At 37.4% G+C, this 144,179-nt stretch overlaps 6 protein-coding genes, 1 long non-coding RNA gene, 1 other non-coding gene and 6 pseudogenes across 8 annotated transcripts; 8 read left to right on the plus strand and 6 right to left on the minus strand.

Moving 5' to 3' along the window:
- The first annotated feature begins 1,848 nt into the window (after positions 1-1,848).
- Positions 1,849-6,266, plus strand: LOC137747995 (transcriptional activator DEMETER-like; annotated as a pseudogene).
- Positions 6,267-26,178: 19,912 nt separating this feature from the next.
- LOC137748624 (rust resistance kinase Lr10-like) lies at positions 26,179-28,697 on the minus strand (annotated as a pseudogene).
- Positions 28,698-28,846: 149 nt separating this feature from the next.
- LOC137748950 (LEAF RUST 10 DISEASE-RESISTANCE LOCUS RECEPTOR-LIKE PROTEIN KINASE-like 2.1) lies at positions 28,847-33,787 on the plus strand. The gene is given in 3 exon segments (XM_068489138.1): positions 28,847-29,724; positions 30,569-30,588; positions 32,424-33,787. Coding segments are annotated over 3 exon segments (2,097 nt in total). The 5' UTR covers positions 28,847-28,877; the 3' UTR covers positions 33,654-33,787.
- A 2,221-nt stretch (positions 33,788-36,008) lies between these two features.
- Positions 36,009-45,607, plus strand: LOC137747996 (transcriptional activator DEMETER-like; annotated as a pseudogene).
- Positions 45,608-65,511: 19,904 nt separating this feature from the next.
- Positions 65,512-67,935, minus strand: LOC137748754 (rust resistance kinase Lr10-like). The gene is made up of 3 exons (XM_068488933.1): positions 67,133-67,935; positions 66,868-66,894; positions 65,512-66,778 (listed from the first exon to the last, which is right to left on the minus strand). The coding sequence occupies exons 1-3, from the start codon at positions 67,812-67,814 to the stop codon at positions 65,667-65,669; spliced, it is 1,821 nt and encodes a 606-aa protein (XP_068345034.1). The 5' UTR covers positions 67,815-67,935; the 3' UTR covers positions 65,512-65,666.
- Positions 67,936-68,076: 141 nt separating this feature from the next.
- Positions 68,077-72,660, plus strand: LOC137749066 (LEAF RUST 10 DISEASE-RESISTANCE LOCUS RECEPTOR-LIKE PROTEIN KINASE-like 2.1). Its single transcript, XM_068489248.1, is given in 3 exon segments — positions 68,077-68,954; positions 69,799-69,818; positions 71,416-72,660. Coding segments are annotated over 3 exon segments (2,097 nt in total). The 5' UTR covers positions 68,077-68,107; the 3' UTR covers positions 72,646-72,660.
- Positions 72,661-74,740: 2,080 nt separating this feature from the next.
- Positions 74,741-79,002, plus strand: LOC137747997 (transcriptional activator DEMETER-like). The gene is made up of 15 exons (XM_068488112.1): positions 74,741-75,319; positions 75,449-75,528; positions 75,647-75,731; positions 75,828-75,856; positions 75,912-75,980; positions 76,110-76,146; positions 76,233-76,315; positions 76,584-77,021; positions 77,312-77,348; positions 77,428-77,485; positions 77,692-77,831; positions 77,916-77,981; positions 78,138-78,252; positions 78,339-78,377; positions 78,771-79,002. The coding sequence occupies exons 1-15, from the start codon at positions 74,741-74,743 to the stop codon at positions 78,890-78,892; spliced, it is 1,977 nt and encodes a 658-aa protein (XP_068344213.1). The 3' UTR covers positions 78,893-79,002.
- A 544-nt stretch (positions 79,003-79,546) lies between these two features.
- Positions 79,547-79,666, minus strand: LOC137749074 (5S ribosomal RNA; annotated as a pseudogene).
- Positions 79,667-87,983: 8,317 nt separating this feature from the next.
- On the minus strand, positions 87,984-88,514 carry LOC137747999 (uncharacterized mitochondrial protein AtMg00810-like). Its single transcript, XM_068488113.1, has one exon. The coding sequence runs from the start codon at positions 88,512-88,514 to the stop codon at positions 87,984-87,986; it is 531 nt and encodes a 176-aa protein (XP_068344214.1).
- A 25,418-nt stretch (positions 88,515-113,932) lies between these two features.
- LOC137748489 (rust resistance kinase Lr10-like) lies at positions 113,933-116,359 on the minus strand (annotated as a pseudogene).
- Positions 116,360-116,385: 26 nt separating this feature from the next.
- On the plus strand, positions 116,386-121,393 carry LOC137748000 (rust resistance kinase Lr10-like). Its single transcript, XM_068488114.1, has 2 exons — positions 116,386-117,357; positions 120,173-121,393. The coding sequence occupies exons 1-2, from the start codon at positions 116,502-116,504 to the stop codon at positions 121,291-121,293; spliced, it is 1,977 nt and encodes a 658-aa protein (XP_068344215.1). The 5' UTR covers positions 116,386-116,501; the 3' UTR covers positions 121,294-121,393.
- LOC137748490 (uncharacterized) lies at positions 118,508-119,396 on the plus strand. The gene is made up of 3 exons (XR_011070068.1): positions 118,508-118,912; positions 119,002-119,096; positions 119,196-119,396. It is a non-coding gene; the product is annotated as an uncharacterized lncRNA (long non-coding RNA).
- Positions 121,394-123,658: 2,265 nt separating the features above from the next.
- Positions 123,659-127,648, plus strand: LOC137748001 (transcriptional activator DEMETER-like; annotated as a pseudogene).
- A 655-nt stretch (positions 127,649-128,303) lies between these two features.
- LOC137749075 (5S ribosomal RNA) lies at positions 128,304-128,423 on the minus strand. The gene has a single exon (XR_011070152.1). It is a non-coding gene; the product is annotated as a 5S ribosomal RNA (ribosomal RNA).
- Between the last annotated feature and the right edge of the window lie 15,756 nt (positions 128,424-144,179).

A 144,179-nucleotide genomic window follows, 5' to 3' on the forward strand; every position in this document is an offset into this window, starting at 1 on the left:
AAACATAAAAAGTGAGTTTTTAGAGTTTTTAAATTTAAACTCACTTATTTCTTTTCTCTTCCTCCTTCCCTCTCACTCCAAATCTCTCTTTTCTTCTTTCACTCTTTTTTTTTTTTTTTTGACCTTTTTCGTCTCTTCTTCAATCTGCTCTTTTTTTTTTTAGGTTCTTTCTCTCACTCATTTTCCTCTCTATCTTGTCCGATCCTCTCTTCTTTCTCTTTCCTTCAATCATCTTTTACTTTATTTCCTCATCTCTCCTCTTTCTCCCTATCTTACGATCCCCTCTTTTTAAATCTATTTGTCTAGTTTAATAAGATTTAAAATTTTTAAATCGCAAATCAATCAAGTTTTTTAATCTTAAAAAAAATTACTTTTAAGAAATGTTAAAAGAAATGTTTTGATAAATGATAAAAACATTTCAAATAAGATACCCAACATGCCCTAACATATTTCATGAAGGACACCGTTGTATGATTCATGAAGACGATATTTTCTAATTTTTGTTCCAAGAAATTATTGGTTGTGATGATTGTTCGCTCGTGCTGGTAATTCTGGTTCTCGGGCTCATGCCGGCTGCACTTACATAGCTCCGGTTGTTATTTGTTAGTGGAGGGAGGGACCTCCTTGGTCAATCTTCGAAACCCTTTTCTTTTTTATTTTTGTTTCTGTGAGTACAGCGATATATTTACACTAAGTGAGGGAGGTTAGTTTAGGCTACATAATGGACAATCTAATTTGGTATCGAATTTTCCATCTACGAGATTCGGACCTAAGATCTTTTACTTACAAGTAAAGAGGAATATTATTAGACTATAGTACGGAGTGGCAATATTCGAAACCTTTAAGTTTGCCAAGTCATTTCTTGGTCAAAAGATTTTGCAGAAAGTTAAGGTTTTATCACAAAACTAATTGGCAATATGAGAGTAGCCTAATTACTTAAGCACATGTAAGGTCCCTTTTTCCCCCGACGTGGAATGCAGTCTCAAAAAATTTTCTGTCTGAGAATCCTTCCTTTACTATTTGAAATGCTGCCTGCTTTGTACTGCGCAACCAGTTTATAGCTTTGGTGGAGGTCTCAGCCTCCTCGTTATAATTTCCTAAGAATCTTGAACGTAATGTCTATCACTAGCTGGAGCATCATTGTAATTGTAAGCCAAAGGGAAGATTTGTTGATCACGTCCTTGGTGAAGATATTCAATTCCTTTGGCAAATAGCTAGATCTTGCAGCTTATCCCAACCAAGAAATTTGTTGTTATTGTCTGCTGATGAAATGAAATCATGTAGTGATCTAATGAACAAAAGCTCGTCTAAATCCATCAACGCAGAAGCCAACCAAGGGAATAGCATGGTTGATGTGACCCATTGTTCCCACTTTATTTATGAACTCTTACGGATCTCCCCTTCCAATTGTATAACATCATATGGTTTACCACATCGTTTTCCGAACACACTAAAATATCTCTCTTTCCTTAGAACTATTGAGGACCAGCAAAAGATAGCTTTCTGTTAAGGTAAGAGATCCTCTCCGGATCTTTTCCACCAAATTCACCCTATCAATCAATCCGAGCCCTTGAAATTTTGATCAAACGGCTAAAATTATTATACCTTTTAAAGATGCCCTCTGCTTTTAACCGTTAGATCAAATTTTAAGGATCCGGATTGATTGATAGGGTAGAGTTGGTGAAAGGGATCCGAAGATGATCTATTTCCTCTCTTTAAAAACAGTTCCTAGGCCTAACTTGTCTATGAACTGATTTGTAATCCTCTTAATAACTTGTCTATGAACAACTGTTAGGAAGTGTTGTTAATTCCTCTATGCAACAGAGTAGTCTGTGGAGTTCTCAAGAAATGCCATCAGTGGACCTGTATGCATTGTTCAGACAGCACTCAACAGACCTGAATAATAGTTCTGTAAAAAGGCCAAGCAATGGACATCATTGTTCCAACTATAGTAATCAGCGTGAGGGGAACCTAACCTTCCCATTAGAAAACACGTCAGTCAGAGAGCCTGGAAAACATACTGAACCACTTATGGGAAATAAGAGTGGTAGCATAAAGCATGTCAATAATGTCAGTGAGCTCAGCAAAAAATCTATCAACGACGCTGATGGTAAGCATATACTCATGGAAAATCAATCAGTTGATTCAAATTTACAGGAGCAACTGTTTTCTCATGGTCAGTCACATAATGAGACAAGTACACATACTTCAAAAAGAAGAAAAGGAAAGGCGGACAGCGAGAAAAAGACTGCAGTTGACTGGGACATCTTGAGAAAGCAGGTGAAAGCCAATGGTAGAAAAAAGGAAAGAAATAAAGACACAATGGACTCACTGGAATATGAAGCACTCAAAAATGCTAATGTCAAAGAAATTTCTGAGGCAATCAAGGAACGAGGGATGAACATCATGCTACCAGAACGGATCCAGGTCCTCTACTATTAGTATTCAGTCCAAGACTTCATGCTTGTTCATTAAATCGTTAATTTTCTCCAGATAACATCACTTGATAGGTTAAGACTATCCCTTGCGATAACACTGGTTGCACAATGTTTGTAGGAATTCCAAAACCGACTGGTTAAAGAACATGGAAGCATCGATCTGGAATGGTTAAGAGATGTTCCCCCTGATAAAGCGAAGTAAGTCATTCCACAATTCATTATCTTGTAGAACGTTGCAGCTACCCCCTTTATGCCATTAACAAGGCCATTATTCATCAGGTTTTGTATACAGTTATCACTAATGATTTTCCTGCAGGGATTATCTATTAAGCATACGAGGCTTGGGCTTGAAAAGTGTGGAGTGTGTCCGGCTTTTAACACTTCACCACCTTGCTTTCCCGGTAACAATTATGCGACTACTAAATACTAATTATGCTACAAGAGCCTGGGGACATCTTAAAATCAGTGAAATTATATATGTTCTTTACTCCATATAGGTTGACACTAATGTTGGAAGGATAGTTTGGTAAATGAATGCTTACTTTTCCAGTACTGGAAAATGCTAACCGTAGTCCCTCTAGGTACCCAATGCTGGAATCAATTCAAAAGTATCTATGGCCAAGATTATGCAAAATTGATCAACGAACCCTGTAAGCTCATAGCTTCATAAACTTTTCATATAAATTTGAGAGCGCTACTTTCAAGTGCAAAAGTTCATGTAATTTTATTTATATTTGTCGACTTATGCTTTTACTGATTAATTGACTATTGAACCATAGTTATGAGCTGCATTACCAGATGATTACATTTGGAAAGGTATGTATGCTGTTTCACCAGTTAGAAATATTATCTTTGATTAAACAAAAATAAATTAAGTACCTCATATTTTGATCGTTATGCAGGTTTTCTGCACAAAGAGTAAACCAAATTGCAATGCATGTCCAATGAGAGGAGAATGCAGACATTTTGCAAGTGCCTTTGCAAGGTTTGAACTATAATCTTTGATAATTTACATATATATTGCTGCCACTGTGCAGGAAAAAAATACATCGTAGCAAGTTATCAGAATCTCCAGATATCTCGAGACACGGGATTCAGGGTCAATTACGATCGATCATAGAAGAAAAATTCTGATTCATTTCATTCCGATTAAGCTTCCTTCCTATTAATCTGGAAGTTCTTCTCAGATACAAGGAAATGGTTCAGTTCCAGAGCCAAAGATCGTAGTTCTCGAACGAGCAATCGAAATGTAGGTTATGACACTAAATATAGTTTACTAATTATAAAACGTTTAATTAGTCGAATGTATCAACAGAATCATTTGATAATTTCCGCTACTGATTCTAACCAAAAAAAATTTTTTGGGTACAACAAAAATAATAATCAGATATTTATAAGGAACTAAGAATTGTAGATAGTTTCATGGAGAATCTATAGTTGTATAACTCTACGTTTCACTAATCACGTGGAACAATTAAGAGATTGTACTGAGAAAATTGATACCAACCATGTTTGGTGCAGTGCAAGGCTTGCCCTGCCAGGTCCAGAAGAAAAGAGCATTGTGAATTCAAGTGTTCCAATTACAGCCGGGATAAACCCTACAATAGCTGTCACTCCCATGTCACTGCCTCCACCTGAAATCAACTCACTCCAGATAGCAGGTGTTGAGATTAACAAGTGTGAACCAATCATTGAGGAACCACCATCCCCAGAACAAGAGTTCACTGAGCTATAACAAAGTGACATCGAGGACTTGTTCTACGAGGATCCAGATGAGATTCCTACCATCAAACTCAACATGGAACAGTTTACATCGACATTACAAAACTATATGCAAGAGAAGATGGAGCTTCAAGAAGGTGTCATGTCCAAGGCTTTAGTTTCCTTGACTTCGGAAGTTGCTTCCATCCCTACACCCAAGCTAAAGAATGTCAGTCGACTACGAACAGAGCACCAAGTGTAAGTACATTTCATCCCATAGTCACAAACCCACATATTCCTTGCAAAACACTGAACACAAACTGAAATATAGTAGGGCCAAAGTCCACAGCATGTTCAATCTAGGAAAACAAACTTAGCGTCGAAATTTTGAATTCGCCACCGTCAGAATTCTTGCAGGAATTTCAACAACTCTCTGCCTGGAGCCATACGTTCTGAGTTTTGGCACCCATACCTATACAAGCATGTGTATACAGGCATAACTGTAAATCCTCTGACACCCTTATACATTCTTTGCTGGTATAATGCAGGTATGAACTACCAGATTCACATCCACTCTTAAAAGGGGTAGGTTAAAATTATATATATTATATCTACAATACATGAAGCGTTCTAATTCTCAATTAATCACCATTCAACTTTACAGATGGACAGACGGGAACCAGATGATCCAAGCCCTTACCTTCTTGCTATATGGACACCAGGTAAGCTCCAGACATAAAAGAACTGAGATACATTGTTGAGGATCTTGAGATCTATTCAAATTTAATGCATTTGATTCGGTAAGCCAAGTTAGAACTTGGGATACAGATGCATGGATGGCCTAGCGCTAGCTAAATTTGACATCAGATGAATGAAGTCGAAATATTGTACATCTTACTAAGTGATACATTTATTTTATTTATATCAGGTGAGACTGCAAATTCAATTCAACCACCAGAAAGGAGGTGTGGCTCCCAAGACCAACACAAATTGTGCAATAAGAAGACATGTTTTTCATGTAATAGTATAAGAGAAGAAAATTCACAAACAGTCAGAGAGACGATTTTGGTGAGAAAAATTGATTGTTGTAATAAGTCAAAGACAATAAACTACATACATCTGTTTACCGAAATTTAATTCAACTTGTTGCAGATACCTTGTAGAACAGCAATGAGAGGGAGCTTTCCACTCAACGGCACATATTTTCAAGTTAATGAGGTAAGTCTTATTGAAACTAATCTCCTTGAAGTTTATCTACAGAGCACAGTCTGGACAAAATTAAAAGTGGTCCAGAATCCTGTACTCCACTTCTGTAAGCCAGAATGTTAAAGCCATTACTTCCAGATTTATAAACAAAGTTCTATCATGATGCAGATGTTCGCGGATCATGAGTCTAGTCACAACCCAACAGATGTTCCAAGGGGGTGGATATGGAATTTGCCAAGACGGACCGTATACTTTGGAACTTCTGTATCGACAGTATTCAGAGGTAAGTGATATTAAGATACCAGCGTTGCGATTTTCACATCCCATTTAGAGATGTATACTTACAACGAAAATAATTATGTCCACCAGGTCTATCAACAGAGGGAATTCAATACTGCTTTTGGAGAGGTATGTGATACTAACTTCAGTTCTTCATAATACTTTGCGATAGCCATCATGAGTTATCTTCTCAGGACTAGTTATATAACAAAGGTATACTTACCATGGTTTAAGAAAAAGAAAATGTAAATGATAAACTTTGAACTAATTTGTAATTTTTTATGCAAAAGACAAATCATTGATAGTGCAATTATATGTAATTAGCCAGAGGGTAATTAAGATATTTGACTGATGATTTCTCGAGTCCTGAGTGTCTTCAAAAGAAGGGGAAATAAGAGGGAAAGAAATCTGACGAAGCTTTGGTGTGACTGTTGAAAACATTGTATTAAAAACCGGTGTATGTAATTTAGCAGTACAAAGTGACAAACAAGTTTACTTATTGACTGATTGATTTATATGCAGGATATGTGTGTGAGAGGATTTGAAAGAAAAACAAGAGCACCACGACCCTTAATGCCCAGATTGCATTTTCCTGCAAGTAAGTTGACCAGGACAAAAAATGAAGGGAAGAAACAGCATTGATCATGGTGCAAAGAAGATTTTCATCACATGACTGACTGTGAGAAGAACAATGACTAACAAATTCTATTGCATTCAATTATTTTTCCTCTAGATGAGCGTTGAGTATATGACAGGCAGGCAGCTGATAGCAAAGTATCATGCACAATATGTGAGATCTCATGATCAGTTGATTGTAGCCTGTATGTACATTAGTATTTTTCAATAAATGCCCAAAAAAGAGCAATCCTTCCGAAAAATGTCGCATTGTCACTATCCAAAAGAAGAAGATTTCTTCGGCAGTCAATACATGTATGGATGCGTGAATACAGAATATACATTAGATGAAGGGATACACAGCGGAAAAGGCAAAAGACTGAGGTAAACGAATCATCACAAGTACAGCCGGCCTATACTTAAACAAGAATGCCGTGTCGTCCAGCGGAGCCTAGAAGAAGGTGACATGGGCAGACAGCTGACTCCTTTTCAATGGAAAGGAATAGCCAAACCAACCTAGCTGGTAGGTCAATCTCAAAAATCTTAACGGCCAGCAAACCGGAGACACAATGCAGAATTCAGAAACATATTTTAATCCCTAATGCCTGTCATTTCCACATTCTTCTTCTTCTTATAAGCCTTTTTCCACTGTGTGGGGTCGGTTGTAGGGGGATGCAACATGAGGACTTCCCAGGAGGTCACCCATTCTAGTACTACTCTCACCCAAAACTCGCTTAACTTCGGAGTTCAGATAGGATCCGGTGTAACATCCCACATCGCCTAGGGGAGTGATCCTTATATGTATGTTTTCATCCCTACCTAGCACGAGGCTTTTTGGGAGCTCACTGGTTTCGGGTTCCGTTGGAACTCCGAAGTTAAGCGAGTAGCGCGAGAGAGCACTTCCATGATGGGTGACGCACTAGGAAGTTCTTGTATGAGTTCCCATGAGAAGTTCTTGTGGAGCGGGCCCGGGATGTGGTGGACCCCGGGCCGCAATGTGACAATTTGGTATCAGAGCCTAGCCCTGGCCGTTCCCTACCTAGCACGAGGCCTTTTTGGAGCTCGCTAACTTTGTGTTCCATCGGAACTCAGAAGTTAAGCGTGTAGCGCGCGAGAACACTTCCATGATGGGTGATCCACTGGGAAGTTTGACACGCCCCGACCCCGATATTCCTCAAATACCAGGATAGGCACGTGCTGACCGACACCCGGAGGTGACGAAAGCCATTTATTGAGTGCAAATGCTGAAAACAAGGGATAAATAAGGCTTATAAATATAAAAGAATAATTAATATGCAAATAAGGACCGTGTTCAGAGTACATCTCTAATCTAGAACACTAAAGAAAATAATATAAAATTGAATAAAACCAAGGAGTGGGTCCTACACCGAGAGGACTCGAAGATGCCGATGCGGAAGCGCCTGGACATCGGGATTGTATGCCTCGATTCTAAGTCCTGAAGGGTGCGCAAAACAAACATGAGTGGACCAGGTTGATATATATATAAAATAAAACAGTTATCAACATACTAACCCCCAGGTTTTATGAAAACACATATATATAATGATAAACATAGGTTTTCCGAAATCTAGCATGTCGTGCATTGTCTCAAATCATAATTCGCATAACATAGTAATCACTAGTGAATGTCCAATATAACACTTCAGGCCCCATGCCGGCTCCCCGTCTCTGAGCAGACAGTCAGAGGAAAATGCACTTCAGGCCCCTTGCCGGCTTCCCGTCTCTGAGCAGACAGTCAGAGGAAAACACACTCCAAGCCCTATGCCAACACCAAACCGTCGCCCGGGACGGACTGGATCTATCCCTACGTCCCGTAACGGAAAGGACCACTAGGTAAGTACAAAACCAGTGAACATACATATATTGAAAATCAACTTCATAGTATAAAGTCATCCATCATCTATACTATAAAGAAGTGTTCTAAACATGTTCTAAATATCATATCGTCATCCATCAGATATTCTATAAGAACATGGGTTATAGGAAAAATAGTAATAATTCAAACTAGCCTCAATAAGCATGTTATCTCGTAAAACGTTTCATAAGACATAATCATCAATTCATGCTTTTCATGTATGCATTTCTACTATCAAAACATGCATTTTTAGAAGGGGTCCACTCACAGTACTTCGCCGTCGAAAAGCCACGCCACTAGCGAAGAAGGAAATGCCACAAATAATCGCCCCTAAGCACATAAATGGTACATTTAGTCAACTCTACTCAAACGAATGAATTTGGGAAAACGGACATCGGAAACGGGTTCAGGACGTCGAAATTAGCCTAGGAGGGGTCCCGCACGAAAACCCAAAAAGTCAACAGTCAAAGTCAACGTTGACCGTTGACTGGTCAAAGTCAAGAGTGAACGCTGACCGTTGACCCGGTCAACGGTCAGACCGGGTCACGGGTCACGGGTTTGGGCTTTAGGGTTTTGGGTTAGGGTAATTGGGTTTAGGTTTTAGGTGGGTTGGGTTTGGGTTATAAGGAAAGTGGGTTTGGGTTTGAAACCTCACGGCCCAATGGCCCAATAAAAAGGGTAATGGGTTTGGGCTTTCAACCAGGGCCCTAAGGCCTTTGGGTTTGGTGGTCGCCGAATTCCAAGGAGGGGGAAGGCCGGATTTCGGCCGGAGAATTCCCAAGCTCCGTTGGAGCTCAAAACTCAACCAAAACATGTCATTCAATATACCAAATTGAAGCCTCGAAGGTAAGGAATCGAAATAAACCCTTGGTTCCCGTTATCGTGGTCGGAGTTGGCCGGAAAATAGCCTGGAAGCCACGGGTGTCCGCCAGAAACTGGGTAAGATTCAAATGAGCATAACTTCTTCAATACTCAATGAAATTAGGTGAAACAAAAAGGAAAGTTGTAGTACTCAGCGATACGAAGAGATTGATACCTTGTACGCCGGCCAACTCGCCGTGGTTTGGCCGGAAATCGCCTCGAAAGGAACGGTGCTCGCCGGAAAACTGGGAAATGTCTCCGAGGTGGTTTCTTCGTGATTTGACGTCCAAAACACAACCATGGGGTTAGAAAAGAGCTATAGGTGTGGGCATGGGTGTGTGTGTGTGTGTTTCACAGGGAAGAAGAAGAGAGAAATGGGGGAGTTTCGAACGAAAGGAGAAGGTGCAGACAAAACAAAACAAAAGAAAGGAAAAGAAGAAAAAAGAAAAAGAAGAAAGAAGAAAGGAGGGACACGGTAGGGGGGGGGGACAAAACAGGGGGTGGGCCCCTTGGGCTCACCGATTAAGGTTCAAAAACAATTTTAAAAAGGAAGGTATCCCCCAAACTTAGTGAAAATACAAACATACCCATTTTCTTCCGTAAATCCTGAGACGGGTTGTTACAAAGTTCTTGTCTGAGTTCCCAGAAACAAAACCGTGAGGATGTGGTCGGGGCCCAAAGCGGACAATATCGTGCTACGGTGGTGAAGCGGGCCAGGGATGTGGTGGACCCCGGGCGGGGATGTGACATCCGGTGCATGTGAGTTGGTATGATCGCATCTCAAGGATTCAACGTAAGATAGGAGTGCCGGTCGACTACCTGACACCCTCCTCATCCTCATCCTCCTTTATCCGAGCTTGGAACCGGCAATGTAAGATAAACTTACACAAACGGAGTTCTAGACATTTCCACATTGCAGAAGAAAAATTTTAGACAGCATTTCTCAAATTATGTCCGGGGGAAAAGTCTATCTAAGGATCATTAGTTTTTCATCCAAGGCAATAATACACGCAAGCGTACTCTCAATTGAAATATTCAAAATGCTAGCAATCTTTTGCTTGTATTTTAAAAACTAGATGTCTAAGGTCGTCAAGGGTGTGAACAAAATTACAGGTCATATTCAAATCATACAGAAACTCGACTGTTAAAAAGGTCTGAAAACATTTAGAACAATTTCTACACAAAAGAAATATGATAAAAGAATTTAATCAAATATTACACTTGTGACATCCCACATCGCCCAGAGAAGTGATCCTTATATGTATATTCCCATCCTTACCTAGCACGAGGCCTTTTGGGAGCTCATTGGCTTCGGGTTCCGTAGGAACTCCGAAGTTAAGCGAGAATGGGGCTAGAGCAATCCCATGATGGGTGACCCATTGGGAAGTTGCTCATGAGTTCCCAAAAACAAAACCGTGAGGGAATGGTAAGCTCAAAGCGGACAATATCGTGCTACGGTGGTGGAGCGGGCCCGGGAAGTGGTCCGCCCTGGGCCGGGATGTGACAGTTTGGTATCAGAGCCTAACCCTGGTCCCGTGTGTGCCGACGAGGACGTCGGGCCCCTAAGAGGGGTGGATTGTGACATCCCACATTGCGCAGAGAAGTGATCCTTAAATGTATATTCTCATCTCTACCTAGCACGAGGCCTTTTGGGAGCTCACTGGCTTCGGGTTCCGTAGGAACTTCGAAGTTAAGCGAGAAGGGGGCTAGAGCAATCCCATGATGGGTGACCCACTGGGAAGTTGCTCGTGAGTTCCCAAAAACAAAACCGTGAGGGAATGGTAAACCCAAAGCGGAAAATATCGTGCTACGGTGGTGGAGCGGGCCGGGGAAGTGATCCGCCCCGGACCGGGATGTGACAACACTGCTCAAGAAGGCTTCGATTCATTTAACAACCAACGTTTTAAATGAAGTTAGCTGCAACTACACTAATATTTCGAAGATAGGCAGCTACAACGTTGTAAATGACATTTACCTGCAATTGTATAATGATGATGATGAAGAAATCCTCTCAAGCTTCTATTACTACATTCTTTTAAAGCTAATATACCTCAAATAAAAACTTGCCTCTAAGACATTAATTCAAGGGAATTATTATTGACATTTCAAAAATTTTATTCTACGCTCTAAACTTTTTACACTCCTCATAAGTGTATTTTTCTTTCCAAATATAAAGAACTTGAAATGTACAACGAGATTTTTGAAATGCCAATAACACTTCTCTAATTTAAAATAAATTCAGTTTATACTAAAACCGAAAACACGCTAAAACACTGTTCATAAGCACATTGTTGTTCCGGTTTTACCGCCACTTGGTCTCTTCTATTTCATTTATGCCACTGATCCCTTTTGACATCTGTGGCTCTCTTCGTTTCTGCTCTGCTGCAATTAAATTTACTCTCATCCCTAGAATCCAAAACTCCCTCATACGTCGCTCCTCTCCATGCCCGCCCCTTGCTTTTCATCCTGGCCTCTACTGCAATCACGCCGCTTTCCCTGCTTCCGACATCGTCCTGTTTATTGGGTAAGCTCTGAAACCTTTGTAGAACTCATGCATGTTGTGTTGATTTCAAATTTTCACTATCAATCACTCTCAATATTCCAGAAAACAACATTTTCTGTTCACATATATGAGTAATTAATTTGATTAGGTTTCTGGTCAGAGTTGCATTTATATTCTGCATTTTCTTGAAGAATTTAGTGTCTAAGTTGAAAAATTCAGGAAGAATATTTGATTTTGTGCAGAACCCATCTACTAAAATGTCTAGATTTCTTGATGGACTTAAGGAAAAAGATGGTAATTTGGTTTATCCATCCCTCCAAATTTTGATATTATGTATTGTATTGAGATTTTTAGTGTCCAATCTAAAAAACCCAGCAAAATTTGGTGGTTCGCTGGAAAAGAATCAAGGGTGCTAGAAAAAAAATTGGTGGTGAGGTCATAAGAATATACATATTGTCAAACGTGTAAAAAAAATTCATATTATGTTTGGGATTTGGAGCAATTGGTTGTGTTCAATAACTTCATGAAATTTAGGAATGTAATTCGGAATTTCAATTGGTCGGGATCTGATTGTAGAATTTGGGTCATGTTTGGTTGTGCTGAATCGGGTTTGATGGAGAATTTCTGATCATGATCAGAATCATGGGTTTTGTTTGAAAATGAAATTGGATTCAATTATATAATACTTTTAGAGAATGAAAACTTTATATAATGTTTTTAGAGAATGAAAACGAAAAAGTGGTGATGGACACAAAATAGTTGCCGATCAATTATGCTTCAACCTTGGAATGTGGGCTACAAACATTATGAAAGTGTCATAAGAGAAGCACAAAAAACCAAACTCAACTTCCCGTGACTTCAAAGACAAGAAAGGCTCGAGCTTTGGGGAGACATATTACGTTTCTCTGATAGTTGTTGAGATGGGTGTGAGACTTAAGCATCCCATTCTATGAATGCACCACAGTTCATGCCTTTTGGTGCAGCTTTTCTCCTTAAACACAATACCACCTGCAATGGCAGATTAGCCTTCAAGTCTCTAATTAGTGTGCAGTTATAGAGTTTTGTTTAAAAAGATGCATGTATTTTTCACCCATATTTTCCAGGACAAGGGAGAAAAGAATCAAAGAAATGGGTTTATGTGAGTGTTTGATTATCCCATTTAATGTAACATCACGTGGAGAGTGTGACACTGATTGTGGTTTGTGAACACTACTGTCAAAAGAAGAGATAAGGTTACAGATGTGTTTTTGCTCACCAAATTGCTGGTTTTTGTAGAGACAGCTTCTGTTATTATTCAGCAGATCTTTGCTTCTTCTCAAGTGATTTTTGCTTCTTCTTTTGATAATTAGTGAGTCGGCTATGTTAGAGGGATATAATCATCACTCATAGTATAGTGTTGTTTTTGGTAATTAATTCTGCAATAGTCTATAATGACATTCGTAGTTGAATTGCATGTATGAAAATTTGGCCTTTTGTATGGAATTTGAATTGTGTGATTGAAAATTTATTGTATTTTTTCCAATTTCCAGCATTGAATTCACAAAAAGAGGTAGTTGTCATCGTTCAAATTCAATTTCAAATAGTATTTCTGAGCCCATTGTTTCATCGTGATCAGGTAAGGCTCAAGAAAATAGTAATATCAGTTTTTAAATAAACCCTTTTGTTGAATTTGAATATCTGCATGTTCGATTTTGGTATTGTAGAAATAGGATTTTTAATTTTAGTCTTGAGTAGGACTTTGATTGATTGTGCATTATGGGAGGAAATGTAGATTGAAAGTGTCTGCTTACCGTATAAAAACCACATTAACTTTTTAACATTTGAAGTACAATACTTTAGGGAAACACCATATTCATGAGAATGGCAATAAATTAAAACATGCAAGTCTATCAATACCAGCAGACTTTATTGATCATATGGTTACGGAATACTTACTGGAACTACAACAAAGCTGGCAGCCTTACTTTCTTTATCAGTCACTAGAAGAATAGTGGAAGTGGATGAATTTACGAGGGCTGGCTTCCTAATCTGTATGACTACCATGTTCACCGTTACTATTCAGGTTCGTCCAAAACTTGCTCGAAGAGCTGACTATCAGTGATTTGAGCTGGTTGTAAATAGTATCATCTCTTTGTAAATAACACTTTAAAATCATCTTTCTTAGTGTAAACATGTTATATGTAAAATAATATCACCCTAAACGGTCTTAAAACCAATGGCATCACGCAAGGGCTCAATTGCTAGTGTAATCTAAATGTAGTCCACAACATCTTCTTCATACAATACTACTATGGACTGAAACTACATAAATCGACCCCACAAAATAGAATATCACATTTACACACAAATCAACAATATGTAACCCACATAAACAACGACGCCAGATTGAGAGTATTTGTATTATAGGTTCAATTTCCACATTGCGTGAATTTAAAGGATAATTGTCGATAAAGTCAATTAAAATCCCGTCAACAAACTTTCTATGATAAAGATCTGCTTTGAAAGGTTTCCTAAATTTGATCCATGAAAGGCATGTGTCTGTTGACAGGATCTTTACTGTTCTCAGGTGCGGTTGTCATTTCCTGTGGTTCATTACTCGCTCCGGGAGTGGAGGCATTAGGCAATGGATTATCTGCTCTTGGAATAACGGATGCTTCAGTAGGTGGTTTGTCTCCACTAACGGGGTTAATGTTAGCATTAACCGAGCTTCCTTCGGCATACATGCTTGTAGTAAGTGATCTAGTCGAGCAGAATAAGAGTTTACTCTCAATGAAAGAATCAATTGTTGGAATCAAATTGGCAATTATAGACTTCTTTGCTATAAAACATCGCTCATCTTCATCTTGGTCCAATCAGCATTAGACATACTTGCTGGCTTACTCTTAACACCTTCAGTAAAGCATGTCCTTGATTCTTTATTTCCATGTAACCCAATTAAAGCGGGTTGCACCCTCCGTTCTAAATGGATATCAGCCAAATCAATTTGATACTACTTGTGAACATCCCATTTAAGAATGGGAAAAAAAACTCTAGAAATTGAAAACAAAATAAATTAAGATAAATCACACCAATAATTAACGTGATTCACTTATACGTACCTATGTTCACGGGGCAGCAATAATAATTTTTCACCATATCAATAATGAGTGCAACAAATAATAATCTTTCACTATATCAATAAATACACTCTTTATCTCTTTTATTTTCTCTCTCACACATTTTGCCTTTTTCTCACTCTAACTCCTAGAGTGGTATACAACTTATTGTTTTGATCCAATTCAAAACTAGTACAATAGCCCCTTTATATAGACATAATAAAGGTCTTCTTCAATAAATCCTAATTGGAATCCGGTTATGAATCATTCTTCAATTGAGAAATTAACTCCAATTGGGTAAACAAACTCCAATTGGGTAAACAAACTTCAATTGGGTAAACAATTTCAATTGGAAAAGCAACTCCAATTGGGTAACCGACTCTAATTGAGAAAACCACTCCAATTGAGAAATAACTTCAATGGAAAAAAACAACTTAATCTTCTAAGATTCTATTCCTAATAGCCTTAGGACAACTTATCATGGGCTGGAAAAAACCCAACATACTTGAGTGAAAAGGAGCTAAAGGAACACTTGACGTAATATAACGTTCTAGGATTTATATAACTCAGCTCACTTATTGAAATAAAGCTTTCTTATTGTATATACTTGAACGATGAATTTTGTACTATAGCTTTACATGAATATGATTAATTGATCCACCAACCATATTTATTTTGAATACAAAAATCAAGAAATTGTTGGAACTTGTGAGGGACAATTGTCCCACATCGGCCATACATCTTCACAACATCATCTTTATAAGTGAGTCCACTCAGTTCTCATTTTAAGAGCAGCTCCAGCGTGTGCTGAAGCCCGAGGGACAGGTGAGTGAACAGGGCCAGAGAGCCCGAGCAATCAAGTCCAGCGTGTGCTGGCAAGGGAGCCTGAGCAGGCTTGAGCGAGAGGCCGGTGGAGAGTTGCCAGCCCGAGAGCCTGGAGTGGGTTTGATGCAAGGCTGACGTCGCCTTGACATCAGCCACGTTTTTTCTTTTGTTTTGCCTCGGCATCCGTTGGATCTCAAAACACAAACTTGTCGAAGTTTGCTTCGAGGACGTGACCAAAACCTGGACAAGGTTTCAGAGAAATTGCAGGGGTTAAACCTTTGGTTTCGAACTGGAAAAACACCACAAATCTGTCCCAAGCAGCATTAAGACATAATGAAACAAGATTTGCATAGAGAACCTCACCTGGGTTCGAGTTTCAGATCTTGAAGCTCTCGGCTTCAATGGTGGTTTACACCGTGATGATCTGATGATGCATGCAATGGTATAGCAAGGATCCTTTAGTCCCAGAGATTAAGGTTTCATGGTTTTGGAGTTTGATTTGTTTAATTTTCGAAGAGGAAATTAGGTGAGAGTTCTCGGAGCTCTAGAGAGAGAGAGAGAGAGAGGAACTTCAGAGAAAAATGGAGAGAAGTGAGAAAGATGAGTGGAAAGAGAGAGAGTGACGTGAGGGAGTGGAGAGGTGCACGGGAAATTCCAAACAATTGCAAAAAATATTATTATTTTATTTACCTATTGCCAAGGCTATTCAAGTGTAGGGGTGGAAATGCAAAAGGTAATGACTGTTCATTAAGGGCAATTACTGTTCACTAGGTGGATTAAATAGTGGATAGCCCGATGAGGCTTTTCCCACTGTGGAACTGCTCTAAAAGAATTGGAACCAAGTCGTAGACTTTGGGCCTAGGAATTGGGTTGGATTTGGGTGTATGGGCTCAGATGGACAAATCACTCAAGTATGTATGGCTTTTAAGTTTATATTAATTTCAGGTTTTTCTGAAAAGGATAAGACTGTTTACTGGAAACAGTTACAACCCTTTTGAAGGAAAGCCATTATAAATATGGTTGTAGGATTAGAAACTAATAAATCAATTCCAACGTTCTTTTATTTTTCACAGAGAAACAAAAATCAATTTGCAAAGAATTCAAGTTCGACTGTAAGAATTTGGGTTAGATAGTTGTGTCCTGCAAGACCAGGTTTTCCGAAAGGAAAAGACTGTTTACTGGAAATAGCTACATCCCTTTTGAAGGGAAGCCATTAGAATATGGTTGTAGGATTAGAAACTAATAATTCAATTCCAACTTTCTTTTATTTTTCACAGAGAAACACAAATTAATTCGAAAAGAATTCAAGTTCGAGTGTAAGAATTTGAGTTAGATAGTTGTATCCTATAAGATAGATGTCCAAAAACTACTGCACAGGTGTGAGGGGTTATTTCTGTCATAGGAGATTGTTTTTGCAAACGTCTGTCTCTCTAGAAAACATTTCAATGATATTTGTTGTGATTTTATTTACAACTACATTTATTGTTCATATTGTGATTTAAATATATAGTGATTTCTGTATACACTCTGTAATTATTTATATTTTATATAATCCATATCTGATTGGTTCTAACAGAAATGTGTGGGAGCAGTAAGGGTAGTGTAAGGGGCATATGTACATTCTTACAGGACCTGTAGAGGCAACGGATTGGTAGCCATGGTTAAGTTATCCTCCTTCCAAAGTTTTTATAGCAACTGATACGACAATTTTCATTCCTAACTGATATTGTATGAGTGTTAAGTATCCCAGATCCATGATAAATGCTAAGAGCAAAACTTGGGTGGGATGACATGCATGGTATCCAGCAAATAATTGATACGTGTATATGGTTTCTGGGTGAAAAATAGTGTGTTCAGAATTGAACCTCACAATTCATGTTATAGTTAAATAGATAAAACCACTAGACCTTTTCAACAATGGCAGTGCTCTAGTCGTTAGATCCTAGAATTTAAATGCTTAAACAAGGATTGGAAATGAGTTAGAATTAGGCTATGTCTAGCACTCCATTCCCTTCTAAGGTAATATAAAATAAATAATGATAAACAAGAATTGGAACCTAGAATTTAGATGCTTAAACAAGGACTGGAAACAAATCCCTTTAGTTTATGGTTCAATGATTACACGTTTGATGTTAATATTACATATATTTTACTCGAAGCCAAAAAGAACTAAAACTTCCGAGCTCCCTCGACCTAAACCCCCTCTCTCTTACTCCACAACCTCAATGTCGTTCTCCAAACTAACGTGACACATTAATTAACATACTCTTAAATAGTGAGTTGTGTTGAAAAGTCTAGTGGGTATTGAATGCCCACGTAGAAACTGCAGACATTGGGTGGATTTTCAAATGCCCGTGCAGTTAATCTTGACTTGGGAGATAAAGGAAGTTATATTGTCAAAGATGTATGCTTGGAGTTGCTCTATAAATAGAGCACTCCGTATGCTTTGAATTGAGAGCAGAAAAAGAAAGAGAGGAAGAGAAGAGGGGAGAATACATAAAGTTATCTTTGTACTCCTATTATTCCAAATTATAATAAAAGCATCACTGCTGCCCGAGGACGTACTCCAGTCACACTGACTGTAGAGGAACCTCGTAAATTTTGTGTCTTGTTTTATTTATTCCACTGTACACACATCGTCGATTTTACAACAAGTTGATTTTTTTCCACAATTGTTGAGATTTGATTAATTCAACTTTTACACCCCATCACAATCCTCATTCTCCGGGTGCTAAACAGGATTCCAAGGTGAAAATTTCATTATTCTAGTTGCAAACCATCAACTCTTGTTTCCCAAAAGACTTAAAATGATCATGTAGAATTGCATGAAATTATGAAACTGAACTTCCAGAAGAGCATAAATTTTAAAGCTGATCTTGCATAAGTAATTTTGAAATTGATTTTACAATAGTGTATGAATTGTGAAATTGATTTTGCGGAAGTGCATAAAACTTAAAACTAGCATTCCAGAAGCGCATGAATTATGAAACTGATCTTGTAAAAGTGTAAAAAGTTAGTTTTTTATAATTTGAAGTTTTTATAGATGGTGTCAGTTTGTATTTTGGCTATCGTGGGCACTGTTGGAATTTTAAACTTTTGGTTCGTTTGTTTTTGGACTGAGTTCGTTGGAGTTTAGACTTTTGTCTCTGCTTGAAATGATTCAAAACTAACGAAGTTATGTGAAATGTATTTTGTATTGAGCTGTTGCTGCCGCATTGCAGAGGTATTGCCCATAGATTTCATGTACGCAATAGTAGGTAAATGTAAATAGATAGTTTTTAATAAGTTCCGCTTCACGGAAGGTGCCTTTACAAAAAGGAACAACCAAAGACTAAATTATTTGCACATGAACTGCTCGGAAAGGAAGCTGAAGTGCAGCTTCATTGAAGGTGCTCTCTTACAAAAACTATGAAAAACATATATAATACCTACAAGGCTGAATTTTCCAATTGGTCTTAATTTTCTAGCTATAATTCTGGAGTTTCTAGGTAGCTATGAATCTGTAATAAAGTTGTCGACAAGGTTCTCTCTTATCTTTATGTCTTTCTCAATGGCAATACAACTGACAAACAATGACTTGGACTTGCCTAATTCCACCACCGAAAATAATTTTCTTTACAAGCAAACCGCGGGAAAAAACGTCATTCTTTCAGTTCTATAGTTATTTCTTCTTACCTGTCACTTGATATCTCTCACTAGTGTAAAAACTTTTCTCGTGTATTTTTTTTATGAGTCCCTTACATATAAATTTTTCGTAGTTACGTACGCATATCTACACATCCTTTTTTACTTCTTATATACTCTTCTAATTTTTGGCCGTCTATCAAATGAATTAAAGAATATCAAATGACAGAAAATAACAAAGGGTGTGTGAGAAGTAAAAAAGAATGTGTGGATCAGTGGATAACACACCTCCTCTTTTATTTTTCTTTTACTAATTTTTGTGCACGTGATTACAGGACCACAATAAGATTTTCAGACACGCTGAAGAAAAATGGGCCAAATTGCAATTGACTACGTACTAGAGCGGCTTCACGTACAATTCGGTCATCAATAATATTCATGTCATCTCGTCAAGAGAGAAATTTGCGTTCTCTAACAGTATCTCTAAATCTAATTTTCATATTATCCCTAAAACAATATTTTTCATTTTTCAAGTTTACCCTAAAATTTTGATTCAATTTCAAAAGTGCCCCAAGGAGTGTCCGCCAATCAAAGTCAACGACACACACGGTAAGAGTGGCTACGAAGTGTTGTATTTGTTTTTGTATCTGATACGTGATACGCTAATGTATTGAAGTGTTTGCGCGTGCAACTTAGCACATAACTAAAGCAGTAGTAATAGTGCTTTCTTTGAAGCTGCTTTGCGTATCTCTCATCTGTTGCTGTAGGAATCATTATCAATTAGGTTAGCAGTGTCTGAGGCTAGAGAATTAAATGTATAAATAGGGGAAGGGTTCCAAACCTTTTTTGGTCCAACAAAGAGGCGAAGTGGTGGTATCTTTCTGTCCATTACGAACGACACGCTTCGCCTGCTCCTTCACCGGTGGATTGGCAAGCTTATTGTGAATTTGTGTGTGTGGTTCCATTCGCTTGGAAATTTTTTAGTTAACCCCAAACACCACGGCAGTCATGGAAGCCTAATGTACCGGGACTGCAGGCGGACTTTTATTTGTTCATGCAAGACCTGTAGAGGCACAAGAATTGGGAGGCATGGTTAAGTTCTCTCCTTTCAACATCTGAACCACCACTTTAATGGATGGAGGATATAGATCCACTGGGTTCCATTGGATGCACCAAAGATGAGTGATGCCACTTAAGAAGAAAATAAAATTATAGAAAAGATAGTTGTAAGAGCATCTCCAAGAAAATTTGTAAAGTACCTTCAAATTGGCATGTTAGAACTTCAAATTCAAATTGAAATTGGCATGCCACCTACTTAGGCACTCAACGTGGTAAATTTTTATGCACTTGTCATATGTTGGTTTAAGTAGTGTTACGTGACTAATATTATAACACTCTTTTATGCCAGTAATCTAAAAGATATATTTTTTTTTTGTAAAACACTCATTTACGTGACTAATTTCATAGCTAAAAAAAAAAAACTAATGTTATAACACTCTTTTAAATGACTTACGTGTAAAAATATATGACTAGATGAAAAAATAAATTTGCTTGTGGAGTTCAATAAAGTCAAAGACAAAACACAATACAGCGTAGGTGAAACCGTGAAACGACAAATTTGCTCGTGAATCCAATGTAGAGCTCACATTAGTGAAAACTGAAAAGCTGACTGTCACTACTAGAAATTTCCACTTTGCCGACAAAATTAGTTTGTTGGCAAAAGTCAAAATTCGTCGGCAAAGAGCCTTTCCCAACAAAAAATTTTGTCGGCAATTTTGTCGCTAAAAGCATGTCGCGCAAGATCTTTCTCGACGAATCTTAATATTTCGTTGGCTCATTTTTAAGGCGACAAATCTCAGCCGTCAAACTGTGCCCGTCACCAAACCAACATTGGGACAAAATATTTTGTCAGCAAAGGTTGTTTTTTTACGAGGAAGTTACTTGTCAGCTTAGTGATGTTGTCGCGACAAAACATTTTGTCGGTTAAGTAATCTTGTCGCGACAAAATGGTTTTTCGGCTACGTAGTCCTATGCCAACAAACTGGTTTGTTGGCTCAAATTACTTGTGTAGACAAAATAATTAGTTGGTTGAATCTTTTGTGAACAAAAACATTTGTCGGCTAATTGTTTTTGTGCCGACAAAACATGTCAAGTCCAATATTTTCTAATTTTTATTCGCATTTGTTTTTAATAATATTTTTAACCATCACAAACAAGCAAGCTTAAGAGATCGAGAAGGGGCGTGAATGAAGAATTAATGTAGGAACAACACAAAATTCATGTAATTTAAAATAATGTAAGGTTCACAATTCGGTTTAGTTACAAAATACAAAAAAATCTATATTTTCATTTCAACATTACTATAATATAGATAAAATATCCTTAAGTATCACCATTCTCACTATAGTCCTCATCACGTTGATATTCAGCATCATGAAATTGGGAAACGATTAGGATCATCATGAAACATTCCAGTATCAAACAACTGTAGAAGAAAAACAAATTAAAAAAACTTGATTAGCAAACTTTAAGGGTGCTATATATCATTGACACTAAGGAAATGCAAGGCCACACTAGAGTGGTATTTCTAAACAAATAACTTATGAAACCATAAATGCGTAAACAACAAGATAAAGATATCTACTAATCAAGTTAACTTACCAACACCATGCAGCATCACAACCTAGAAAAATTACATGCTTAATAGATACCAAGTAATAATCAAGTTAGCATCAACTACTTATACGTAATTCATCACTGTAAACAACAAGATAAACATAACAGCAAGGCAACATGATTCTCACTCTGTAAACAAGGCAACATGACAAGTAGATGATATAAATCCTTGAAAGGTCTATATTGTATATAAACATAACACTACCAACCTAGCTAAGTAGGTTATAACTCCAGAACATAAGCATATGCACCTGGAAACATCAATAAACGATCTAGACCTTGAGTGGAAGACCTTGAGTCGTTCCACTAGTACAGACTTCGAAGCGAAACCTCGTCGAAAGTTAGAGAAGAACTACGATCTAGACTTTGAAGAAAATTCAATGGTCCCTTTTCTTTTTTTTTCCTTCTTTTAATTATAAGTGATATTCTATATTAATTTACATTAAAAAAATAAAAAAAATTTACACTCGAGGTGCAATGGATTAAAGAAGAAAACTTTAATTATCATAACAATCCAACACTTGCCAATAGTTTCCTTTCTCGTAGTTTGTTCATATCCTCATATTGATCAATGTGTAATCACCATTATCTTGTTTAATTTTGGTTGAGGTATGTATTAAACTTTGAGACGTATTTCAACAATCTGGAAGAGATGTGACTAGACCAATCTCTCTAGTTGGTAATGTAACTCATCTTAAAGTGATTATTGTTCAAGAAAAAGTGAATTCTCACTAATAATTCATCGTTACAATCTCACTATGTTGCGCAATTATCACTCTCAATATGCAAAAGTACTAGAAAAAAAAATTAATGTTACAAAACATATTGATTTGAATGGGAAATTGAGAACCTAGAAACTTTGAAGGATCATAAATAAGCAAGCATGGCAACAATATATCAGAATTTATAAATTGACACACACCAACTTCTTTGTTTGGATTCATAAAAATATAAATTTGGAATTCCACATGGAAAAAGAAGTTGGAATTTGAGACCTCAATTCCCTAAGTTTAAATTTCATGTAAATATGTGTTATTTCTAAATTTCTATGAGGGAGAGTTTAAAAATAAATAAAAAATATCCGTATTCAAATTCCCTTGTTCTTTTAGGTTAACCAAACAAAAAAAATTCACAAATTCTAAAAAATAAAATTTCATTTTAAAATTTCTTAATAATATTATATTTCCTCGTACAAACAAAATGTAACATTACCTGTACCTATAACTCCGTTTTTCATATTACCCCTAAAACAATTTTTTTCATAATTCAATTTTACCCTAAAATTTTAATTTCATTTCACAATTACCACCGACGTGTTTTATTTTTTACAATGTCCTAAGTGTGTCCCAAAAGTCAGTCAAAGTCAACGACACGCCATGTAGAGTGTTGGACAAGTATCCAAGAGTGTTTGAGAAGTTTCGTGTCTGTTTTTGTGTCTGATACGTCACACACGTTAGTGTATTGAAGTGTCGTGTGTAACTCAGCACATAACTAAAGCAGTATTGTGTTTTCTTTGAAGCTGCATTGCGCGTCTCCCATCGTTGTAGGAATCATTATCAATTAGGCTTTAGTTGTGTCACGCGTGGTTTTATGCCAGTAATCTAATAGATGTTTTTTTTGTTTTTACAACATTCATTTACGTGACTAATGTTATAACACTTTTAAATGACTTATGTGTAAAAATATATAACTAGATGAAAAAATAAAAGAAAAACTAACGAAAAGTCCTTAAAAACTTTAATTTTAATGAAAATGACAAAATAAAGATGTAAGTGAATAGTACCAGGAATGACTTTTTAAGATAAAAATATCATTAACATTAAAAGTGAATAGTACCGATAATGTTTCATTAAGATTCCCAAAAATAAATTTGCTTGTGGAGTTCAATAAAGTCATTAGAGAAAACAAGATATGACTTAGGTGAAACCGTGAAACAACAAATTTGCTTGTGGATTCAATCTAGAACTCGTATTAGTGAAAACTGAAAAGCTGATTGTGCCACATGCGCAAGTGGCTCTATTATTTGCCTAGTACTAATCAGCAAAGAAGGCACTGACTGATTTACTTTTCATTGGCATGCATACTTTATGGGGTCAATAATGAAGGTTGTGCCCCTTGCATGTCCATGGTAAGAGCCCACTTCACTTGGACATCTTTGTCTTAGGTGGAAGACCTTGAATCGTTCAACTAATACAGACTTTGGAGCGAAACCTCATGGAAAGTTGGAGAAGAACTACGATCTAGACTTTGAAGAAAATTCAAAGGTTCCCTTTTCTTTTTTTTTTCTTTCTTTTAATTATAAGTGATATTCTATATTAATTTACACTAAAAAAATGAAATTTTTTTACGCTCAAGGTGCAATGGGTTAAAGAAGAAAACTTTAATTATCAGAACAATTCAACACTTGCCAATAATTTCCTTTCTCATAGTTTGTTCATTTCCTCATATTGATCAATGTGTAATCACCATTATCTTGTTTAATTTTGGTTGAGGTATGCATTAAACTTTGAGACGTATATCAACAATCTGGAAGAGATGTGACTAGACCAATCTCTCTAGTTGGTAATGTAACTCATCTTAAAGTGATTATTGTTCAAGAAAAAGTGAATTCTCACTAATAATTCATCATTACAATCTCACTACGTTGTCCAATTATCACTCTCAATATGCAGAAGTATTGGAAAAAAAAAAGAAAAGAAAATTAATGTTACAAAACATATCGATTTGAATGGGAAATTGAGAACCTAGAAACTTTGAAGGATCATAAATAAGCAAGCATGGCAACAATATATCAGAATTTATAAATTGACAAGCACCAATTTCTTTGTTTAGATTCATAAGAATAGAAATTTAGAATTCAGCATGGAAAAAGAAGTTGGAATTTGAGATCTCTAATCCCCAAGTTTAAATTTCAAGTAAATAGTGTTATTTCTAAATATCTGTAAGTGAGAGTTTAAAATTTTTTTAAAAAAAAATCCGTATTCAAATTCTCTTGTTCTTTTAGGTTAACCAAACAAAAAAATTCACAAATTCTAAAAAATAAAATTTCATTTTAAAATTTCTTAATAATATCATATTTCCTTGTACAAACAAAATGAAACATTACCTTTACCTATAGCTCCGTTTTTCATATTACCCCTAAAACAATTTTTTTTTCATATATCAATTTTACCCTAAAATTTTAATTTAATTTCACAATTACCACCGGCATGTTTTTTTTACAATGTCCTACGTGTGTCCCTAAAGTGTATATCAGTAAAAGTCAACGACACGCCATGTGGAGCGTTGGACATGTCCAAGAGTGTCTGAGAAGTTTCATGTTTGTTTTTGTGTCTGATAAGTCACACATGCTAGTGTATTGAAGTGTCGTGTGCAACTCAACACAAAACTAAAACAGTATGATGCTTTCTTTGAAGCTGTTTTGCGTGTCTCTCATCTGTCATTGTAGGAATCATTATCAATTAGGCTTTAGTTGTGTCACGCGTGGTTCAATTTACTCGGAAATTCTTCAGTTAACCCTAAAGACCACGGCAGTCATGGAAGCCTAATATACCGACACTGCAGGCAGACTTGTATTCGTTCGTGCAAGGCCTGTAGAGGCACAAGAATTGGGAGGCATGGTTAAGTTCTCTCCTTCCAACATCTGAACCTCCACTTTAAGGGAGGGTTAACAAAACACTCCCAGTACTGTTCACTTTTAACGAAAAACCGCATTTATACATTTCCTGGTACTATTTACTATACCTTTAAAAAAGGCTTTTCATTAAAAGGGAAGTTTTTTTTGGACTTTTAGTTAGTTTTCCTCCACTTTAATGGATGGACGATCTAGATCCACCGGGTTCCATCGGATGCACCGGGGATGAGTGATGCCACTCAAGAAGAATATAAAATTATAAAAAAGATAGTTATAAGAGCATCTCCTATGTAATATGTAATATGTAAAATGCTACCCACTTAGGCATTCAAAGTGGTAATTTTTTATTCACTTGTCTTATGTTGGTTTAAGTAGTCTTTGCTTTGATTTTTTTTTTTTTATTTTTTTGACAAACAATAGTGTTAGTGAGTTATCTTGTTAAGTTGTTAGGAGGAGGAAATCGATGAAGATGAAATCCATTTTAGAGTGCATATCCATCATTACTTTCCTCCACTTATTTTAATAAGTAGAACACATTGGATCTTTATGCTAATTATAATTCAATGAAATCTTAATAGGTCAAATATAAAGATAGTATTTTGAATCTTAACCTGGTCACTTGATGTGATTATTGTTCAAGAAAAAGTGAATTCTCACTAATAATTCTAATCTCACAAAGTCGCGGAATTATCGCTCTCAGTATCTAAAAGTACTGATTAAAAAAAAAAAAAAAAAGTTACAAAACATATCGATTTGAATGGGAAACTGAGAACCTAGAAACTTTGAAGGATCATAACTAAGTAAGCATGGCAACAATGTCTATCGAAGCTAGTTAAGAACTGAGGTGTAAAAACTTGAGGAAAGATTTTTGCATAAAAGTTCTGTGGAAAAGTGATGCATATTGGCCAGCCATTGGTTTCAAGTGAAAAACCAAGCAATCCAACAAACCTCGAATGTACTTATTTAGCCAGACAAACACCTCGAGCTATCGAGCACATATGGTACTTAGGTACAATGGTTACACTTCTCATGAGTCCTGGTAACATACATAAGTGTGTGTGCACATATCTATCTATATATCTAAGTAGATATGTTACTCTAATTCAGCAATAGCTTCTAACTGAATGTTTAGATTTCTTGCAGGTGTAGTTGCATTTGTTCGTGCAGGACCTGTAGATGCAAAAGGATTGGGAGGCATGGTTAAGTTTTCTCCTCCTTCCAGCATTTGAACAACTTCTTTCATGGAAGGACGACCCGCTGGGTGCCACTGGATGCACCAGAGCCCTACAATTGCGAGTTTCTTTGGTGTTTTACCATCTCCTTCCTCCCCAAGATGGATCCATAGGTCATCTCCTTCTTCTAGAAGATTATAGATCCATTCTGGATAGTAAATTTCAGTTGGTGTTGCTGAGGTTGAATCAATATTCTTCCTTCCCCCTACCATCTCAAGCAGCAGCATTCCAAAACTATAGACGTCCGACTTATAGGACACATTTCCAAAGTTCCTGGAGAACACTTCAGGTGCAATGTAGCCCATAGTCCCTCTAGCTGTAGTCATGGACACTATGCTTTGATCCTTAGAACACAACTTGGCCAAACCAAAATCAGAAATTTTTGGAGTGAAATTGTCGTCTAATAAAACATTATGAGGCTTGATGTCGAAATGGAGGATTCGTTGATCACATTCCTGATGAAGATAATAAATTCCCTTGGCTATAGCAAGAGCAATATCTTGCAACTTGTCCCAACCAAGAAAACGATTGTTATTGTCTGCCGATGAAATGAAATCGTGCAGTGAACCATTGGCAAAGAACTCATAAGCGAGAGCTCTGTTAAATCCATCAGCACAGAAACCAACCAAACGAACCACGTTGACATGGTGGATACTTCCCATCATTCCAACTTCCTTTATGAAATCTTCCCCATTTCCGTTGGAACTATTCAGAACTTTTACAGCAACAAAGCATTCAGAAGACAGTTTTCCTTTGAAAACAGTTCCATAGGCTCCTTGGCCTAACTTGTCCTAGAATTGGTTTGTGATCCTCTTAATATCTGCATAGGAATACCTGCTTGGTTTGTGAGCATTGTAATCTTCTAAAAACTTTTCAATCTTCAATTGACTCTCCTTTTCTTTTCGTTTAGACCTATAGACACGATAGGCTGCAACGGCCAGTAGTAATACAACAAATGATCCCAGGGTTGTACCTGAATCAAACAAATCCTTGAGTAAATAATAATATTCCCGACGGTCTAGCTAGACATGAAATAAAATAAAAAAACTGTCAGACTACTCACCTACGGCTGCAAATTTCCTTGTTACACCTGAAAAAAGCATCGACAAATTTAGTAATAGTGATAATCTACTGCTCGGACAAATTTAGTAATAGAAGAAAACAAATTACTCTTTGCCTAGTCATTTGAAATTCATATCAAATGCGTTGCATCTAGTTATTTGAAATATGTTCAGTCGGATGCTTGGTAGATAAGTAAGCAGCAAGTGCAATAATATAGCAGAATATATGTAAAATAAAACCAAGATTGAAAATATAGGCAGACTTACTAGGTTTGCTCAAGCTAACACATTGAATTTCAGTGTTGGTGTGATTGTACTTGATTCTACACTTGTTGCCCTCTGCCTCACACTCTGTACAATTTGGTTTCTTCCATTTCAAATTAGTACCCTCAAGACCATAATAGTGGATCTGTGGAATCGACAAAACATCGTACATCTTTGTACACGACTCTAGTGGCGGATAGTCCACAGTGGTCTGGGAAGATTCAATGGCATAAACTCTGTAGCCAGGGCCACTAATGCAGGGGACTTCAGTGCTGTATAACTCTCTTTCAACAGGGCAGTGGAGTAAGGTAGCGTTGGAATACATGGATTCTTCTTGGAAGTAGAATTGAGAGGCCGGCAATGGCATGTTGATGTTGTCAACTTCTAAAGGCTTTAACAGCAGGCAATTACCCGGTTGATAGACTTGGACTTCCTGATGCTTGTAATCTATGCGTTTCACCAAGAATTTCACCACTACCACTCGGTGCTCCTGTCCGTAGTCACCCTCATTCGCATGGCAATCAGATGTCGGACTACAGTGATGTCCACGGCGAAACAGAATATGGATGGCCTCGCCATCATCCCCGCATTTGGATTTTTCACAAGCATAGGCATTCTGGGTTGCTCCGAGCAATGTTAACAAAGTCATTGAGAATATGCGAACCCAAGAGAGATTGAGCTGTAGCTGCTGCATTTCTGAGGTTTTTTTTTTCCAAGCAGAAGAACAAATAAATGTTAATAGTTTAACACAAAAGACTGTGTAGAGTACTTGACCATAAAAATGCAATTGATCTACGGGTTTACCCCAAAGACCACGTCACGGAAGCCTAGAAGGTATTTACTGTTTTGGTCAATACTTAATTCCACAGCGGAAAGAGAGTCATTCCCCTTTACCTTTACATGTGTAAAATCTTTTCTTGTGCTTATATATAAATTATCTGTATTGTTACGCACTTTCTGTGTCAAACCTCGCTGATATTTTTCTCCATGGGGTTGAGTGGAAGGTCCTCCTCCTCCTCCTCCTCCTTGTCTATGCGGTTTTTAATTGCAGCTTTTATTGTTTTTAGCTTATCCCCTCAAACCATTTGTAACGCCGCCCGGCAAAAGTGTGCGCCTTCTTCCTGCGGCCATATCCGCAATATAAGCTACCCTTTTCGACTAAAGGGCGATCCGCGCCACTGCGGCGACTCAGGATACACTCTGTCTTGTGAGAACAACAAAACCATACTAAACATATCTTCATCTGGCGATTACTACGTACAGGCAATCAACTACCATAACCAAACAATCCGAATTGTCGATCCAGGCCTTGACAAGAGCAATTGCTCCTCCCTTCCTCTTCATTCTCTGTCTCTTGACTCTCTTCCTTATTTGCGATATCGGTATCGTCCTTCTCGGTATTTCCAAATTCCGACGACACCTGGGAATTGTACAGCATCATCAACAGATTCATCAGCGATATGTACGGAAATTGGCACAACAAATTTAACATTTTTCAAGTGTCCGCGTCAAATGAATTCATCTCTTTACGTGGACGCTGCTCCATGTTTTCCTGTTCAATCTGCTTCTACTTCATCTTCGTCGATGTCGTCATCCCAACCAAAATCGTATGGCTATGTCAAGATTGGATATTTAGAGGTAGGGCAGATGAAGGACGGTTGCAGCATAGAGCGAACGACTTATGCCTACTTGTTCGACGGCTACAACGCTTCTTATAAATCCATACACAATTCTCTGGTTTATGGATTTGAGCTTCAATATGCCCCTCATGGTCCCTTTCTCTGCGAAAACCAATTTTGGGGGATTTACAAGTGTTATCCGCACAGCGTTCCAGGTGAGTAGGGAATAAATCTCAATTTTCTTTTTTACTTCATTATCTTCTGTTGTAGGAAATTCATTCCTATAAAATAAATAAAATTAAAATTAAAAGGGAGTTTTAACAAAAAGCCTATAATACTATTCACTTTAACGAAAAACCAAATTTTTACATCAAAAAGTCAATCCTGGTACTATTCACTTTACCCTTTATTTTGTCCTTATCATTAAAAATCAAAGTTTTCAAACCCTTTTTATTAGTTTTCTTAAATTAAAATTGCAGGGCATAGTCATCATTTGTCTCTTTTTTGGCCATCTTCAACTAAAAGAACTAAATAAATAGCTTTGTAAAAAGTTATATTTAAATAAAAATGTTAGGCTAATTTCATATACCATCTTCAATTGAAGAGACTAAACATAGCCATTTAATAATTTATTAGTTTTAAACTTATATTTTAAATTTATTGGTTAATTTAAGTAAACTATTTTTGGATGTTTTTAAAATTACTCATTGAATTTGAATCAATTATTGTAACTAAGGAGTTGAACACCAAAAAAGGTTAAGAAGAGGGCTACATTTGACTAGTATGTCATCTTTTAGCTTGTAGACCATTGGAGATGACGAAATATGTTAGACAAAGAAATAAAAAGTTTGAAAAAAAACAAGTGACCATTTACCACAGTGGTGGAAATGTATTATGCTCTTACATGATGACATGGGTTCGAATTCTGTCAGTGGCTAATCTAAAATTTAACTTACTAACGTAAAAAAATAAAAAAATAAATCAAAGTTTGAAATTTTAATTTAAAATCAACGGGTGTGGACCCAAGTATTTTACATTTTTCCCTCTTTGCCACTGCAGGTTTTTTCCGATTGCTATGGGCAATGATTCCAGGTAAGAGATTTATATATGGGAGATTATATGACATTTAATTTATCCTCTATTTCGAGAGTTCTTATATTGCTTTTGAATTGGTTTGACCCTTTGGCTTACACCCCTCCATCAAGAGGTGCTACTTCCTAAAGAACGTGTCTTTTCAATTTGAATTGATATCCAAATATTCAAACATGTTGTGAACTCTAAGAACATTTATAAAGAAGATGTTAAATCTAAAACTTCGAAGTATTTTAACAAAAAAAATATAGTATTTAAGTGTTTGATATGTTGTAGACTGTAGTCATGTAAATGTCTGAAAATAGTATAATATTATATTATAAAATAATAATATATTTTATTTATTATTTATAATCTCTCCTATTTTCACTCTCTCTCCTGTCCCTCATTTTCTCCGCCACTATTCCTCCCTCATCTCAATTCTCGACTTCACTGGATCTTCGAGAGCAACCCCGTCGTCAGTGGTCGCATGGCCACTGTCAACATCTCCACCCATACCTTCGAGGCCGGCGCCTCCATTCTCCACCCCAGGAACTTGCACGCTTTGAACTATACACCAAGCTCCTCAACCTCGCCGTCAAAAGACCTCCTCCTCTTCTGCGCTTCAAATCAAAGCCTCCCTTTGCTGATAAGATTGTTTTGCTTTCCAATTCACTCGTCATGCTCTTCAGATACGGCTTCTCCCTTTTCAGGATGGACAAGGTTGTTGAGGTATAAAAGTAAATACATAAAAGGTTTGTTTATTGGGTTTTAACTTAGCGTTTTGTTGTTGAATTTGGTAAATTTCTTTGTGTGGTGCAGATAAGATTGTTTGGCATCTTATTAATTTATTGGGTGTTAATTTGGTGAAGTCCTTGCCTATGAGAATCATCAATCCTGCTACTGAAGAAATCATGGTCCTTTTCTCACCCTAAGCATTTCTGTCAATTAAATTAATTTCTGGGTTGTTTTCTAAATTTAATTACTGTTTAATCATCGCATTTGATCGTGTGTAGGATCTAGAAGGAGGAGAGGGATAGTCGTTGGTGCAGTGGTGGTGGTGGTGGTGGTGTTGAGCGGGAGTGGGATGGACGGCGGCGGTCCTAGGGGTCTGATGCGGGGGGAGAACGAGGGAGTAGGAAAGAGATCCTTCCATTTTGTTGCAGGGACAAGGACTCATTTTGAAAAACTAACGAGGGTGTAGGAAAGTTTCATTAAACATGCACTGTTGCTCTGCATGTTTTGGAAAAGGGCTAGATTTTCAAAGCTATGTTTTGCTGCATGAGCTTTTAGTCTTTTTGTTCACCCTCAATTTAAAAAAGCTGGTTTTAGAGTGTTTACCAAACACTAAAAAGACCCCAACTTTTTTCTTACCTGCATTTTTTTTTTATAATTTCAGCTGTACCAAACTGGTACTAAGAGCCCCAGACTTTCTTTAATTACACTATATTTTTGTTACACCTTACAAGAGTGGTATTTAATCAATCACATAAACATGTACCTAACAAATAATATAGTGCATCCTCTATGGATATGAAAAACTGCAACAAATTTCAATGTTAATCCAGGTGTGCGTACGTAACTACCTCCAGGGTATATGTATGATGGCATATCTATGATGGCTTAACAGAAATTTTTATCTATAATAATGCTTTGCACTTCGAAAGCTAGCTAGTTATTTCTCTTTGATTTTGTTAATATATCTTCTTGTATTTCTTGGGTATTTAATGTTCTTCGCAATATTCACTTTGCAAAGTTCAAGCTCTAATCAAGTTTGTTTTACTCTTCGTTCTGTTCTAAACGCAGGTGTTACATTTTGTATACTCTATTATTTCGGTAAGAGCTTTGCTGATATATATGATATCCAATATTGAGCATATACTTTGATCCAAGGCAACAAGTCAATTTCGTTTCTCATGATGTTTTTTGTGATTTACTCCAATGTTCAGGACTATTTGCTGGGGCAAAATTTCTATTTGGGGCACCATTCGTGACTGTGTTTTTGATCTATACATGGAAAAGAAGACATTTGTCAATGTACAACTCCATAGAAGAATTTTTGCATGGTGAAAAGAATTTATTGCCAATAAGGTATTCGTACTCGAACATCAAGAAGATGTCTAACAAATTTAAAGAAAAACTTGGTGAAGGAGGGTATGGATCAGTATTCAAAGCAAGGTTACGGAGTGGACGTTTTGGGGCAATTAAGATGTTGGATAAGCCCAAAGGCAATGGACAAGATTTCATCAGCGAGGTAAATACCATTGGGAGGATTCACCATGTTAATGTGGTTCAGCTTGTTGGTTATTGTGTTGAGGGATCGAAGCATGCTTTGGTATATGATTTCATGCTCAACGGATCTCTTGATAAATACATTTATTGCAAGGAAGGAAGTATCCCATTAAGTTGCAAGACAACGTACGAAATTTCTCTTGGAGTGGCTCGAGGGATTAAATATCTACATGAAGGTTGTGACATGCAAATATTACATTTTGACATCAAGCCTCACAACATTCTTCTTGATGAGAATTTCATACCGAAGATTTCTGACTTTGGGCTTGCTAAATTATACCCGGTAGATAATAGCATTGTGTATCTAACAGCGGCAAGGGGTACAATGGGATACATGGCTCCTGAGCTATTCTACAAGAATATTGGCGGTGTTTCATTTAAAGCGGATGTTTATAGTTTTGGAATGTTGTTGATGGAAATGGCAAGCAGAAGGAAGAATTTGAATGCATTGGCAGAGCATTCAAGTCAACTTTACTTCCCTTCATGGGTTTACAATCAATATAATGAAGGAAAGGACTTCGAGGTGGGAGGAGTTGTAGAGGAGGAAAAACAATTAACAAAAAAAATGATTATAACCGCCTTGTGGTGTATACAATTGAAGCCAAGCGATCGACCTTCAATGAAGGAAGTCCTAGAGATGCTGGAAGGAGATGTTGAATTACTTCGAATGCCTCCGGAGCCTCTTCTATATCCACGAGAGATGCCCGTAGGCGCTCCTAATGGTAATCTGAATCCAACATATTCCAAGGCGGAGTTAACATCTTCTTTGACGGGCAGGTGAAGACACGCAACTAGCATAGGCTCTGTCAGTTTGAATCTCAATGCAATGTTTCTGGTTTTGTAGTAGTACCGTTTGCTTGTACATTGAACGTGATGTTAAATATGTTTAGTACGGTATATTTTCATGATTCCAGGTATAAATAATGGCCTGTTTGGTACTGTACTTGAATCCAACTTTTTTAATTCAAAAACAATTTTCAAGTTTTAGATTTTAAAAATTTATTTGGACTATTTTAAAAAAATGAACTCAAGACTGACTCAAAAATATAGTTTATTATCTAAAAACATAAAAAGTGAGTTTTTAGAGTTTTTAAATTTAAACTCATTTATTTCTTTTCTCTTCCTCCTTCCCTCTCACTCCAAATCTCTCTTTTCTTCTTTCACTCTTTTTTTTTTTTTTTTTTTACCTTTTTCGTTTCTTCTCCAATCTGCTCTCTTCTTTTTTTAGGTTCTTTCTCTCACTCATTTTCCTCTCTATCTTGTCTGATCCTCTCTTCTTTCTCTTTCCTTCAATCATCTTTTACTTTATTTCCTTATCTCTCCTCTTTCTCCCTATCTTACGATCCCCTCTTTTTAAATCTTTTTGTCTAGTTTAAGTTGTAAGATTTAAAATTTTTAAATCGCAAATCAATCAAGTTTTTTAATCTTAAAAAAAATTATTTTTAAGAAATGTTAAAAAAAATGTTTTGATAAATGATAAAAACATTTCAAATAAGATACCCAACATGCCCTAACATATTTCATGAAGGACACCGTTGTATGATTCATGAAGACGATATTTTCTAATTTTTGTTCCAAGAAATTATTGGTTGTGATGATTGTTCGCTCATGCTGGTAATTCTGGTTCTCGGGCTCATGCCGGCTGCACTTACATAGCTCCGGTTGTTATTTGTTAGTGGAGGGAGGGACCTCCTTGGTCAATCTTCGAAACCCTTTTCTTTTTTATTTTTGTTTCTGTGAGTACAGCGATATATTTACACTAAGTGAGGGAGGTTAGTTTAGGCTACGTAATGGACAATCTAATTTGGTATCGAATTTTCCATCTACGAGATTCGGACCTAAGATCTTTTACTTACAAGTAAAGAGGAATATTATTAGACTATAGTACGGAGTGACAATATTCGAAACCTTTTAGTTTGCCAAGTCATTTCTTGGTCAAAAGATTTTGCAGAAAGTTAAGGTTTTACCACAAAACTAATTGGCAATATGAGAGTAGCCTAATTACTTAAGCACATGTAAGGTCCCTTTTTCTCCCGACGTGGAATGCAGTCTCAAAAAATTTTCTGTCTGAGAATCCTTCCTTTACTATTTGAAATGCTTCCTGCTTTGTACTGCGCAACCAGTTTATAGCTTTGGTGGAGGACTCAGCCTCCTCGTTATAATTTCCTAAGAATCTTGAACGTAATGTCTATCACTAGCTGGATCATCATTGTAATTGTAAGCCAAAGGGAAGATTTGTTGATCACGTCCTTGGTGAAGATATTCAATTCCTTTGGCAAATAGCTAGATCTTGCAGCTTATCCCAACCAAGAAATTTGTTGTTATTGTCTGCTGATGAAATGAAATCATGTAGTGATCTAATGAACAAAAGCTCGTCTAAATCCATCAACGCAGAAGCCAACCAAGGGAATAGCATGGTTGATGTGACCCATTGTTCCCACTTTATTTATGAACTCTTACGGATCTCCCCTTCCAATTGTATAACATCATGTGGTTTACCACATCGTTTTCCGAACACACTAAAATATCTCTCTTTCCTTAGAACTATTGAGGACCAGCAAAAGATAGCTTTCCGTTAAGGTAAGAGATCCTCTCCGGATCTTTTCCACTAAATTCACCCTATCAATCAATCCGAGCCCTTGAAATTTTGATCAAACGGCTAAAATTATTATAACTTTTAAAGATGCCCTCTGCTTTTAACCGTTGGATCAAATTTCAAGATCCGGATTGATTGATAGGGTAGAGTTGGTGAAAGGGATCCGGAGATGATCTCTTTCCTCTCTTTAAAAACAGTTCCTAGGCCTAACTTGTCTATGAACTGATTTGTAATCCTCTTAATAACTTGTCTATGAACAACTGTTAGGAAGTGTTGTTAATTCCTCTATGGAACAGAGTAGTCTGTGGAGTTCTCAAGAAATGCCATCAGTGGACCTGTATGCATTGTTCAGACAGCACTCAACAGACCTGAATAATAGTTCTGTAAAAAGGCCAAGCAATGGACATCATTGTTCCATCTATAGTAATCAGCGTGAGGGGAACCTAACCTTCCCATTAGAAAACACGTCAGTCAGAGAGCCTGGAAAACATACTGAACCACTTATGGGAAATAAGAGTGGTAGCATAAAGCATGTCAATAATGTCAGTGAGCTCAGCAAAAAATCTATCAGACGCTGATGGTAAGCATATACTCATGGAAAATCAATCAGTTGATTCAAATTTACAGGAGCAACTGTTTTCTCATGGTCAGTCACATAATGAGACAAGTACACATACTTCAAAAAGAAGAAAAGGAAAGGCGGACAGCGAGAAAAAGACTGCAGTTGACTGGGACATCTTGAGAAAGCAGGTGCAAGCCAATGGTAGAAAAAAGGAAAGAAATAAAGACACAATGGACTCACTGGATTATGAAGCACTCAAAAATGCTAATGTCAAAGAAATTTCTGAGGCAATCAAGGAACGAGGGATGAACATCATGCTAGCAGAACGGATCCAGGTACTCTACTATTAGTACTCAGTCCAAGACTTCATGCTTGTTCATTGCATCGTTAATTTTCTCCAGATAACATCACTTGATAGGTTAAGACTATTCCTCGCGATAACACTGGTTGCACAATGTTTGTAGGAATTCCTAAACCGACTGGTTAAAGAACATGGAAGCGTCGATCTGGAATGGTTAAGAGATGTTCCCCCTGATAAAGCAAAGTAAGTCATTCCACAATTCATTATCTTGTAGAACGTTGCAGCTACCCCCTTTATGCCATTAACAAGGCCATTATTCATCAGGTTTTGTATACAGTTATCACTAATGATTTTCCTGCAGGGATTATCTATTAAGCATACGAGGCTTGGGCTTGAAAAGTGTGGAGTGTGTCCGGCTTTTAACACTTCACCACCTTGCTTTCCCGGTAACAATTATACGAGGCTTGGCCTAATAGCCTGGGGACATCTTAAAATCAATGAAATTACATATGTTCTTTGCTCCATATAGGTTGACACTAATGTTGGAAGGATAGCAGTAAGACTGGGATGGGTCCCCCTCCAACCATTACCTGAATCACTCCAGTTACACCTCCTAGAAATGTAAGAAATGATGAATGCTTACTTTTCCAGTACTGGAAAATGCTAACCGTATTCCCTCTAGGTACCCAATGCTGGAATCAATTCAAAAGTATCTATGGCCAAGATTATGCAAAATTGATCAACGAACCCTGTAAGCTCATAGCTTTATAAACTTTTCATATAAATTTGAGAGCACTACTTTCAAGTGCAAAAGTTCATGTAATTTTATTTATATTTGTCGACTTATGCTTTTACTGATTAATTGACTATTGAACCATAGTTATGAGCTGCACTACCAGATGATTACATTTGGAAAGGTATGCATGCTGTTTCACCAGTTAGAAATATTATCTTTGATTAAACAAAAATAAATTAAGTACCTCATATTTTGATCATTATGCAGGTTTTCTGCACAAAGAGTAAACCAAATTGCAATGCATGTCCAATGAGAGGAGAATGCAGACACTTTGCAAGTGCTTTTGCAAGGTTTGAACAATAATCTCTGATAATTTACATATATGTTGATGCCACTGTGCAGGAAAAAAAATACATTGTAGCAAGTCATCAGAATCTCCAGATATCTCGAGACACGGGATTCAGGGTCAATTACATAATAATCAGAAATTTATAAGGAACTAAGAATCGTAGATAGTTTCATGGAGAATCTATAGTTGTATAACTCTACGTTTCACTAACCACGTGGAACAATTAAGAGATTGTATTGAGCAAATTGATACCAACCATGTTTGGTGCAGTGCAAGGCTTGCCTTGCCAGGTCCAGAAGAAAAGAGCATTGTGAATTCAAGTGTTCCAATTGCAGCCGGGATAAACCCTACATTAGCTGTCACTCCCATGTCACTGCCTCCACCTGAAATCAACTCACTCCAGATAGCAGGTGTTGAGATTAACAAGTGTGAACCAATCATTGAAGAACCAGCATCCCCAGAACAAGAGTTCACTGAGCTATCACGAAGTGACATCGAGGACTTGTTCTACAAGGATCCAGATGAGATTCCTACCATCAAACTCAACATGGAACAGTTTACATCGACATTACAAAACTATATGCAAGAGAAGAGAGCTTCAAGAAGGTGACATGTCCAAGGCTTTAGTTTCCTTGACTTCGGAAGCTGCTTCCATCCCTACACCCAAGCTAAAGAATGTCAGTCGACTACGAACAGAGCATCAAGTGTAAGTACATTTCATCCCATAGTCACAAACCCACATATTCCTTGCAAAACACTGAACACAAACTGAAATATAGTAGGGCCTGATGCAGAATGCATCTCCTAATTCTACTTGGATCAGCTTTCCTTTTATTAGTTTTCCTATTTTAGTTAAGAATTCCCCGTTGTTAAAGGATTTCTTATTAGTTAAATTGCTTTCCTAATTTTTCAAAGTTTGTCTCTATAAATAGAGCAGATTGTAATCTTTTAATTTAATTTTTGATGAATGAAAAAATCTCCTTACTAGAACTCCCTGATTTCTTCCCCTTTCCTTTCGTCTCCTCGACCCCTAATTCGTCTCCTCGATCTTTTACTTCTTCTCGGTCCCGTCACACCCTTGTTCACCCTAATACTACCGCAGTTCTACATCAATTTGGTAATCAGAGCCTACAATCCCTTTCGTTGGCGTTTGATCCCTGCCATGGCACCCCAAACCGTGGCCAACCTTGCAGAACAATGTCATACGTTCCAAAACAAAGTCACGGACGATATCGCGGGCATAGAAACCCAACTCTCTAAACTCAGCACTGACCTCAAAGAAGAGTTGGTACAGGCTCACGCCCATCGTTCAACGACGGACCTTGCCATCACTAAACTTCAAAACTCCGTTCAGTTACTTATCAACCACTTTCGGGTTGAACACGCTGCAACTTCGTCTTTCTCCACAGTGATCCCAAGCTCGTCTACGCCACCACCAACAAGTGGCCTTTTGCCCACTCCACCGGTGGATCCTAAATTAAAGGCAGTGTCCTACGGAAGGCCGCTTAGCTCCACTGGGTTTTTGCCGCCACTCCATTATACTCAACACACAATAGGTCCTCCTCCAGTGACTCCTCAGGCTCTAAACCTCCCACCCGCTCCACATGATCAGTACCCTCCTCCCCCTCGCCAGTTTGACAACGAGATCATCCGCCACATCAAACCTATCGCTCCTACTTTTGATGGTCGTGGGGATCCTACGATGTTTCTTGATTGGATCCAAGCCCTAGAAGATTATTTTGCTTGGTATGATTTGACGGATGCTTATAAACTACGCATTGGTAAGATGACATTACAGGGAGCCGCTAGACAATATTGGAATTCCGTGGAGGAGCAACTATACCAACTGGGACAACAGCCTGTGACTCTTTGGGACGAGATGAAATTCAAGCTTCGCGGACAATATCTTCCTACATTTTATCGCCATCAATTGTATGATCAGTTATGGACCCTTTCACAAGGAAGTTTTACCGTTACAGAATTCCACGCTCGTTTTATTGAACACAAAATACGTGCGGGGCTTCGTGAAGAACCCGACATCACCATGTCTCGTTTTATGCATGGTCTTCGTGACGATATCAAGCGTGAAGTCCGTCGGTTCCGTCCGTATACTTTGGAAGATGCATATTGCCATGCATTGGAAGCTGAAACCTTTTTGCGGCCACAACGTAGGTACACCGGGACTCCCGGGTATCCTTCCACTTCTGCTCCACACCGCAGTAATCCAAGCTCCAAATATGGCATCACTGGTCCACCTGCTCCCACGGTACCTGCCACAGAGAAGGGACCAGCTCTATCCACGGCTACTCACCTCGAATGCTATCGTTGCCATGCTAAGGGCCACATCGCCTCCCGTTGCCCCCACAGAACTTTAAATATTAGCTCCAACACTGAGGACCCTCGTGTGGACGAGTATGTAGAGCCCCTTGACCCTATTTATGATCCCGACCTTGATAATTGTTGTGAGGAAGAAGCATTGCAACAACTGAGTGTTATGCGTTGTATTTATTCAGCATCTACACCTCCACCTCCTGATTCATGGAAACGCACAAGTATCTTCCAGACTTATGTCCCTTGCGGTACCACTCGATGCCAGCTAGTTATTGATGGGGGAAGTACGTTGAATGTTATTTCTAAAGCTGCCGTCGATCGTCTTCACCTTCAGGCCGAACCACATCCCCATCCTTTTCAAGTCGGCTGGGTAGATAAAACTAGGTTACCTGTTACTGAAAGATGTCTTGTTCCTCTTCAATTGGGTCCCTGTCACGAGAAACTTTATTGTGATATCCTACCTATGAGTGTTGCACATGTGCTACTAGGCCGGCCTTGGCTTTATGACCGTAACGTCAAAAGTTGCGGCCGAGAGAACACCTATACTTTCCAACATGAAGGGAAAAACATAACACTCAAGCCTTCCAACCCAGCCATCAAACCAATTAAGGAGGTTCAACCGACACTGCCCTTAAACGGGAAGGCTTCGGAGCATCGTTTAAGTATCTTATCACCTGTAGATTTTACACATGAACTACAAGACACGGGTGTGGTCTTTGCTCTCTTGCTTAAACCGGTCTCTAAATGTACCCCCACTCCATTTGCCGAACCCATACGGCAACTACTCACGGAATTCTCGGATGTTATACCTGAGGACTTACCAGATGAACTACCTCCAGCACGAGAGATTCAGCATGCCATTGACCTTGTTCCTGATTCACAACTTCCTAACCTTCCCCATTATCGTATGAACCCACCTGAGCGAGCGGAATTAAATCAACAAATCCAGGGGTTGCTGGCTAAGGGTTTTATTCGTCATAGTTTAAGTCCTTGTGCTGTTCCAGTTCTCCTTACACCAAAAAAAGATGGCTCCTGGCGAATGTGTGTGGATAGTCGCGCCATAAATAAAATTACAGTTAAGTATCGTTTCCCAATACCGCGACTTGAGGATATGTTGGATGATTTGGCTGGTTCCCAATGGTTTTCTAAGATAGATCTTCGCAGTGGTTACCATCAAATCCGAATTCGTGAAGGAAATGAGTGGAAAACCGCGTTTAAAACCCCTGATGGTTTATATGAGTGGCTTGTTATGCCCTTTGGCATGTCCAATGCACCTAGCACGTTTATGAGGGTGATGACTCATGTGTTACGGCCCTATATTGGCAAATTTCTGGTGGTTTATTTTGATGACATCCTTGTATACAGCCACTCTCGAGAAGAACATCTCAAACATCTTCGCTCGCTATTCTTTACATTACGAGCGGAAAAACTGTATGCTAACTTACCCAAATGTTCGTTTCTTCAACCGCAAGTTCTATTTTTGGGGTTCAATATTTCTGCAGCTGGGGTTAGCACCGATCCCACTAAAGTGGAGGCTATTACTCGTTGGCCAACACCTACGACATTAACAGAGGCACGCAGTTTTCATGGTCTCGCCTCTTTTTATCGCCGATTTATTCCCGGGTTCAGTACTATTATGGCACCAATAACTGATTGCATGAAACAAGGAGCGTTTCTTTGGACCCCTGCAGCTGCCACGGCCTTTACAATTTTGAAGCAAAAGATGAGTCAAGCACCTGTTCTTCGACATCCTGATTTGACTAAAGTCTTTGAAGTGGCATGCGACGCTTCCAGAGTCGGCATTGGTGGCGTGCTTAGCCAAGAAGGACATCCAGTAGCCTACTTTAGTGAGAAACTTAATGCAGCAAAGCAACGTTATTCTACTTATGACAAGGAGTTTTATGCTGTGGTACAGGCCCTTCGGTATTGGCAATATTACCTATTGCCAAACAAATTTGTGCTATATTCCGATCATCAAGCTTTGAAATATCTCCACTCTCAACGCACCATCAGCAGTCGACATGTCAAGTGGTCCGAATATCTACAGATCTTTACGTTTGTTTTACGACACCGTCCAGGCATTGACAATAAGGCAGCTGATGCCCTTAGTCGCGTGGCTACTATTTTGCACACAATGACAGTTGAGGTCACTGGGTTTGATCGTATTAAGGCCGAGTATTCGTTGTGTCCAGATTTTGGAATTATTTTCCATGAAGTTTTCAACGGTAACCGTCGTGAGTATGTGGACTTTATTACAAGGGATGGGTTCTTGTTTCGGAAAACCCAATTATGCATTCCTCGTACTTCTCTTCGTGAATTCCTTATTTGGGAACTACATGGTGGTGGTTTGGCTGGACATTTTGGTAAAGATAAAACCATTGCCTTGATGGAAGATCGTTTCTATTGGCCGTCATTAAAACGTGATGTTGCTCGGCTCCTCTCCCAATGCCGCACATGCCAGCTAGCTAAAGCTCGCAAACGTAACACAAGTCTGTATACCCCTCTACCAATCCCTCATGCTCCTTGGAAGGATATTAGTATGGATTTTGTGCTTGGTTTACCTAAGACTAGTCGCGGCCATGACTCTATCTTTGTCGTAGTTGATCGCTTTTCTAAAATGGCGCATTTTCTACCTTGTGCCAAAAATACCGATGCTTCTCATGTGGCCAAATTATTTTTTAAGGAAGTAGTTCGTTTGCATGGCCTCCCTGTCTCTATTGTTTCTGATCGTGATGTCAAATTTGTTAGTTATTTTTGGAGAACCTTGTGGAAGCTTTTCGGGACTACTTTGAAGTTTTCCTCCGTTTTCCATCCCCAAACGGATGGACAAACGGAGGTGGTTAATCGCAGTCTTGGAAATTTACTTCGCTGTTTAGTTGGGGATAAGCCTGGTAATTGGGATCTCTTGTTGCCTGTGGCTGAGTTTGCTTATAACAACTCAGTTAATCGAAGCACCGGTAAAAGTCCTTTTGAGGTTGTTCACGGGTTTTCTCCCCGATCACCTGTGGATCTAGTTGCTCTTCCTATGGCTGCCCGCGCCTCCGACTCTGCTACGTCGTTTGCTGAACATATTCGACAACTGCATGATGACGTCCGTCGGCAAATAGCCATGCACACCGACAGTTATCAATTGGCCGCCAATGCTCATCGTCGTCACCAGGAGTTTCAGCACGGGGATTTTGTTATGGTGCGGATCTGTCCTGAGCGTTTTCCTAAGCAATCTTTTAAAAAGCTTCATGATCGTTCGATGGGTCCTTATCGTGTCCTTAGGAAGCTTGGGTCCAATGCTTACTTGATTGAGTTACCTGCCACGATGCAGATTAGTCCCATTTTTAATGTCTCTGACTTATCTCCTTATCAGGGAACCTTTTCTCCACCTCTGTCGATGGATGTTGCTCAGAGTTCCATTCCTCCTATGGCACCATGACTTCCATCCACTATTTCTGCCCCTACAGAGCAGATTGCTGACGTTTTGGATCATGAAGTTGTGACTTCGTCTACTGGAGGATCGACCCGTTATCTAGTTCGTTGGGTGGGAAAGCCTGCTACTGAGGATACTTGGATTACAGAAGCTGAATTTCGCGAGTTGGATTCCAGTCTTTTGCACCATTATCATGATGCTCTTCAGGATCTTGATTTGGCAGCATCCCGTCCTCCTATCATCCATACTTACAAATGTCGTCGTTGTCCTTAATATTGGCTTACTCGCCTGTGTCGAGTTCTTTTCAGTAGGGGAGAATGATGCAGAATGCATCTCCTAATTCTACTTGGATTAGCTTTCCTTTTATTAGTTTTCCTATTTTAGTTAAGAATTCCCCGTTGTTAAAGGATTTCTTATTAGTTAAATTGCTTTCCTAATTTTTCAAAGTTTGTCTCTATAAATAGAGCAGATTGTAATCTTTTAATTTAATTTTTGATGAATGAAAAAATCTCCTTACTAGAACTCCCTGATTTCTTCCCCTTTCCTTTCGTCTCCTCGACCCCTAATTCGTCTCCTCGATCTTTTACTTCTTCTCGGTCCCGTCACACCCTTGTTCACCCTAATACTACCGCAGTTCTACATCAGGCCAAAGTCCACAGCATGTTCAATCTAGGAAAACAAACTTAGCGTCTAAATTTTGAATTCGCCACCGTCAGAATTCTTGCAGGAATTTTAACAACTCTCTGCCTGGAGCCATACGTTCTGAGTTTTGGCACACATACCTATACAAGCATGTGTATACAGGCATAACTGTAAATCCTCTGACACCCTTACACATTCTGTGCTGGTATAATGCAGGTATGAACTACCAGATTCACATCCACTCTTAAAAGGGGTAGGTTAAAATTATATATATTATATCTACAATACATGAAGCGTTCTAATTCTCAATTAATCACCATTCAACTTTACAGATGGACAGACGGGAACCAGATGATCCAAGCCCTTACCTTCTTGCTATATGGACACCAGGTAAGCTCCAGACATAAAAGAACTGAGATACATTGTTAAGGATCTTGAGATCAATTCAAATTTAATGCATTTGATTCAGTAAGCCAAGTTAGAACTTGGGATACATATGCATGGATGGCCTAGCACTAGCTAAATTTGACATCAGATGAATGAAGTCGAAATATTGTACATCTTACTAAGTGATACATTTATTTTACTTATATCAGGTGAGACTGCAAATTCAATTCAACCACCAGAAAGCAGGTGTGGCTCCCAAGACCAACACAAATTGTGCAATGAGAAGACATGTTTTTCATGTAATAGTATAAGACAAGAAAATTCACAAACAGTCAGAGGGACGATTTTGGTGAGAAAAATTGATTCTTGTAATAAGTCAAAGACAATAAACTACATGCATTTGTTTACCGAAATTTAATTCAACTTGTTGCAGATACCTTGTAGAACAGCAATGAGAGGGAGCTTTCCACTCAACGGCACATATTTTCAAGTTAATGAGGTGAGTCTTATTGAAACTAATCTCCTTGAAGTTTATCTACGGAGCACAGTCTGGACAAAATTAATATTGGTCCAGAATCCTGTACTCCACTTCTGTAAGCCAGAATGTTAGAGCCATTACTTCCAGATTTATAAACAAAGTTCTATCACGATGCAGATGTTCGCAGATCATGAGTCGAGTCACAACCCAATAGATGTTCCAAGGGGGTGGATATGGAATTTGCCAAGACGGACCGTATACTTTGGAACTTCTGTATCGACAATATTCAGAGGTAAGTGATATTAAGATACCAGCGTTGCGATTTTCACATCCCATTTAGAGATGTATACTTACAACGAAAATAATTATGTCCACCAGGTCTATCAATAGAGGGAATTCAATACTGCTTTTGGAGAGGTATGTGATACTAACTTCAGTTCTTCATAATACTTTGCGATAACTATCATGAGTTATCTTCTCAGGACTAGTTATATAACAAAGGTATACTTACCATGGTTTAAGAAAAAGAAAATGTAAATGATAAACTTTGAACTAATTTGTAATTTTTGATGCAAAAGACAAATCATTGATAGTGCAATTATATGTAATTAGCCAGAGGGTAATTAAGATATTTGACTGATGATTTCTCGAGTCCTGAGTATCTTCGAAAGAAGGGGAAATAAGAGGGAGAGAAATCTGACGAAATTTTGGTGCGACTGTTGAAAACATTGTATTAAAAACCGGTGTATGTAATTTAGCTGTACAAAGTGACAAACAAGTTTACTTATTGACTGATTGATTTATATGCAGGATATGTGTGTGTGAGAGGATTTGAAAGAAAAACAAGAGCACCACGACCCTTAATGCCGAGATTGCATTTTCCTGCAAGTAAGTTGACCAGGACAAAAAATGAAGGGAAGAAACAGCATTGATCATGGTGCAAAGAAGATTTTCATCACACGACTGACTGTGAGAAGAACAATGACTAACAAATTCTATTGCATTCAATTATTTTTCCTCTAGATGAGCGTTGAGTATATGACAGGCAGGCAGCTGATAGCAAAGTATCATGCACAATATGTGAGATCTCATGATCAGTTGATTGTAGCCTGTATGTACATTAGTATTTTTCAATAAATGCCCAAAAAAGAGCAATCCTTCCGAAAAATGTCGCATTGTCACTATCCAAAAGAAGAAGATTTCTTCGGCAGTCAATACATGTATGGATGCGTGAATACAGAATATACATTAGATGAAGTGATACACAGCAGAAAAGGCAAAAGACTGAGGTAAACGAATCATCACAAGTACAGCCGGCCTATACTTAAACAAGAATGCCATGTCATCCAGCGGAGCCTAGAAGAATGTGACATGGGCAGACAGCTGACTCCTTTTCAATAGAAAGGAATAGCCAAACCAACCCAACTGGTAGGTCAATCTCAAAAATCTTAACGGCCAGCAAACCGAAGACGCAATGCAAAATTCAGAAACATATTTTAATCCCTAATGCCTGTCATTTCCACATTCTTCTTCTTCTTATAAGCCTTTTTCCACTGTGTGAGGTCGGTTGTAGGGGGATGCAACATGAGGACTTCCCAGGAGGTCACCCATTCTAGTACTACTCTCACCCAAAACTCGCTTAACTTCGGAGTTTAGATAGGATCTGGTGTAACATCCCACATCGCCTAGGGGAGTGATCCTTATATGTATGTTTTCATCCCTACCTAGCACGAGGCTTTTTGGGAGCTCACTGGCTTCGGGTTCCATCGGAACTCCGAAGTTAAGCGAGTAGCGTGAGAGAGCACTCCCATGATGGGTGACCCACTAGGAAGTTCTTGTGTGAGTTCCCATGAGAAGTTCTTCTGGAGTGGGCCCGGGATGTGGTGGACCCCGGGCCGCAATGTGACAAACAATTTGGTATCAGAGCCTAGCCCTGGCCGTTCCCTACCTAGCACGAGGCCTTTTTGGAGCTCGCTAACTTTGTGTTCCATCGGAACTCCGAAGTTAAGCGTGTAGCGCGCGAGAGCACTTCCATGATGGGTGATCCACTGGGAAGTTTGACACGCCCCGACCCCGATATTCCCCAAATACCAGGATAGGCACGTGCTGGCCGACACCCGAAGGTGACGAAAGCCATTTATTGAGTGCAAATGCTGAAAACAAGGGATAAATAAGGCTTATAAATATAAAAGAATAATTAATATGCAAATAAGGACCGTGTTCAGAGCACACCTCTAATCTAGAACACTAAAGAAAATAATATAAAATTGAATAAAACCAAGAAGTGGGTCCTACACCGAGAGGACTCGAAGATGCCGATGCAGAAGTGCCTGGACGTCGGGATTGTATGCCTCGATTCTAAGTCCTAAAGGGGGCGCAAAACAAACATGAGTGGACCAGGTTGATATATATATATAATAAAACAGTTATCAACATACTAACCCCCAAGTTTTATGAAAACACATATATATAATGATAAACATAGGTTTTCCAAAATCTAGCATGTCGTGCACTGTCTCAAATCATAATTCGCATAACATAGTAATCACTAGTGAATGTCCAATATAACACTTCAGGCCCCATGCCGGCTCCCCGTCTCTGAGCAGACAGTCAGAGGAAAATGCACTTCAGGCCCCTTGCCGGCTTCCCGTCTCTGAGCAAACAGTCAGAGGAAAACACACTCTAGGCCCTACGCCAACACCAAACCGTCGCCCGGGACGGACCGGATCTATCCCTACGTCCCGTAGCGGAAAGGACCACTAGGTAAGTACAAAACTAGTGAACATACATATATTGAAAATCAACTTCATAGTATAAAGTCATCCATCATCTATACTATAAAGAAGTGTTCTAAACATGTTCTAAATATCATATCGTCATCCATCAGATATTCTATAAGAACATGGGTTATAGGAAAAATAGTAATAATTCAAACTAGCCTCAATAAGCATGTTATCTCGTAAAACGTTTCATAAGACATAATCATCAATTCATGCTTTTCATGTATGCATTTCTACTATCAAAACATGCATTTTTAGAAGGGGTCCACTCACAGTACTTCGCCGTCGAAAAGCCACGCCACTAGCGAAGACGGAAACGCCACAAATAATCGCCCCTAAGCACATAAATGGTACATTTAGTCAAACTCTACTCAAACGAATGAATTTGGGAAAACGGACATCGGAAACGGGTTCAGAACGTCGAAATTAGCCTAGGAGGGGTCCCGCACGAAAACCGTTGACCGTTGAGTTGTCAAAGTCAAAAGTCAACGATGACTGTTGACCGGGTCAACGGTCAGACCGGGTCAAGGGTCACGTGTTTGGGCTTTAGGGTTTTGGGTTAGGGTAATTGGGTTTAGGTTTTAGGTGGGTTGGGTTTGGGTTAGAAGGAAAGTGGGTTTGGGTTTGAAACCTCACGGCCCAATGGCCCAATAAAAAGGGTAATGGGTTTGGGCTTGCAACCAGGGCCCTAAGGCCTTTGGGTTTGGTGGTCGCCGGATTCCAAGGAGGGGGAAGGCCGGATTTCGGCCGGAGAATTCCCAAGCTCCGTTGGAGCTCAAAACTCAACCAAAACAAGTCATTCAATATACCAAATTGAAGCCCCGAAGGTAAGGAATCGAAATATACCCTTGGTTCCTGTCATCGTGGTCAAAGTTGGCCGGAAAATAGCCTGGAAGCCACGGGTGTCCGCCGGAAACTGGGTAAGATTCAAATGAGCATAACTTTTTCAATACTCAATGAAATTAGGTGAAACAAAAAGGAAAGTTGTAGTACTCAGCGAGACGAAGAGAATGATACCTCGCACGCCGGCCAACTCGCCGTGGTTTGGCCATAAATTGCCTCGAAAGGGACGGTGCTCGCCGGAAAACTGGGAAATGTCTCCGAGGTGGTTTCTTCGTGATTTGACGTCCAAAACACAACCATGGGGTTAGAAAAGAGCTATAGGTGTGGGCATGGGTGTGTGTGTGTGTTTCACGGGGAAGAAGAAGAGAGAAATGGGGGAGTTTCGAACGAAAGGAGAAGGTGCAGACAAAACAAAACAAAAGAAAGGAAAAGAAGAAAAAAGAAAAAGAAGAAAGAAGAAAGGAGGGACACGGCAGGGGGGGACAAAACAGGGGGTGGGCCCCTTGGGCTCACCAATTAAGGTTCAAAAACAATTTTAAAAAGGAAGGTATCTTCCAAACTTAGTGAAAATACAAACATACCCATTTTCTTCTGTAAATCTCGGGACGGGTTGTTACAATGTTCTTGTCTGAGTTCCCAGAAACAAAACCGTGAGGATGTGGTCGGGGCCCAAAGCGGACAATATCGTGCTACGGTGGTGAAGCAGGCACGGGATGTGGTCGACCCCTGGCCGGGATGTGACATCCGGTGCATGTGAGTTGGTATGATCGCATCTCAAGGATTCAACGTAAAATAGGAGTGCCGGTCGACTACTTGACACCCTCCTCATCCTCGTCCTCCTTTATCCGGGCTTGGGACCGGCAATGTAAGATAAACTTACACAAACGGAGTTCTAGACATTTCCACATTGCAGAAGAAAATTTTTAGACAGCATTTCTCAAATTATGCCCGGGGGAAAAGTCTATCTAAGGATCATTAGTTTTTCATCCGAGGCAATAACACACGCAAGCGTACTCTCAATTGAAATATTCAAAATGCTAGCAATCTTTTGCTTCTATTTTAAAAACTAGATGTCTGAGGTCGTCAAGGGTGTGAACAAAGTTACAGGTTATATTCAAATCATACAGAAACTCGACTGTTAAAAAGGTCTGAAAACATTTAGAACAATTTCTACACAAAAGAAATATGATAAAAGAATTTAATCAATTATTACACTTGTGACATCCCACATCGCCCAGAGAAGTGATCCTTATATGTATATTCTCATCCTTACCTAGCACGAGGCATTTTGGGAGCTCACTGGCTTCGGGTTCCGTAGGAACTCCGAAGTTAAGCGAGAAGGGGGCTAGAGCAATCCCATGATGGGTGACCCACTAGGAAGTTGCTTGTGAGTTCCCAAAAACAAAACTGTGAGGGAATGGTAAGCCCAAAGCGGACAATATCGTGCTACGGTGGTGGAGCGGGCCCGGGAAGTGGTCCGCCCTGGGCCGGGATGTGACAGTTTGGTATCAGAGCCTAACCCTGGTTGCGTGTGTGCCGACGAGGACGTCGGGCCCCTAAGGGGGGTGGATTGTGACATCCCACATCGCCCAGAGAAGTGATCCTTAAATGTATATTCTCATCTCTACCTAGCATGAGGCCTTTTGGGAGCTCACTGGCTTCGGGTTCCGTAGGAACTTCGAAGTTAAGCGAGAAGGGGGCTAAAGCAATCCCATGATGGGTGACCCACTGGGAAGTTGCTCGTGAGTTCCCAAAAACAAAACCGTGAGGGAATGGTAAGCCCAAAGCGGACAATATCGTGCTACGGTGGTGGAGCGGGCCCGAGAAGTGATCCGCCCCGGGCCGGGATGTGACAACACTGCTCAAGAAGGCTTCGATTCATTTAACAACCAACGTTTTAAATGAAGTTAGCTGCAACTACACTAATATTTCGAAGATAGGCAGCTACAACGTTGTAAATGACATTTACCTGCAATTGTATAATGATGATGATGAAGAAATCCTCTCAAGCTTCTATTACTACATTCTTTTAAAGCTAATATACCTCAAATAAAAACCTGCCTCTAAGACATTAATTCAAGGGAATTATTATTGACATTTCAAAAATTTTATTCTACGCTCTAAACTTTTTACACTCCTCATAAGTGTATTTTTCTTTCCAAATATAGAGAACTTAAAATGTACAACGAGATTTTTGAAATGCCAATAACACTTCTCTAATTTAAAATAAATTCAGTTTATACTAAAACCGAAAACACGCTAAAACACTGTTCATAAGCACATTGTTGTTCCGGTTTTACCGCCACTTGGTCTCTTCTATTTCATTTATGCCACTGATCCCTTTTGACATCTGTGGCTCTCTTCGTTTCTGCTGTGCTGCAATTAAATTTACTCTCATCCCTAGAATCCAAAACTCCCTCATACGTCGCTCCTCTCCATGCCCGCCCCTTGCTTTTCATCCTGGCCTCTACTGCAATCACGCCGCTTTCCCTGCTTCCGACATCGTCCTGTTTATTGGGTAAGCTCTGAAACCTTTGTAGAACTCATGCATGTTGTGTTGATTTCAAATTTTCACTATCAATCACTCTCAATATTCCACAAAACAACATTTTCTGTTCACATATATGAGTAATTAATTTGATTAGGTTTCTGGTCAGAGTTGCATTTATATTCTGCATTTTCTTGAAGAATTTAGTGTCTAAGTTGAAAAATTCAGGAAGAATATTTGATTTTGTGCAGAACCCATCTACTAAAATGTCTAGATTTCTTGATGGACTTAAGGAAAAAGATGGTAATTTGGTTTATCCATCCCTCCAAATTTTGATATTATGTATTGTATTGAGATTTTTAGTGTCCAATCTAAAAAACCCAGCAAAATTTGGTGGTTCGCTGGAAAAGAATCAAGGGTGCTAGAAAAAAAATTGGTGGTGAGGTCATAAGAATATACATATTGTCAAACGTGTAAAAAAAATTCATATTATGTTTGGGATTTGGAGCAATTGGTTGTGTTCAATAACTACATGAAATTTAGGAATGTAATTCGGAATTTCAATTGGTCGGGATCTGATTGTAGAATTTGGGTCATGTTTGGTTGTGCTGAACCGGGTTTGATGGAGAATTTCTGATCATGATCAGAATCATGGGTTTTGTTTGAAAATGAAATTGGATTCAATTATATAATACTTTTAGAGAATGAAAACTTTATATAATGTTTTTAGAGAATGAAAACGAAAAAGTGGTGATGGACACAAAATAGTTGCCGATCAATTATGCTTCAACCTTGGAATGTGGGCTACAAACATTATGAAAGTGTCATAAGAGAAGCACAAAAAACCAAACTCAACTTCCCGTGACTTCAAAGACAAGAAAGGCTCGAGCTTTGGGGAGACATATTACGTTTCTCTGATAGTTGTTGAGATGGGTGTGAGACTTAAGCATCCCATTCTATGAATGCACCACAGTTCATGCCTTTTGGTGCAGCTTTTCTCCTTAAACACAATACCACCTGCAATGGCAGATTAGCCTTCAAGTCTCTAATTAGTGTGCAGTTATAGAGTTTTGTTTAAAAAGATGCATGTATTTTTCACCCATATTTTCCAGGACAAGGGAGAAAAGAATCAAAGAAATGGGTTTATGTGAGTGTTTGATTATCCCATTTAATGTAACATCACGTGGAGAGTGTGACACTGATTGTGGTTTGTGAACACTACTGTCAAAAGAAGAGATAAGGTTACAGATGTGTTTTTGCTCACCAAATTGCTGGTTTTTGTAGAGACAGCTTCTGTTATTATTCAGCAGATCTTTGCTTCTTCTCAAGTGATTTTTGCTTCTTCTTTTGATAATTAGTGAGTCGGCTATGTTAGAGGGATATAATCATCACTCATAGTATAGTGTTGTTTTTGGTAATTAATTCTGCAATAGTCTATAATGACATTCGTAGTTGAATTGCATGTATGAAAATTTGGCCTTTTGTATGGAATTTGAATTGTGTGATTGAAAATTATTGTATTTTTTCCAATTTCCAGCATTGAATTCACAAAAAGAGGTAGTTGTCATCGTTCAAATTCAATTTCAAATAGTATTTCTGAGCCCATTGTTTCGTCGTGATCAGGTAAGGCTCAAGAAAATAGTAATATCAGTTTTTAAGTAAACCCTTTTGTTGAATTTGAATATCTGCATGTTCGATTTTGGTATTGTAGAAATAGGATTTTTAATTTTAGTCTTGAGTAGGACTTTGATTGATTGTGCATTATGGGAGGAAATGTAGATTGAAAGTGTCTGCTTACCGTATAAAAACCACATTAACTTTTTAACATTTGAAGTACAATACTTTAGGGAAACACCATATTCATGAGAATGGCAATAAATTAAAACATGCAAGTCTATCAATACCAGCAGACTTTATTGATCATATGGTTAGGGAATACTTATTGGAACTACAACAAAGCTGGCAGCTTTACTTTCTTTATCAGTCACTAGAAGAATAGTGGAAGTGGATGAATTTACGAGGGCTAGCTTCCTAATCTGTATGACTACCATGTTCACCGTTACTATTCAGGTTCGTCCAAAACTTGCTCGAAGAGCTGACTGTCAGTGATTTGAGCTGGTTGTAAATAGTATCATCTCTTTGTAAATAACACTTTAAAATCATCTTTCTTAGTGTAAACATGTTATATGTAAACTAATATCACCCTAAACGGTCTTAAAACCAATGGCATCACGCAAGGGCTCAATTGCTAGTGTAATCTAAATGTAGTCCACAACATCTACTTCATACAATACTACTATGGACTGAAACTACATAAATCGACCCCACAAAATAGAATATCGCACTTACACACAGATCAACAATATGTAACCCACATAAACAACGACGCCAGATTGAGAGTATTTGTATTAGAGGTTCAATTTCCACATTGCGTGAATTTAAAGGATAATTGTCGATAAAGTCAATTAAAATCCCGTCAACAAACTTTCTATGATAAAGATCTGCTTTGAAAGGTTTCCTAAATTTGATCCATGAAAGGCATGTGTCTGTTGACCGGATCTTTACTGTTCTCAGGTGCGGTTGTCATTTCCTGTGGTTCATTACTCGCTCCGGGAGTGGAGGCGTTAGGCAATGGATTATCTGCTCTTGGAATAACGGATGCTTCGGTAGGTGGTTTGTCTCCACCAACGGGGTTAATGTTAGCATTAACCGAGCTTTCTTCGGCATACATGCTTGTAGTAAGTGATCTGGTCGAGCAAAATAAGAGTTTACTCTCAATGAAAGAATCAATTCTTGGAATCAAATTGGCAATTATAGACTTCTTTGCTATAAAACATCGCTCATCTTCATCTTGGTCCAGTCAGCATTAGACATACTTGCTGGCTTACTCTTAACACCTTCAGTAAAGCTTGTCCTCGATTCTTTATTTCCATGTAACCCAATTAAAGCGGGTTGCACCCTCCGTTCTAAATGGATATCAGCCAAATCAATTTGATACTACTTGTGAACATCCCATTTAAGAATGGGAAAAAAAACTCTAGAAATTGAAAACAAAATAAATTAAGATAAATCACACCAATAATTAACGTGATTCACTTATACGTACCTATGTTCACGGGGTAGCAATAATAATTTTTCACCATATCAATAATGAGTGCAACAAATAATAATCTTTCACTATATCAATAAATACACTCTTTATCTCTTTTATTTTCTCTCTCACACATTTTGCCTTTTTCTCACTCTAACTCCTAGAGTGGTATACAACTTATTGTTTTGATCCAATTCAAAACTAGTACAATAGCCCCTTTATATAGACATAATTAAGGTCTTCTTCAATAAATCCTAATTGGAATCCGGTTATGAATCATTCTTCAATTGGGTAAACAAACTCCAATCGGGTAAACAAACTTCAATTGGGTAAACAATTTCAATTGGAAAAGCAACTCCAATTGGGTAATCGACTCTAATTGAGAAAACCACTCCAATTGAGAAATAACTTCAATGGAAAAAAAACAACTTAATCTTCTAAGATTCTATTCCTAATAGCCTTAGGACAACTTATCATGGGCTGGAAAAAACCTAACATACTTGAGTGAAAAGGAGCTAAAGGAATACTTGACGTAATATGACGTTCTAGGATTTATATAACTCAGCTCACTTATTGAAATAAAGCTTTCTTATTGTATATACTTGAGTGATGAATTTTGTACTATAGCTTTACATGAATATGATTAATTGATCCACCAACCATATTTATTTTGAATACAAAAATCAAGAAATTGTTGGAACTTGTGAGGGACAATTGTCCCACATCGGCCATACATCTTCACAACATCATCTTTATAAGTGAGTCCACTCAGTTCTCATTTTAAGAGCAGTTCCAGCGTGTGCTGGAGCCCGAGGGACAGGTGAGTGAACAGGGCCAGAGAGCCCGAGCAATCAAGTCCAGCGTGTGCTGGCAAGGGAGCCCGAGCAGGCTTGAGCGAGAGGCCGGTGGAGAGTTGCCAGCCCGAGAGCCTGGAGTGAGTTTGATGCAAGGCTGACGTCGCCTTGACATCAGCCACGTTTTTTCTTTTGTTTTGCCTCGGCGTCTGTTGGATCTCAAAACACAAACTTGTCAAAGTTTGCTTCGAGGACGTGACCAAAAACTGGGCAAGGTTTCAGAGAAATTGCAGGGGTTAAACCTTTGGTTTCGAACTGGAAAAACACCACAAATCTGTCCCAAGCAACATTAAGACATAATGAAACAAGATTTGCATAGAGAACCTCACCTGGGTTTGAGTTTCAGATCTTGAAGCTCTCGGCTTCAATGGTGGTTTACACCGTGATGATCTGATGATGCATGCAATGGTATAGCAAGGATCCTTTAGTCCCAGAGATTAAGGTTTCATGGTTTTGGAGTTTGATTTGTTTAATTTTCGAAGAGGAAATTAGGTGAGAGTTCTCGGAGCTCTAGAGAGAGAGAGAGAGAGAGAGAGAGAGAGAGAGAGAGAGAGAGAGAGGAACTTCAGAGAAAAATGGAGAGAAGTGAGAAAGATGAGTGGAAAGAGAGAGAGTGACGTGAGGGAGTGGAGAGGTGCACGGGAAATTCCAAACAATTGCAAAAAATATTATTATTTTATTTACCTGTTGCCAAGGCTATTCAAGTGTAGGGGTGGAAATGCAAAAGGTAATGACGGTTCATTAAGGGCAATTACTGTTCACTAGGTGGATTAAATAGTGGATAGCCCGAGGAGACCTTTCCCACGGTGGAACTGCTCTAAAAGAATTGGAACCAAGTCGTAGACTTTGGGCCTAGGAATTGGGTTGGATTTGGGTGTATGGGCTCAGATGGACAAATCACTCAAGTATGTATGGCTTTTAAGTTTATATTAATTTCAGGTTTTTCTGAAAAGGATAAGACTGTTTGCTGGAAACAGTTACAACCCTTTTGAAGGAAAGCCATTATAAATATGGTTGTAGGATTAGAAACTAATAAATCAATTCCAACGTTCTTTTATTTTTCACAGAGAAACACAAATCAATTTGCAAAGAATTCAAGTTCGACTGTAAGAATTTGGGTTAGATAGTTGTGTCCTGCAAGACCAGGTTTTCCGAAAGGAAAAGACTGTTTACTGGAAATAGCTACATCCCTTTTGAAGGGAAGCCATTAGAATATGGTTGTAGGATTAGAAACTAATAATTCAATTCCAACTTTCTTTTATTTTTCACAGAGAAACACAAATTAATTCGAAAAGAATTCAAGTTCGAGTGTAAGAATTTGAGTTAGATAGTTGTATCCTATAAGATAGACGTCCAAAAACTACTGCATAGGTGTGAGAGGGTATTTTTGTCTTAGGAGATTGCTTTTACAAACCTCTGCCTCTCTGGAAAACATGTCAATGATATTTGTTGTGATTTTATTTACAACTACATTTATTATTCATATTGTGATTTAAATATATAGTGATTTCTGTATACACTCTGTAATTATTTATATTTTATATAATCCGTATCTGATTGATTCTAACAGAAATGTGTGGGAGCAGTAAGGGTAGTGTAAGGGGCATATGTACATTCTTACAGAACCTGTAGAGGCAAGGGATTGGTAGCCATGGTTAAGTTATCCTCCTTCCAAAGTTTTTATAGCAACTGATACGACAATTTTCATTCCTAACTGATATTGTATGAGTGTTAAGTATCCCAGATCCATGATAGATGCTAAGAGCAAAACTTGGGTGGGATGACATGCATGGTATCCAGCAAATAATTGATACGTGTATATAGTTTCTGGGTGAAAAATAGTGTGTTCAGAATTGAACCTCACAACGCATGTTATAGTTAAATAGATAAAACCACTAGACCTTTTCAACGATGGCAGTGCTCTAGTCGTTAGATCCTAGAATTTAAATGCTTAAACAAGGATTGGAAATGAGTTAGAATTAGGCTATGTCTAGCACTCCATTCCCTTCTAAGGTAATATAAAATAAATAATGATAAACAAGAATTGGAACCTAGAATTTAGATGCTTAAACAAGGACTGGAAACAAATCCCTTTAGTTTATGGTTCAATGATTACACGTTTGATGTTAATATTACATACATTTTACTCGAAGCCAAAAAGAACTAAAACTTCCGAGCTCCCTCGACCTAAACCCCCTCTCTCTTACTCCACAACCTCAATGTCGTTCTCCAAACTAACGTGACACATTAATTAACATACTCTTAAATAGTGAGTTGATTTTTTTCCACAATTGTTGAGATTTGATTAATTCAACTTTTACACCCGATCACAATCCTCATTCTCCGGGTGCTAAACAGGATTCCAAGGTGAAAATTTCATTATTCTAGTTGCAAACCATCAACTCTTGTTTCCCAAAAGACTTAAAATGATCATGTAGAATTGCATGAAATTATGAAACTGAACTTCCAGAAGAGCATAAATTTTAAAGCTGATCTTGCATAAGTAATTTTGAAATTGATTTTACAATAGTGTATGAATTGTGAAATTGATTTTGCGGAAGTGCATAAAACTTGAAACTAGTATTCCAGAAGCGCATGAATTATGAAACTGATCTTGTAAAAGTGTAAAAAGTTAGTTTTTATAATTTGAAGTTTTTATAGATGGTGTCAGTTTGTATTTTGGCTATCGTGGGCACTGTTGGAATTTTAAACTTTTGGTTCGTTTGTTTTTGGACTGAGTTCGTTGGAGTTTAGACTTTTGTCTCTGCTTGAAATGATTCAAAACTAACGAAGTTATGTGAAATGTATTTTGTATTGAGCTGTTGCTGCCGCATTGCAGAGGTATTGCCCATAGATTTCATGTACGCAATAGTAGGTAAATGTAAATAGATAGTTTTTAATAAGTTCCGCTTCACGGAAGGTGCCTTTACAAAAAGGAACAACCAAAGACTAAATTATTTGCACATGAACTGCTCGGAAAGGAAGCTGAAGTGCAGCTTCATCGAAGGTGCTCTCTTACAAAAACTATGAAAAACATATATAATACCTACAAGGCTGAATTTTCCAATTGGTCTTAATTTTCTAGCTATAATTCTGGAGTTTCTAGGTAGCTATGAATCTGTAATAAAGTTGTCGACAAGGTTCTCTCTTATCTTTATGTCTTTCTCAATGGCAATACAAGTGACAAACAATGACTTGGAATGCTCTTCAAAAAAAAAAAAAAAAAAAACAATGACTTGGACTTGCCTAATTCCACCACCGAAAATAATTTTCTTTACAAGCAAACCGTGGGAAAAAACGTCATTCTTTCAGTTCTATAGTTATTTCTTCTTACCTGTCACTTGATATCTCTCACTAGTGTAAAAACTTTTCTCTTGTGTTTTTTTTTATGAGTCCCTTACATATAAATTTTTCGTAGTTACGTGCGCATATCTACACATCCTTTTTTACTTCTCATATACTCTTCTAATTTTCGGCCGTCTATCGAATGAATTAAAGAATATCAAATGACAGAAAATAACAAATGGTGTGTGAGAATTAAAAAAGAATGTGTGGATCAGTGGATAACACACCTCCTCTTTTATTTTTCTTTTACTAATTTTTGTGCACGTGATTACAGGACCACAATAAGATTTTCAGACACGCTGAAGAAAAATGGGCCAAATTGCAATTGACTACGTACTAGAGCGGCTTCACGTACAATTCGGTCATCAATAATATTCATGTCATCTCGTCAAGAGAGAAATTTGCGTTCTCTAACAGTACCTCTAAATCTAATTTTCATATTATCCCTAAAACAATATTTTTCATTTTTCAAGTTTACCCTAAAATTTTGATTCAATTTCAAAAGTGCCCCAAGGAGTGTCCGCCAATCAAAGTCAACGACACGCACGTAAGAGTGGCTACGAAGTGTTGTATTTGTTTTTGTATCTGATACGTGATACGCTAATGTATTGAAGTGTTTGCGCGTGCAACTTAGCACATAACTAAAGCAGTAGTAATAGTGCTTTCTTTGAAGCTGCTTTGCGTATCTCTCATCTGTTGCTGTAGGAATCATTATCAATTAGGTTAGCAGTGTCTGAAGCTAGAGAATTAAATGTAGAAATAGGGGAGGGGTTCCAAACCTTTTTTGGTCCAACAAAGAGGCGAAGTGGTGGTATCTTTCTGTCCATTACGAACGACACGCTTCGCCTGCTCCTTCACCGGTGGATTGGCAAGCTTATTGTGAATTTGTGTGTGTGGTTCCATTCGCTTGGAAATTTTTTAGTTAACCCCAAACACCACGGCAGTCATGGAAGCCTAATGTACCGGGACTGCAGGCGGACTTTTATTTGTTCGTGCAAGACCTGTAGAGGCACAAGAATTGGGAGGCATGGTTAAGTTCTCTCCTTTCAACATCTGAACCACCACTTTAATGGATGGAGGATATAGATCCACTGGGTTCCATTGGATGCACCAAAGATGAGTGATGCCACTTAAGAAGAAAATAAAATTATAGAAAAGATAGTTGTAAGAGCATCTCCAAGAAAATTTGTAAAGTACCTTCAAATTGGCATGTTAGAACTTCAAATTCAAATTGAAATTGGCATGCCACCTACTTAGGCACTCAACGTGGTAAATTTTTATGCACTTGTCATATGTTGGTTTAAGTAGTGTTACGTGACTAATATTATAACACTCTTTTATGCCAGTAATCTAAAAGATATATTTTTTTTTTGTAAAACACTCATTTACGTGACTAATTTCATAGCTAAAAAAAAAAAAACTAATGTTATAACACTCTTTTAAATGACTTACGTGTAAAAATATATGACTAGATGAAAAAATAAATTTGCTTGTGGAGTTCAATAAAGTCAAAGACAAAACACGATACAGCGTAGGTGAAACCGTGAAACGACAAATTTGCTCGTGAATCCAATGTAGAGCTCACATTAGTGAAAACTGAAAAGCTGACTGTGCCACAAGCGCTTAGAAGGAATTGACTGATTTACTTTTCAATGTGGCTCCATTATTTGCCTCGTACTAATCAGCAAAGAAGGAATTGATTGATTTACTTTTCATTGGCATGCATACTTTATGGGGTCAATAATGATGGTTGTGCCCCTTGCATGTCCATGGTAAGAGCCCACTTCACTTGGACATCTTTGTTTTGAGTGGAAGACCTTGAGTCGTTCCACTAGTACAGACTTCGAAGCGAAAACTCGTCGAAAGTTAGAGAAGAACTACGATCTAGACTTTGAAGAAAATTCAATGGCTCCCTTTTTTTTTTTTTTTCCTTCTTTTAATTATAAGTGATATTCTATATTAATTTACATTAAAAAAATAAAAAAAATTTACGCTCGAGGTGCAATGGATTAAAGAAGAAAACTTTAATTATCATAACAATCCAACACTTGCCAATAGTTTCCTTTCTCGTAGTTTGTTCATATCCTCATATTGATCAATGTGTAATCACCATTATCTTGTTTAATTTTGGTTGAGGTATGCATTAAACTTTGAGACGTATTTCAACAATCTGGAAGAGATGTGACTAGACCAATCTCTCTAGTTGGTAATGTAACTCATCTTAAAGTGATTATTGTTCAAGAAAAAGTGAATTCTCACTAATAATTAATCGTTACAATCTCACTATGTTGCGCAATTATCACTCTCAATATGCAAAAGTACTAGGAAAAAAAAATTAATGTTACAAAACATATTGATTTGAATGGGAAATTGAGAACCTAGAAACTTTGAAGGATCATAAATAAGCAAGCATGGCAACAATATATCAGAATTTATAAATTGACACACACCAACTTCTTTGTTTGGATTCATAAAAATATAAATTTGGAATTCCACATGGAAAAAGAAGTTGGAATTTGAGACCTCAATTCCCTAAGTTTAAATTTCATGTAAATATGTATTATTTCTAAATTTCTATGAGGGAGAGTTTAAAAATAAATAAAAAATATCCGTATTCAAATTCCCTTGTTCTTTTAGGTTAACCAAACAAAAAAATTTCACAAATTCTAAAAAATAAAATTTCATTTTAAAATTTCTTAATAATATTATATTTCCTCGTACAAACAAAATGTAACATTACCTGTACCTATAACTCTGTTTTTCATATTACCCCTAAAACAATTTTTTTCATAATTCAATTTTACCCTAAAATTTTAATTTCATTTCACAATTACCACCGACGTGTTTTATTTTTTACAATGTCCTAAGTGTGTCCCTAAAGTCAGTCAAAGTCAACGACACGCCATGTGGAGTGTTGGACAAGTATCCAAGAGTGTTTTGAGAAGTTTCGTGTCTGTTTTTGTGTCTGATACGTCACACACGTTAGTGTATTGAAGTGTCGTGTGTAACTCAGCACATAACTAAAGCAGTATGGTGTTTTCTTTGAAGCTGCATTGCGCGTCTCCCATCTGTCATTGTAGGAATCATTATCAATTAGGCTTTAGCTGTGTCACGCGTGGTTTTATGCCAGTAATCTAATAGATGTTTTTTTTGTTTTTACAACATTCATTTACGTGACTAATGTTATAACACTTTTAAATGACTTATGTGTAAAAATATATAACTAGATGAAAAAATAAAAGAAAAACTAACGAAAAGTCCTTAAAAACTTTAATTTTAATGAAAATGACAAAATAAATATGTAAGTGAATAGTACCAGGAATGACTTTTTAAGATAAAAATATCATTAACATTAAAAGTGAATAGTACCGATAATGTTTCATTAAGATTCCCAAAAATAAATTTGCTTGTGGAGTTCAATAAAGTCATTAGAGAAAACAAGATATGACTTAGGTGAAACCGTGAAACAACAAATTTGCTTGTGGATTCAATCTAGAACTCGTATTAGTGAAAACTAAAAAGCTGACTGTGCCACATGCGCAAGTGGCTCTATTATTTGCCTAGTACTAATCAGCAAAGAAGGCACTGACTGATTTACTTTTCATTGGCATGCATACTTTATGGGGTCAATAATGATGGTTGTGCCCCTTGCATGTCCATGGTAAGAGCCCACTTCACTTGGACATCTTTGTCTTAGGTGGAAGACCTTGAATCGTTCAACTAATACAGACTATGGAGCGAAACCTCATGGAAAGTTGGAGAAGAACTACGATCTAGACTTTGAAGAAAATTCAATGGTTCCCCTTTTTTTTTTTTTCCTTCTTTTAATTATAAGTGATATTCTATATTAATTTACATTAAAAAAATGAAATTTTTTTACGCTCGAGGTGCAATGGATTAAAGAAGAAAACTTTAATTATCAGAACAATCCAACACTTGCCAATAGTTTCCTTTCTCGTAGTTTGTTCATCTCCTCATATTGATCAATGTGTAATCACCATTATCTTGTTTAATTTTGGTTGAGGTATGCATTAAACTTTGAGACGTATTTCAACAATCTGGAAGAGATGTGACTAGACCAATCTCTCTAGTTGGTAATGTAACTCATCTTAAAGTGATTATTGTTCAAGAAAAAGTGAATTCTCACTAATAATTCATCGTTACAATCTCACTACGTTGTGCAATTATCACTCTCAATATGCAGAAGTATTGGAAAAAAAAAAAGAAAAGAAAATTAATTACAAAACATATTGATTTGAATGGGAAATTGAGAACCTAGAAACTTTGAAGGATCATAAATAAGCAAGCATGGCAACAATATATCAGAATTTATAAATTGACACGCACCAATTTCTTTGTTTAGATTCATAAGGATAGAAATTTAAAATTTAGCATGGAAAAAGAAGTTGGAATTTGAGATCTCCAATCCCCAAGTTTAAATTTCAAGTAAATAGTGTTATTTCTAAATATCTATAAGTGAGAGTTTAAAAAAATTTAAAAAAAAATCCGTATTCAAATTTCCTTGTTCTTTTAGGTTAACCAAACAAAAAAAATTCATAAATTCTAAAAAATAAAATTTCATTTTAAAATTTCTTAATAATATTATATTTCCTCGTACAAACAAAATGAAACATTACCTTTACCTATAACTCCGTTTTTCATATTACCCCTAAAACAATTTTTTTTCATATATCAATTTTACCCTAAAATTTTAATTTAATTTCACAATTACCACCGGCGTGTTTTTTTGACAATGTCCTACGTGTGTCCCTAAAGTGAATGTCAGTCACAGTCAACGACACGCCATGTGGAGTGTTGGACAAGTGTCCAAGAGTGTCTAAGAAGTTTCATGTTTGTTTTTGTGTCTGATACGTCACACACGCTAGTGTATTGAAGTGTCGTGTGCAACTCAACACAAAACTAAAGCAGTATGATGCTTTCTTTGAAGCTGTTTTGTGCGTCTCTCATCTGTCATTGTAAGAATCATTATCAATTAGGCTTTAGTTGTGTCACGCATGGTTCAATTCACTCGGAAATTCTTCAGTTAACCCCAAAGACCACGGCAGTCATGGAAGCCTAATATCCCGACACTGCAGGCAGACTTGTATTCGTTCGTGGAAGACCTGTAAAGGCAGAAGAATTGGGAGGCATGGTTAAGTTCTCTCCTTCCAACATCTGAACCTCCACTTTAAGGGAGGTTTAACAAAACACTTCCGGTACTGTTCACTTTTAACGAAAAATTACATTTATACATTTCCCTGGTACTATTCACTATACCTTTAAAAATGGCTTGTCATTAAAAGGGAAGTTTTTTTGAACTTTTCATTAGTTTTCCTCCACTTTAATGGATGGACGGTCTAGATCCACCGGGTTCCATCGGATGCACCGGGGATGAGTGATGCCACTCAAGAAGAATATAAAATTATAAAAAAGATAGTTATAAGAGCATCTCCTATGTAATATGTAATATGTAAAATGCTACCCACTTAGGCATTCAAAGTGGTAATTTTTTATTCACTTGTCTTATGTTGGTTTAAGTAGTCTTTGCTTTGATTTTTTTTTTTTTTTTTTTTGACAAACAATAGTGTTAGTGAGTTATCTTGTTAAGTTGTTAGGAGGAGGAAATCGATGAAGATCAAATCCATTTTAGAGTGCATATCCATCATACATTCCTCCACTTATTTTAATAAGTAGAACACATTGGATCTTTATGCTAATTATAATTCAATGAAATCTTAATAGGTCAAATATAAAGATAGTATTTTGAATCTTAACCTGGTCACTTGATGTGACAAATATAATTCATCAAATCTTGATAATATAATACATGTTTACTGTCATGCAAAAAATTAAAAAAAAAAAAAATCTTTCTAAATTACTATTTTTTTTGATAAATTGATATCTTGCTATATTAATAGAATTTGGGTGGTCCCAAGGTTGTTAATGTGCGTTTTAGGCAAGCACAACATAGAGAAAACTCAACGTTCTCAATTTTCTAGGCATAAAAAAGCATCAAACTAAACCAGCATCCTATTCGGTGTTCAAAATTTGGTTGAGAAGTCAACTATCGCACAAACATACAAAATCGCCACATAAATACTACCTCTTAGTAGCCTCTAACAATGACACGCGTGTAATCATTATTTCTCTTGGCACTGAGAAGTAAACATTCGAGGGAGAATCATGTGATGATATAGTTGAACTAACTATGTATTTTAGCACCTATAATCTAAATGATTTTTTTTTTTTGTTTCTACATCACCCATTTACGTGACTAATGTTGTAACACTCTTTTAAGTGACTAATGTATAAAGATATATAACTAGCCGAAACAATAAATTTACTTATAGAGGTCAATAATGTCGTAGACAAAACAAGATATAGCTTAGATGAAACGATAAATTTGCTCGTGGGTCCAATGTAAAACTCATACTAGTGAAAGGCTGACTGTGCCACATGCACTTTAGCAAGCGGCTGAATTATTTGCCTTGTACTAGTTAGCAAATTCGTCTATTAGAAATTGAGTTATTTATTTGAAAAAAAGAAGAAATTGACTGATTTAGTTTTTTTTTGAAAAAAAGAAGAAATTGACTGATTTAATTTTTTTATTGACATGCATACTTTATGGGGTCAATAATGACGGTTGTGCGCCTTTCAGTAAATGGTAAGAGCCCACTTCACCTGGACATCTTTGTTTTGATTGGAAGACCAACTTATAGACTTTGGAGCTAAACCTCATGGCAAGCTAGATAAGAACTACGATCTAGACTGAGAACAAAATTCAATGGTTTCCTTTTTCTTTTTATTGTTTATTATTTTTCTTTTAATTGTAAGTGATATTCAGTGGTAATCTACAATAAAAAAAAAGAAAAAAGTTTACACTCGAGGCGCAACGAGTTGGAAAAAAAAAAAAAACATTAATTAGCAAAACAATCCAACACTTGTTAGTAGTTTCCTTTCTAGTAGTTTTTTTATTTCCTCATATATATCAATGTGTAATCGACAATATCTTATTTGATTTTTGGTTGAGGTACTAATTAAACTTGAAACATGTTTCAACATTTTGGAAGAGATGTGACTTGACCAATCTTTCTAGTTGGTAATGTAGTTATCCTAAAGTGATTATTGTTCAAGAAAAAGTGAATTCTCACTAATAATTCCAATCTCACAAAGTCGCGGAATTATCGCTCTCAGTATCTAAAAGTACTGATTAAAAAAAAAAAAAAAAAAAAGTTACAAAACATATCGATTTGAATGGGAAACTGAGAACCTAGAAACTTTGAAGGATCATAACTAAGTAATTATGGCAACAATGTCTATCGAAGCTAGTTAAGAACTAAGGTGTAAAAACTTGAGGAAAGATTTTTGCATAAAAGTTCTGTGGAAAAGTGATGCATATTGGCCAGCCATTGGTTTCAAGTGAAAAACCAAGCAATCCAACAAACCTCGAATGTACTTATTTAGCCAGACAAACACCTCGAGCTATCGAGCACATATGGTACTTAAGTACAATGGTTACACTTCTCATGAGTCCTAGTAACATACATAAGTGTGTGTGCACATATCTATCTATATATCTAAGTAGATATGTTACTCTAATTCAGCAATAGCTTCTAACTGAATGTTTAGATTTCTTGCAGGTGTAGTTGCATTTGTTCGTGCAGGACCTGTAGATGCAAAAGGATTGGGAGGCATGGTTAAGTTTTCTCCTCTTTCCAGCATTTGAACAACTTCTTTCATGGAAGGACGACCCGCTGGGTGCCACTGGATGCACCAGAGCCCTACAATTGCGAGTTTCTTTGGTGTTTTACCATCTCCTTCCTCCCCAAGATGGATCTGTAGGTCATCTCCTTCTTCTAGAAGATTATAGATCCATTCTGGATAGTAAATTTCAGTTGGTGTTGCTGAGGTTGAATCAATATTCTTCCTTCCCCCTACCATCTCAAGCAGCAGCATTCCAAAACTATAGACGTCCGACTTATAGGACACATTTCCAAAGTTCCTGGAGAACACTTCAGGTGCAATGTAGCCCATAGTCCCTCTAGCTGTAGTCATGGACACTATGCTTTGATCCTTAGAACACAACTTGGCCAAACCAAAATCAGAAATTTTTGGAGTGAAATTGTCGTCTAATAAAACATTATGAGGCTTGATGTCGAAATGGAGGATTCGTTGATCACATTCCTGATGAAGATAATAAATTCCCTTGGCTATAGCAAGAGCAATATCTTGTAACTTGTCCCAACCAAGAAAATGATTGTTATTGTCTGCTGATGAAATGAAATCGTGCAGTGAACCATTGGCGAAGAACTCATAAACTAGAGCTCTGTTAAACCCATCAGCACAGAAACCAACCAAACGAACCACGTTGACATGGTGGATACTTCCCATCATTCCAACTTCCTTTATGAAATCTTCCCCATTTTCGTTGGAACTATTGAGAACTTTTACAGCAACAAAGCATTCAGAAGAAAGTTTTCCTTTGAAAACAGTTCCATAGGCTCCTTGGCCTAACTTGTCCTGGAATTGGTTTGTGATCCTCTTAATATCTGCATAGGAATACCTGCTTGGTTTGTGAGCGTTGTAATCTTCTAAAAACTTTTCAATCTTCAGTTGACTCTCCTTTTCTTTTCGATTAGACCTATAGACACGATAGGCTGCAACGACCAGTAGTAATACAACAAATGATCCCAGGGTTGTACCTGAATCAAACAAATCCTTGAGTAAATAATAATATTCCCGACGGTCTAGCTAGACATGAAATAAAATAAAAAGCCATTAGACTACTCACCTGCGGCCACTAATTTCCTTGTTAGACCTGAAAAAAGCATTGACAAATTTAGTAATAGTGATGATCTACTGCTCGGACAAATTTAGTAATAGAAGAAAACAAATTACTCTTTGCCTAGTCATTTGAAATTCATATCAAATGCGTTGCATCTAGTTATTTGAAATATGTTCAGTCGGATGCTTGGTAGATAAGTAAGCAGCAAGTGCAATAATATAGCAGAATATATGTAAAATAAAACCAAGATTGAAAATATAGGCAGACTTACTAGGTTTGCTCAAGCGAACACATTGAATTTCAGTGTTGGTGTGATTGTACTTGATTCTACACTTGTTGCCCTCTGCCTCACACTCTGTACAATTTGGTTTCTTCCGTTTCAAATTAGTACCCTCAAGACCATAATAGTAGTTCTGTGGAATCGACAAAACATCGTACATCTTTGTACACGACTCTAGGAGCGGATACTGCGTAGTTTTGCCGGAAGATTCAATGGCATAAACTCTGTAGCCACTAATGCAGGGGACCTTAGCACCTTCTAACTCTCTTTCAGCAGGGCAGTGGAATAAGGTAGCGTTGGAAGGCATGGATTCTTGGAAGTAGAATTGAGAGGCTGGCAATGAGATGTTGATGTTATCAACTTCTAAAGGCTTTAACAGCAGGCAATTACGCGGTTGATAGACTTGGACTTCCTGACGCTTGTAATCTATGCGTTTCACCAAGAATTTCACCACTACCACTCGGTGCTCCTGTCCGTAGTCACCCTCATTCGCATGGCAATCAGATGTCGGACTACAGTGATGTCCACGGTGAAACAGAATATGGATGGCCTCGCCATCATCCCCGCATTTGGATTTTTCACAAGCATAGGCATTCTGGGTTGCTCCGAGCAATGTTAACAAAGTCATTGAGAATATGCGAACCCAAGAGAGATTGAGCTGTAGCTGCTGCATTTCTGAGGTTTTTTTTTTCCAAGCAGAAGAACAAATAAATGTTAATAGTTTAACACAAAAGACTGTGTAGAGTACTTGACCATAAAAATGCAATTGATCTACGGGTTTACCCCAAAGACCACGTCACGGAAGCCTAGAAGGTATTTACTGTTTTGGTCAATACTTAATTCCACAGCGGAAAGAGAGTCATTCCCCTTTACCTTTACATGTGTAAAATCTTTTCTTGTGCTTATATATAAATTATCTGTATTGTTACGCACTTTCTGTGTCAAACCTCGCTGATATTTTTCTCCATGGGGTTGAGTGGAAGGTCCTCCTCCTCCTCCTCCTCCTTGTCTATGCGGTTTTTAATTGCAGCTTTTATTGTTTTTAGCTTATCCCCTCAAACCATTTGTAACGCCGCCCGGCAAAAGTGTGCGCCTTCTTCCTGCGGCCATATCCGCAATATAAGCTACCCTTTTCGACTAAAGGGCGATCCGCGCCACTGCGGCGACTCAGGATACACTCTGTCTTGTGAGAACAACAAAACCATACTAAACATATCTTCATCTGGCGATTACTACGTACAGGCAATCAACTACCATAACCAAACAATCCGAATTGTCGATCCAGGCCTTGACAAGAGCAATTGCTCCTCCCTTCCTCTTCATTCTCTGTCTCTTGACTCTCTTCCTTATTTGCGATATCGGTATCGTCCTTCTCGGTATTTCCAAATTCCGACGACACCTGGGAATTGTACAGCATCATCAACAGATTCATCAGCGATATGTACGGAAATTGGCACAACAAATTTAACATTTTTCAAGTGTCCGCGTCAAATGAATTCATCTCTTTACGTGGACGCTGCTCCATGTTTTCCTGTTCAATCTGCTTCTACTTCATCTTCGTCGATGTCGTCATCCCAACCAAAATCGTATGGCTATGTCAAGATTGGATATTTAGAGGTAGGGCAGATGAAGGACGGTTGCAGCATAGAGCGAACGACTTATGCCTACTTGTTCGACGGCTACAACGCTTCTTATAAATCCATACACAATTCTCTGGTTTATGGATTTGAGCTTCAATATGCCCCTGATGGTCCCTTTCTCTGCGAAAACCAATTTTGGGGGATTTACAAGTGTTATCCGCACAGCGTTCCAGGTGAGTAGGGAATAAATCTCAATTTTCTTTTTTACTTCATTATCTTCTGTTGTAGGAAATTCATTCCTATAAAATAAATAAAATTAAAATTAAAAGGGAGTTTTAACAAAAAGCCTATAATACTATTCACTGTAACGAAAAACCAAATTTTTACATCAAAAAGTCAATCCTGGTACTATTCACTCTACTCTTTATTTTGTCCTTATCATTAAAAATCAAAATTTTCAAACCTTTTTATTAGTTTTCTTAAATTAAAATTGCACGGCATAGTCATCATTTGTCTCTTTTTTGATCATCTTCAACTAAAAGAGCTAAATAAATAGCTTTGTAAAAAGTTATATTTAAATAAAATTGTTAGGCTAATTTCATATACTATTTTCAATTGAAGAGACTAAACATAGCCATTTAATAATTTATTAGTTTTAAACTTATATTTTAAATTTATTGGTTAATTTAAGTAAACTATTTTTGGATGTTTTTAAAATTACTCATTGAATTCGAATCAATTATTGTAACTAAGGAGTTGAGCACCAAAAAAGGTTTAGAAGAGGGCTACATTTGACTAGTATGTCATCTTTTAGCTTGTAGACCATTGGAGATGACGAAATATGTTAGACAAAGAAATAATAAGTTTGAAAAAAAACAAGTGATCATTTACCACAGTGGTGGAAATGTATTATGCTCTTATATGATGATATGGGTTCGAATTCTGTCAGTGGCTAATCTAACATTTAACTTACTAACGTAAAAAAATAAAAAAATAAATCAAAGTTTGAAATTTTAATTTAAAATCAACGGGTGTGGACCCCAAGTATTTTACATTTTTCCCTCTTTGCCACTGCAGGTTTTTTCCGATTTCTAGGGGCACTGATTCGAGGTAAGAGATTTATATATGGGAGATTATATGACATTTAATTTATCCTCTATTTCGAGAGTTTTTATATTCCTTTTGAATTGGTTTGACCCTTTGGCTTACACCCCTTCATCAAGAGGTGCTACTTCCTAAAGAACGTGTCTTTTCAATTTGAATTGATATCCAAATATTCAAACATGTTGTGAACTCTAAGAACATTTATAAAGAAGATGTTAAATCCAAAACATGGAAGTATTTTAACAAAAAAAATATAGTATTCAAGTGTTTGATATGTTGTAGACTGTAGTCATGTAAATGTCTGAAAATAGTATAATATTAAATTATAAAATAATAATATATTTTATTTATTATTTATAATCTCTCCTATTTTCACTCTCTCTCCTGTCCCTCATTTTCTCCGCCACTATTCCTCCCTCATCTCAATTCTCGACTTCACTGGATCTTCGAGAGCAACCCGTCGTCAGTGGTCGCATGGCCACCGTCAACATCTCCACCCACACCTTCGAGGCCCCCGCCTCCATTCTCCACTCCAGGAACTTGCACGCTTTGAACTACACCAATCTCCTCAACCTCGTCGTCAAAAGCCCCTCCTCCTCTATTCTGCGCTTCAAATCAAAGCTTCCCTTTGCTGATGAGAGTGTTTTGGTTTCCAATTCACTCCTCATGCTCTTCAGATACGGCTTCTCCCTTGTCAGGATGGACAAGGTTGTTGAGGTATAAAAGTAAATAAATAAAAGGTTTGTTTTTTGGTTTTAACTTAGGGTTTTTTTGTTGAATTTGGTAAATTTCTTTGTGTGGTACAGGTAAGATTGTTTGGCATCTTATTAATTTATTGGGTGTTAATTTGGTGAAGTCCTTGCCTATGAGAATCATCAATCCTGCTACTGAAGAAATCATGGTCCTTTTCTCACCCTAAGCATTTCTGTCAATTAAATTAATTTCTGGGTTGTTTTCTAAATTTAATTACTGTTTAATCATCGCATTTGATCGTGTGTAGGATCTAGAAGGAGGAGAGGGATAGTCGTTGGTGCAGTGGTGGTGGCGGTGGTGGTGTTGAGCGGGAGTGGGATGGACGGCGGCGGTCCTAGGGGTCTGATGCGGGGGGAGAACGAGGGAGTAGGAAAGAGATCCTTCCAATTTGTTGCAGGGACAAGGACTCATTTTGAAAAACTAACGAGGGTGTAGGAAAGTTTCATTAAACATGCACTGTTGCTCTGCATGTTTTGGAAAAGGGCTAGATTTTCAAAGCTATGTTTTGCTGCTTGAGCTTTTAGTCTTTTTATTCACCCTCAATTTAAAAAAGCTGGTTTTAGAGTGTTTACCAAACACTAAAAAGACCCCAACTTTTTTTCATACCTGCATTTTTTTTATAATTTCAGCTGTACCAAACTGGTACTAAGAGCCCCAGACTTTCTTTAATTACACTATATTTTTTTTGTTAATATATCTTCTTGTATTTCTTGGGTATTTAATGTTCTTCACAATATTCACTTTGCAAAGTTCAAGCTCTAATCAAGTTTGATTTACTCTTCGTTTTGTTCTAAACGCAGTTTTTGGACTCTCTATACCCGTTTGTTTCGGTAAGAGCTTTGCTGATATATATGATATCCAATATTGAGCATATACTTTGATCCAAGGCAACAAGTCAATTTCGTTTCTCATGATGTATTTTGTGATTTACTCCAATGTTCAGTACTATTTGGCGTGGCAAAATTTCTATTTGGGGCACCATTCGTGACTGCGTTTTTGATCTATACATGGAAAAGAAGACATTTGTCAATGTACAACTCCATAGAAGAATTTTTGCATGGTGAAAAGAATTTTGTGCCAATAAGGTATTCGTACTCGAACATCAAGAAGATGTCTAACAAATTTAAAGAAAAACTTGGTGAAGGAGGGTATGGATCAGTATTCAAAGCAAGGTTACGGAGTGGACGTTTTGGGGCAATTAAGATGTTGGATAAGCCCAAAGGCAATGGACAAGATTTCATCAGCGAGGTAAATACTATTGAGAGGATTCACCATGTTAATGTGGTTCAGCTTGTTGGTTATTGTGTTGAGGGATCGAAGCGTGCTTTGGTATATGATTTCATGCTCAACGGATCTCTTGATAAATACATTTATTGCAAGGAAGGAAGTATCCCATTAAGTTGCAAGACAACGTACGAAATTTCTCTTGGAGTGGCTCGAGGGATTAAATATCTACATGAAGGTTGTGACATGCAAATATTACATTTTGACATCAAGCCTCACAACATTCTTCTTGATGAGAATTTCATACCAAAGATTTCTGACTTTGGGCTTGCAAAATTATACCCGGTAGATAATAGCATTGTGTATCTAACAGCGGCAAGGGGTACAATGGGATACATGGCTCCTGAGCTATTCTACAAGAATATTGGCGGTGTTTCATTTAAAGCGGATGTTTATAGTTTTGGAATGTTGTTGATGGAAATGGCAAGCAGAAGGAAGAATTTGAATGCATTGGCAGAGCATTCAAGTCAACTTTACTTCCCTTCATGGGTTTACAATCAATATAATGAAGGAAAGGACTTCGAGGTGGGAGGAGTTGTAGAGGAGGAAAAACAATTAACAAAAAAAATGATTATAACCGCCTTGTGGTGTATACAATTGAAGCCAAGCGATCGACCTTCAATGAAGGAAGTCCTAGAGATGCTGGAAGGAGATGTTGAATTACTTCGAATGCCTCCGGAGCCTCTTCTATATCCACGAGAGATGCCCGTAGGCGCTCCTAATGGTAATCTGAATCCAACATATTCCAAGGCGGAGTTAACATCTTCTTTGACGGGCAGGTGAAGACACGCAACTAGCATAGGCTGTCAGTTTGAATCTCAATGCAATGTTTCTGGTTTTGTAGTAGTACTGTTTGCTTGTACATTGAACGTGATGTTAAATATGTTTAGTACGGCATATTTTCATGATTCCAGGGATAAATAATGGCCTGTTTGGTACTCTACTTGAATTCAACTTTTTTAACTCAAAAACAATTTTCAAGTTTTAAGTTTTAAAAATTTATTTGGACTATTTTAAAAAATTGAACTCAAGACTGACTAAAAAATATAGTTTATTATCTAAAAACATAAAAAATGTGTTTTTAAAGTTTTTAAATTTAAACTTACTTATTTCTGTTCTCTTCCTCCTTCCCTCTCACTCCAAATCTCTCTTTTCTTCTTTCACTTTTTTTTTTTTTTTACCTTTTTCGTCTCTTTTTCAATCTGCTCTCTTCTTTTTTTAGGTTCTTTCTCTCACTCATTTTCCTCTCTATCTTGTCCGATCCTCTCTTCTTTCTCTTTCCTTCAATCATCTTTTACTTTATTTCCTCATCTCTCCTCTTTCTCCCTATCTTACGATCCCCTGTTTTTAAATCTTTTTGTTTAGTTTAAGTTGTAAGATTTAAAATTTTTAAATCGCAAATCAATCAAGTTTTTGAATCTTAAAAAAAATTATTTTTAAGAAATGTTAAAAGAAATGTTTTGATAAATGATAAAAACATTTCAAATAAGTTTAAGTTGTATGATTCATGAAGACGATATTTTCTAATTTTTGTTCCAAGAAATTATTGGTTGTGATGATTGTTCGCTCGTGCTGGTAATTCTGGTTCTCAGGCTCATGCCGGCTGCACTTACATAGCTCTGGTTGTTATTTGTTAGTGGAGGGAGGGACCTCCTTGGTCAATCTTCGAAACCCTTTTCTTTTTTATTTTTGTTTCTGTGAGTACAGCGATATATTTACACTATGTGAGGGAGGTTAGTTTAGGCTACATAATGGACAATCTAATTTGGTATCGAATTTTCCATCTACGAGATTCGGACCTAAGATCTTTTACTTACAAGTAAAGAGGAATATTATTAGACTATAGTACGGAGTGGCAATATTCAAAACCTTTTAGTTTGCCAAGTCATTTCTTGGTCAAAAGATTTTGCAGAAAGTTAAGGTTTTACCACAAAACTAATTGGCAATATGAGAGTAGCCTAATTACTTAAGCACATGTAAGGTCCCTTTTTCCCCCGACGTGGAATGCAGTCTCAAAAAAATTTCTGTTTGAGAATCCTTCCTTTACTATTTGAAATGCTGCCTGCTTTGTACTGCGCAACCAGTTTATAGCTTTGGTAGAGGACTCAGCCTCCTCGTTATAATTTCCTAAGAATCTTGAACGTAATGTCTATCACTAGCTGGAGCATCATTGTAATTGTAAGCCAAAGGGAAGATTTGTTGATCACGTCCTTGGTGAAGATATTCAATTCCTTTGGAAAATAGCTAGATCTTGCAGCTTATCCCAACCAAGAAATTTGTTGTTATTGTCTGCTGATGAAATGAAATCATGTAGTGATCTAATGAACAAAAGCTCGTCTAAATCCATCAACGCAGAAGCCAACCAAGGGAATAGCATGGTTGATGTGACCCATTGTTCCCACTTTATTTATGAACTCTTGCGGATCTCCCCTTCCAATTGTATAACATCATGTGGTTTACCACATCGTTTTCCGAACAAACTAAAATATCTCTCTTTCCTTAGAACTATTGAGGACCAGCAAAAGATAGCTTTCCGTTAAGGTAAGAGATCCTCTCCGGATCTTTTACACCAAATTCACCCTATCAATCAATCCGAGCCCTTGAAATTTTGATCAAACGGCTAAAATTATTATAACTTTTAAAGATGCCCTCTGCTTTTAACCGTTGGATCAAATTTTAAGAATCCGAATTGATTGATAGGGTAGAGTTGGTGAAAGGGATCCGAAGATGATATCTTTCCTCTCTTTAAAAACAGTTCCTAGGCCTAACTTGTCTATGAACTGATTTGTAATCCTCTTAATAACTTGTCTATGAACAACTGTTAGGAAGTGTTGTTAATTCCTCTATGCAACAGAGTAGTCTGTGGAGTTCTCAAGAAATGCCATCAGTGGACCTGTATGCATTGTTCAGACAGCACTCAACAGACCTGAATAATAGTTCTGTAAAAAGGCCAAGCACTGGACATCATTGTTCCAACTATAGTAATCAGCGTGAGGGGAACCTAACCTTCCCATTAGAAAACACGTCAGTCAGAGAGCCTGGAAAACATACTGAACCACTTATGGGAAATAAGAGTGGTAGCATAAAGCATGTCAATAATGTCAGTGAGCTCAGCAAAAAATCTATCAACGACGCTGATGGTAAGCATATACTCATGGAAAATCAATCAGTTGATTCAAATTTACAGGAGCAACTGTTTTCTCATGGTCAGTCACATAATGAGACAAGTACACATACTTCAAAAAGAAGAAAAGGAAAGGCGGACAGCGAGAAAAAGACTGCAGTTGACTGGGACATCTTGAGAAAGCAGGTGCAAGCCAATGGTAGAAAAAAGGAAAGAAATAAAGACACAATGGACTCACTGGAATATGAAGCACTCAAAAATGCTAATGTCAAAGAAATTTCTGAGGCAATCAAGGAACGAGGGATGAACATCATGCTACCAGAACGGATCCAGGTCCTCTACTATTAGTGTTCAGTCCAAGACTTCATGTTTGTTCATTAAATCGTTAATTTTCTCCAGATAACATCACTTGATAGGTTAAGACTATCCCTTGCGATAACACTGGTTGCACAATGTTTGTAGGAATTCCAAAACCGACTGGTTAAAGAACATGGAAGCATCGATCTGGAATGGTTAAGAGATGTTCCCCCAGATAAAGCAAAGTAAGTCATTCCACAATTCATTATCTTGTAGAACGTTACAGCTACCCACTTTATGCCATTAACAAGGCCATTATTCATCAGGTTTTGTATACAGTTATCACTAATGATTTTCTTGCAGGGATTATCTATTAAGCATACGAGGCTTGGGCTTGAAAAGTGTGGAGTGTGTCCAGCTTTTAACACTTCACCACCTTGCTTTCCCGGTAACAATTATGCGACTACTGAATACTAATTATGTTACAAGAGCCTGGGGACATCTTAAAATCAATGAAATTATATATGTTCTTTGCTCCATATAGGTTGACACTAATGTTGGAAGGATAGTTTGGTAAATGAATGCTTACTTTTCCAGTACTGGAAAATGCTAACCGTATTCCCTCTAGGTACCGAATGCTGGAATCAATTCAAAAGTATCTATGGCCAAGATTATGCAAAATTGATCAACGAACCCTGTAAGCTCATAGCTTCATAAACTTTTCATATAAATTTGAGAGCGCTACTTTCAAGTGCAAAAGTTCATGTAATTTTATTTATATTTGTCGACTTATGCTTTTACTGATTAATTGACTATTGAACCATAGTTATGAGCTGCATTACCAGATGATTACATTTGGAAAGGTATGTATGCTGTTTCACCAGTTAGAAATATTATCTTTGATTAAACAAAAATAAATTAAGTACCTCATATTTTGATCGTTATGCAGGTTTTCTGCACAAAGAGTAAACCAAATTGCAATGCATGTCCAATGAGAGGAGAATGCAGACACTTTGCAAGTGCCTTTGCAAGGTTTGAACTATAATCTTTGATAATTTACATATATATTGCTGCCACTGTGCAGGAAAAAAATACATCGTAGCAAGTTATCAGAATCTCCAGATATCTCGAGACACGGGATTCAGGGTCAATTACATAATAATCAGAAATTTATAAGGAACTAAGAATTGTAGATAGTTTCATGGAGAATCTATAGTTGTATAACTCTACGTTTCACTAATCACGTGGAACAATTAAGAGATTGTACTGAGAAAATTGATACCAACCATGTTTGGTGCAGTGCAAGGCTTGCCCTGCCAGGTCCAGAAGAAAAGAGCATTGTGAATTCAAGTGTTCCAATTACAGCCGGGATAAACCCTACAATAGCTGTCACTCCCATGTCACTGCCTCCACCTGAAATCAACTCACTCCAGATAGCAGGTGTTGAGATTAACAAGTGTGAACCAATCATTGAAGAACCAGCATCCCCAGAACAAGAGTTCACTGAGCTATCACAAAGTGACATCGAGGACTTGTTCTACGAGGATCCAGATGAGATTCCTACCATCACACTCAACATGGAACAGTTTACATCGACATTACAAAACTATATGCAAGAGAAGATGGAGCTTCAAGAAGGTGACATGTCCAAGTCTTTAGTTTCCTTGACTTCGGAAGCTGCTTCTATCCCTACACCCAAGCTAAAGAATGTCAGTCGACTACGAACAGAGCACCAAGTGTAAGTACATTTCATCCCATAGTCACAAACCCACATATTCCTTGCAAAACACTGAACACAAACTGAAATATAGTAGGGCCAAAGTCCACAGCATGTTCAATCTAGGAAAACAAACTTAGTGTCGAAATTTTGAATTCGCCACCGTCAGAATTCTTGCAGGAATTTTAACAACTCTCTGCCTGGAGCCATACGTTCTGAGTTTTGGCACACATACCTATACAAGCATGTGTATACAGGCATAACTGTAAATGCTCTGACACCCTTATACATTCTGTGCTGGTATAATGCAGGTATGAACTACCAGATTCGCATCCACTCTTAAAAGGGGTAGGTTAAAATTATATATATTATATCTACAATACATGAAGCGTTCTAATTCTCAATTAATCACCATTCAACTTTACAGATGGACAGACGGGAACCAGATGATCCAAGCCCTTACCTTCTTGCTATATGGACACCAGGTAAGCTCCAGACATAAAAGAACTGAGATACATTGTTGAGGATCTTGAGATCTATTCAAATTTAATGCATTTGATTCGGTAAGCCAAGTTAGAACTTGGGATACAGATGCATGGATGGCCTAGAGCTAGCTAAATTTGACATCAGATGAATGAAGTCGAAATATTGTACATCTTACTAAGTGATACATTTATTTTATTTATATCAGGTGAGACTGCAAATTCAATTCAACCACCAGAAAGCAGGTGTGGCTCCCAAGACCAACACAAATTGTGCAATGAGAAGACATGTTTTTCATGTAATAGTATAAGAGAAGAAAATTCACAAACAGTCAGAGGGACGATTTTGGTGAGAAAAATTGATTGTTGTAATAAGTCAAAGACAATAAACTACATGCATTTGTTTACCAAAATTTAATTTAACTTGTTGCAGATACCTTGTAGAACAGCAATGAGAGGGAGCTTTCCACTCAACGGCACATATTTTCAAGTTAATGAGGTGAGTCTTATTGAAACTAATCTCCTTGAAGTTTATCTACAGAGCACAGTCTGGACAAAATTAATAGTGGTCCAGAATCCTGTACTCCACTTCTGTAAGCCAGAATGTTAGAGCCATTACTTCCAGATTTATAAACAAAGTTCTATCACGATACAGATGTTCGCAGATCATGAGTCTAGTCACAACCCAATAGATGTTCCAAGGGGGTGGATATGGAATTTGCCAAGACGGACCGTATACTTTGGAACTTCTGTATCGACAATATTCAGAGGTAAGTGATATTAAGATACCAGCGTTGCGATTTTCACATCCCATTTAGAGATGTATACTTACAACGAAAATAATTATGTCCACCAGGTCTATCAACAGAGGGAATTCAATACTGCTTTTGGAGAGGTATGTGATACTAACTTCAGTTCTTTATAATACTTTGCGATAACTATCATGAGTTATCTTCTCAGGACTAGTTATATAACAAAGGTATACTTACCATGGTTTAAGAAAAAGAAAATGTAAATGATAAACTTTGAACTAATTTGTAATTTTTGATGCAAAAGACAAATCATTGATAGTGCAATTATATGTAATTAGCCAGAGGGTCATTAAGATATTGGACTGATGATTTCTCGAGTCCTGAGTGTCTTCAAAAGTAGGGGAAATAAGAGGGAAAGAAATCTGACGAAATTTTGGTGCGACTGTTGAAAACATTGTATTAAAAACCGGTGTATGTAATTTAGCTGCACAAAGTGACAAACAAGTTTACTTATTGACTGATTGATTTATATGCAGGATATGTGTGTGTGAGAGGATTTGAAAGAAAAACAAGAGCACCACGACCCTTAATGCCCAGATTGCATTTTCCTGCAAGTAAGTTGACCAGGACAAAAAATGAAGGGAAGAAACAGCATTGATCATGGTGCAAAGAAGATTTTCATCACACGACTGACTGTGAGAAGAACAATGACTAACAAATTCTATTGCATTCAATTATTTTTCCTCTAGATGAGCGTTGACTATATGACAGGCAGGCAGCTGATAGCAAAGTATCATGCACAATATGTGAGATCTCATGATCAGTTGATTGTAGCCTGTATGTGCATTAGTATTTTTCAATAAATGCCCAAAAAAGAGCAATCCTTCCGAAAAATGTCGCATTGTCACTATCCAAAAGAAGAAGATTTCTTCGGCAGTCAATAAACAAAAAGAAAAATTACATGTATGGATGCGTGAATACAGAATATACATTAGATGAAGTGATACAAAGCGGAAAAGGCAAAAGACTGAGGTAAACGAATTATCACAAGTACAGCCGGCCTATACTTAAACAAGAATGCCGTGTCGTCCAGCGGAGCCTAGAAGAAGGTGACATGGCCAGACAGCTGACTCCTTTTCAATAGAAAGGAATAGCCAAACCAAACCAACTGGTAGGTCAATCTCAGAAATCTTATCCGCCAGCAAACCGGAGACGCAATGCAGAATTCAGAAACATATTTTAATCCCTAATGCCAGTCATTTCCACATTCTTCTTCTTAAGTCTTTTCCCACTATATGGGGTCGGTTGTGGGGGGATGCAACATGAGGACTTCCCAAGAGGTCACCAATTCTAGTACTACTCTCACCCAAAACTCGCTTAACTTTGGAGTTCAGATGCGATCCGGTGCATGTGAGTTGGTATGATCTCATCTTAAGGATTCAACGTAAGATAGGAGTGCCGGTCGACTACCTGACGCCCTCCTCCTCCTCCTTTATCTGGGCTTGGAACCGGCAATGTAAGATAAACTTACACAGATGGAGTTCCAGTCATTTCCACATTGCAGAAGAAAGTGTACTCTCAGTCGAAATATTCGACATGCTAACAATCTTTTGCTTGTATTTTAAATCCTAGATATCTGAGGTCGTCAAGGGTATGAACAAAGTTACAGGTCATATTCAAATCATACAGAAACTCGACTGTTAAAAAAATCTGAAAACATTTAGAACAATTTCTACACAAAAGAAATATGATTAAAGAATTTAATCAAATATTACACTGCTCAAGAAGGCTTCGATTCATTTAACAACCAACGTTTTAAATGAAGTTAGCTGCAACTATACTAATATTTCGAAGATAGGCAGCCACAACGTTGTAAATGACATTTACCTGCAATTGTAGAATGATGATGATGAAGAAATCCTCTCAAGCTTCTATTACTACATTATTTTAAAGCTGATACCACTCACAGTACTTCCGTTGAGCTAATATACCTCAAATAAAAACCTGCCTCCAAGACATTAACTTAAAATGGCATCAAGAATAATAAATGCAATTACTTTAGTCTAAAGTAGGAGTGGAAATCGCACTATTCATATGAACAGTGTTTTGGACCACATTTCAGTTTATTTACGAAGCTGCCACTGTCTCTCTCTGCCGCTGATCTTGATGCCGCGTGTTGATGATCGTGGAAAGGCAGGGTGCGATTGTCACTTTACCATTCTCTTCCTCCCCTCTTTCTCCCTCAGATCCCATTCTCTTCATCATTCTCTTTATCTCTCCCTCAGTTTCAATCTGCTCACCTAAAATCCCCAGATCGAACATCATCCATCTCAAATAAAAAAACCTTCCCCCTTTAAAACCTATAGAATCAGCACTAATGGAATAATCATGGATTTTTGTTTAGGTAATTTGATTTTTTCCTCTTCTGTAATTTGTTTTTGTTAGTTTATTGTTCCTGAATTTTAATTTTTCTGTTTTCTGACTTGGAAAAGTCGACCTTCAGGTGATAAAATCATGATGTGACCATCACATCTCAAAACGATGAAATCGCACAGGGCTTTGTTGATTTCTGTCAACTCCGACCACGACCAGTGTCGGGTAAGCTATCGACTACCCCCTCTTCATCTTCTTTTTCTTCTTCTGCTTCTCCATGCGCATTCCAGTTTGACTGTTTGTGTTTTGGATGCATCTTGATTTCCTTAGTATGTTTAGACGGTTCGGATGCGCCTAATAAACCAACCTAATTTGCCTCGCGCGTTTAGTCATCTCCTTCCTTTGTCTATAACCTCACGCAGAGACAGAGTTCCCCCAAAACCCTAAACGCCCAAAGGTAATTTTGTTTAATTTTTCAATTAGTTTTAATTATCTGGCGAATCCCTAGCATAAATTCATTCTTTTTCTACTCTAAATGCGTATAATTTTTTGTTTTAATTTTTTGCAGTATTGATCACAAAGCTAAGGAGCTGAAATTGCAAACGTTAACCATGGCTCGCTTCAAAAATGTAAGCTTGAAATTTTTAGGTTCTGTTTGGTTGTTGAGAAAACTGAATCAAAGAGGGTTTCTTTTTTTGTTAATTTTCTCGAAAACGTAGTTGATTGTTGTGTTTCTGAAAATTTGAAAACAGAAGAAGAAGGTGTTTGTGAAGTCGGTTTCGACGAAATGATGTTTGATATGGTTAAACATATATATTCAAGATTTTGATCTCTGTGTGATTTGGCAATACTACTTTTCACCTAATATTCCTCTCTCTCTCTCTCTCTCTCTCTCATGAAGTTGCTGATTGCATTAAAAAAAAGGTTCCCAGTTAATCAAGTATAGCCGGAAAGGGAAGCCAAAACTTTGTCCATTCAGAATTTCTACTATGAGTAATTTCCTTTACATTAGGATATTGGATTCATTTCATACTAATAAGTTTTTTATCTTACATCTTCTTCCAGCTGCGTATCTCCACGATCACTACTAGATATCTTAACCGCTTGAATGGCTTCATTTTTCGTATCTTTAACAGGATGAAACCACACTAATTTGGTTTAGGGATTTAGGGTTTTTGAGTTAGTTTTTGTGAAGGTCATTTTTTGATTTTAGGCACACTATAATCAATTACGGGTTTTGGGATCCTAAACACTTTGAAATGGTTTCCAGAAAAGACATCTTTCTAAAGGCGAGTAGTGACACTGTAAATTTCCTCAACCAATCTTCACTAGAATTTTCTCCGTCATCCTATATATTGCAGCATTAACACATTTGATAACAAATTTTCAATTTCTGGCCACTTAAGATGGCAGGAAAATGGACACAATAAATTATCCATGGTCTTTATCATAGCTGAAAATTGGAAAGTGCCTGAAATTATTAGTTATTAAACTCTTCCTTTTTGTTTGAAATGCAGGTGGTGTTGGACAAATGGGATAAAAGAAATGGTTGTTGACTGGAAAGTTATCTGAAAATAATGGAAAGAAAATTTTCTGCATCGTTATTCTTTAATTTTATGATAATGTTTTCAATGTTTTAGATTACATTGATCTGTATTATTTTAAAGAATATATAAAGATTAGTTTATAGGTGTATGCACTTAATATTGGATATATGGTATTTTTCAGGTTATTTGACATACAATTGCATATAATCTCAATTTTCTCCTGCAGATTTTATCTGAGCTTCGGAATCGTTGAAAAATTTGTCTAAATAATAAATTAATTGAAATGGTTATTAGTAATGAATGAGGTGTTTACTGTGTTTTTTTGGTGTGTACAGAGCATTTTTTGGTGTGTACAGAGCCAATGGTATGTTGCTAACGAGGGCAAAAACAAGATGCAGTTTGCTGCATATAGAAAACGGAGGTTAGTTTGATTCCAACTCCTTTTTTCAGTTTATTTGAATAGAAAATTGGTAAGTTCGAGTCCAATTTGATTATTTCTTGCTTTTCTGCTGCCTGTCTGCTCTCCCCCTTTCTTGCTGCCGTCCATTGCTGTAAAAAAAAAAAAAAAAAAAAAAAAAAAACCATTTGCCAAACCCACCAAAGCCACAAGAAAAGACAAGTAGAATTTTATATTCTCTGCTCACTTTTATTCATGATTGCTGTTGGCTTCCATTTTTTAGAAAGGAAAAGTCCCGCTCTTCTTGGACAGTACCATCTTTCTCAAAACATGGATTCGGAAAGACATCTGACAGAATTTATTTTGGCTACCACCTTGCTCTCCATTTCTCTTTTTCCTCCTGCTCTGCCTACTTTTTCAGTGTTACAACCTCTATGCAAAAAACACATTGTATGTGTTTTGCATGTTTTTGTTCATGCTTCTATTCTTTGTTGTCATTGTGGTGACTCTGAATGGAATTCTCAATTATCTAATCCTATACAATACATGATACATCTTATTTTTGTTCATTGACAGATGACGCCACATGCTTGAGATTTTTATGCCATCACTCTGTTGGTTCTTTTGTGATTGTTATTATTTGTTTTAAAATGTGTATGCTGTGTGTGCACAGATTAGAGCAGAGATCTATGATTTAAATTCAAAATAATCCTCACATCAAACTTAGTTAAGTTCAATGTTGTTTTTTGAAACTTTGTATGCTGTTACCAATAACGTTAAGTTTAAATTATTTTATCATAACATTATGTATTTAAATTTAACTAATAATGTTAAGTAATAAAACGACGTAACAAAACAACATTCATTGAGACACGCCAAAAACAAGAATCTTCATTAACGTTATTAATAAACCAATCAATATTTCATAATTTTTTGCATGTAAGTGTACTAATATCGATCCAAAGCCGCATGGCCTACCTGTGTGGTCAAATCTTTTGATATAACAATCACTCGACGTTTTCAATGTACATAGCATTAATCTTTAGTACATTAATTCAAATAAAATTGTGGCTCAAGGGAACAGTTAATGATCCACATGGCATCAAAGTATCTTACTCAATTGTATATTACACATGTGTATTGCATTATGTGTGTGCGAATACCTTTTTTCACCGTTAATCTATATTAGTTTTGAATTCTGAGTTGATTTAACTAACATGTTTCTTTTTATTTCAGATTAATTTGGTTCTCGCTAAATATATCAAAGATCATAAGACTAGAACCAATGGTTTCCAAAAAAGGTTGGTTCTTGAATATTTTCATTTATGCTTTTTCAGTTCTTTGAATGGACTTCCTATAATCCAAAATGAGCTATTGAACAACTCTTTTGCTACATTGTGTTTGCAAATCAATATTTAGGCTAATAATTGAAGGATGATTCTTTTTTGTTGAAAAATGTAATCTGGATTCTCAAACTGTGGCGGTTAATGTGGTTTTTAGGTGAATTTTTTGGGTGGGGGAGAAGGGGTGGGGGGGGGGGGGGGCTTTAAATTGTTATTCTCAATTGGTATATAAATATGTGCAAATCATGGATATCATGGAAGAATTCAAATGTTTTTTCTGCATTAGGTTGGAGAGCATGATCGTTTTCTGTTTACACATCACAAAGTTTGTTTTGAGTACTTCTCACGCCATTGAGGCACAAATGTTCTTCCTGCATTAGTTAATGTTTTTTATATCAAAATTTAATAAATTCAATTTTCCTTTGTATCCAAATATGTATTAAAGTAATTGTGATTGAAGTTTGTTTATGTCTGCTTTCCAAGATTTATTTTTTGTTTACATGTCGTACTCCGTTTATGAATGGTTTTTGGTTAACTGAAAGAATGCTTTTCATTCTTGGTTTTCAGGACTTTATCTACCGTTTACAAGTCAACCCCATAATACCAAAGTACAAGAGAAGCAAAGATTTGAGGTGATTTTTGCTCTAACTTATTTAGATTTTATATTCTGGGTTAATTATCAGCCGGATTCTGTTGCTAGATTTAGAATTGTAATTTGGTACCACTGCTGCCACCTGCCGCTTCAGTTTTCACATCCAAATGCCACAAAATGCTAATTTTAAATTCTAGGTTATGGGTAAGCATTATTATTTGGAGGCACAAATTATTTTCAGCCGCTAAACCAAGTTCTAAATCTTTTTTTGTGTAGTTTACATTAGGCTATCCAAGCCCTATTTTAAATGTATGATTGGTTTGCGTGAAATGAATGAAAAAGAGAGTCAGAATACCCTATGAGATGACTAATTCCAGAAACCATTTTAAATAAAACATATCAAAAGTGCTGAACGGAGAGCTAAAAGATTGTTTGGATGGAAAACAGATTTCACTTTGTTTTCTTTACTCAAAGTGCTTTTATTTAATCCGGTTCTGTTTCGGTTGCGTAGTTCGTGGTTCGCAGCGACTAAGAATTGTTTCCTAAGAAATCTATTGAGCTAAGTTCTTTTGGTGGGAAATTAGGGTTGCTGATGTTAGCAATGGATTGAGTCTTTCTGTTTGGTATGATTATATCTCTGAACAAGCATTAATAAATAGAACGATTTTGATCAATAATTTTATTCGGTCAAGATTCAAACTCCCATTGCAGAGCAAACTATAACTCAAACTCCCATTGTAGAACAAACTAGAAGTCAAACTCCCATTCCAGATCAAACTATGAGTCACGCCCCCATTTCAGAGCAAACTGGGAACGAGGAGAAGCAATAGGGCATGGCTATTTCCGTGGCATCGGTCGTTTTGAGATTCTGGTGTAATTAGGTTTGAACATTCTGCTCCTCTGCTTCTTGATTTATCTATATCTCGAATTTCTCTCAATTGCTAATGGATTTATCTTCTTGGGAAATTTCAGAAAGTCGGGTCGTGTGAGGAAGAAGCTGGTTTGTTGCCATTTTTAGGTATATAATTATGTGCCCTGATAGCATATTCAAAGCCTATTTAGTTATATGGGTTTTTTTATTTATCTTTCTAAAGCTTTTGTGCCTGGATTTTAAATATGTGATTGATAATTACGTAGCACGATAATTGTCAAGCATTTGATCGTTATTCATGAATACAAAATCTTCATTCACAAATCACAAGTATATGATGAGCTATTTAGAAATTCAGCATTTCCGTCATCCAATTCAATAGCATTGGGGATACTATGCTAGAATTCTATTATAGCTCCAGTTAAGAGATGTGAAGCATGAAGAATATCTCTTTAGGAAGTGTTAGCTAATCCGGTTAATTGGTCAACGAAATTAGCCATTTCTGTCATCTAGATTGGATAAGCTAGGAAGAATGTTAGAATGATTGGTCATATTCGTTAGCCCTACGTTTTTTTATTGCATAATGATGGAATTGACACGTCATTTAGTCATAGTAATTGATGTAATAAGTACGTATCAACTGCCGCATTCACTCATCTATTCTTCTCTTCATTTAGGTAAATATATCTTATTCGTGCAGTTCAAGGTGATGCATTCAAGTCCCGCAGCAACGCGCGGGCACATTTTCTAGTCTATACTAAGATCGAAAACACAATGAAACACTATTCGTAAGCACAGTGTTCCGTTTTTACCCCCACTTGGTCTCTTCTATTTCATTTATGCCACTGATCCCTTTTGACATCTGGGATCGCGCTCAGAGACTCACTGTGGCTCTCTTCGTTTCTGCTCTTCTGCAATTAAATTTACTCTCATCCCTAGAATCCAAAACTCCTCTCCATGCCCGCTGCTTCCTTTTCATCCTGGCCTCTACTGCAATCATGCCGCTTTCCCTGCTTCCGACATCGTCCTTTTTAATGGGTAAGCTCTGAAACCTTTGTAGAACTCATGCATGTTGTGTTGATTTCAAATTTTCACTATCAATCACTCTCAATATTCCACAAAACAACATTTTCTGTTCGCATATATGAGTAATTAATTTGATTAGGTTTCTGGTCAGAGTTGCATTTATATTCTTCATTTTCTTGAGGAATTTAGTGTCTAATTTGAAAAATTCAGGAAGAATATTTGATTTTGTGCAGAACCCATCTACTAAAATGTCTAGATTTCTTGATGGACTTGAGGAAAAAGATGGTAATTTGGTTTATCCATCCCTCCAAAATTTGATACCATGTATTGTAATGAGATTTTGTGTCTAATTTGAAATAAACAAAAGGATTTTTAGTTGAATTTGAATATCTGCATGTTTGATTTTGGTATTGTATAAATAGGATTTTTAATTTCAGTCTTTGAGTAGGACTTTGATTGATTGTGCATTATGGGAGGAAATGTAGATTGAAAGTGTCTGCTTACCATGTAAAAATCGCGTTAACTTTTTAACATTTGAAGTACAATCCTTTAGGAAAACACCGTATTTATGAGAATGACAATAAATTAAAACATGCAAGTCTATCAATACCAACAGGCTTGCAGATATATTTTCGGGGTTGTTTGTTTGCCTTCACTAGCTGTCTTTGGACTAGATTGAACTAATAGTTAGTCCAGTTTGATGTTTGTTATCATGCGGGACTAGTCTTAATGAGACTAGCCCGGACTCACCTACACTAAAGGCTTCACTAAGAGGTCTTAGTGAGACCCCCCAAAAACCACAAGATTGCTAGTCCCGTCTCCCTCTTCTGCAAGCAGCGTCGCTCAAACCCATATGAGCAGTATTAGCCCTCCATCGTCCCGAAAACCCAGCGCCTTTTTGGCATGTAAGTCAGTGATTTGGTGTCTTTTTCCATCTGGGTCGACCCGAACGACAGCAAAAAACAGGTCTCATGGTGATCCAAATTCTTCCGCCGACAACAAGATTGAAAACTTTAGCATTGGTGCAATGACTCTGAGTGATTTTTCTTGACCAACTGTGATTTGCCCAAAAAATACAGGAACCAAATTTGAAGAAAAAAGAAAAAAAAAAAAAAAAAAGAGCGATGGGAGATGGGACATTATACATAAAGAAACAATAAACTTCTTCTGCAAGATTGTATTTTCATTTCACATTGATCAATTACACAGATGTCAAAATATATAGCCTTTGGCTTTTTACTTTTGTACCCTTAATTACCTTAACTAATCCTTTAACCATTCTAACAAACCACAGTTATTAACTAAACTAACTACATTTAGTTTTTACCAAACTATTTTACAGTAACAAAAATGGATGACTTGTCATCCTCCTTAATACACCCCCTCAAGCAAGAAGAGGAATCAAAGTTGATTCCAATTGGAAGCTTGGAACACAAATAGCTGAATCGGTTTTTAGACAATGACTTGGTGTGAAGATCAGCTAATTGGTCTTCACTACAAACAAATTGCACTTTAATAAGTTTGGCCAGAACCAATTCTCGAATGTAGTGATAGTCTATCTCAACATGCTTAGCTCGAGCATGAAAAATAGGATTAGATGCTAACGAGATTGCTGAGATGTTATCACACCATAGTATAGGCAGTTTAGAAAGAGGGAAATGAAGATCACTACCCAAGTGAGTTTTGTAGCCGTGTGAGCTAAAGACCGATATTCAGCTCTTGTAGAGGAACGAGCAACAATACTTTGTTTCTTAGCACTCCAGCTGATGAGGTTAGGACCAAGAAACACATAATAGCCATTAGTTGATCGCCTATCAAACGTGCAGCCAGCCCAATCAGCATCTGAGTAGGCTGAGAGATCAACAGGACCCTTGGTAAACCATAGACCATGAGAAATATATCCGTTTAGGAATCGGAGAACTCTTTTGGCTGCTTGAAGATGTTGTTCCCTCGGAGCAAGCATGAATTGACAAATCTGATTTACAACAAAGGCAAGATCCGGTCGAGTCCAAGTGAGATATTGGAGTCCTCCAACAATAGATCGATATTCAGTAGGATTGGATAGAAGGGGCCCACTGTGATCTAGTTTCTTGGAACCAAGGGGTGTGCAGCAAGGTTTTGCACCTTCCATATTTGTTTTCTTGAGAAGGTCAAGTAAATATTTGGTCTGATGAAGAAAGATCCCTTTGGTAGATCGATGTACTTCCAAGCTCAAGAAGTAATGTAAAGGACCAAGATCCTTCACTAGAAATCGATCACTAAGCTGTTGAATGAACTATTGGCAGAGATGTGAGTTAGGTCCAGTGACTAGAATGTCATCCACATAAACAAGAACAATAACCAACTGATGACCATGTAGCACAAACAAAGAGGCATATGAAGAAGATTGTTTGAACCCAAGTGTATGCAGAGCGTGAAACAGTTTATCAAACCAAGCTCGAGGAGCTTGTTTAAGACCATACAAAGATTTTCGTAACTTGCACACATGACTGGGAGAAAGAGGATCAACAAAACCTGGGGGTTGTTGTATATAAACATCCTCCTTTAAATCACCATGAAGAAAGGCATTGCTAATGTCTAATTGATTTAAAAACCAATTGTATTGAACAACAAGAGTAAAAAGGATCCGAATTGTAACCGGTTTAGCAACTGGACTCAAAGTTTCTTGAAAATCAATCCCTTCTTGTTGATGGAAGCCCTTTGCCACTAGTCGGGCTTTGTACCGATCAACAGTGCCATCAGGCTTTTTCTTAACACGAAATACCCACTTGCAACCTACTACATTTTGAGAAGGATGAGAAGGAACCAAAGACCAAGTTCCTGTAGTTAATAATGCATTGTATTCATCCTGCATGGCAGCTCTCCAGTGAGCATGCTTGGATGCTTGCAAATAGGTGTTGGGAACAAATTCAAGATCAACTGGGAGTGGATGCTTGGTTGCTGCATAAGCTTTAGGCTTGTAAATCCATGCCTTAGATCTTGTAACCATAGGATGTGTATTTCCAGAAATGGGAAGATGACTTGTCTCAGTTGTTGGCAAAACAGATCTTTCTGAATTAAAGACAGAAGTACTTAGAGTTATAGATGAACTCTGACTAGTAGTGATAGGTGGAAAGGTGCATTGTAGAGTTAGAGAGACATCACCAATGGGAGAAGGTTGAGTATACTTGCTAAAGTAAAGATCCATAGAAGGGGAAGGTACTGAAGAAACACTGCCGGAATTAAACTGGTGAAGCTGCAGTGACTGAAACGGGTAAGTGCCTTCATTAAAAACCACATGTCTTGATATATAGACTCGGTTGGCAATAGGGTCAAAACACCTATAGCCTTTGTGTTGAAGACTATATCCCAAAAATACATAACTTTTGCTCTTAGCATCCAATTTGCTATGAACATAAGGTTTAAGCTATGGGAAGCATTGGCAACCAAATACTTTGAGTGTGGAATAATTCGGATGCCGATTGAAAAGAATTTCCCAGGGGGACTTAGTAATGCTAGAGATTGGAAGACGATTAATAAGGTATATAGCAGTGGAGAAGGCTTCAACCCAAAAAACATGAGGGACATTAGAAGCAACAAGCAAAGTTCGAGCTGTCTCAACAAGATGCCTGTACTTTCTCTCAGCACAACCATTTTGTTCAGGAGTATATGGACAGCTAAATTGATGTAGTATACCATGTGCACTGAGAAATGATGCAAAGGAATGACCAGCGAACTCACCCCCTGAATATGAACGCAACACTTTGATTTTATTACCAAGTAAAATTTCTACATGGTTTTTGAAGATAACAAATGTAGAAAATACATCAGATTTGGAATTCAAAGGAAAAAACCAGCTATATTTGCTAAAATCATCAACAAGGAGCAAGTAATACTTGAAACCACTGCTAGATGGAACAGATGCAGGTCCCCACAAGTCACAGTGCAAAAGTTGAAGACCTTGAGTTGTGGAAGAAACCATTCCCAAGGGAAGCTTGTGGTTCTTAGCTAATGCACAATCTGGACAGAAAAATTTACCAGTAGACAGGCCTTGCATTGCAAGATTATTAGTAGATATGACCTTGCGAAATATAGATGAAGAAGGATGACCCAAACGCCTATGCCACACTTTGACAGGAGCTTTAATACTAAGGAAAGCAAAATGTAAAGTGGTAGGAGAATGACTGGAACTTTGGAGTGGATAGAATTCATCTTTAACTGGTCCTTGCAAAAGCATTATCCCTGAAATACGATCCTTGATAATGGATCCATAAGGGTCAAGCGTCAATGAACAATCATTATCCTTAAGAAATTGATAAGCAGACAAGAGATTATGTTTCATGTGAGGAACATGTAGAACATTTCGCAGCTTAAAGGAAGTATGATGAACGTGCAGAGATGATGAACCAACATTATGAATGGACAAACCTTTACCATCGCCAATATACACTTTGTCCTCTCCAGTGTAAGGAGTGAGAAAAGAGATATTAGCAACATCATTGGTGATGTGGGAGGTGGCGCCAGAATCAATTAACCAAGACTGAGATGGTTTGGCAGAGTGATGCACACACATTGCAGCAAGTTTGGCCGAGGAATGCGACCACAGATGTCCGAATTCATACGATCGTAACAGTCAATCACCTCATGACTAGTAGAACCACTGATTTGACACGATGCTTTGAAGGTGGAGGAACCTGAAGTATTACGAGAGCCTTGATAGTTTTTATTGCCACGATTGTTAGTGAAGCTGCCACGATGATTGAGAAAAGTGCGATTACCCTTATTTGAGAAGAAGTGACCCCAAGGAGGCTTGCCACGATTTGAGTTGTATCGAGATGCAGAGTGAAGAGGTTGAGACTGAGCAGCAAAGGCAGATGGAGTAGGAAAGAGAGGAGGTTGAGACTGCACCGAGAAAGCTTGAAACGGTTCAGTGGCAGAGCCTGAGATGACATTCTTCTGTCGAGCCATAGAAAGCTCCTTAATGAGTAAGAGGCCGTGGAGTTCATCAAGAGACGTAGAGGACAGGCGAAGCATGATGAAGTCAATGAAGGACTTAAATTCATCAGGTAAACCATGTAGGGTGGCAGTAATGAGATCACGATCGGAGACTGAAGCACCGGCAACATGTAAGGAATCTACAATTTCCTTAATTTGTTGAAGATAGACAGAGATGGAATTGGATCCTTTCTGAATCAATTGAAGTCGCGATCTCAATTGATGAATGTTAGCCTCTGAAACTCCACCAAAACGCTATTCAAGCTTCACCCAAAGCTCTCAAAAGGATGAAACCCCAACTGTGAACGGGATGATTTCTTCAGAAAGTGTGGAGTTTAACTAGATCAAAAGATTTTGATCTTTTTCATACCATTCCTAAAAAACAGGTTTCATCAAACAATCAGGCAAGAAAGGCGGTGGACAAATGCCAGTGCCATCAATGATGCCAATAAGCTTGTAGCGCGTGAAGATATGAGCAAACAGCGCACGCCATGAGAGATAGTTGGAGCTTTTCAGCTTAATTGGTACCATGCTGCCAATGTTGTGAACCGTAAGAGAAGTGTACGAATTCACAGAAGGAGAAAAGAAATTAGGGTTTTGAATCGGAGAAGACGATCCAGTCAGTGGCGATTCAGATTGAGAAGCCATGACACAATCAAGAAACAGAATCGAAGAATCGAAAAAGAAGAAGTGAAGAATCAAAGGGAAGAAAGCAAGAATCGATCAAGAAACGATCGATCGAGCAGAAGGTGGGAGCGGTGCTGCTAAGCGAAATGGCGAGATACCATAAAGAAACAATAAACTTCTTCTGCAAGATTGTATTTTCATTTCACACTGATCAATTACACAGATGTCAATATATATAGCCTTTGGCTTTTTACATTTGTACCCTTAATTACCTTAACTAATCATTTAACCATTCTAACAAACCACAGTTATTAACTAAACTAACTACATTTAGTTTTTACCAAATTATTTTACAGTAACAGAAATGGATGACTTGTCATCCTCCTTAATAATACAGAGGTGAAACGAGAGAAACAAAAGGAAGGGGAAGGAGACACTGGTAACAAAAACAAAAAAGGGCAAAAATGGGGAGAAAAGGGAAATGGGAGGGAGAGGCGGAGGGACAAAAATGGGGAAAAAAGGAAAGGGGCAAAAACAAAATTTTGAAATACCCATTAAAACCCATGAAGGTTTAAGCACAAAATCTAAAATAAAATTGATAAAAGATAGATTGTGAATTGAAGAGCCAAGATTGATGACAATTGGGAGTTACCCGCGAGAGAGAAGGCTTTGCGAGATGGACTGCTGCTTTGTTTTTTTATAGTGGAATGTAAGTTTGCATAAGTGGGTTTATGAACGAGATCTTTCCAAAATGAAGAAGAGGATTCTAGAAATAAAAAGAAAAAGAAAAAGTAATAATAAAAATTAATTGATATACAGTAAATTAATATAAAATAATATAATATTGTAGTCTTGTTTCTTAGTCCAACGCTGCACCAAACATTTCACTAAGTCTAGCTTAGTCTAGTCTAAGCTAGTCTAGCTTAGTCCCTAAAGCTAGTCCAGTTCGAGATAGTCTGGTGCAACAAACGCACCCTTATGGTTTTCTTTTATGTCGAGAAAATTGAGATTCCTTTTAAAATACTTTATTGATCATATGGTTAAGGAGTACTTACTGGAACCACAGCAAAGCTACCAGCTTTGTTTTCTTTATTAGTCACTAGAAGAATAGTGGAAGCGGATGAATTTATGAGGGCTGGCTTATAGATGGATGGCTTCCTAATCTGTATGACTACCATGTTCACCGTTACTATTTAGGTTCGTCCAAAACTTGCTCAAAGAGCAGACTGTCAGTGATTTGAGCTGGTTGTAAATAGTATCATCTCTTTGTAAATAACACTTTAAAATCATCTCTCTTAGTGTAAACATGCTATATGTAAAATAATATCACCCTAAACGGTCTTAAAACCAACAGAATCGCATGGGGGCTCAATTGTTAGTGTAATCTAAATGTAGTCCACAGCATATACTTCATATAATACTACTATGGACTGAAACTACATAAATCGACCCCACAAAATAGAATATCGCACTTACACACAGATCAACAATATGTAACCCACATAAACAACGACGCCAGATCGAGAGTGTGTTTGTATTAGAGGTTCAATTTCCACATTGCGTGAATTTAAAGGATAATTGTCGAAACACATTCAACAATAGATATCCAAATAGTGTGATAAGTCAATTAAAATGCCATCAACAAACTTTCTATGATAATTAAAGATCTAACTTTGAAAAAGCAATATGCAATCTGATGCGAAGCTGAAAAATCAATGAAAGAAAAGATAGGTGAGCCAACCTTCTCCAACACATGCAAACACGGTTTCGTTTTTTATTTTTTTTATTTTTTTTTATTTTTTTGGGTTTTTTTTTTTTAATTTTTTGTGTGTTAATATCACGCATAACAAAAAATAGATTAGATACTACCATCCACATTAAGAATATTGGTTTTCGCATTTGACAGTTTGAGTAAGGGTTTTTCATTTTCAATGACTTAAAGGTACTGTTAGGGCCCAAAATATTATTTTGGGCCGAGAGTACTTAGAGTCACTCTCGGCCCAGTGGCATTTATTTAGGATTTTGTTAATAGGCCATTCAGTCAAGGACAACTGAATCCTATTACGAAGAGGTTTGGTTTGGATAAGGGTGAGTTAGTGGAAACCTAATGCAACAAGGAGTCTTAAGGCTAAGGACGCTGAGAATTAGGGGATGAATCTGGTTTCTTAAAGAGCTTGGTTCAAAGTCCTATTGGAGTTAGGATTGGTCGAGATCTAATCAGATTGGATTGAGGAGTTCAAATTCGAGTATTATTTTAGCTTGATCATGAGGGGGTTTGCTACTATAAATAGAGAAGGGAGTGCATCATTCAAGGCTTTCCAATTCAACATACAAATTGCCCTGCGCAAAACTTCTCAACAACCCTGAGATTTTCTCCTCTCCCTCTTTCTTCCCACCAACACAACTTCAGTTTGGATAAACAGCACTGTAAAGGCAACTAGCCACATCTTCAATTTGGATAAACAGCACTGGAACTGTAGAATTCGCCGATCAAGGAACACCTTCAGTTTGGATAGGCAGCACTACTTCGAGGTCGACTGGTTATTTATCCAAGTCTAGGTCAACAGGTATTTTCCAATCCTTGTTGGGAGAGGTCATCTTATCAGCCTTTTAGTGAAGTGAGGTGTTACAATTCATTAGGTTCGGCACATTGAAGGCCGAGTTTTGTTTATGATTGGATATTCACAAGTATCTTTTAGAGTTCGGCATTTCGACGGCCGAACCACATTTACCATCAAGACATATATCTCTTCAAGCTTTAGAACCCGAAGATCAAGACATGTTCCTTCCTCGATCGCAGTCGCAAGATCGAGAAGTTAGCAGCACGCCTAATGCAATATCAACACATTCTACTCCCCGGCCGAGTTCGGCTGACGAGTTGGCATGCCCCACATATAACTGAAAGACGTAGTTAGCTTATTAGTTACTCGACCTGCGCGCCACGTAGGTTCATTAATTTTTAGGGTCAACAGGTACTTATATTCCCAAAACCAAAAATTGGAATCTATGTTTGTGGGGTCGTCCCAGTCAAATTCTTCAGGTTCTTCATGTGTTTCTCAATATCCACGAAGTTGGAGTGGCTTTCTGCTTGAGCGGCCGCTTGGTTCTTCTGCAATTTGTCGGCAGAAGCTTTGATATTTATCAAGGTTTCCTAAATTTGATCCATGAATGGCATGTGTTTGTTGACTGGATCTTTACTGTTCTCATGTGCGACTATCATTTCCTGTGGTTCATTACTCGCTCTGGATGTCGACGCGTTAGGCTACGGATTATCCACTTTTGGAATAACGGATGCATCGGAATGTGGTTTGTCTCCACCAACTGGGTTAACATTAGCATTAATTGAGCTTTCTTCAACATACATGCTTGTAGTAGAGTGATCTGGTCAAGCAGAAAAAGAGTTTACTCTCAATGAAAGAATCAATTGTTGGAATCAAATTGGCAATTATAGACTTCTTTGCCATAAAACATCGCTCATCTTCATCTTGGTCCAGTCAACATCAGACACACTTGCTGGTTTATTCTTAACACCTTCAGTAAGGTACTGTTTGGTACGCAGACGGGACGGAATGGAACGAAGGTTTCGTGTTATGTTTGGTACACACATGATGGAATAGGACGGTTGTTCCGTTTTGTTTTTGGTAAGCGCATGACGGAATATAACAAAAGATTAAATGACTAATTTACCCTTGTTTCGTCTGTTATTTGGTACAAAGTTTATATGTGTGACGAGACGAGATAGTTTTTTTTTTTTTTTTTTTTTTTTTTTAAACTTGGTCATATTTGAACACATATATGCTTATCTATGATATTTTTTACACTAGCACATGACTGAAGATATGTTATGCCATGAATTCCATCTTGTTGACGTTAGGGTCATGGATAATTGCTTGAAGGTTACTAAGAATGTTGAACCATTTGATCTTTAAGTGAATAAACAATTCAAGGGGACTTGGATCCAAATTATATGCTTTTAATCCACATCATTCGAAATCAAATGCAAGCACAAATAACAAAACCCCAATATGGTATCAGAAATAAATAGCAATGGAAGCATCTCTTTAACTTGGGTTACTTAAGCTTATAAACTCTAAAATTGATGGGTTCAAGAAACAAATCCCGTAGTTAGTAGATGAAAATCTAAAACAAAAATCCTTCCAAAATGAAACCTGACACCAAGTGCACATCAAGCTCTCTATTTCTTCTATTCCTTCTCTGCCACTGTTGCCTTCTTGAGCCTGGCACCAATTGGCATGTATTCATTCTCTCCACACAAAGTTTGTCATATGCCTTGAATGATTTCAACTCATTGGTAACCTTTACAAGCTCAACTGTGGGCTTCTCACGTGCAATTGGAAGGCTACGAAAAAAGATTGAGATCGAACCTAGAGATGCAGCGGCTACGGGAGAAGATCAAGATCAAACCTGGAGATGCAGCTGCTAGAAGGCTACGGGAAAAGGCATCGGCAAAGAAGATGGAACGAAGATGATAGAATTTTACGGTTTGTTTTATAATTTGGATGGTGTAAATATTGAAAAAGATAAGGGGCATATTTGTCTTAAAATGTTATAATTTTGTGTTCCACGGGGTTGGACTGAGTCGTTCCAGGGAGAGGTGGAAAGAAAATTCAACCAAAACTTGTTCTATGGGACAGCACGTCCCACTGCCTTTGGTGCACTAAACGTAGGATGAGCGCGTTCCGTTCCATCCCACGTACCAAACGGTACCTAAAGCATGTCCTCCATTCTTTATTTTCATGTAACCCAATTAAAGCGGGCCGCATATCAGCCAAATCAAGCTTTGATACAACTTGTTGTGAATATCGCATTTAAGAATGAGAAAAAAAAAACTCTAGAAATCGAAAACAAAATAAACTAAGATAAATCACACTAAGAATTAACGTGATTCACTTATATATACCTATGTTCACGGGGCAGCAATAACAATCTTTCACTATATCAATAATGAGTACAACAAATAATATTGCCAAGCTTCTAGGACTAAGACTTGATGAAAAACCACAAAGAATAAGAAAAAGATATACATTTTTTTACCTCTTTTATTTTCTCTCTCACACATTTTACCTTTCTCTCACTCAACAATATCGCATTTAAGAATGAGAAAAAAAAAACTCTAGAAATCGAAAACAAAATAAACTAAGATAAATCACACCAAGAATTAACGTGATTCACTTATATGTACCTATGTTCACGGGGTAGCAATAACAATCTTTCACTATATCAATAATGAGTACAACAAATAATCTTGCCAAGCTTCTAGGACTAAGACTTGATGAAAAACCACAAAGAATAAGAAAAAGATATACATTTTTTATCTCTTTTATTTTCTCTCTCACACATTTTGCCTTTCTCTCACTTGAACTGTCATGCCCCAATCCTGACATACGTCTAGGATCGACACGTGACGTCACCAATTTCATGTATATCTAACATACCCCGTCTCCGGGATATGTGCAAAGCACAACTCACGATCCAACTGCGTAGTAATTTTTCGTATACTTTATGGCTGCATCTAACCTCGTTGTTAGATTGCCTACGTACCCTAAATAGGGATCAAGCCATTCGTAGTTCGTCATTCCCTACACTCGAACATTCATCACATAAACCACTATGTCCCAACGTAGTACCACGATTCAAGCATGCAACATCTGAAGGAAAATTCAACGAAGCACAGTAATATTCTCTAGTCATCTTGCCATTCACACACACATATACTTTCCAACAACATCAAGTTCTGACCGAAGCCTACATCTCTGAAGAATGGGATTTCAGACCACTCAACGAAATCAAACAACATCAAGTTCTAGACCACTCAACGAAACCAAAATACCAAATGCGATTCTGGACCACTCAATGGAATCCAAACCAAGATACAATTCCGGACCACTCAACAGAATCGTGGAGACAATGCATATCGAACCACTAATGAAATCCAAGCTGGATACGATTCTGGACCACTCAACGGAATTGCGGATCACGAGGGATTCTGGACCACTTAACGGAATCCAGACGGAGTAAGGAATCAGACTACTCAACGGAACCCCAGTGGAAATCCAGTTCCGGATCACTTAACGGAACCGAGCAGAAGTCCAAGAAATATTGCAACGCTCAAAGAACAAGACATGATACAAGTACTCAAAATACAAAAGCTCAATGAAACAAGAAATGGAACAAAGCACAAGGTACACAATTAGAATGGCTCAACGAAACGAGAAATGAAATAATGTTACGATATGTGAAACAAGTCTCGAAGTAACAAACCCCATGACAATGGGTTCATGGTCCACTTTTAGCCCTCACATTTCATCATATCAGGCCAAACATGCCACACTCCACAACAAGTTCAATACACATGTCAATCACATAAAATAAACAAGCATATCATAATGTGATGCCATCAGTACGTAAATTGAGGTGCATGTCAATCGAGGAAGACACGTCATCATGCTGAGCCCAATAAGCTCTATGGAATCTCAACAACACTCTAAGTTCAGCAACACACTAGAAGAACTCGGGCTAGTTGACTAAAAAGTCAATTGTCGATCAAGATCGAGGGTAGGGTCCATAACCCTAGAAATTTAAACCGGAAGATCCGCCTATCAGATTTTTGATCCGTAACTTTCCAAGAATCTCACTACTCTTCTAAAACAATGTACTAAAATTTCATCACGATCCATCGGTTGGATCTCTACCAATCACTAAGATTAAGTGGCAGTCAACGTTTGATTTTACAAACATAGAAATCCAATTCGAAAAGATTTGTACGTCTGATTCCTGATCCGTCAGTTTCTAATGTCCTCAAATATTATGTACTATAACGTATTAAAGTTGGGTGACAATCAAACAGTCAGATAGTCAAATCATAAAATGATCAAGTGGTGTAATATTTAATACTAGGTTCAAACTATTGAACCACATCAAACAGATACTAAAACTAAAATCAGAACACCGAATTTAACTTAAAAAGGCTGCATTGGCCTACTAGCTACACGTCGCCGCTGGTGGCGTTTTTCGACAAATGGAAACCCTAAATTTTGACCAACTCTAAAATTCACCAAATTTTGCAGAAATGTACAACTCAACGAGAGAAACATTTTTCATACCTGGGCCGAAGCCTAGTTTAGTCGGGAAGGGGCTAGAAACTCTCTCGAAGCGTCGGAAACCCAGAGAAGGGGTGAGCCTCGATCCATCGAATTCGAAGTTCCGCCGCCCCCAAACTTGTTTGGGGTTTGTTCCTGGACTCAAGAGACACCTGAGGGTGGTGGTGGTTGATGGAGAATGTTTCAGGAATGGTGGATTGAAGGTTAGGGTTTCACGGCACCCGTACGTATGTCCTTCATGAAATCACAACAAAAACTTGTCGATTTTGGCTTTAATTAGATACTGGGATGACGTGAAGGTGTTTGGGGGGTGATGGGAGGTTGAAGAAAGCCATAAAAATCAACGAAAAACCTGTTGGAACAGTCCTAGGAATCCGGGTCAGTGTTCGGGTCGTCGGGTTTGTAAACGGGTCAAAGGGATCCGGTGCTCCTCTCTCCCTCTCCTTTCTTCCCTTTCTCTGCTTTCTGATTGGGTAGTTCCACACCTCATTTCTCTTATTTTCTTTCCATCTCAGCCACACACATGACTTTATCTCGGCTGTTCCTGATCCAATAAATCTTGAGCCTTCCAGATAAATAATTAAAGGACCATTTTGTTCTCAACTTCAATTGTTTATAACTCATTCGTTATAACTCCAAATTACAATCAGTTTGCGCTCACGCATTCGTATTGACACGTACTATCGAAAAATGTAAAGAAATCTGGAAAATTATGAAGGGATCAAATACATCCTTGAAAATCCGCTTAATTCATTAAGGGCATTTTCGTCCCTTTACTTATCAAAAAATTTGTACGCCGCAAATATATAAGCGTTGAAACTACAAATACGAATACAAAATATAGAATACATAATTTTAAATAGTGAAATCCGTGGACGGGATTTCACATCCTTCCCCCCTTAAAAAAATTCATCCTCAAAATTTCCATTGTCATCCCCACCTACTCAACATTGCAATCGAACTCCTAGAGTGGTATACAACTTATTGTTTTGATCCAATTCAAAAGTAGTACAATAGCCCTTTATATAGACATAATAAAGGTCTTCTTCAATAAATCCTAATTGAAATCTAGTTATGAATCATTCTTCAATTCAGAAATTAACTCCAATTGGGTAAGCAATTTAAATTGGGTAAACAAACTTCAATTGGGTAAACAATTCCAATTGGGAAAGCAACTCCAATTGGGTAACCGACTCTAATTGAGAAAACCACTCCAATTGAGAAATAACTTCAATTGCAAAAAAAAAAACAAGTTAATCCTCTAACACTCTATTCCTAATTGCCTTTAGGACAAATCATTATGGGCTGGAAAAACCCAACATACTTGAATGAAGATGAGCTAACGGAATACTTGGCGTAAAAATGAGCATAATGACATTCTAAGATTCATACAGCTGAGCTCACTTACTGAAATAAGGCTTTGTTATTATATATACTTGAACGATGAATTTTGTACTATAGCTTTACGTGAATATGATTAATTGATCCACCATCCGTATTTATTTTGAATACAAAAATCAAGAAATTGTTGGAACTTGTGAGGGACAATTGTCCCACATCAGCCATATATCTTCACATCATCACCTTTATAAGTGAGTCCACTCACTTATCATTTTAAAAGAATTGGAACAAAGTCGTAGACCTTGGGCCTAGGAGTTGGGTTGGATTTGGGTGTATGGGCTTAAACAGACAAATCACACAAGTATGACTTTTAAATTTATATTTTTACGTTTCAGGTTTTTCCGAAAAGATAAGACTAGGTTTTTCTGAAGAGATAAGATTGTTTACTGCAAAACAGTTACAACCCTTTTGAAGGGAAGCCATTATAAATATGGTTGTAGGATTAGAAACGAATAATTCAATTCCAACGTTCTTTTATTTTTCACAAAGAAACACAAATCATTTTGCAAAGAATTCAAGTTCGAGTGTAGGAATTTGAGTTAGATAGTTGTATCCTGCAAGATAGACGTCCAAAAACTACTGCACAGGTGTGAGGGCATATTTTTATCTTAGGAGATTGCTTATGCAAGCCTCTGTCTCTCTGGAAAACATGTCAATGATATTTGTTGTGATTTTATTTACAACTACATTTATTATTCATTTGTGATTTAAATATATAGTGATTTCTGTATACACTCTGTAATTATGTATATTTTATATAATCCGTATCTGATTGGTTCTAACAGAAATGTGTGGGAGCAGTAAGGGTAGTTGTGACGACCCGTCCCTAATTTTATGTTTTTACAAATTTCAAAAGCATTATTTTACGAAAATGCCCCATAGATGAGGGTATTCTTTTGTTGACTAACATTTGGTGAGACATATGACTTATTCTTTTAGCGTATTTGCGTAGTATCCGGTGATACGAACGGATAGACGAAAGAGGAAGTGAATTCGGAGCTACGGTTGAAGTTTTACGGACTTACAAATTTGAAAACTACGTTTCTAAGGATTTCCATTTATTATTATATATTTTCATAAGTATTATTATATGAGTTTGAGGTTATTTTGTGAAAGAAAAAAAAATATATTTATATATATTTAGAAACTGCCGAATGGCAGGAAGAGAAAGGAAGGAGAGTTTCAGGAGGAAAAAGGAGGGAAGATGGTGGCGAATCAGGAGAGGAGAGAGGAAGAAGGATGGCCAATCGGGGGGTAGAACAAGAAGAGAAAGGAGAAGGGTGAGGAGCACCCAAATCGGACCCGTGCATCACACACTCGACCCAGTTTCGAACCGATGAAATTCCAGCTAACTTCCACCATTTTTCAGGAGATTTTCACCTATCCATCACTTGCAAACTACTTCCACAACCTCCCTTCTTCCAATTCTATCGAAAAACAAAGGAATTTGATTGTAGTTTGGTGAAGAAACACCCGTGGTTACTGTGGGGAACTTTGCTAGAAATCCACCAATTGTGAAACTTTTTCCTCCAATTATCACTACCAAAACACTCTCCTAGAACCCAGGAACAAAGCCTAAGCAGTGGTGGATGCGTCAGAGCAAGTTTGGAGGTCAAATCAAATTACACCCAATTCTAGGGTTTCGGCAGTTTGTGGGTAATTTCAAGTGTTTTCTGGCCAAATTAGACTTGGCCACAGGTATAAAGTTTACTCTTCTCATTAAGACCTACAATTATGTAAAATTTGGTAATTTTTGGAAATAGTTGGATTTTCCGGCGAGTCGGGGCAGCCGACCGCCACCCACGGCCGCGGGTGGCCAAGGGGCTGTCGATGTCATTCTTAGGCTAAATTAGATGCATTGAGTTCAATCTTGGTAATTGTATGAGATAGGTTGACGGTTGTAACCTAAATTCTCTACGTTACGTTATTTGGTAAAAGTGTGAATCGACTATCTGACCGTTGGATCGTCACCAAACTTTAAAACATTGTAGTACGTAATATTTGAGGACCACAGAAACTTACGGATCAGGAATCCGACGTACGGATCTTCCCGAATTGGATTTGTAAATTCATAAAATAAAATGTTGATCGCCATTTGGTTTTAGCAATTGGCGGAGATCTGACCGTTGGATCGTAATGAAACATTAGGACGTTGTTCTAGGAACATAATGTGGATCCTTGCACGTAATGGATCAGAAATCCGTGATGCAGATCTTCCGGACTGAATTACGTAGGGATGTGTTTTATGTAAATTATGTATTCTATCGGTAAGAACTTTGAGACGTGATTTGATAATTGTTCCAGGCGACGTTGGTTCGTGATGCCTCGATATTAGTGCTAGGGAGTCGTAGCATGAACCTCAGGTGAGTGGGTCTTTTCCTTTCTATCGTATATATACACATGATTGATAATTCCATGAACGTTTTAAGTTGACTTATGCATATTACCTACATATAATTACTGTGAATGCATTGAAGTACTACTGCGAACTACGAAAGGCTTGATCCCTATTTAGGGTACGTAGGCAGTCTAACGAGACGTTAGATGTAGCCATACAATAAATGAGACTAAATAATTGAGACAATAGCCTTGTTTGGGGAATTGAACAATGTGAGGGACATTGGTGGAAAATGTGAGATTTAACCTTATGTTTTGGTGGTTAAATGTTGGTCATAAATTAATGTGTGAAGAATCAATAAATTGAAGTAAGGAAACGTAAGTAATGATAGTTAATTAAACTAGCGTCTAGTTGGGCTTATCACCGATAATTATTCCCGAACATAATAGTTCAGGAGTACGGCGTTACAGCTTATGCATTTTATGCCATATTATGTATATGTATATACTTGAAAATGCTATGACATGGTTGAGTATTAGATGGCATCATGTTATATCCATATGTATATTACCTGCACATTATATTTGTGAACGCTTTGAAGTGCAAAGGTGAACACAGGACACCCAGGTAAGTTCAGGTGAGTTTATGGTATTAGTTGAAATGATGGAGTTATGGCATGACTACATGTATGTTTTAGGCAACTCCGACCTTGTCGTACATGTTGCAATAATAGGCAACTCCGACACTGTCGTACAGGTTGCCCATGAGTGTATATGTTATAATAGATGTAGTTAAGCTCATAAACTTGAACCCCGGTATTAGTGCTCCCGCTCGTGGCTAGGGCACAGTCCTTCACGTAAAGTTCACCTCCCACACCTTACGCTCACCTTGGATCCAAGGTAGGTGCACATTCCTATCGTACAGACCACAATAAGTGGTTCCGACTCGTAGGTGACCCACGATTATTCGCACAGTCTTCACGTGATCGTAGCACTTGAGCGTACTTATTTACACCTAGTCCTGTCGTACAGACCACTAGAGGTGGTTCTGACTCGTGTGCAGAGATATGTGATAAGCTATGGGTTCAGATGTATAGGCCACAAGAGGTGGATCCAACTGACATATTACTTGGATATTGGATGAGCTATAGGTTCAGTTGTATAGGTCACAATAGGTGAATCCGGCTGACATATTACTTCCATGGAATTATTTCACCTGGTTTACGTATTTCATTATGTTGAGATGTTGGGAATGGCATACATGTGGATTTTGCTATTCCGAGTATAGTTTTGATGTTGATATGTATTCTATTTTCTGAGAAATTATTCAAGTTTTACGGTGAAAGGTTATTACTTTTGTTAAGTGTAATGGTTTTGAAGAGCATGTTTTCGCCCATTCACATTTTATGTTTTGTGCCCTCCAGATTTTAGTAGCAAAGTTTCCGTATCGATGAGGATTCCTGGCACTTCTCAGTACAGGTGGCTTCTTATGATGGTATAATCATTATTTCTATTTTGTTGTACTTTACTTATTTTCTGTATCATGTGTGAATGAGTCCATAACCGCTCATTGCACACTCGTTTAGTGAGGCACTTTTAGGTTTTAAATTATTCATAGTTTATGCATTATCACACTTTACGGCTTCGTCACCTTTCAGGTGTCGCCCAGCACAGCTTGATTGGGAGTTTTAGTGGACATTACAGGTCAGGATGTGTCAATGGTGTTAGGGGCATATGTACATTCTTACAGGACCTGTAGAGGCAAAGGATTGGTAGCCATGGTGAAGTTATCCTCCTTTCAAAGTTTTTTATAGCAACTGATACGATAGTTTTCATTCCTAACTGATATTCTATGAGTGTTGAGTATCCCAAATCCATGATAAATGCTAAGAGAAAAACTTGGGTGGGATGACATGCATGGTATTCAGCAAATAATTGATACGTGTATATAGTTTCTGGGTGAAAATAGTGTGTTCAGAATTGAACCTCACAACGCATGTTATAGTTAAATAGATAAAACCACTAGATCTTTTCAACAATGGTAGTGCTCTAATCGTTAGATCCTAGAATTTAAATGCTTAAACAAGGATTGGAAATGAGTTAGAATTAGGCTATGTCTAGTACTCGATTCCCTTCTAAGGTAATATAAAATAAATAATGATAAACAAGAATTGGAACCTAGAATTTAAATGCTTAAACAAGGACTGGAAACAAATTCCTTTACACTATATTTGGTGAAGAAATTTAAGATTACTAAGGAATTTTAAAATGACGAAAATTAATTTTCTAGAATTTGTGAATTTTCTTGTTTGGTTAACTTAAAAGAACAATGGAATTGAATACAGAATTTGTTATTTTTAACCCCTGATCATAGAAATTGGGAAATGACACCTATTTACATGGAATTTAAACTTGGGAATTTGAGGTCACAAATTCCAAGTTTTTTTTTTTTTTTTTTCACGTGGAAATTCTAAATTTCTATGCTTATGAATTTAAACAAATGAATTGATACTTATCAATTTATAAATTCTGACTTTTATTCAAATTCTAAGTTTATTTCTCTCGTTCAAACATAATGTTAGTTTATGGTTCCATGATTACACGTTTGATGTTAATATTACATACATTTTACTCCAAGCCAAAAAGAACTAAAACTTCCGAGCTCCCTCGACCTAAACCTCCTCCTCTCTCTTACCCCACAACTTCAACGTCGTTCTTCAAACTAACGTGACATATCAATCAACATACTCTTAAATAGTGAGTTGATTTTTTCCACAATAGTTGAGATTTTTTTTATTAGTTCAACTTTTACACCCCATCACAATCCTCATCCTCCGGGTGCTAAACAAGATTCCAAAGTGGAAATTTCATTATTCTAGTTGCGAACAATCAACTCTTGTTTACCCCAAAAAACTTAACTATATGAATTTTCTTCTATTTTAAGTCCCACATCAATTAGTACCCTACCATTTAGAAAATGAGGATTCTTGCTTCTTCTAAACCATTTCATTTTTTTGACTTTTAATGAATGTCTCACTCCATGATTTCAACATTGTTCTTCCGATTAATGTGACACATCAATTAACATTCTCTTAAATAGCTAGTTGATTTTTCCAAAATTGTTGAGATTTGATTAGTTCAACTTTTACACCCCATCACAATTCTCATCCTTCGGACGCTAGTTGATTTTTCCAAAATTATTGAGATTTGATTAGTTCAACTTTTAAACCCCATCACAATCCTCATCCTCTACATGCCAAGCAGGATTCCAAGGAAAACGATTCGCTTAGGCATAGACATCGTTACTCTCATCCTCCTTGCTTATGGGTCCAATATGGAACTCAATCAGTGAAAAGCTGACTGTGCCGTATGCGCTTAGGCAAGTGGCTCTATTATTTGCCTTGTACTAGTCAGCAAGAAATTGAGTTATTTATTTGGAAAATGAAGGAAGGAATTGACTGATTTATTTCTTATTGACATGCAAACTTTTTGGGGTGAATGGTGATGGTTGCACCACGTCTACATTCCACTTCACTTGGACATCTCTGTATTGAAAGGGAGGCCTTCAACCAGGGACGAAGTTAAAAATTTCTTCTAGTGGGGGGCAACCGAAAACAACTAAAAAAACTTATTATAGTATGGTTATACGCAATATGATATTAATGATGGTTTCAAATGTTACAAAAATTTCAATATAGTAGTCGAAAGTGGCAAAGTGATGAGAAAAATATAAGTACATGCTAGGCAGGAGAGGGTTTTTTTGGTTTGAATGACAAAACAAGAGCATTATTGCTTATATAATATTTGATATGAAGTATAAGTAGAATGAATGTATGTTGGATATTAGATACGTATATTTTCTTTAAAGATAACTCGTGTATATTATATAACTGTAGTCTGCAACTAAACAAACGAATTACTTGAATGGGGGCATATGCCCCCAGTGAGCCTTCATTGGCTCCGTCCATGCCTTCAACCATTCGGTAACAAAGACGGGAGCGAAACCTCATGGGAAGCTGGAGAGGAACTACGATCTTGAGTCTGAAGAAATTTCAGTAGTTTCCATCCTTTTTTTCTCTTTTGATTATAAAAGATGTTCCTAGTCTACATTAAAAAAAATAAACAAAAAAATATAGTGGATTAAAGGAAAAAATCTCTTAACTCCTAGAAGAATTCAACGGTTGCCAATATTTCTAGTAGTTTATTTATTTCCTCGTATAGATCACTGTGTAGCCAACATTTTCTTATTTGATTTTGGTGGAGGTATGGATTAAACTTGAAATATTTCTAGTAGTTTATTTATTTCCTCGTATAGATCACTGTGTAGCCAACATTTTCTTATTTGATTTTGGTGGAGATATGGATTAAACTTGAAATGTATTTCAACACTCTGAAAGAGATGTTAATAACTCAATTAGTACCCTACCATTTAAAAAATGAGAATTCTTGGTTTTTCTAAGCCATTACATTTTTCTTTTGCTTTTAATGAATGTCACTCTCCATGATTTCAACGTCGTTCTTCAAATTAACTTGACACATTAGTTGATTTTTCTAAAATTGTTGAGATTTGATTAGTTCAACTTAAATAGTTAGTTGATTTTTCCAAATTGTTGAAATTTCATGTGTTCAACTTTTATACTCCAATCAACATCCTTATCCTTCAAGACGCCAAATGGAATTCCAAAACAACATCCTCATCCTCATCAACATCCTCATCAACATCCTCATCCTCTGAACGCAAAACAAAATTCCAAATTGGAAAATTCATTATTCCCTGCGAACCTACATTCTCATTTCCCCAAAAGACTTAAAAGTCAATGAATACTCTACAATTTAGAAAATGAGAATTCTTGTTTTCTCTAAATGATAACATTTTTTTTTTCTTTTAACGGATGCCACACACTAAGATTTTAACGTCGTTCTCCACATGAATGTGACACGTCAATCAACATACTGTTAAATAATGAGTTGATTTTTCTATAATTATTGCAATTTGATTTGTTCAACTTTTACACCCATCAACATCCTCATTCTCCGGAAACCAAACAAAATTCCAAAGTAGAAATTATATGCAAAAATCTGCAACTATCATTTTTCCCAAAAGACTTAAAAATCAACTATATGTTGCAGTCCTAATAGTTTAGGAATGTTATTGTGTAAATCCTATTAAATCTTGGGATATCTTTGTGGGATTCTACCATACCTTATCTTTAGATATTATCCTATTGGAGTATGAAATTTACCTCCCTTACTATTATAAATAAAGACATACCCAAAAGACTGAAAAGTTAATTAAAATATTTTTCTTCTATTTTAAGTCTTGTGTCAATGAGTACCCTTTTATACCCCATCAATATCCTCATCCTCTGGATGCAAAACAAAATTCCAAAGTGAAAAATTCATTATTCCCATTGCAAACCTACAATCTCGTTTCCCCAAAAAAGTTAAAAGTCAACGAATACTCTACGATTTAGAAAATGAGAATTCTTGTTTTCTCTAAATTATTACATTTTTTTTTTCTTTTAGTGGATGTCACACCCTATGATATTAACGTTGTTCTTCACATGAATGTGACACATCAATCAACGTACCGTTAAATATTGATACGATAGTTTTCATTCCTAACTGATATTCTATGAGTGTTGAGTATCCCAAATCCATGATAAATGCTAAGAGAAAAACTTGGGTGGGATGACATGCATGGTATTCAACAAATAATTGATACGTGTATATAGTTTCTGGGTGAAAATAGTGTGTTCAGAATTGAACCTCACAACGCATGTTATAGTTAAATAGATAAAACCACTAGATCTTTTCAACAATGGTAGTGCTCTAATCGTTAGATCCTAGAATTTAAATGCTTAAACAAGGATTGGAAATGAGTTAGAATTAGGCTATGTCTAGTACTCGATTCCCTTCTAAGGTAATATAAAATAAATAATGATAAACAAGAATTGGAACCTAGAATTTAAATGCTTAAACAAGGACTGGAAACAAATTCCTTTACACTATATTTGGTGAAGAAATTTAAGATTACTAAGGAATTTTAAAATGACGAAAATTAATTTTCTAGAATTTGTGAATTTTCTTGTTTGGTTAACTTAAAAGAACAATGGAATTGAATACAGAATTTGTTATTTTTAACCCCTGATCATAGAAATTGGGAAATGACACCTATTTACATGGAATTTAAACTTGGGAATTTGAGGTCACAAATTCCAAGTTTTTTTTTTTTTTTTTCACGTGGAAATTCTAAATTTCTATGCTTATGAATTTAAACAAATGAATTGATACATATCAATTTATAAATTCTAACTTTTATTCAAATTCCAAGTTTATTTCTCTCGTTCAAACATAATGTTAGTTTATGGTTCGATGATTACACGTTTGATGTTAATATTACATACATTTTACTCCAAGCCAAAAAGAACTAAAACTTCCGAGCTCCCTCGACCTAAACCTCCTCCTCTCTCTTACCCCACAACTTCAACGTCGTTCTTCAAACTAACGTGACATATCAATCAACATACTCTTAAATAGTGAGTTGATTTTTTCCACAATAGTTGAGATTTTTTTTATTAGTTCAACTTTTACACCCCATCACAATCCTCATCCTCCGGGTGCTAAACAAGATTCCAAAGTGGAAATTTCATTATTCTAGTTGCGAACAATCAACTCTTGTTTACCCCAAAAAACTTAACTATATGAATTTTCTTCTATTTTAAGTCCCACATCAATTAGTACCCTACCATTTAGAAAATGAGGATTCTTGCTTCTTCTAAACCATTTCATTTTTTTGACTTTTAATGAATGTCTCACTCCATGATTTTAACATTGTTCTTCCGATTAATGTGACACATCAATTAACATTCTCTTAAATAGCTAGTTGATTTTTCCAAAATTGTTGAGATTTGATTAGTTCAACTTTTACACCCCATCACAATTCTCATCCTTCGGACGCTAGTTGATTTTTCCAAAATTATTGAGATTTGATTAGTTCAACTTTTAAACCCCATCACAATCCTCATCCTCTACATGCCAAGCAGGATTCCAAGGAAAACGATTCGCTTAGGCATAGACATCGTTACTCTCATCCTCCTTGCTTATGGGTCCAATATGGAACTCAATCAGTGAAAAGCTGACTGTGCCGTATGCGCATAGGCAAGTGGCTCTATTATTTGCCTTGTACTAGTCAGCAAGAAATTGAGTTATTTATTTGGAAAATGAAGGAAGGAATTGACTGATTTATTTTTTATTGACATGCAAACTTTTTGGGGTGAATGGTGATGGTTGCACCACGTCTACATTCCACTTCACTTGGACATCTCTGTATTGAAAGGGAGGCCTTCAACCAGGGACGAAGTTAGAAATTTCTTCTAGTGGGGGGCAACCGAAAACAACTAAAAAAATTTATTATAGTATGGTTATACGCAATATGATATTAATGATGGTTTCAAATGTTACAAAAATTTCAATATAGTAGTCGAAAGTGGCAAAGTGATGAGAAAAATATAAGTACATGCTAGGCAGGAGAGGGTTTTTTTGGTTTGAATGACAAAACAAGAGCACTATTGCTTATATAATATTTGATATGAAGTATAAGTAGAATGAATGTATGTTGGATATTAGATACGTATATTTTCTTTAAAGATAACCCGTGTATATTATATAACTGTAGTCTGCAACTAAACAAACGAATTACTTGAATGGGGGCATATGCCCCCAGTGAGCCTTCATTGGCTCCGTCCATGCCTTCAACCATTCGGTAACAAAGACGGGAGCGAAACCTCATGGGAAGCTACAGAGGAACTACGATCTTGACTCTGAAGAAATTTCAGTAGTTTCCATCCTTTTTTTCTCTTTTGATTATAAAAGATGCTCCTAGTCTACATTAAAAAAAAAACAAAAAAATATAGTGGATTAAAGGAAAAAATCTCTTAACTCCTAGAAGAATTCAACGGTTGCCAATATTTCTAGTAGTTTATTTATTTCCTCGTATAGATCACTGTGTAGCCAACATTTTCTTATTTGATTTTGGTGGAGGTATGGATTAAACTTGAAATATTTCTAGTAGTTTATTTATTTCCTCGTATAGATCACTGTGTAGCCAACATTTTCTTATTTGATTTTGGTGGAGATATGGATTAAACTTGAAATGTATTTCAACACTCTAAAAGAGATGTTAATAACTCAATTAGTACCCTACCATTTAAAAAATGAGAATTCTTGGTTTTTCTAAGCCATTACATTTTTCTTTTGCTTTTAATGAATGTCACTCTCCATGATTTCAACGTCGTTCTTCAAATTAACTTGACACATTAGTTGATTTTTCTAAAATTGTTGAGATTTGATTAGTTCAACTTAAATAGTTAGTTGATTTTTCCAAATTGTTGAAATTTCATGTGTTCAACTTTTATACTCCAATCAACATCCTTATCCTTCAAGACGCCAAATGGAATTCCAAAACAACATCCTCATCCTCATCAACATCCTCATCAACATCCTCATCCTCTGAACGCAAAACAAAATTCCAAATTGGAAAATTCATTATTCCCTGCGAACCTACATTCTCATTTCCCCAAAAGACTTAAAAGTCAATGAATACTCTACAATTTAGAAAATGAGAATTCTTGTTTTCTCTAAATGATAACATTTTTTTTTTCTTTTAACGGATGCCACACACTAAGATTTTAACGTCATTCTCCACATGAATGTGACACGTCAATCAACATACTGTTAAATAATGAGTTGATTTTTCTATAATTATTGCAATTTGATTTGTTCAACTTTTACACCCATCAACATCCTCATTCTCCGGAAACCAAACAAAATTCCAAAGTAGAAATTATATGCAAAAATCTGCAACTATCATTTTTCCCAAAAGACTTAAAAATCAACTATATGTTTCAGTCCTAATAGTTTAGGAATGTTATTGTGTAAATCCTATTAAATCTTGGGATATCTTTGTGGGATTCTACCATACCTTATCTTTAGATATTATCCTATTGGAGTATGAAATTTACCTCCCTTACTATTATAAATAAAGACATACCCAAAAGACTGAAAAGTTAATTAAAATATTTTTCTTCTATTTTAAGTCTTGTGTCAATGAGTACCCTACTATTTCGAAAATGAGAATTCTTGCTTCTTCTAAACCATTACAATTTTTTTTTTTTTTTTTTTTTTTGCATTTAATAAATGTCTCACTCTAGGATTTCAGTGTCATTCTTCAAATTAACGTGACAAATCAATCAATGTATTCTTAAATGGTTAGTTGATTTTTCAAAATTGTTGAAATTTCATAAGTTCAACTTTTATACCCCATCAATATCCTCATCCTCTGGATGCAAAACAAAATTCCAAAGTGAAAAATTCATTATTCCCATTGCAAACCTACAATCTCGTTTCCCCAAAAAAGTTAAAAGTCAACGAATACTCTACGATTTAGAAAATGAGAATTCTTGTTTTCTCTAAATTATTACATTTTTTTTTTTAGTGGATGTCACACCCTATGATATTAACGTTGTTCTTCACATGAATGTGACACATCAATCAACGTACCGTTAAATATTGAGTTGATTTTTTTCCAAAATTGTTGCAATTTGATTGGTCAACTTTTACACCCATCAACATCCTCATTCTACGGGAACCAAACAAAATTCCGAAGTAGAAATTATATTATTCTAGCTGCAAATCTGCAACTCTTATTTTCTCCAAAAGACTTAAAAATCAACTATATGTTGCAATCCTAATAGTTTAGGAATGTGATCATGTAAATCTTATTAAATCATGGGATATCCTTGTGGAATTCTACCATATCTTATCTTTAGATATTATCCTATTAAAGTTGTAATCCTATTGAGGTATGAAATTTATCTTTCTTACTACTATAAATAATCTTAGTGAATTACCAAATTTATTGATAAATGATATCTTGCTATATTAATAGAATTTAGGTGGTCCCAAGGTTAATGTACGTTATAGGCAAGCACAACATAGAGAAAACTCAAACTTCTCAGTTCTTTAGGCATAAAAAAGTACCTAACCGAACCAACATCCTATTATGTACTCAAAGTTTGGTTGAGAAGTCAAATCTCGCACAAACATACAAAATCATTATATAAATACTGTTTGTTAGTAGCCTCTAACAAGGACAATGGGACTAAGAAAGAAACATTTCCCCGGGGAGAATCACGTAATGATATAGTTGAACTATGTTTGATTTTAGCACCAATAATCTGAGAGATATTCTTTTGTTGCTACATCACCCATTTACATGACTAATGTTGTAACACTCTTTAAATTTGCTTATAAGTTATATAACCAGACGGAAACAAAAAATTTGCTTATGGAGTTCAATAATGCGGTAGACAAAACAAGATGTAGCTTGATGAAACGACAAATTTGCTCGTGGGTCCAATGGAGAACTCATATGAGTGAAAACTGAAAAGCTAACTGTGCCGCATGCGATTAGGCAAGTGGCTCTATAATTTGCCTTGTACTAGTCAACAAATTTGAATCTATTATAATGATGGTTGTGCGCCTTGCAGGCCAATGGTAAGAGCCCACTTCACTTGGACGTCGATATTCTATGGTAATCTACAATAAAAAAAGAAAAAAAAATTTACACTCAGAAGTGCAGTGTGTTTAAAAAATAAGATCTTAATTATCAGAACAATCAAATACTTGTTAATAGTTTCATTTCTAGTAGTTTATTTATTTCCTCATATAAATCAATATGTAATCAACAATATCTTATTTGATTTTGGTTGAGGTACGGATTAAACTTGAAACGTATTTCAACATTCTGGAAGAGATGCGACTAGACCAATCTCTCTAGTTGGTAATGTAACTCATCCTAAAGTGATTATTGTTCAAGGAAAAGTAAATTCTTACTAATAATTCATCATTCCAATTTCACTAAGTTGCGGAATTATTGCTCTCAGTTTGTAAAAGTACTAAAACAAAAAAGAATGTTACAAAACATATAAATTTAAATGGGAAATTGAGAACCTAGAAACTTTGAAGGATCATGACTAAGCAAGCATGGCAACAATATGTCTATTGAAGCTAGTTAAGAACTGTGGTGTAAAAACTTGAGGAAAGATTTTTGCATAAAAGTTTAGTGGAAAAGTGATACATATTGGCCAACCATTGGTTTCAAGTGAAAAACCAAGCAATCCAACAAACCTCGAATGTACTTACGTAGTCAGACAAACATCTCGAGCTATCGAGCACATATGGTACTTAGGTACAATGGTTACACTTCTCATGAGTCCTTAGTAACATACGTAAGTGTGCGCGCACATATCTATCTATATATCTAAGTAGATATGTTACTCTAATTCAGCAATAGCTTCTAACTGAATGTTTTGATTTCTTGCAGGTGTAGTTGCATTTGTTCGTGCAGGACCTGTAGATGCAAAAGGATTGGGAGGCATGGTTAAGTTTTCTCCTCCTTCCAGCATTTGAACAACTTCTTTCATGGAAGGACGACCTGCTGGGTGCCACTGGATGCACCAGAGCCCTACAATTGCGAGTTTCTTTGGTGTTTTACCATCTCCTTCCTCCCCAAGATGGATTCGTAGGTCATCTCCTTCTTCTAGAAGATTATAGATCCATTCTGGATAGTAAATTTCAGTTGGGATTGCTGAGGTTGAATCAATATTCTTCCTTCCCCCTACCATCTCAAGCAGCAGCATTCCAAAACTATAGACGTCCGACTTATAGGACACATTTCCAAAGTTCCTGGAGAACACTTCAGGTGCAATGTAGCCCATAGTCCCTCTAGCTGTAGTCATGGACACTATGCTTTGATCCTTAGAACACAACTTGGCCAAACCAAAATCAGAAATTTTTGGAGTGAAATTGTCGTCTAATAAAACATTATGAGGCTTGATGTCGAAATGGAGGATTCGTTGATCACATTCCTGATGAAGATAATAAATTCCCTTGGCTATAGCAAGAGCAATATCTTGCAACTTGTCCCAACCAAGAAAACGATTGTTATTGTCTGCCGATGAAATGAAATTGTGTAGTGAACCATTGGCGAAGAACTCATAAACGAGAGCTCTGTTAAACCCATCAGCACAGAAACCAACCAAACGAACCACGTTGACATGGTGGATACTTCCCATCATTCCAACTTCCTTTATGAAATCTTCCCCATTTCCGTTGGAACTATTGAGAACTTTTACAGCAACAAAGCATTCAGAAGAAAGTTTTCCTTTGAAAACAGTTCCATAGGCTCCTTGGCCTAACTTGTCCTGGAATTGGTTTGTGATCCTCTTAATATCTGCATAGGAATACCTGCTTGGTTTGTGAGCGTTGTAATCTTCTAAAAACTTTTCAATCTTCAATTGACTCTCCTTTTCTTTTCGATTAGACCTATAGACACGATAGGCTGCAACGACCAGTAGTAATACAACAAATGATCCCAGGGTTGTACCTGAATCAAACAAATCCTTGAGTAAATAATAATATTCCCGACGGTCTAGCTAGCCATGAAATAAAATAAAAAGCCGTCAGACTACTCACCTGCGGCCACTAATTTCCTTGTTAGACCTGAAAAAAGCATTGACAAATTTAGTAATAGTGATGATCTACTGCTCGGACAAATTTAGTAATAGAAGAAAACAAATTACTCTTTGCCTAGTCATTTGAAATTCATATCAAATGCGTTGCATCTAGTTATTTGAAATATGTTCAGTCGGATGTTTGGTAGATAAGTAAGCAGCAAGTGCAATAATATAGCAGAATATATGTAAAATAAAACCAAGATTGAAAATATAGGCAGACTTACTAGGTTTGCTCAAGCGAACACATTGAATTTCAGTGTTGGTGTGATTGTACTTGATTCTACACTTGTTGCCCTCTGCCTCACACTCTTTACAATTTGATTTTACACATTGAATTTCAGTGTTGGTGTGATTGAATTTCAGTGCTGTATAACTCTTTTTCAACAGGGCAGTGGAGTAAGGTAGCGTTGGAATACATGGATTCTTCTTGCAAGTAGAATTGAGAGGCTGGCAATGAGATGTTGATGTTATCAACTTCTAAAGGCTTTAACAGCAGGCATTTACGCGGTTGATAGACTCGGACTTCCTGATGCTTGTAATCTATGCGTTTCACCAAGAATTTCACCACTACTCGGTGCTCCTGTCCGTAGTCACCCTCATTCGCATGGCAATCAGATGTCGGACTACAGTGATGTCCACGGTGAAACAGAATATGGATGGCCTCGCCATCATCCCCGCATTTGGATTTTTCACAAGCATAGGCATTCTGGGTTGCTCCGAGCAATGTTAACAAAGTCATTGAGAATATGCGAACCCAAGAGAGATTGAGCTGTAGCTGCTGCATTTCTGAGGTATTTTTTTTTCCAAGCAGAAGAACAAATAAATGTTAATAGTTTAACACAAAAGTCTTTATAGAGTACTTGACCATAAAAATGCAATTGATCTACGGGTTTACCCCAAAGACCACGTCACGGAAGCCTAGAAAGTATTTACTGTTTTGGTCAATACTTAATTCCACAGCGGAAAGAGAGAGTCATTCCCCTTTACATTTACACGTGTAAAATCTTTTCTTGTGCTTATATATAAATTATTTGTATTGTTACGCACTTTCTGTGTCAAACCTCGCTGATATTTTTCTCCATGGGAATGAGTGGAAGGTCCTCCTCTTCCTCCTCCTTGTCTATGCGGTTTTTAATTGCAGCTTTTATTGTTTTTAGCTTATCCCCTCAAACCATTTGTAACGCCGCCCGGCAAAAGTGTGCCCCTTCTTCCTGCGGCCATATCCGCAATATAAGCTACCCTTTTCGACTAAAGGGCGATCCGCGCCACTGCGGCGACTCAGGATACACTCTGTCTTGTGAGAACAATAAAACCATACTAAACATATCTTCATCTGGCGATTACTACGTACAGGCAATCAACTACCATAACCAAACAATCCGAATTGTCGATCCAGGCCTTGACAAGAGCAATTGCTCCTCCCTTCCTCTTCATTCTCTGTATCTTCCTTATCGGTATTATTGGTATCTTCCACTTCATCTTCCTTATCGGTATTATCGGTATTTCAAAATTCCGACGACACCTGGGAATTGTACAGCATCATCAGCGACATGTACGGAAATTGGCACAACAAATTTAACATTTTTCAAGTGTCCGCGTCAAATGAATTCATCTCTTTACGTGGACGCTGCTCCATGTTTTCCTGTTCAATCTGCTTCTACTTCATCTTCGTCGATGTCGTCATCCCAACCAAAATCGTATGGCTATGTCAAGATTGGATATTTAGAGGTAGGGCAGATGAAGGACGGTTGCAGCATAGAGCGAACGACTTATGCCTACTTGTTCGACGGCTACAACGCTTCTTATAAATCCATACACAATTCTCTGGTTTATGGATTTGAGCTTCAATATGCCCCTCATGGTCCCCTTCTCTGCGAAAACCAATTCTCTAGTTTGTGGATGTACAAGTGTTATCCGCACAGCGTTCCAGGTGAGTAGGGAATAAATCTCAATTTTCTTTTTTACTTCATTATCTTCTTTTGTAGGAAATTCATTCCTATAAAATAAATAAAATTAAAATTAAAAGACTATAATACTATTCACTTTAATGAAAAACCACATTAATGAAAAGCCTATAATACTATTCACTTTAATGAAAAACCACATTTTTACACCAAAAAGTCAATCCTGGTACTATTCACTTTACCCTTTATTTTGTCATTATCGTTAAAAATCAAAGTTTTCAAACCCTTTTTATTAGTTTTCCTAAATTAAAATTGCAGGGCATAGTCATCATTTGTCTCTTTTTTGGCCATCTTCAACTAAAAGAACTAAATAAATAGCTTTGTAAAAAGTTATATTTAAATAAAAATGTTAGGCTAATTTCATATACCATCTTCAATTGAAGAGACTAAACATAGCCATTTAATAATTTATTAGTTTTAAACTTATATTTTAAATTTATTGGTTAATTTAAGTAAACTATTTTTGGATGTTTTTAAAATTACTCATTGAATTTGAATCAATTATTGTAACTAAGGAGTTGAGCACCAAAAAAGGTTAAAAAGAGGGCTACATTTAACCAGTATGTCATGTTTTAGCTTGTGGACCATTAGAGATGACGAAATATGTTAGGCAAAGAAATAAAAAGTTTGAGCAAGTGACCATTTACTACAATGGTGGAAATGTATTATGCTCTTACATGATGACATGAGTTCGAATTCTGTCAGTGGCTAATCTAACATTTAACTTACTAACGTAAAAAAATAAAAAAATAAATAAAAGTTTGAAATTTTAATTTAAAATCAACGGGTGTGGACCCAAGTATTTTACATTTTTCCCTCTTTGCCACTGCAGGTTTTTTCCAATTGCTATGGGGACTGATTCCATGTAAGAGATTTATATATGGGAGATTATATGACATTTAATTTATCCTCTATTTCGAGAGTTCTTATTATTCCTTTTGAATTGGTTTGACCCTTTGGCTTACACCCCTTCATCAAGAGGTGCTACTTCCTAAAGAACGTGTCTTTTCAATTTGAATTGATATCCAAATATTCAAACATGTTGTGAACTCTAAGAACATTTATAAAGAAGATGTTAAATCCAAAACATCGAAGTATTTTAACAAAAAAAAAAATATAGTATAATATTAAATTATAAAATAATAATTTATTTTATTTATTATTTATAATCTCTCCTATTTTCACTCTCTCTCCTGTTCCTCATTTTCTCCGCCACTATTCCTCCCTCATCTCAATTCTCGACTTCACTGGATCTTCGAGAGCAACCCCGTCGTCAGTGGTCGCATGGCCACCGTCAACATCTCCACCCACACCTTCGAGGCCGGCGCCTCCATTCTCCACTCCAGGAACTTGCACGCTTTGAACTACACCAATCTCCTCAACCCCGTCGTCAAATGCCCCTCCTCCTCTATTCTGCGCTTCAAATCAAAGCTTCCCTTTGCTGATGAGATTGTTTTGCTTTCCAATTCACTCCTCATGCTCTTCAGATACGGCTTCTCCCTTGTCAGGATGGACAAGGTTGTTGAGGTATAAAAGTAAATAAATAAAAGGTTTGTTTTTTGGTTTTAACTTAGGGTTTTTTTGTTGAATTTGGTAAATTTCTTTGTGTGGTACAGGTAAGATTGTTTGGCATCTTATTAATTTATTGGGTGTTAATTTGGTGAAGTCCTTGCCTATGAGAATCATCAATCCTGCTACTGAAGAAATCATGGTCCTTTTCTCACCCTAAGCATTTCTGTCAATTAAATTAATTTCTGGGTTGTTTTCTAAATTTAATTACTGTTTAATCATCGCATTTGATCGTGTGTAGGATCTAGAAGGAGGAGAGGGATAGTCGTTGGTGCAATGGTGGTGGTGGTGGTGGTGTTGAGCGGGAGTGGGATGGACGGCGGCGGTCCTAGGGGTCTGATGCGGGGGCAGAACGAGGGAGTAGGAAAGAGGTCCTTCCAATTTGTTGCAGGGACAAGGACTCATTTTGAAAAACTAACGAGGGTGTAGGAAAGTTTCATTAAACATGATGTTTTGGAAAAGGGCTAGATTTTCAAAGCTATGTTTTGCTGCTTGAGCTTTAGTCTTTTTATTCACCCTCAATTTAAAAAAGCTGGTTTTAGAGTGTTTACCAAACACTAAAAAGACCCCAACTTTTTTTCATACCTGCATTTTTTTATAATTTCAGCTGTACCAAACTAATACTAAGAGCCCCAGACTTTCTTTAATTACACTGTATTTTTGTTAAACCTTACAAGAGTGGTATTTAATCAATCACATAAACATGTACCTAACAAATAATATAGTGCATCCTCTATGGATATGAAAAACTGCAACAAATTTCAATGTTAATCCAGGTGTGCGTAGGAGCGATATGTTTGTAACTACCTCCAGGGTATATGTATGATGGCTTATGAGAAATTGGAAACCAAAATAGCTCCCATAATTTATTAGGGGCTATATCTATGATGGCTTAACAGAAATGTTTATCTATAATAATGCTTTGCAATTCGAAAACTAGCTAGTTATTTCTCTTTGATTTTGTTAATATATCTTCTTGTATTTCTTGGGTATTTAATGTTCTTCACAATATTCACTTTGCAAAGTTCAAGCTCTAATCAAGTTTGTTTTACTCTTGGTTCTGTTCTAAACGCAGATTTGGGACTCTTTATATCCATTTGTTTAGGTAAGAGCTTTGCTGATATATATGATATCCAATATTGAGCATATACTTTGATCCAAGACAACAAGTCAATTTCGTTTCTCATGATGTATTTTGTGATTTACTCCAATGTTCAGTACTACTTGGCGTGGCAAAATTTCTATTTGGGGCACCATTCGTGACTGCGTTTTTGATCTATACATGGAAAAGAAGACATTTGTCAATGTACAACTCCATAGAAGAATTTTTGCATGGTGAAAAGAATTTTGTGCCAATAAGGTATTCGTACTCGAACATCACGAAGATGTCTAACAAATTTAAAGAAAAACTTGGTGAAGGAGGGTATGGATCAGTATTCAAAGCAAGGTTACGGAGTGGACGTTTTGCGGCAATTAAGATGTTGGATGAGCCCAAAGGCAATGGACAAGATTTCATCAGCGAGGTAAATACTATTGGGAGGATTCACCATGTTAATGTGGTTCAGCTTGTTGGTTATTGTGTTGAGGGATCGAAGCGTGCTTTGGTATATGATTTCATGCTCAACGGATCTCTTGATAAATACATTTATTGCAAGGAAGGAAGTATCCCATTAAGTTGCAAGACAACGTACGAAATTTCTCTTGGAGTGGCTCGAGGGATTAAATATCTACATGAAGGTTGTGACATGCAAATATTACATTTTGACATCAAGCCTCACAACATTCTTCTTGATGAGAATTTCATACCGAAGATTTCTGACTTTGGGCTTGCAAAATTATACCCGGTAGATAATAGCATTGTGTCTCTAACAGGGGCAAGGGGTACAATGGGATACATGGCTCCTGAGCTATTCTACCACAATATTGGCGGTGTTTCATTTAAAGCGGATGTTTATAGTTTTGGAATGTTGTTGATGGAAATGGCAAGCAGAAGGAAGAATTTGAATGCAGCAGAGCATTCAAGTCAACTTTACTTCCCTTCATGGGTTTACAATCAATATAATGAAGGAAAGGACTTCGAGGTGGGAGAAGTTGTAGAGGAGGAAAAACAATTAACAAAAAAAATGATTATAACCGCCTTGTGGTGTATACAATTGAAGCCAAGCGATCGACCTTCAATGAAGGAAGTCCTAGAGATGCTGGAAGGAGCTGTTGAATTACTTCGAATGCCTCCGGAGCCTCTTCTATATCCACGAGAGATGCCCGTAGGCGCTCCTAATGGTAATCTGAATCCAACATATTCCAAGGCGGAGTTAACATCTTCTTTGACGGGCAGGTGAAGACACGCAACTAGCATAGGCTCTGTCAGTTTGAATCTCAATGCAATGTTTCTGGTTTTGTAGTAGTACTGTTTGCTTGTACATTGAACGTGATGTTAAATATGTTTAGTACGGCCTATTTTCATGATTCCAGGGATAAATAATGACCTGTTTGGTACTACTTGAATCCAACTTTTTTAACTCAAAAACAATTTTCAAGTTTTAGATTTTAAAAACTTATTTGGACTATTTTAAAAAACTGAACTCAAGACTGACTCAAAAATATAGTTTATTATCTAAAAACATAAAAAGTGAGTTTTTAGAGTTTTTAAATTTAAACTCACTTATTTCTTTTCTCTTCCTCCTTCCCTCTCACTCCAAATCTCTCTTTTCTTCTTTCACTCTTTTTTTTTATTTTTTTTTTTTTTTTTTTTTACCTTTTCCGTCTCTTCTCCAATCTGCTCTCTTCTTTTTTTAGGTTCTTTCTCTCACTCATTTTCCTCTCTATCTTGTTCGATCCTCTCTTCTTTCTCTTTCCTTCAATCATCTTTTACTTTATTTCCTCATCTCTTCTCTTTCTCCCTATCTTACGATCCCCTCTTTTTAAATTTTTTTTTTTAGTTTAAGTTGTAAGATTTAAAATTTTTAAATCGCAAATCAATCAAGTTTTGAATCTTAAAAAAAATTATTTTTAAGAAATGTTAAAAGAAATGTTTTGATAAATGGTAAAAACATTTCAAATAAGATACCCAACATGCCCTAACATATTTCATGAAGGACACCGTTGTATGATTCATGAAGACGATATTTTCTAATTTTTGTTCCAAGAAATTATTAGTTGTGATGATTGTTCGCTCGTGCTGGTAATTCTGGTTCTCGGGCTCATGCCGGCTGCACTTACATAGCTCCGGTTGTTATTTGTTAGTGGAGGGAGGGACCTCCTTGGTCAATCTTTGAAACCCTTTTCTTTTTTATTTTTGTTTCTGTGAGTACAGCGATATATTTACACTAAGTGAGGGAGGTTAGTTTAGGCTACATAATGGACAATCTAATTTGGTATCGAATTTTCCATCTACGAGATTCGGACCTAAGATCTTTTACTTACAAGTAAAGAGGAATATTATTTGACTATAGTACGGAGTGGCAATATTCGAAACCTTGTAGTTTGCCAAGTCATTTCTTGGTCAAAAGATTTTGCAGAAAGTTAAGGTTTTACCATAAAACTAATTGGCAATATGAGAGTAGCCTAATTACTTAAGCACATGTAAGGTCCCTTTTTCCCCCGACGTGGAATGCAGTCTCAAAAAATTTTCTGTCTGAGAATTCTTCCTTTACTATTTGAAATGCTGCCTGCTTTGTACTGCGCAACCAGTTTATAGCTTTGGTGGAGGACTTAGCCTCCTCGTTATAATTTCCTAAGAATCTTGAACGTAATGTCTATCACTAGCTGGAGCATCATTGTAATTGTAAGCCAAAGGGAAGATTTGTTGATCACGTCCTTGGTGAAGATATTCAATTCCTTTGGCAAATAGCTAGATCTTGCAGCTTATCCCAACCAAGAAATTTGTTGTTATTGTCTGCTGATGAAATGAAATCATGTAGTGATCTAATGAACAAAAGCTCGTCTAAATCCATCAACGCAGAAGCCAACCAAGGGAATAGCATGGTTGATGTGACCCATTGTTCCCACTTTATTTATGAACTCGTACGGATCTCCCCTTCCAATTGTATAACATCATGTGGTTTACCACATCGTTTTCCGAACACACTAAAATATCTCTCTTTCCTTAGAACTATTGAGGACCAGCAAAAGATAGCTTTCCGTTAAGGTAAGAGATCCTCTCCGGATCTTTTCCACTAAATTCACCCTATCAATCAATCCGAGCCCTTGAAATTTTGATTAAATGGCTAAAATTATTATAACTTTTAAAGATGCCCTCTGCTTTTAACCGTTGGATCAAATTTCAAGGATCCGGATTGATTGATAGGGTAGAGTTGGTGAAAGGGATCCGAAGATGATCTCTTTCCTCTCTTTAAAAACAGTTCCTAGGCCTAACTTGTCTATGAACTGATTTGTAATCCTCTTAATAACTTGTCTATGAATAACTGTTAGGAAGTGTTGTTAATTCCTCTATGCAACAAAGTAGTCTGTGGAGTTCTCAAGAAATGCCATCAGTGGACCTGTATGCATTGTTCAGACAGCACTCAACAGACCTGAATAATAGTTCTGTAAAAAGGCCAAGCACTGGACATCATTGTTCCAACTATAGTAATCAGCGTGAGGGGAACCTAATCTTCCCATTAGAAAACACGTCAGTCAGAGAGCCTGGAAAACATACTGAACCACTTATGGGAAATAAGAGTGGTAGCATAAAGCATGTCAATAATGTCAGTAAGCTCAGCAAAAAATCTATCAGACGCTGATGGTAAGCATATACTCATGGAAAATCAATCAGTTGATTCAAATTTACAGGAGCAACTGTTTTCTCATGGTCAGTCACATAATGAGACAAGTACACATACTTCAAAAAGAAGAAAAGGAAAGGCGGACAGCGAGAAAAAGAATGCAGTTGACTGGGACATCCTGAGAAAGCAGGTGCAAGCCAAAGGTAGGAAAAAGGAAAGAAATAAAGACATAATGGACTCACTGGATTATGAAGCAATCAAAAATGCTAATGTCAAAGAAATTTCTGAGGCAATCAAGGAACGAGGGATGAACATCATGCTAGCAGAACGGATCCAGGTACTCTACTATTAGTATTCAGTCCAAGACTTCATGCTTGTTCATTGCATCGCTAATTTTCTCCAGATAACATCACTTGATAGGTTAAGACTATCCCTCGCGATAACACTGGTTGCACAATGTTTGTAGGAATTCCTAAACCGACTGTTTAAAGAACATGGAAGCATCGATCTGGAATGGTTAAGAGATGTTCCTCCTGATGAAGCAAAGTAAGTCATTCCACAATTCATTATCTTGTAGAACGTTACAGCTACCCCCTTTATGCCATTAACAAGGCCATTATTCATCAGGTTTTGTATACAGTTATCACTTTTCCTGCAGGGATTATCTATTAAGCATACGAGGCTTGGGCTTGAAAAGTGTGGAGTGTGTCCGGCTTTTAACACTTCACCACCTTGCTTTCCCGGTAACAATTATGCGACTACTAAATACTAATTATGTTACAAGAGCCTGGGGATATCTTAAAATCAATGAAATTATATGTTCTTTGCTCAATATAGGTTGATACTAATGTTGGAAGGATAGCAGTAAGACTGGGATGGGTCCCCCTCCAACCATTACCTGAATCACTCCAGTTACACCTCCTAGAAATGTAAGAAATGATAGTTTGGTAAATGAATGCTTACTTTTCCAGTACTGGAAAATGCTAACCGTATTCCCTCTAGGTACCCAATGCTGGAATCAATTCAAAAGTATCTATGGCCAAGATTATGCAAAATTGATCAACGAACCCTGTAAGTTCATAGCTTCATAAACTTTTCATATAAATTTGAGAGCACTACTTTCAAGTGCAAAAGTTCATGTAATTTTGTTTATATTTGTCGACTTATGCTTTTACTGATTAATTGACTATTGAACCATATTTATGAGCTGCACTACCAGATGATTACATTTGGAAAGGTATGCATGCTGTTTCACCAGTTAGAAATATTATCTGTGATCAAACAAAAATAAATTAAGTACCTCATATTTTGATCGTTATGCAGGTTTTCTGCACAAAGAGTAAACCAAATTGCAATGCATGTCCAATGAGAGGAGAATGCAGACACTTTGCAAGTGCTTTTGCAAGGTTTGAACAATAATCTCTGATAATTTACATATATGTTGATGCCACTGTGCAGGAAAAAAAAAAATAGATTGTAGCAAGTCATCAGAATCTCCAGATATCTCGAGACACGGGATTCAGGGTCAATTACATAATAATCAGAAATTTATAAGGAACTAAGAATCATAGATAGTTTCATGGAGAATCTATAGTTGTATAACTCTACGTTTCACTATTCACGTGGAACAATTAGGAGATTGTATTGAGAAAATTGATACCAACCATGTTTGGTGCAGTGCAAGGCTTGCCCGGCCAGGTCCAGAAAAAAAGAGCGTTGTGAATTCAAGTGTTCCAATTGCAGCCGGGATAAACCCTACAATAGCTGTCACTCCCATGTCACTGCCTCCACCTGAAATCAACTCACTCCAGATAGCAGGTATTGAGATTAACAAGTGTGAACCAATCATTGAAGAACCAGCATCCCCAGAACAAGTGTTCACTGAGCTATCACAAAGTGACATCGAGGACTTGTTCTACGAGGATCCAGATGAGATTCCTACCATCAAACTCAACATGGAACAGTTAACATCGACATTACAAAACTATATGCAAGAGAAGATGGAGCTTCAAGAAGGTGACATGTCCAAGGCCTTAGTTTCCTTGAATTCGGAAGCTGCTTCTATCCCTACACCCAAGCTAAAGAATGTCAGTCGACTACGAACAGAGCACCAAGTGTAAGTACATTTCATCCCATAGTCACAAACCCACATATTCCTTGCAAAACACTGAACACAAACTGAAATATAGTAGGGCCAAAGTCCACAGCATGTTCAATCTAGGAAAACAAACTTAGCGTCTAAATTTTGAATTTGCCACCGTCAGAATTCTTGCAGGAATTTTAACAACTCTCTGCCTGGAGCCATACGTTCTGAGTTTTGGCACACATACCTATACAAGCATGTGTATACAGGCATAACTGTAAATCCTCTGACACCCTTATACATTCTGTGCTGGTATAATGCAGGTATGAACTACCAGATTCACATCCACTCTTAAAAGGGGTAGGTTAAAATTATATATATTATATCTACAATACAAATTATATATATTATATCTACAATACATGAAGCGTTCTAATTCTCAATTAATCACCATTCAACTTTACAGATGGACAGACGGGAACCAGATGATCCGAGCCCTTACCTTCTTGCTATATGGACACCAGGTAAGCTCCAGACATAAAAGAACTGAGATACATTGTTAAGGATCTTGAGATCAATTCAAATTTAATGCATTTGATTTAGTAAGCCAAGTTAGAACTTGGGATACAGATGCATGGATGGCCTAGCACTAGCTAAATTTGACATCAGATGAATGAAGTCGAAATATTGTACATCTTACTAAGTGATACATTTATTTTACTTATATCAGGTGAGACTTCAAATTCAATTCAACCACCAGAAAGCAGGTGTGGCTCCCAAGACCAACACAAATTGTGCAATGAGAAGACATGTTTTTCGTGTAATAGTATAAGAGAAGAAAATTCACAAACAGTCAGAGGGACGATTTTGGTGAGAAAAATTGATTGTTGTAATAAGTCAAAGACAATAAACTACATGCATTTGTTTACCAAAATTTAATTTAACTTGTTGCAGATACCTTGTAGAACAGCAATGAGAGGGAGCTTTCCACTCAACGGCACATATTTTCAAGTTAATGAGGTGAGTCTTATTGAAACTAATCTCCTTGAAGTTTATCTACAGAGCACAGTCTGGACAAAATTAATAGTGGTCCAGAATCCTGTACTCCACTTCTGTCAGCCAGAATGTTAGAGCCATTACTTCCAGATTTATAAACAAAGTTCTATCACGATGCAGATGTTCGCAGATCATGAGTCTAGTCACAACCCAATAGATGCTCCAAGGGGGTGGATATGGAATTTGCGAAGACGGACCGTATACTCTGGAACTTCTGTATCGACAATACTCAGAGGTAAGTGATATTAAGGACCGTATAATTATGTCCACCAGCTCTATCAACAGAGGGAATTCAATACTGCTTTTGGAGAGGTATGTGATACTAACTTCAGTTCTTCATAATACTTTGCGATAACTATCATGAGTTATCTTCTCAGGACTAGTTATATAACAAAGGTATACTTACCATGGTTTAAGAAAAAGAAAATGTAAATGATAAACTTTGAACTAATTTGTAATTTTTGATGCAAAAGACAAATCATTGATAGTGCAATTATATGTAATTAGCCAAAGGATAATTAAGATATTTGACTGATGATTTCTCGAGTCTTGAGTGAGTGTCTTCAAAAGAAGGGGAAATAAGAGGGAAAGAAATCTGACGAAGTTTTGGTGTGACTGTTGAAAACATTGTATTAAAAACCGGTGTATGTAATTTAGCAGTACAAAGTGACAAACAAGTTTACTTATTGACTGATTGATTTATATGCAGGATATGTGTGTGTGAAAGGATTTGAAAGAAAAACAAGAGCACCATGACCCTTAATGCCCAGATTGCATTTTCCTGCAAGTAAGTTGACCAGGACAAAAAATGAAGGGAAGAAACAGCATTGATCATGGTGCAAAGAAGATTTTCATCACACGACTGACTGTGAGAAGAACAATGACTAACAAATTCTATTGCATTCAATTATTTTTCCTCTAGATGAGCGTTGACTATATGACAGGCAGGCAGCTGATAGCAAAGTATCATGCACAATATGTGAGATCTCATGATCAGTTGATTGTAGCCTGTATGTACATTAGTATTTTTCAATAAATGCCCAAAAAAGAGCAATCCTTCCGAAAAATGTCGCATTGTCACTATCCAAAAGAAGAAGATTTCTTCGGCAGTCAATAAACAAAAAGAAAAATTACATGTATGGATGCGTGAATACAGAATATACATTAGATGAAGTGATACAAAGCGGAAAAAGGCAAAAGACTGAGGTAAACGAATTATCACAAGTACAGCCGGCCTATACTTAAACAAGAATGCCGTGTCGTCCAGCGGAGCCTAGAAGAAGGTGACATGGCCAGACAGCTGACTCCTTTTCAATAGAAAGGAATAGCCAAACCAAACCAACTGGTAGGTCAATCTCAGAAATCTTATCCGCCAGCAAACCGGAGACGCAATGCAGAATTCAGAAACATATTTTAATCCCTAATGCCAGCCATTTCCACATTCTTCTTCTTAAGTCTTTTCCCACTATATGGGGTCGGTTGTGGGGGGATGCAACATGAGGACTTCCCAAGAGGTCACCAATTCTAGTACTACTCTCACCCAAAACTCGCTTAACTTTGGAGTTCAGATGGGATCCGGTGCATGTGAGTTGGTATGATCGCATCTTAAGGATTCAACGTAAGATAGGAGTGCCGGTCGACTACCTGACCCCCTCCTCCTCCTCCTTTATCTGGGCTTGGAACCGGCAATGTAAGATAAACTTACACAGATGGAGTTCCAGTCATTTCCACATTGCAGAAGAAAGTGTACTCTTAGTCGAAATATTCGACATGCTAACAATCTTTTGCTTGTATTTTAAATCCTAGATATCTGAGGTCGTCAAGGGTATGAACAAAGTTACAGGTAACATTCAAATCATACAGAAACTCGACTGTTAAAAAGATCTAAAAACATTTAGAACAATTTCTACACAAAAGAAATATGATTAAAGAATTTAATCAAATATTACACTGCTCAAGAAAGCTTCGATTCATTTAACAACCAACGTTTTAAATGAAGTTAGCTGCAACTATACTAATATTTCGAAGATAGGCAGCCACAACGTTGTAAATGACATTTACCTGCAATTGTAGAATGATGATGATGAAGAAATCCTCTCAAGCTTCTATTACTACATTATTTTAAAGCTGATACCACTCACAGTACTTCCGTTGAGCTAATATACCTCAAATAAAAACCTGCCTCCAAGACATTAACTTAAAATGGCATCAAGAATAATAAATGTGTTGAAAAGTCTCATGGGCAATGAATGCCCACAGTTTCATTTGTGAAAGTTTTCTGCATGGGCAAAGTTTTCAATGCCCATGCAAAGTGAAAGTGGAAAATGAATTGTAATGTCAGAGGACGCATTATAAATTTCAAGATGCATTAACTGCATCAGTTTGGAGTTGCTCTATAAATAGAGCACTCCGCATGTAACAGAAAAAACAAGAAGAAGAAAAAACAAGAGAGAAATATTAGTAACATCATCTATTCCTCTGCTTTTTATTTATTATCTACCTGTGCTATAGTTTTTGTGTGGCATTTTACATCTACCTTGCACCTACCACTTAAAAGGTTATCTCTCAAACTTTAACCCTTTTATAACACGTTATCAGCACGAGTATCTAAATATAATTATTCTCTCATCTTTCTTCGTCGAACGAATGAAAGAAAGAAAAAATGTTTCCTTTAAGGTTTTTACTGTTCATCTTCTTCCTCTGCCTCAACTGCGCCGTGTACCCTCGCGACGAATTGTTTGCTCCATGCCTGCTCTTAGTTCTCCAACTAACGGTTACATACATCTTTGATTACTTGTTTGGTGTAGAGATTGATTACTAACCCAGTATTTATTTATGTTAATTTTACTGCAATCCAAGATGGTGCGGTACAATCGCCCATCTTGAACTGCAAATTTATTCTTACTGCGATCCAAGACGGTGCGGTATCATCGCCTATCTTGGACTGCAGATTTAATTTTACTGCAATTTTTAGGTGGAGCGGTATAATCGCCCACCCTACCCTGCATATTTGAATTTACCTGCTGTTTAATTTCATTGCAATTTTATGTGGTGCGGTATAATCGCCCACGCTGTTCTGCATATTTAATTTTTCTGTTACTTGAGTGGTGCGGAATAATCGCCCATTCTATATTACATTATTTCAATGAGAATGGTGCGGTACGATCGCCCTCCTCATTCACCCTGAAAATCTCGAGCCAGAAGTTTCGAGTGCTTATCATTTTGGCCTGAAGATCAAAATGAAAAATTTGTAAGAACCAGAAGTTCTAACATCATATTCCTCCAGGAATACATATTATTGCAAGTTCTTACACATCTCATTTTCTTTCAGAAAAGAAAATGGCGAACTTGGCGAAGCTTGAATTTGCTGCCCTGGATATTACCGGGAAGAATTACCTGACCTGGGTACTGGATACCAAGATCCATCTGGAAGCAGGGAATCTTGGAGATACCATTAGGGAAGCGAGCAACTCATCCTCTCAAGATCGGGCAAAGGCCATGATTTTCATTCGCCGCCATCTTGATGAGGCGCTAAAGAGTGAGTACTTAACGGTTGAAGATCCGTTAGCTCTCTGGAATGCCTTGAGAAACAGATACAATCACCAGACAACGGTGATTCTTCCAAGGGCCCGCTATGAGTAGACTCATCTGAGGATTCAAGACTTCAAGTCAGTGGCAGAATACAATTCTGCATTGTTTAGAATTACCTCTCAGATGAAGCTCTGTGGGGATATTATTACCGAGGAGCATATGCTGGAAAAGACTCTCAGCACATTTCATGCCTCCAACGTGCTCCTGCAGCAGCAGTATAGAGCGCGAGGCTGCACTGAGTACAACTAGCTGATATCTGTGCTCTTAGTAGCTGAACAGAATGATGAGCTCCTGATGAAAAACCATCATTCCCGACCTACTGGATCTGCACCATTCCCAGAAGTGAATGCTGCTTCCCTCGAAGTGAACGCCACATCCTCTGGTGGTGATAATCATAAACGAGGACGTGGCCACAAGCGAGGTCGATGGAATAGGAAAGGCAAGAACCATAGAGTTCAGTTTCACAACCAGGTTCCGAGGTATAATTCAGGCCCGAGCTTCAAAAATGCGAATCGCCACAAAGGCAAAGCTCATATAAACAATGCTCCTAGAAACTCTGAAGGAGCCTGCCATAGGTGTGGTGGCAATGGGCATTGGGCGCGTACTTGTCGTACCCCAAAACATCTAGTGGATCTATATCAAGCCTCCCTCAAGGAGAAGGGTGTCGAGACCAACTTTCTCGGCCAGGCTAGACCAATGGATATACCTGATCCAGTGTTCGACTTATCAGGGCAGTTGAACACAACTCATCTAGATGTTCCAGACTTTATTGTGGAAATGGGAAATGAAGTATACCGGTCCGATTGAATCATTGATGTACTTTTATTATGCTGAACTTGTAGTATTTTCAGATTCTATAAAAGTGGCATGTAAATTTCTTGTTATAACTTGCTTTTAACTCTGATTCTCTTACTCAGAGAGCATGGATAAAAATTGTGGTTATTCTCAGAACATGAGAAATGGCGGAGATATTTGTCTTACAGACAGTGCAACCACACATACAATACTTCGTGATCGAAAGTATTTCTCAAGCTTAAGACTTACAAGAGTAGGGGTAACAACAATATCAGGACCTTCAGATGTAATTCAAGGATCAGGGCAAGCCCAGATTATGTTACCAAATGGAACAATATTGTCCATACAGAATGCATTGTATGCTACTCGATCTATTCGAAATTTATTGAGTTTCAAAGACATACGTCTAAATGGATAACACATTGAAACAAAAAGTGTAGAAAATGTGGAGTATCTATGCATTACCTCCAATGATACCCAGAAGCGTATATTGGAGAAGTTGCGTGTAATGTCGAGTGGATTGTATTATACATACATAAGGACAATTGAATCACATACTGTCATGAACCAGAAGTTCATTGATTCAAAGGTTTACATGTTTTGGCATGACCGTCTGGGTCATCCAGGATCTACCATGATGCGTAGGATCATTACCAACTCTAATGGACATCCATTAGTGAGCAGACACATTGCTACCTCAAATGATAACCCTTGCAAAGCTTGTTCTCAAGGGAAGTTGGTAATTAGACCATCACAACTAAAGGTTGATGCTGAATCCCCATCATTTCTGCAAAGAATTCAAGGGGATATTTGTGGGCCTATTCAACCATCATGTGGACCATTTCGATATTTTATGGTTTTGGTTGATGCATCTACCCGATGGTCACATGTTTGTCTTTTGTCTACTCGGAATGTAGCCTTTGCGAGACTTCTTGCTCAAATAATTAAGTTATGAGCACAGTTCCCAGATTATCCCATTAAGTCAATCCGACTTGATAATGCTGGTGAATTTACGTCTCAAACCTTTGATGATTATTGCATGACATTGGGCATTGATGTTGAACACCCTGTTCCTCATGTCCATACACAAAATGGTTTAGCAGAAGCATTGATCAAGCGGCTTCAGTTAATAGCTCGCACTCTGCTTATGAAAACCAAATTGCCAGTTTCTGCATGGGGACATGCCATCTTACATGCTGCATCATTGGTTCGATTGAGACCTATAGCCAACCATCAATACTCTTCAGTACAACTCGTGTTTGGACATCAACCAAACATTTCCCATTTACGAGTTTTTGGTTGTGCTGTTTATGTGCCTATTGCACCGCCGCAACGCACTAAAATGGGACCTCAGCGTAAACTGGGAATTTACGTGGGTTTAGATTCACCATCTATCATTAGATATTTGGAACCCTTTTACAGCTCGTTTTGCTGATTGTCACTTTGATGAGACAATTTTCCCGTCGTTAGGGGGAGAAAAGACCGTTCCAGAAGAACGGAAAGAGCTGACATGGGTTGTTCCCACCTTGTCTCATTTTGATCCTCGCAGCATTCAATGTGAAAATGAAGTGAGAAGGATCGTTCATCTTCAAAGCATTGCCAATCAAATGCCAGATGCATTTAATGATGCTATGAAAGTGACAAAATCACATATACCAGCTACAAATGCACCTGCAAGAATTGATGTCCCTGTTGGACAAAATAAAGTGGCAGAGAATGATTCATCTGGTGCACGCCTGAAGCGTGGTAGACCCCCAGGTTCAAAAGATTCAGCCCTTCGAAAGAGAAAGTCGAGGGCACAACTGAATCCAAATGAAGTCATTCAGGAAGAGAAAATGAATGATACATCCACAATTCATAATTCTAGACTTCCAGAAAAAGAAAATGTCTTTGATGAGACATCTGTCCCTGAAGAGACAGAAGTACATGAAAGCAAAGAAATCTCCATAAATTATGCATGTACAAATGAATTGTGGGATCGGAATGAAATAATCATTGATGATATGTTTGCATTTGCAGTAGCCACTGAAATCATCTTAAGTGATGATATTGAGCCCCGCTCTGTTGATGAATGCAAACAGAGACAGGATTGGCCTAAGTGGAAAGATGCAATCCAGGCAAAATTAAATTCCTTGGAAAAGCGGAATGTTTTTGGACCAGTAGTCCAAACCCCGCCTAGTGTAAACCCCGTGGGTTACAAATGGGTATTCACAAGGAAACGCAATAAGAAAAACGAGATCACAAGATACAAAGCACGACTCGTTGCACAAGGTTTTTCTCAAAGACCTGGAATTGATTATGATGAGACATACTCTCCTGTAATGGACGCAATTACGTTCCGTTACTTAATAAGTTTAGTGGTTTCAGAAAGACTTGACATGCGACTTATGGATGTCATCACTGCGTATCTATATGGAGAATTAGATACTGACATCTATATGAAAGTCCCAGAAGGACTTAAGCTGCCTGAAACAAGTAATAAACCACGAGGTATGCTCTCGATCAAATTGAGGCGATCATTGTATGGTCTGAAGCAATCTGGACAAATGTGGTATAATCGTCTCAGTGAGTATTTGATCAAAGAAGGGTATATCAACAATGTTATTTGCCCTTGTGTGTTCATTAAGAAATCCAATTCTGGATTCGCTATAGTGGCAGTATATGTTGATGATATGAATCTAGTTGGGACTCCTGAAGAGCTCAATAAAACTGCTGAATATCTGAAAAGCGAATTTGAAATGAAAGACCTTGGGAAAACAAAATATTGTTTCGGCCTGCAGATCGAGCATTGTGCTAGTGGAATTTTGGTCCACCAATCAGCTTACATTGAAAAAAATTTGAAGCGATTTGGTATGGACAAGGCTTATCCACTAAGCACGCCAATGGTCGTTCGTTCTTTGGACATTAAGAAAGATCCATTTCGTCCAAAAGAAGATGATGAGCTGGTCCTTGGTCCAGAAGTACCATATCTGAGTGCAGTAGGTGCTTTGTTGTATTTAGCACAATGTACTAGACCAGATATAGCTTTTTCAGTTAATTTGTTAGCTGCTCCAACAATTCGCCATTGGAAGGGTATCAAAGATGTATTGCGATACCTTCGTGGGACAACAGACATGGGTCTCTTCTACTCAAAGAACTCCACAGATGACCAGGTCCTTGTTGGATATGCAGATGCTGGTTTCCTCTCTGATCCGCATAAAGCCCGCTCACAAACTGGATATGTGTTTAAGAATAGAGATACAACAATCTCATGGCGCTCAACCAAGCAAACATTAGTTGCTACATCTTCAAATCATTCAGAAATACTTGCTTTACATGAAGCAAGTCGTGAATGTTCTTGGTTAAGATCAATGATCCATCATATCCGGAATTCATGTGGTCTAACTTCGAAGACAGACAATCCAACTGTCATCCATGAAGATAATGCAGCCTGTGTTGCCCAAATGAAGGAAGGATTCATCAAGGGCGATAAGACTAAACACATATCTCCAAAGTTTTTCAGTGCACATGAGCTTCAGAAGGCTAAAGTTATTGAAGTCAGACAAATCCGTTCAAATAAAAATCTGGCAGACTTATTCACCAAATCTCTACCAAAGTGCACATTTCAGAAGTTAGTGCAAGGCATCGGATTACGTCGACTTACCAAACAGCTAAATTTGAAGAATGCGGAATCAGGGGGAGATACATATCAGGGGGAGCATCCCTGATACATGCTTGTTGTACTCTTTTTCCTTCGATTAGGATTTTTCCCACTGGGTTTTTCCTATCAAGATTTTAACGAGGCAACATAAGCATACTTGACACTATATCAACGATCCAGGAAAAGTTGTACTCTTTTTCCTTCGCTATGGTTTTTTCCCACTGGGTTTTTCCAAGCAAGGTTTTAACGAGGCAACTCATGTTGATATGTGGGCATCCAAGGGGGAGTGTTGAAAAGTCTCATGGGCAATGAATGCCCACAGTTTCATTTGTGAAAGTTTTCTGCATGGGCAAAGTTTTCAATGCCCATGCAAAGTGAAAGTGGAAAATGAATTGTAATGTCAGAAGACGCGTTATAAATTTCAAGATGCATTAACTGCATCAGTTTGGAGTTGCTCTATAAATAGAACACTTCGCATGTAACAGAAAAAACAAGAAGAAGAAAAAACAAGAGAGAAATATTAGTAACATCATCTATTCCTCTGCTTTTTATTTATTATCTACCTGTGCTATAGTTTTTGTGTGGCATTTTACATCTACCTTGCACCTACCACTTAAAAGGTTATCTCTCAAACTTTAACCCTTTTATAACAAAATGCAATCTATACTAAGATCGAAAACACAATGAAACACTGTTCGTAAGCACAATGTTCCGTTTTTACCCCCACTTGGTCTCTTCTATTTCATTTATGCCACTGATCCCTTTTGACATCTGGGATCGTGCTCAGAGACTCACTGTGGCTCTCTTCGTTTCTGCTCTTTTGCAATTAAATTTACTCTCATCCCTAGAATCCAAAACTCCTCTCCATGCCTGCTGCTTCCTTTTCATCCTGGCCTCTACTGCAATCATGCCGCTTTCCCTGCTTCCGACATCGTCCTTTTTAATGGGTAAGCTCTGAAACCTTTGTAGAACTCATGCATGTTGTGTTGATTTCAAATTTTCACTATCAATCACTCTCAATATTCCACAAAACAACATTTTCTGTTCGCATATATGAGTAATTAATTTGATTAGGTTTCTGGTCAGAGTTGCATTTATATTCTTCATTTTCTTGAGGAATTTAGTGTCTAATTTGAAAAATTCAGGAAGAATATTTGATTTTGTGCAGAACCCATCTACTAAAATGTCTAGATTTCTTGATGGACTTGAGGAAAAAGATGGTAATTTGGTTTATCCATCCCTCCAAAATTTGATACTATGTATTGTAATGAGATTTTGTGTCTAATTTGAAATAAACAAAAGGATTTTTAGTTGAATTTGAATATCTGCATGTTTGATTTTGGTATTGTATAAATAGGATTTTTAATTTCAGTCTTGAGTAGGACTTTGATTGATTGTGCATTATGGGAGGAAATGTAGATTGAAAGTGTCTGCTTACCATGTAAAAATCGCGTTAACTTTTTAACATTTGAAGTACAATACTTTAGGAAAACACCGTATTTATGAGAATGACAATAAATTAAAACATGCAAGTCTATCAATACCAACAAGCTTGCAGATATATTTTAGGGGTTGTTTGTTTGCCTTCACTAGCTGTCTTTGGACTAGATTGAACTAATAGTTAGTCCAGTTTGATGTTTGTTATCATGCGGGACTAGTCTTAATGAGACTAGCCCGGACTCACCTACACTAAAGGCTTCACTAAGAGGTCTTAGTGAGACCCCCCAAAAACCACAAGATTGCTAGTCCCGTCTCCCTCTTCTGCAAACAGCGTCGCTCAAACCCGTATGAGCAGTATTAGCCCTCCATCGTCCCGAAAACCCAGCGCCCTTTTGGCATCTAGGTCAGTGATTTGGTGTCTTTTTCCATCTGGGTCGACCCGAACGACGGCAAAAAACGGGTCTCATAGTGATCCAATTTCTTCCGCCGACAACAAGATTGAAAACTTTAGCATTGGTGCAATGACTCTGAGTGATTTTTCTTGACCAACTGTGATTTGCCCAAAAAATACAGGAACCAAATTTGAAGAAAAAAGAAAGAAAAAAAAAAGAGCGATGGGAGAGGGGACATTATACATAAAGAAACAATAAACTTCTTCTGCAAGATTGTATTTTCATTTCACATTGATCAATTACACAGATGTCAATATATATAGCCTTTGGCTTTTTACTTTTGTACCCTTAATTACCTTAACTAATCCTTTAACCATTCTAACAAACCACAGTTATTAACTAAACTAACTACATTTAGTTTTTACCAAACTATTTTACAGTAACAAAAATGGATGACTTGTCATCCTCCTTAATACACCCCCTCAAGCAAGAAGAGGAATCAGAGTTGATTCCAATTGGAAGCTTGGAACACAAATAGCTGAATCGGTTTTTAGACAATGACTTGGTGTGAAGATCAGCTAATTGGTCTTCACTGCAAACAAACTGCACTTTAATAAGTTTGGCCAGAACCAATTCTCGAATGTAGTGATAGTCTATCTCAACATGCTTAGTTCGAGCATGAAAAATAGGATTAGATGCTAACGAGATTGCTGAGATGTTATCACACCATAGTATAGGCAGTTTAGAAAGAGGGAAATGAAGATCACTAAGAATTTTGCAAACCCAAGTGAGTTTTGTAGCCGTGTGAGCTAAAGACCGATATTCAGCTCTTGTAGAGGAACGAGCAACAATACTTTGTTTCTTAGCACTCCAGCTGATGAGGTTAGGACCAAGAAACACATAATAGCCATTAGTCGATCGCCTATCAAACGTGCAGCCAGCCCAATCAGCATCTGAGTAGGCTGAGAGATCAACAGGACCCTTGGTAAACCATAGACCATGAGAAATAGATCCGTTTAGGAATCGGAGAACTCTTTTGGCTGCTTGAAGATGTTGTTCCCTCGGAGCATGCATGAATTGACAAATCTGATTTACAACAAAGGCAAGATCCGGTCGAGTCCAAGTGAGATATTGGAGTCCTCCAACAATAGATCGATATTCAGTAGGATTGGATAGAAGGGGCCCACTGTGATCTAGTTTCTTGGAACCAAGGGGTGTGCAGCAAGGTTTTGCACCTTCCATATTTGTTTTCTTGAAAAGGTCAAGTAAATATTTGGTCTGATGAAGAAAGATCCCTTTGGTAGATCGATGTACTTCCAAGCCCAAGAAGTAATGTAAAGGACCAAGATCCTTCACTAGAAATCGATCACTAAGCTGTTGAATGAACTATTGGCAGAGATGTGAGTTAGGTCCAGTGACTAGAATGTCATCCACATAAACAAGAACAATAACCAACTGAGGACCATGTAGCACAAACAAAGAGGCATATGAGGAAGATTGTTTGAACCCAAGTGTATGCAGAGCCTGAAACAGTTTATCAAACCAAGCTCGAGGAGCTTGTTCAAGACCATACAAAGATTTTTGTAACTTGCACACATGACTGGGAGAAAGAGGATCAACAAAACCTGGGGGTTGTTGCATATAAACATCCTCCTTTAAATCACCATGAAGAAAGACATTGCTAATGTCTAATTGATTTAAAAACCAATTGTATTGAACAACAAGAGTAAAAAGGATCCGAATTGTAACTGGTTTAGCAACTGGACTCAAAGTTTCTTGAAAATCAATCCCTTCTTGCTGATGGAAGCCCTTTGCCACTAGCTGGGCTTTGTACCGATCAACAGTGCCATCAGGCTTTTTCTTAACACGAAATACCCACTTGCAACCTACTACATTTTGAGAAGGATGAGAAGGAACTAAAGACCAAGTTCCTGTAGTTAATAATGCATTGTATTCATCCTGCATGGCAGCTCTCCAGTGAGCATGCTTGGATGCTTGTAAATAGGTGCTGGGAACAAATTCAAGATCAACTGGGAATGGATGCTTGGTTGCTGCATAAGCTTTAGGCTTGCAAATCCATGCCTTAGATCTTGTAACCATAGGATGTGTATTTCCAGAAATGGGAAGATGACTTGTCTCAGTTGTTGGCAAAACAGATCTTTCTGAATTAGAGACAGAAGTACTTAGAGTTATAAATGAACTCTGACTAGTAGTGATAGGTGGAAAAGTGCATTGTAGAGTTGGAGAGACATCACCAATGGGAGAAGGTTGAGTATACTTGCTAAAGTAAAGATCCATAGAAGGGGAAGGTACTGAAGAAACACTGCCGGAATTAAACTGGTGAAGCTGCAGTGACTGAAACGGGTAAGTGCCTTCATTAAAAACCACATGCCTTGATATATAGACTCAGTTGGCAATAGGGTCAAAACACCTATAGCCTTTGTGTTGAAGACTATATCCCAAAAATACATAACTTTTGCTCTTAGCATCCAATTTGCTATGAACATAAGGTTTAAGCTATGGGAAGCATTGGCAACCAAATACTTTGAGTGTGGAATAATTCGGATGCCGATTGAAAAGAATTTCCCAGGGGGACTTAGTAATGCCAGAGATTGGAAGACGATTAATAAGGTATATAGCAGTAGAGAAGGCTTCAACCCAAAAAACATGAAGGACATTAGAAGCAACAAGCAAAGTTCGAGCTGTCTCAATAAGATGCATGTACTTTCTCTCAGCACAGCCATTTTGTTCAGGAGTATATGGACAACTAAATTGATGTAGTATACCATGTGCACTGAGAAATGATGCAAAGGAATGACCAGCGAACTAACCCCCTGAATATGAACGCAACACTTTGATTTTATTACCAAGTAAAATTTCTACATAGTTTTTGAAGATAACAAATGTAGAAAATACATTAGATTTGGACTTCAAAGGAAAAAACCAGCTATATTTGCTAAAATCATCAACAAGGAGCAAGTAATACTTGAAACCACTGCTAGATGGAACAGATGCAGGTCCCCACAAGTCACAGTGCAAAAGTTGAAGACCTTGAGTTATTGTGGAAGAAACCATTCCCAGGGGAAGCTTGTGGTTCTTAGCTAATGCACAATCTGGACAGAAAAATTCACTAGTAGACAGGCCTTGCACTGCAAGATTATTAGTAGATATGACCTTGCGAAATATAGATGAAGAAGGATGACCCAAACGCCTATGTCACACTTTGACAGGAGCTTTAATACTAAGGAAAACAAAATGTAAAGTGGTAGGAGAATGACTGGAACTTTGGAGTGGATAGAATTCATCTTTAACTGGTCCTTGCAAAAGCATCATCCCTGAAATACGATCCTTGACAATGGATCCATAAGGGTTAAGCGTCAATGAACAATCATTATCCTTAAGAAATTGATAAGCAGACAAGAGATTATGTTGCATGTGAGGAACATGTAGAACATTTCGTAGTTTAAAAGAAGTATGATGAACGTGCAGAGATGATGAACTAACATTATGAATGGACAAACCTTTACCATCGCCAATATACACTTTGTCCTCTCCAGTGTAAGGAGTGAGAAAAGAGCTATTAGCAACATCATTGGTGATGTGGGAGGTGGTGCCAGAATCAATTAACCAAGACTGAGATGGTTTGGCAGAGTGATGCACACACATTGCAGCAAGTTTGGCCGAGGAATGCGACCACAGATGTCCGAATTCATACGATCGTAACAGTCAATCACCTCATGACTAGTAGAACCACAGATTTGACACGATGCTTTGAAGGTGGAGGAACCTGAAGTATTACGAGAGCCTTGATAGTTTTTATTGCCACGATTGTTAGTGAAGCTGCCACGATGATTGAGAAAAGTGCGATTACCCCTATTTGAGAAGAAGTGACCTCGAGGAGGCTTGCCACGATTTGAGTTGTATCGAGATGCAGAGTGAAGAGGTTGAGACTAAGCAGCAAAGGCAGATGGAGTAGGAAAGAGAGGAGGTTGAGACTGCACCGAGAAAGCTTGAAACGGTTCAGTGGCAGAGCCTGAGATGACATTCTTCTGTCGAGCCATAGAAAGCTCCTTAATGAGTAAGAGGCCGTGGAGTTCATCAAGAGACGTAGAGGACAAGCGAAGCATGATGAAGTCAATGAAGGACTTAAATTCATCAGGTAAACCATGTAAGGTGGCAGTAATGAGATCACGATCGGAGACTGAAGCACCGGCAACGTGTAAGGAATCTGCAATTTCCTTAATTTGTTGAAGATAGACAGAGATGGAATTGGATCCTTTCTTAATCAATTGAAGTCGCGATCTCAATTGATGAATGTTAGCCTCTGAAACTCCACCAAAACGTTATTCAAGCTTCACCCAAAACTCTCGAAATGATGAAACCCCAACTATGAACGGGATGATTTCTTCAGAAAGTGTGGAGTTTAATCAGATCAAAAGATTTTGATCTTTTTCATACCATTCCTAAAAAACAGGTTTCATTAAACGATCAGGCAAGAAAGGCGGTGGACAAATGCCAGTGCCATCAATGATGCCAATAAGCTTGTAGCGCCTGAAGATATGAGCAAACAGCGTACGCCATGAGAGATAGTTGGAGCTTTTCAGCTTAATTGGTACCATGCTGCCAATGTTGTGAATCGTAAGAGAAGTGTACGAAATCACAGAAGGAGAAAAGAAATTAGGGTTTTGAATCGGAGAAGACGATCCAGTCAGTGGCGATTCAGATTGAGAAGCCATGACACAATCAAGAAACAGAATCGAAGAATCAAAGAATCGAAGAAGAAGAAGCAAAGGGAAGAAAGCAAGAATTGATCAAGAAACGATCAATCGAGCGGAAGGTGGGAGTGGTGCTGCTAAGCGAAATGGCGAGATACCATAAAGAAACAATAAACTTCTTCTGCAAGATTGTATTTTCATTTCACACTGATCAATTACACAGATGTCAATATATATAGCCTTTGGCTTTTTACATTTGTACCCTTAATTACCTTAACTAATCATTTAACCATTCTAACAAACCACAGTTATTAACTAAACTAACTACATTTAGTTTTTACCAAACTATTTTACAGTAACAGAAATGGATGACTTGTCATCCTCCCTAATAATACAGAGGTGAAACGAGAGAAACAAAAGGAAGGGGAGGGAGACACTGGTAACAAAAAAAAAAAAGGGCAAAAATGGGGAGAAAAGGGAAATGGGAGGGAGAGGCGGAGGGACAAAAATGGGGAAAAAAGGAAAGGGGCAAAAACAAAATTTTGAAATACCCATGAAGGTTTAAGCACAAAATCTAAAATAAAATTGATAAGAGATAGATTGTGAATTGAAGAGCCAAGATTGATGACAATTGGGAGTTACCCGCGAGAGAGAAGGCTTTGCGAGATGGACTGCTGCTTTGTTTTCTTATAGTGGAATGTAAGTTTGCATAAGTGGGTTTATGAACGAGATCTTTCCAAAATGAAAAAGAGGATTCTAGAAATAAAAAGAAAAAGAAAAAGTAATAATAAAAATTAATTGATATACAGTAAATTAATATAAAATAATATAATATTGTAGTCCTGTTTCTTAGTCCAACGCTGCACCAAACATTTCACTGAATCAGTCTAGCTTAGTCTAGTCTAAGCTAGTCTAGCTTAGTCTAGTCTAAGCTAATCTAGCTTAGTCCCTAAAGCTAGTCCAGTTCGAGATAGTCTGGTGCAACAAACGCACCTTTATGGTTTTCTTTTATGTCGAGAAAATTGGGATTCCGTTTAAAAGACTTTATTGATCATATGGTTAAGGAGTACTTACTGGAACCACAGCAAAGCTACCAGCTTTGCTTTCTTTATTAGTCACCAGAAGAATAGTGGAAGTGGATGAATTTATGAGGGCTGGCTTATAGATGGATGGCTTCCTAATCTGGATGACTACCATGTTCACCGTTACTATTTAGGTTCGTCCAAAACTTGCTCAAAGAGCAGACTGTCAGTGATTTGAGCTGGTTGTAAATAGTATCATCTCTTTGTAAATAACACTTTAAAATCATCTCTCTTAGTGTAAACATGCTATATGTAAAATAATATCACCCTAAACGGTCTTAAAACCAACAGAATCGCGTGGGGGCTCAATTGTTAGTGTAATCTAAATGTAGTCCACAACATATACTTCATATAATACTACTATGGACTGAAACTACATAAATCGACCCCACAAAATAGAATATCGCACTTACACACAGATCAACAATATGTAACCCACATAAACGACGCCAGATCGAGAGTGTGTTTGTATTAGAGGTTCAATTTCCACATTGCGTGAATTTAAAGGATAATTGTCGAAACACATTCAACAATAGATATCCAAATAGTGTGATAAGTCAATTAAAATGCCATCAACAAACTTTCTATGATAATTAAAGATCTAACTTTGAAAAAGCAATATGCAATCTGATGCGAAGCTGAAAAATCAATGAAAGAAAAGATAGGTGAGCCAACCTTCTCCAACACATGCAAACACGGTTTCGTTTTTTATTTTATTTTTATTTTTATTTTTTTTTGGGTTTTTTTTTTTTAATTTTTTGTGTGTTAATATCACGCATAACCAAAAAGAGATTAGATGCTACCATCCACATTAAGAATATTGGTTTTCGCATTTGACAGTTTGAGTAAGGGTTTTTCATTTTCAATGACTTAAAGGTACTGTTAGGGCCCAAAATATTATTTTGGGCTGAGAGTATTTAGAGTCACTCTCGGCCCAGTGGCATTTATTTAGGATTTTGTTAATGGGTCATTCAGTCAAGGACAACTGAATCCTATTACGAAGAGGTTTGGTTTGGATAAGGGTGAGTTAGTCGAAACCTAGTGCAACAAGGAGTCTTAAGGCTAAGGACGCTGAGAATTAGGGGATGAATCTGGTTTCTTAAAGAGCTTGGTTCAAAGTCCTATTGGAGTTAGGATTGGTCGAGATCTAATCAGATTGGATTGAGGAGTTCAAATTCGAGTATGATTTTAGCTTGATCATGAGGGGGTTTGCTACTATAAATAGAGAAGGGAGTGTATCATTCAAGGCTTTCCAATTCAACATACAAAGTGCCCTGCGCAAAACTTCTCAACAACCCTGAGATTTTCTCCTCTCCCTCTTTCTTCCCACCAACACATCTTCAGTTTGGATAAACAGCACTGTGAAGGCAACTAGCCACATCTTCAATTTGGATAAACAGCACTGGAACTGTAGAATTCGCCGATCAAGGAACACCTTCAGTTTGGATAGGCAGCACTACTTCGAGGTCGACTGGTTATTTATCCAAGTCTAGGTCAACAGGAATTTTCCAATCCTTGTTGGGAGAGGTCATCTTATCAGCCTTTTAGTGAAGTGAGGTGTTACAATTCATTAGGTTCGGCACATTGAAAGCCGAGTTTTGTTTATGATTGGATATTCACAAGTATCTTTTAGAGTTCGGCATTTCGACCTGCGCGCCACGTAGGTTCATTAATTTTTAGGGTCAACAGGTACTTATATTCCCAAAA

The sequence above is a fragment of the Pyrus communis genome, chromosome 10, assembly GCF_963583255.1.
Source record: "Pyrus communis chromosome 10, drPyrComm1.1, whole genome shotgun sequence".
NCBI lineage: Eukaryota > Viridiplantae > Streptophyta > Magnoliopsida > Rosales > Rosaceae > Pyrus > Pyrus communis.

Bases quoted from the DNA above. Each gene is read 5' to 3' on its own strand.
- LOC137747997 (XM_068488112.1), top strand. From the start codon at position 74,741: ATGCCATCAGTGGACCTGTATGCATTGTTCAGACAGCACTCAACAGAC. The intron at 75,857-75,911 runs GTAAATGAATGC...TATTCCCTCTAG, and splicing joins AATGTTGGAAGGATAGTTTG to GTACCGAATGCTGGAATCAA. The intron at 75,981-76,109 runs GTAAGCTCATAG...ATTGAACCATAG, and splicing joins AAAATTGATCAACGAACCCT to TTATGAGCTGCATTACCAGA.
- LOC137748000 (XM_068488114.1), top strand. From the start codon at position 116,502: ATGGGAATGAGTGGAAGGTCCTCCTCTTCCTCCTCCTTGTCTATGCGG. The intron at 117,358-120,172 runs AGGGAATAAATC...TCCAATGTTCAG, and splicing joins GCACAGCGTTCCAGGTGAGT to TACTACTTGGCGTGGCAAAA.
- LOC137748754 (XM_068488933.1), bottom strand. From the start codon at position 67,814: ATGCAGCAGCTACAGCTCAATCTCTCTTGGGTTCGCATATTCTCAATG. The intron at 66,895-67,132 runs GTAAGTCTGCCT...TGCTTTTTTCAG, and splicing joins TGTTCGCTTGAGCAAACCTA to GTCTAACAAGGAAATTAGTG. The intron at 66,779-66,867 runs GTGAGTAGTCTA...TGTTTGATTCAG, and splicing joins AAGGAAATTAGTGGCCGCAG to GTACAACCCTGGGATCATTT.
- LOC137747999 (XM_068488113.1), bottom strand. From the start codon at position 88,514: ATGGAAGGTGCAAAACCTTGCTGCACACCCCTTGGTTCCAAGAAACTA.